Consider the following 125185-nt stretch of genomic DNA (forward strand, 5'->3'; position numbering starts at 1 on the left):
CGACCCATTGGCAAGCACCATTTATTTAAATATTAAAAGAAAAATCTAATTTGAATATGTTATTAGTAGAGTATTGAATTCAAACACACACACGAACAACTCTTTTCTATCAATCACAGGTTGAGTTTTTTTGGCATTCAATCGTTCTGATGGTAAGCCATTGCTGTGCAAGGAAAAATCAATAGTTAGTCTCTCTTGCCACCTGGTGGTTTAGAGGTGTAAGACCTCGCAACACAATTTTCCTATTTTTCCTGCTTATTTTAAATGGTTTTGCTACATTATTGGCCCCACGGGGCCCCGTAGTTGTTGAGAAAGTTGTACAACTTTCACGCCCACTTTCAAGATGGCTGCCGGTATAGTTTGCTCCTAGTCTTGCCTGCAATTTTAGAGTGATTTTAGTGTTTTTTTGAGAGCTTTCTGGCCATTTGTCGAATGCAAGTGTACCAACATTGTACAGGTTAGTTAGAAAACCAATCTTGTTTTTTCTGTGGACTATTTTTATGTTTTTTTGGAGCATATGCTCTGGTATGCTAGCAGGCCTGCTAGCACTAGCCAGCTTTGATAGCCTTGCTATCTGTTAGCTGTGCTAGCCACCGTCAACCTACACAGCAACCCAACTGCCACCAGACTGCTGCAGCCTGCCACCTGGCTTCAGCAGCCTACAGCAGTTATCATCAGACTAAAGGGGCCCAGCTACTATTAGGCTACTGCAGCCAATAGCTACCACCAGGCTACTGAAGCCTGCAGTAGCTACCACCAGACTACAGACTGCAGAGGCCCAGCTACCATCAGTGTGTGCATGCTAACACTAGCATGTCTGTTAGGACATCACCCGCGGACCACCTCACGCTGGCCGAGCTGTCCCATGGATTCCTCAACCTACAGAAGCAAGTTTCCCTCCTGACCTCCACCCTCCTCCAAGATCCAACCCAAGCTGACACCCTGCTCCTGGTGCGACAAGCCTGCAATGCTGCTGCAGTGGAGGAGCCACCGCAGAGCCCTTGCTCCACAGCCCGTTGCCACTCAGAGCTCTGGATAGAACTGCACATCAACCGCAAGAGGGGGGGATGGGACTCACGCATCAGCACCCCACCCTCAGATGACATCCTCACACACCCAAACCGTTTCAGGCTCCTGGCTGAGAAAGATGCTTGTCTCCACTCACCCAGGGCCAAGAAGCCAAGAAGCTCCTTCTCCTCCACCCTCAAACCACCAATAGCCTTTCACTACACCCCCAACCCTAAGTGGTCCTCTCCCCCCACAAACTGGGAGAAGTTATTGGAACAGACTGGTCGCTGTGGGCTGTTTCAGGCACCTTCTTCCCCTTGCCATCCGCCTCAACCATCATACACATCGGGACCAATGACATCAAACTCCAGCGCTCAGAGACTCTCACACAACATTTTCGCACACTCATCTCCACTGTTTCTGCAACTGGTAAGGCCTTCATTATCTCCGGCCCCTTTCCATCTCCACGACTCACCGACACTCAGTTCAGTCGGATCCGGGATCTACTCATCTGGCTCCAGGCCCATTGCACCGCCAACAAGATCCCCTATACAAATAATTTCACAACCTTCTGGAAACAGCACAATCTTTTTGCAAGAGACGGTTTACACCTCAACCAGGCGGGGCACGGCTGCTCTCCCTCTCCATGGAGCTCACTCTGGAAACCCTGGACTGGCTCCATGAGTCGTGACGCGAGGATAGTCCGATCCATTTTCTCCCTCACAACAACAGTTCACCTCCCCTCAGACCTCGGACTAATCAAGATCCCCCGCTCCCCCACACGCCAGTCCTCACACCTGGTCCCTTTACTCCACCCCCCCCCCACCTTCACCAAAGGAAAAAAGCACACTACTGTCACACACTACTTTCCCACTGCAAAAAATTCATGTCCACACCTCTTTTAGAGTATCCACCACCGGTTATCGATCTCAGGCACAATTACCGTAATTGCCGGACTATAAACCGCACCGGATTATAAGCCGCACCAGCTAAAATTCAGGGATATTTCAGTTTTTTTCTTACATAAGCCGCACCGGACTATAAGCCGCACGTGCACATGAGTTTTTTACAAAGAAAGACAGTACATAGAAAGCCTTTTTAACGTTTTAATAACATACTTGAACATGTCTTTCTAAACATTGCCTGTGACGCAGCAGTAGTACCGCAGCAACGCGGAAGTGTGCACGCGAGTTATTAGCAAAGAAAGACTGGACACAGAAAGTTTTTTTAAAGCTTTAATAACATACCTTAACATTTCTTTCCAAACACTGCCTGTGACGCGGCAGTAATACCGCAGCAACATGGAAGTAACACAGCAAAGTCACTGAGACGCGGCGGTAACACAGCAGCAAAACAGCAGCAACACGGTAGCACAGCACTGACAGGGCTGGTTAAAAAAAACATACCAGTAAAAGTAAAAAAAGAGCCGTCTTCATCTTCCTCCTGTGCACTGAAACCATCAAAGTCTTCCTCCTTAGTGTCCGATTGGAATAGCGTTAGATATCCTTCGCCTCACACTTTCTCAGTCTCTCTTTCGTCGTTGCTTTTATGCATTTCTTCGAGTGTGAAGAGGGTCTGTTCATGCTAATCTTATTCATGCACGAAGCGCTAAATTACATTAAACTAGCGAGCGACAGGTATAGCATAAAAGCGGCATCATATGTATTTCTTTTGTCCCCCATACTGACGGTTTGTGTATAAAAGCTTCCTGTCTTTGTGTGAGTGCGGGTGTGTGCGTGATGCGCGAGACGATCAAAACATAAACTAGCACGTCTTCTTCGGCGCATTATCTCTTCTTCGTCTGTCTCACTCTTGCTTCCTGCTAGAGCGCCCTCTGGAGACCGGAGGCCGTAAAAATCCATAAGTACGGTCCAGAGTAGACACAAGATAATGTCATCAACATCGACTGCCTTTGGCTTAAAAGCGGCATCATACGCATTTCTTTTGTCCCGCATGATGACGGTTTGTGTATAAAGGCTTTCTTTCAGTAATGTCCATCTTGATCGCGTTCTGCGTGATGCGCGAAATGTAAACACAAACTAGCACGTCTTCTTCGGTGCATTATCTTTTCTTCGCCTGTCTCGCTCTTGCTTCCTACTAGAGCGCCCCCTGGAGGCCGGAGGCCGTAAAAATCCATAAGTACGCCGCACCGCCGTTTAAGGTTCAAAGTAACCTTCTGAATAAAATGCATTAAAAGTTCACATTCATTACAACTTGTTTTTGGTGAGCAAAATGAATTGAAGAATTGACTTTAAATGCTGATTGATTGGGTTTTAATACAATGCAGATGGTCCAAACAGCGCCACTGCTTTGTGTAATCTCTGAGTGACATGGCAGAGTAAGAGAAAGGGTTTAGAGCACAGGTGTCGAACTCAAGGCCCGGGGGCCAGATACGGCCCGCCACATCATTCTATGTGGCCCGCGAAGACAAATTGTGCATCGAATTCGTGTGTCATTACTAGAATTGCAAATTGTCTTCACTTTTAATAATATCTTATTTTTTTAATATTTGACCAGTTTTTACTCGTCTGATTTGAAAATGAGTTATTTGTCAGTTTGTTTTGTAGCTTTTACTGTATATAATAGTGTTAAGAGTAAAAGTGATCAAGTCATCAAAAAAATCACGAAAAAAATCTTATATAAGCCGCACCTGACTATAAGCCGCAGGGTCCAAAATTTTGGAAGAAAGTCGCGGCTTATAGTCCGGAAATTACGGTAACCAATCATAATAACCTCATAAATATTCCACTAAACCCTAGTCCAAAACTACATGCCTCTGGAGCTCGCTCCCAGCCCATCACGCAATCCTATTCCAATCAAACAGATACCGGCACCCAATCTAGCACCCATAATAACGTACAAATGACAAAACGAAAAAATAAGAATCACATAAAACAAATTCAAACCATATCCCAATTAAGCAATATTAAAGGTTTTAAAATATGCCACCTTAATCCAAGAAGCATCACATCAAAGCTTGATGAAATAAAAATACCGTATTTGCCGGTGTACAGGTCGACTCGGTGTATAAGTCGACCCCCTAAAATTCGACGGAAATTTACGATTTTATGATATATCCTTTGTATAAGTCGAGCTCAATTGTTGCATTATATTAAACTTCAAAATTCAATATGCGAAATTTATTGACGAAATGTGTTCAAATTCCGCGCATGCGGCTGTTTATAAGCACCGCGGAGGAGATCGCGGCCGGCGAGCTCGCGCACGCCGCCCGGCACCAACGGGAGGCCGGAAATAGCTCCAAGCCGAGCGGATCGGCACTTTATAAGCACCGCGGAGGAGATCGCGGCCGGCGAGCTCGCGCACGCCGCCCGGCACCAACGGGAGGTCGGAAATAGCTCCAAGCCGAGCGGATCGGCACTTTATAAGCACCGCGCAGGAGATCGCGGCCGGCGAGCTCGCGCACGCCGCCCGGCACCAACGGGAGGTCGGAAATAGCTCCAAGCCGAGCGGATCGGCACTTTATAAGCACCGCGCAGGAGATCGCGGCCGGCGAGCTCGCGCACGCCGCCCGGCACCAACGGGAGGTCGGAAATAGCTCCAAGCCGAGCGGATCGGCACTTTATAAGCACCGCGCAGGAGATCGCGGCCGGCGAGCTCGCGCACGCCGCCCGGCACCAACGGGAGGTCGGAAATAGCTCCAAGCCGAGCGGATCGGCACTTTATAAGCACCGCGCAGGAGATCGCGGCAGGCGAGCTCACGCACGCCGCCCGGCACCAACGGGAGGTCGGAAATAGCTCCAAGCCGAGCGGATCGGCACTTTATAAGCACCGCGCAGGAGATCGCGGCGCCTCATTGGACTTCCAGCGGGCCGCGCACTCGCGCACGCCGCCCGGTTCAAATTTTCTAAGTGCAACGCACAATGAGATGCATGAGAAACGGCCTTGGTTACCATCACATTTGAAGCGATGAATACGAAGTTAAATTTTATGACTCGGTGTATAAGTCGAGGTCGATTTTTTTCGGTCGATTTTGGATCGAAAAAGGTCGACCAATACACCGGCAAATACGGTACTCACTGAACAAGGCAAACCACATCTTCTCATCATTACAGAATCGTGGCTTTCTCCTATCACACCAGACTCGTTTATCTCCATAGACAATTATCAACTACACAGAAGAGACCGGCCAAATAAACCTGGCGGTGGTATTCTATTACTAGTAAATAAATCATATGCACACACAGTAACCCCAATCACAACAGAAACTGAAACAATGCAATATCTTGGAGTGCACTTAGACTCCCACCTCACCTACAAAAAACATGTTAACACTCTCACTAATAAACTCAAAGAGAAAATGTATGTCTATAACAAGATCAGGCCATATCTCACCCATAATGTCTCAAATACATATCTACATTCTATCATACTGTCCAGCATATCATACTGTCTTCCCATTTGGTCTCTCACCATAAAAGAAACTCTGGATCCAATAGCCAGACTATACAATAGAGCATACAAAATACATGGCAGACTATCACTCTGGACCCATCATTGCACGTCACTTGCACGCTCCAATGCACTAACCTTCCAGAATTACACAATTCTCATGGCAATAAAACTTTTCTATCAACTACACACAAATTCTCTCCCACCTATAGTTGATTCACTCATCCCAGGCCGTAATGAAAGACAGGCCCGCATCACCCGTTCAGTTACACAGGACCTCATCCGAACCCCAGCATACCAAAACAATTTTGGTCTGAACTCATTTATCCGCACATCTATTTTGATCTGGAATAAGATACCCCTTCTACGGAAGAGGATTAGGGCCAGTGAAGGAAAAAAAAAACGAGGGGTGACTGGATTCTGACTTTTTTTCTCAGAATTCTGACTTTATTCTCAGAATTCTGACTTTAAAGTAAAGGGAAATGTGCTTTTGGGAGTTTGCAAACATATTTTTTAAGGTTGTGTTAAACTTATAATCATATTAATATCTAGTATTAGAGTGCACGTGTGGATTGGTGGGGGGCGAGGAATGTGCAGACAAACTGCATGAACTTGTTTTCTTCGAAGTGTTGTGGAATAGGCCCGGATAGGGAGTACCGGAGGAGACCATCTCAAGGTCGGTTAGGAACAAGAACAACAGCACGTCTATGAGACCGGCCTTCGAGGGAAAAACCCAACCGTCTGACCTCAGCGACACCTGGACCGGGGAGGAGATGGCCATCGACCAATCATCTCACAATATTTTGCATGCTTTAATATTCATATTGTGTTTCTTTAAAACTGGGCAACCCGGAAGAATGTGTCGTCTTTTGGTGGTCACAAAAACGCACGAGTTTTAGTGTGAGGGACCCGGGACCCAGGCCTGTATTAGTGCGCTTTGTCAGGAATAAATAATTGGTAAATTTGGTCTGATTGATCTACTGGTCTTCTCTTTGACAGAACGAACGAATAGCAATTTATGTGTTAAGTGTTGATCGCAATTTGGAGTCAGATCAATAACTAGAATCCGTAACCTAACAATTTCTTGGTGACCCCGACGTGATGTCAAGAGAAGGGTAATTGACAACTCGTGGTCTTTAGCCAAGACACCGGACAGTGTCAGGGACACTGTCTCCCGGTCGGCGAACCGTTTGGAATAAGCGCACAACGTTGAGCTGGTACGACGTCTCCTAAACCCTGAGCTCATCACCGATAAGGTAAGCAGAATACCTGTTACTATAAGTCGAAATGCTGCAAATTGAAAGAGGAAATTTAAGAGGAGACTGTCGTTCAGATCAAATAAGGTGTGCATGAAGTTAAGATACATACGGTGAATAAGTTTGGAACTTACGTGTGTAACGTGTACGGTAAAGTCAGGGACTTACGCGTACTAAGGATAGGTCAGGGACCTAGTGCTTCGTCGTGGCGGACAAGGGTGCGGTGACGATCGTATTCAAATAGCTGGGGTTAATAAAGAGATCCCCGAGGGGAAGTGAGGCCTCCTCAAAAAATATCCGGTGGTAACAGTTCCTCCTGTGAGAGATCAGACCGCTAAAACATCCAAAATTAACCAAATTGGGGGGAGAGAGTGTGTGTGCGCGCAGAGGATCCTCATGAGTGGGTGTGTATATGAGTGTGTGTGAGTGATGTGTGTTCTATGGAAGAATGGTGTGTTTAAGTTAAGTTGGTTAGAGAAACTAAAATGAGCAAGGTGTGGCAGTAGAGAAAATAAGGTGTGTGACAGAAAGTTACTAGAACGGTGGCTTGATAGGATGAGAATAAGAGACAACAAATGTTGTGTAGAAGACATTGAAAGATGTCGAATGTGAACATGATGAAGGGCGCAACAGCAAAGTTGGCCTGCCCTTTGAGAGGTTGCGACTGATGAGCGTGCCTGCACTCGCGCGTAGTCGCGGGTCTGGGCTGTGCGCGTGGGCCTGTGCTATGCTCGTGCGGGCGGTGGGCCGGCATCATGATTGTTGCAGGAAATGGCCAGCCTGTAACCGGTCAACATTGACGCCGCGACCCCCTCGCACGGGGGGTGCTATAGCCCGGGCGGGGCAGGGACAGTGTGAGTTTCTCAGTGAATGTTTGAAGCAGTGAGATTTAGCGGTTGTGTGCGCGCTCGGTGTGCGCGTTTATGTGCACACCCTGTGTGGGTGCAGGCGTGTGAGGAGGAAGACGGCATGGATCAGAGAATGTTCAAGAAAGGGGGGCTAACTCGTAAATAATGAGGAGCTATTGGGAGTAATCTGTTTGTCCTTTCTTTAAGGTTAGGTTAGGTTAGCAACACGAGCGATTTAGAGGTTCAAAAGAAAGACAGTTAAAAGAAAAAAACATTTTTGATTTGGACAATGGCAGGCTAACAAGAGCATGAGAAAGAAGGGTAGAGAAAGCGGTGAAAATAGACAAGGAAAGAAATGAATACAAGGGCATTTATCCATCTTTGCATGATGTGACACACCCGAGTGCCCCGAAACTCGGAGTGAGCTATGTTGGACCGCCGCCGTACGGCGACCCCGGAGTAATGGCTCCGGTGGTGACGTTGGGTGGTAGGATGGTAGTGGATGTCGAGGGCGAAGGCGAAAGGGCGGATCAGAGTATTGTACAGTTGATTGAACAAGCAGTAAATAAAGAGAGGCGACGGGCCCGGGAGGGGGACACATCCCGCGTGGACACATCCCGCGTGGACACCTCCACCCCCGGTCCGAGCCCTCAACCGTCCAATGTGACAAAAGGAGAAAGCTGGCATAGACTTACTGCCGAGAATGAGGAGCTAAAAAAGAAAATTGATCAAGCCGATGAGCAGCGTAGACAGGAAGCGCAGATGTTAAAATGGGCAACAGAGAGAGAGAGAGAGAGAGAGACACGGAGAAAATATAATTTGCGGAGTGGTCAGGGACAGATGACACAGGCCGAGGTGCAGAAAAATGAATTGATGTGTCCGCTGGTGACCACATCGGGCGGTCAGCACTACGAGCCCATGGTGCTCCGTGATGTGACCGCGATAATGGAAAATATGCCCCCACTTCACAGAGAAGGCAAGGTGTGGCTAAACAAATTTTTGGCTCTGATGAGTGGGCAGAGCTGTACACTCGGTGACATGCGCCAGATGTTGGCAGGAGCATGCTCCCTGGTGCAACTGCAGGCAATTGAGGAAGCAGTAGGCACAGCGAGACTGGGGAGGGAGGTGCCCTTGCCACAAGTAGCAGCGCCCCTGTTTGAAAACATTAAATTGACTTTCCCACAACCCACCGATCTGGCCCCCACTATGTTTTCTTATGATGGGAAAATGTCACCTGCACAGCATTATGTAACATGTGTGGAGAGTTGGATTGAAACCACAGGTCGCCATCCGGCTCTCACGCACGAGGCAGAGGTGCTCTTCCGAACGGCGCTGCTGGATGGACTTCCGCCAGATGTGAAGAAGCAGCTAATGTCAGATCCTGACATTCTTGTTTGTGCCGAAGAACGATTTAAACGTCATCTTTTGCATCACTGCAGAATGTTCACTGAGTCACAAGCTAAAGTTGAAAACGAGACAGACGCATTATCTAAACAGTTGTTGAAATTACAGTTTGCAAAAATGCATGGTGAAGCTAAACAGTCTAAATCACAGAAAAAGGAAATGCAAATGTCACAGGCTCTTCAGGTGGTGGGGCGCGGAAGGGGCCACTTCCGGGGCGGATACAGAGGACGGGGAGGGAGTGCACCTGCTTACCCGGGGAGGGCAGCATACAAACCCCATTCGCCCAACGCATGTTTCATCTGCGGCAAAACCGACCACTGGGCAAAAGAATGCCCACAGTATCGACCGCGCGGAGCCACCCGCCCACAAACGCACGGAGGTCAGTACTACCAACATGATGATCTCTGCTGTGGACAATTTGAATAGGGCTGCCCGGGGAGCCAGGAAAGCAGTAGCCCGGCGGAGCCAATGCTTCATGTGACAGTGAAAAGAAAAACCTGTGAAGATGCTGGTGGACACAGGAGCAACTTATTCATCAATAAACACTGCCCTTCCTGTATCCTCACTGTCAAAGAAAACAACAACTTTAGTCGGCTTCTCGGGACAACCACGTACTCTGCCTTTTACCAAACCACTTGAAACTGTGATCACCCGGACAGGGTGTAGACTGTGGTACAAATACATCCATTCCACAGACACTCCGATCAATTTGATGGGAAGGGACTTGCTGTCAGCCGTTCAAGCCAGAATTCTGTGTGGGCCAGAGGGAGTGATTATTCAATTTCCAGATGACATCAGCATCCAGTGCTCACAGCAGCTACAACAACATGGTCAGTGGCTGATGGCGCCCCTACCGGCAGAAGCAGAAACTGCAACCATCTACTGGGCCAGGCTGGAGCCAGAGACCCCTGCTGGTGGCGGTGTGTTCTCGACCTACCTACTGTGGAAGCCTGGATCTGCTCACTGGCGCCATACCACCCACCTGTTGATCCTTTGCATTGCACTCTATTTTATGACCGAAAAAGTGATGATGTATATCGGGATTTGTTTGAAGAAATTGAAGGGCACATGTGGGATTTAACTTCATCGTGCATTTTGATTGGTAAAGAGGGAGTCGCAGCGGCAACTGAATTGACATATGAACAAATGCAGTGGTTCAAAATGACAGAGAAAGGGGTGCCACACATTTCGCTGGCTCTTGCCCCAGGACACGAGGCCAGACAATTGGGCTCAATGGTCAAGCAGTTGTTGCAACAGACTGATTGGCGGAAAACTCACATTCCTAATTTGTACTGGTCTGAGTCTCAGAATGCATACCAAATTAAACAACCCATGGCAGACACAGGATTGCTGGAGGAGATGATGGTGTCCCGCACACACGGTAGGGAGTTAACTGATCATGAGGACGCTGAAGTAATGCTGGCGGCCTTGCCCGACACACTGTGGTCCCAGGGTCCATTTGATGTCGGGTTTTGTCATTCGGTGGCCCCTATTGATCTCCAAATGGATGAGACGCAGCCTATCAAACGGCCTCAATATCGTTGGCCGAAAGAGGCGGACCAAGGCATGGAAGACACTCTGTGTGGCCTCTGGGACGCAGGGGTGTTGGAACTGTCCGACGGCCAAATCGCACTCCTTGCTGTGGCGTTACCAAACTGGGTGGAGCTCGGGTCAAGGTGGACAGGAGCTTCATTGTGCACTGAGTTTGACAGAACTGAGGAGATTTGATAAAAATTGAATAATGCGTAGAGCTACAGAGAAAAGCATCATAGTCAGAGATTGAACAGATTTGGATAAAACAAATAGGCTAAAACGGTAAGAAACAAGAGCGAGATCTGATATTTTGGCTCGTCAGGCTTAAGAAGTAGAAGTCGAGTTAGATACATTTTAGAATAGGACATTTGGACTAAAGTGGATTCGGTCAAGAGGAACAGGGGCATTTTGGCATTTTAACAGGGATTGACAGCAAGGGAGATTGAGGATAGAAAATCTGGACAGCAATGACGTAAATTACATTAAAAACTGCCCATTCTAGGGAGAGGTGCTGGATGGTGTGACAGGCAGGATTTTTAGGAAGAGAAAAAGGGGCGAGTTAGACTCGCCAAGAGGGGCAATAAAGAGAAGCAGACTGAGAAACATATTTGAGCTAGACAACAGGAAAAAGGGGGAGAGCCAAATGATGATGTAAAAATCCAGAGGGAATAGTCGGACCCATCTTTATTGAATTTAATTAGGATAATTAATAGAGATGGAGTTTGTAGGAGCAATCTGAGGTTATGGAGGCTCCCCTGACACGCGGGTCCCACAGTCGTCTCCCCCCAGATAGACATATATGACAATTTGCGATGAATCTGATGGGCGAGTTTATGGAAAATTGAATTGGAGATTTTACAATAGGTCATGTTGACAAGTATGTCCAAATGTGAAGAGTTACTATTAGGAGTCAATGTTTGCCTGCACACTAACATACTAACTTTGCTTAGTGTGGGAGGAGAGCTGAGTGATAGAGACGGATGTGTGTGTCTGCGAGTGTGTGGATGGGTGCGTGCGCATGTGATCATCTATGACTGTGTGTGCGCAGTATGATTGGCCAGAGAGGTCTGAAGTTGGGGTGATGTGTTTGCAATTGAGGATAAAATTCCTCTCACCTGAAGGGGGGTACAGACTGGAGGGCCTGGAACTGGTAAGTGATGAGTTCTGACCGGAATGATCAAATCAGGGGCACCATCGACAACAAAACGGTGTGATGGAGAAGGCCCATTTCAGTTATATGGTCAGACAAGACAGAACTAGTATCGAACAGCAAGACTTTGGGCGATTTGACGTGTGACGACTTTGAGCTCACCCGACGGGGTGACGGACTAGGTGGTCAGTGACCAATTGTTTGACGCTTGAACGTGTTTGCGACAATAGCACGCTCTGCTTTGTTTTTCTGTGTGACTTGATTTTTTTTTTGCAGCATCAGCCACCAGCCAAGGAGCGGATTGCGCGTTGCTTGCGTAACTTGTTTTCATTCTTGCAGGTTGTCGATTGCATTCGTGGAAAGTTTGTGTTGGATTTACAAGAATATGTTAACCCTTGCCCTTTTGGTTTTTATGATGAACTTGTTGATGACGCGGTTTTCAGGACATGATCCGCGGGCGCCAGGATTCTTTTTATGACTGTTTTAATTTTGATACTTGATGTCTGTTTTTGTGTGTACAAATGTCCGCTGTCAGCCGGGCTATAAGCTCACTGACAGGAGTGCGATGATTTTTGTTTGTGTTGCCGAGTGTGTGTGGTGGACAGTCAAGTTTCAAGGACTTGGGGTGATGGTCCCGGGGCCCAGATGGTAACTAGAGGTTCCGCGGGCCTGGCTACAATGAGTGTGGTGATGAGAGGGGACGCTTTGCAGGTTCCTTTTGATACGTAATGACACATTGGGTGAATGTGTCAAAAGGGGGGAGTGGTAAAATAGAAATGGGTGAGTAGGTTTCTATTTGTAATTGTGATATACAAAGTTTTTTTTCCAAATTCACTTGCTTTCAAGCTTTAACAGGACATGCCAGAATTCACCCAGCAATGATGGAAGGAGCAGAGGAAGACCAGTGACATCTGGTTGTGGTGTGGAGATGACAAATTATAGGATCGCTTGCCGAAGAATGCATCAGGTATCTGTGTCCTCGTGTCGTTGATAATGCCTGTGGTGGTTGTCCCCATTGAAATACAGAATCTCAATTGAAACCTGGAGTCCCCACTGGCGGGGCTCCTGAAGCGAGCCAAAAGAGACATTTTGCCCCCGTGGTTGAGCGACGACGATCCAACATATATTGACACTATAGGAGTGCCCCGGGGTGTGCCAGATAAGTATAAACTCGTTAATCAAGTGTCCTCGGGATTTGAAAGTATCTTCCTATGGATCACCCCCAATAAAAATGTAGACCGTATTAATTACGTTCATTACAATGTCCAACGACTGGGAAATTACACAGCTGAATCATTCGCCGCAGTTCATGAACAATTGGCTGCAACGTCGTTAATGGCGTTCCAAAATGGAATTGCGTTGGACATGCTATTGGCTAAGGAACATGGTGTATGTGGAATGTTTGGTGATGCATGTTGTACTTTTATCCCAAACAACACGGCACCAGGAGGCCGACTGACCAGGGCGTTGGAAGGACTAAGGACACTGAACAAAAAGATGAAAGATCATTCAGGCGTACACACCGATATTTGGTCTGATTGGATGAAAACGTTTGGAAGCTGGAAAGGCCTCATCATGTCTGTGCTTGTTGCTGTAGCTATTTTTATTACAATTATGATTTTATACGATTGTTGTTGTATTCCATGTATTAGGTCACTCACTGTCTGGTTGATCGAGAAAACCGTTGGCCCGTTGCCACCGATGGGCCAATATGCCCTGGTGACTCAACATGAGCAGCGGGGGGAAGGAAGGATCGACAGCGCGCTGGTAGCTGTTTGCTAGGGTAACGGGTGATGACCTCATAAATGAGGTCATGAGAGGGAATAAAGGGAAATGTGCTTTTGGGAGTTTGCAAACATATTTTTTAAGGTTGTGTTAAACTTATAATCATATTAATATCTAGTATTAGAGTGCACGTGTGGATTGGTGGGGGGCGAGGAATGTGCAGACAAACTGCATGAACTTGTTTTCTTCGAAGTGTTGTGGAATAGGCCCGGATAGGGAGTACCGGAGGAGACCATCTCAAGGTCGGTTAGGAACAAGAACAACAGCACGTCTATGAGACCGGCCTTCGAGGGAAAAACCCAACCGTCTGACCTCAGCGACACCTGGACCGGGGAGGAGATGGCCATCGACCAATCATCTCACAATATTTTGCATGCTTTAATATTCATATTGTGTTTCTTTAAAACTGGGCAACCCGGAAGAATGTGTCGTCTTTTGGTGGTCACAAAAACGCACGAGTTTTAGTGTGAGGGACCCGGGACCCAGGCCTGTATTAGTGCGCTTTGTCAGGAATAAATAATTGGTAAATTTGGTCTGATTGATCTACTGGTCTTCTCTTTGACAGAACGAACTCGCAAAATTGTTAGGTGCGCCAGTGTGTGGATTAGGACATAGCAATTTATGTGTTAAGTGTTGATCGCAATTTGGAGTCAGATCAATAACTAGAATCCGTAACCTAACAAAAGTCAGAATTCCGACTTCAAAGTCAGAATTCCGACTTTAAAGTTCCCAATTTCTTACTTTAAAGTCAGAATTCTGACTTTATTCTCAGAATTCTGACTTTAAAGTCGGAATTCTGACTTTATTCTCAGAATTCTGACATTATTCTCAGAATTCTGACTTTAAAGTCAGAATTCCGACTTTAAAGTCAGAATTCTGAGAATAAAGTCAGAATTCTGACTTTAAAGTCAGAATTCCCTATTTCTGACTTTAAAGTCGGAATTCTGACTTTATTCTCAGAATTCTGACTTTAAAGTCGGAATTCTGATTTTATTCTCAGAATTCCGACTTTAAAGTCAGAATTCCGACTTTAAAGTCAGAATTCTGAGAATAAAGTCAGAATTCTGACTTTATGGCGTGGGGTGGCGGAGGGAAAGTCAGCGTGGTGTGGTTTTGACCAGCGAGGACATTTTCTGCTTCTTTGTCTCTTGTGGTTGTGTCTTTGAGGTGGTGTCCTCTTTGTCACTATCTTTCCTGAGTTTCATTTTTTCACGTAGTTTTTCTAAAAGTCCGTTTTTTCTTTTGGATGTAGGCTGTTTCGTCTCGCAAAAATTAAAGAGTGCAATGCGGTCTCCATAGCGAGGGATGTAATTGGCAAGAGTGGCATCGTCCATCAGTGTGATGACATCACTGTCAATCTGCACGATGATAGAAAAAAAAATCCGTCACACAGAATCAATTTGAAAGAATGAAGCACAAATACTTATGGTAAATCAAATCCACACTCGACAAACATGTTGCAACTGTTTAATCTTTAAGAATTTATTAAACCACATTTATACCTGAAGTCTATGTGTTTTTTATTTCATTTTATGCACTATTTCATTTTATGCACTATTTCAATCATCAGTTGACTTAATGTGAGTGTGTACATACTTAAAATGAGCTAGCCACGGATTATGGTATGGAGTCAGCAAGGCATATAAGTGGTTTGATGACGCGAGTCGCGATGTTTTATCGACGCTTTGTGACGTTGCCGTGACGTGTATGTATATATATATATATATATATATATTTATAATCGTACATTACGTCATCGGTTTAATAAAACTGACTACTGAATGTACAAAAATACGCATAATGCTTCTTTACGTGTAATTGAGGCGCATCTCGTTAAGAGCTATCAATTAGCAACGGAGCTACATGCTACACGGAGCCAGTTATATACGCAACAGTCACCAAAATGAACTCAATGCTTTATTTACTCACCCCCTGCTCCTCCAAGAGTGAAATGACGTCCTCCGGCAATCCTCTGGCACGCAAAAAGTCACTCGTTGACGACATAATGTCCTCGCTGGTCAAAACCACACCACGCTGACTTTCCCTCCGCCACCCCACGCCATAAAGTCAGAATTCTGACTTTATTCTCAGAATTCTGACTTTAAAGTCGGAATTCTGACTTTAAAGTCAGAATTCTGAGAAAAAAAGTCAGAATCCAGTCACCCCTCGTTTTTTTTTTCTTCACTGGCCCTAATCCTCTTCCGTACCCTTCAAATCAGATCAGCCACCTCTATTATGCAATTTAAACGGTTCTTGAACTGTGTTGTGCCCTCAGAATTGTTTTCATGATGTAAGAGGTGTTTTCTATGTAAGGGAGCATACACAATGGTTATTTGTTGTTCGGAAGCAAAACGGAAATGTATTTTGAAGTGCACAGAAGCTGCGCATGTTTTTGTTGAAGCGACTTGACAACTGATGAGTTGAGAGACGGCGTTACTCGCGTCATCTAAGCGAAAACGGCTGTAAGTTATCATTGTTTTATTGGATAACTTTATTATTGTCTATAAGATAAGAAGAAAACTTATAGAAGAAACTAAGTGTGTTTGTTGTTTCACTTGCAGTTTCACTCGTTGTGTTTAACACTGAATAGAAATAAAGGGAGCAAGACGCTCTGAATCCTGGCTCAAGTGTTCTATACATGAGTTTGGCTGGCTGATGAACTGTGACAACGTACATGAAGCACATAACGTACATGAAGTACATAACGCACAGGGAGATCAGTACAAACTGAGTCAGGCCAGTCCATGAAACTTTGATGATACATGTCGACCTTTCCTCTAAATAAACTGAAACTGTATTGCATGAATGTGTTCAATGTGCAGCATGAAGAGATGATACGGGGAATATAATGATTGGATGTATTACTTTACAACAGTAAATAGTAGCAAATGATCATTCTCACTTAGGTTTATTGGATACCTAGAAAAACAAAATCAGGTCAAAATTCGATGGGTGTAATGGTGGCGCGTTACGTATACCCTGCAGTTCAAAGTCAGGGCGAAATATTTTATTTGAGACGTGATTGGCGCGTGACAATGTGACGTATTTTGCTTTCTCATTCTAACCAGGACATGAGAATGAACCTGGAAAACAGCAGCGGGCGACTGGAGTTCTGACGCCGTGAGGGTCACGACATTCCACTCCCAAGATGCCTCACCCCGATTGAAACCAGTGTGATTAAATCAAATCACCTCCGGGCCCCCCTTCCCCCCCCCACCCCCCCACGCCCCCTGCCTGCGCCGAGTGGTCGTCGGTGTGTTGTTTTGGCATCCATTGTTTGAAACTAGCGCAATGTTAGCCACCAGAACGGCCGAGGATGAGTCCCTGGAGGTGGAGGAGATGGACACCCTGGAGCCAAACTGGTGCTGGTTCTACCTGGCCGAGTGTGGGGTGTGGCACATGTTTGAGGTACTGTACTGGATGACACACGTGAGATTTATTTATTTATTTATTTTTTTCCCAGCACTATGATTATACACGGACATACGGGTACTGTGTGACGTAGGCTCCATATGAGAAAACATTGCTGATAACAAATCACGAAACACAACCGAACAAGTGTCGATGCTCCCCCCCCCCCCCCCCGATATTGATTGAGCGAAATTGACTTGACACTTTAGTTTTCTGCAAATCTTTGACAGTATTTTGTTAAACACCGGTTCAGGGAGATTTTTTTTTAAATGCATTTTAAATTCTATTTCGTATTTTTAAGAATTTTTTTCATTAAATTAGTCAAATAACAAAAATAATTTTGCATATTTGAAGAAATAATATATATAAATATATATAAATATATAAGAAATAATAATATATATATAATATATATAATATATATAATATATTATATATATATAATAATAATAATAATATCTTAGTTATTGTTGTAGTTTCTGAAGCTTCCGGTGATATTTTTGTCCATTTAATTTCACTGTACTGCACCTCTTTCACTGTATCGATGTTGGGAAAAGTGCAGCTGTTTATGCCACAGAAACCTATTTTGTTTTTTTCACAAATAGCCCCCATCCTGGGTCATGGGATCATCAAAAATGGAAAGTAAGACTAATGTGACACATCTCACGGCAGATCGACCCGAGCGCTGCTTGCTCCGTGACCAGCGCCCAGATTGAGCAGTGCTACAACCGGAACCAGCGCGGCGTCATGGAGTTTTACACGGCCAAGTACACATACCGACTGGACTTCTCAGGTATGAAATTGACAAGAAGTTTGCGTGGCTGTCGCTCATGTTTGTTTGATTGTTATAATTACCAGTCATGCGGCAGGTCAACTTGACGACTGGGAAGCAGCGGCCAATCAAGCGCTCCCTCCATTCCGCAACCGGCTTCAGGTGGGCATCATGCACTGACGTCATCTAGTCTTGTCTGACCTTGACTTCACCTTCAGGTTTATTTGCGACAACCTGGCCTTGCCCGTGCCATGTCACTGGGAGAGGATCAACACGGACGAGCCCTATCAGGTACACTAAAGTGGTAATATAACATTAACAACACCAAAACGATAAGTTACAATATGATAACAATATCAAAATAATCTTGGAATACATATTCATATCTAGCTATACCTCAAACAGAATATAATAAAAATAACAAAATAGTTCCTTTACTCAGTTCACTAAAAACAATACACCGAAACCCCTAAATCCCATAATTAGCAATATTAAAGCCTTCCCTGTTTTTTTTATTTCCCTTTTTCTATGATAGCTAGTCCAGTTGGGCCGAGACACCTACGAGTTTAAAGAAGTTGCCCGGCTGTACGAAAGGACCATGGATCGACCCATTAAATCCATCCAGAGGATTCAGAATTTGGATTTGTGGGAATTCTTTTGCAGGTTGGTGGACTCTCAGGGGGGATTCTGCCTCAAAAGCGGTGTCAAAACACATGAATCATAACACTTTATGATCTTGGGTAACAGTGACGTGCGGTGAGGTTTGGGGTTGGTGAGGCACTGACTCAGAGTTAGATTTACAAATGTACTGTATGACGCTAAGCCACTGACTCACAAGTCAGATTTACAAGCATACATGGTTGTTATCCCATTCTTGATTAAATTTAATAACATTCTAAACACACCACTGTACATTTAAACACACCACTGCAGTATTCTTACCTTTACTTGTAAATGAAGTCTTTTTTAGAGTACCAATCTTTTTGAAACGAACGTGTTGTAGTCCGTCCCGGGAGGCCCGTAGTTTGAATTAATCCTCGCAAATCTGGCGTTGGCGTTACTTATGATTTCTTGCTTTGACTGAAAGTCAAGTTTTGAAAATTTCTTATCTTCGAGATTATATCCTCCATTTTCAGGGAAAATAAAGCCAAATAGCAACGCGTTAGCACCGAATGTTGTTGGTTGTTTTTCTTTTCTTTTTTTTTTTTCTTCTTAATTTACTCTCGCATTTACTTGTGTCGTGAACTATTAGCTGCAGGCTCACTATCGCCCCATCTTTGAGGCAAAAGTACTGGCTGCCTCAAGGCCCGTATTTTCTCGCTGACTGCAAGCACGCGCCATTTGTACGCGCTCAGTACAGTACAGCATGAGTGGTGCACACACTCACACGCACGCCCTGAGAGGCACTACCTGTCACTGCCTCAGCCTCCATGATTCTCGTCTCCCGTTGTTATTTGAACAAGAGATACAGCTATTTTGACTATGAAAATGATCCAAATGTATAGGAAACACACCAAAATTGCATTAAAAGCATAGACCACAGGACAGATATTATATTATGTTTTATTATATTGTTCATTTTTTAACAACTTATGGTGACAGCTGAGGAAACCATGTTGAGCCCTTTACCGCCCCTGGTGGCAAGGTGAGGCACTGCCTCACCTGCCTCCTATGAGTGCACGTGCCTGATGGGTACCCCTACGTTAACATATGTGACTATACTGCGAAGCTGTTACAGGTTTCATATTTTAGCGTAAAGCAGAAATAACAAAAAGTACATTGGATCTATAGTTGCGTGTAACTATGCAAATTTGGATAGGTCTCATGTCAAGATTTGGCATCTTCTGCTGTCTAAATTTGGAATTACAACGAGGCAAATTTGATCACACCCTAGTGGCGAAATTTGGGATTACAATAATGCCAATTTACCTGGCCCATACATATACACGTTATATGATATTTATTATTTATATTTATACAATCAAATTTGTATGTGTTTGTTGTCCCCTTTCCAAAGGAAGAAAATGCAGCTGAGAAAAGTGAAGCGCACTTTTGATATTGAGGAACGAAGGCTTTTCCACGGCACGGGATGCAACAACATCCAGGCCATATGCATGTTTAATTTTGATTGGCGGCTCACAGGAAGCAACGGCGACGTATATGGCAAAGGTGCAAAAGCGTCCATGCGTGGCTTTATGATTTCCGACTAAAGTGCCTTTTCCTCCTTTTCAGGTAGCTACTTCGCCCGGGACGCCAAGTACTCCAGTAAGTTCTGCTACAACACCACCAAGCACAACAGCAACCTGCACCGGCACGGGCTGTCGCCACCCATCTTCGCTGGTGAGCCGTCGTACAAGAGCATGTTCCTGGCGCGAGTGCTGGTGGGCGAGTACACGCTGGGCAAACCGCTCTACTGCCGCCCGCCCTCCAAGGACACCAGCCTCACCAATTTCTTCGACAGTTGCGTGGACGACATGGTCAACCCGAAAATCCACGTCATCTTCGACAGCAATCAGATCTACCCGGAATACCTGATCGAGTTCTATTGAGATTGTCCCCTCTCCCAATCCGAGACGAGCGCTTCAAGAGATGTCAAGGCGATCCTGTGCCTAAGAGCATGAATTTTAAAGTGCCTTCGATGAGGACGATGACAACTCTGCAAGGATGTTTTTTCCACTGCACGTCCAAATGGGATATTGAGCAAATGAGCTGGAAATGCTAACAGCAATAAAACTTGACTCATAAGTCTTACTGGCTCTATTGGGCAGATGTATCTGCACAGAGCATCCTGCTCATGGTCTCCATTTTGAAATAATGTCATGAGTAATTACAACACGGAATGTCGCTTTGATATGTGGGCATCTCAAATCATCTTGTTAAGATGTCACATTTCTTTGTGCGTGTGTACAGTATAGTGTAGTGTCTCGTGAGTCGAACAAATGACGGATTTCACCACAAGGTGGTGCAACAGTGTAAGTATGGTTTCAGAGAAACAGTCAATTTGTGTTAAGAAGTCTAATTTGTACATAGTGTGACTAATAAATGTGGGCTTTTTGCATACAACCCGTCAGTGAAGTTGATTAAATTGAATTTAACTTATTTTATCAGATAATGATACATTCAAATATAAAATAAACTCATGGGAAGCGAGCAACGCTCACAAACATCCGGGATTTATTCTTTTAGTAGATTTTGTTGACGTCTTTGCGCTCACTGACGTTCTCCGTACAGGACAAAGTTGATGAGTAAAATTCCCGGATGACAAAATTAAAACTAAAATACTTCGTTGGAAACGCTAGCTGGCTTCTAATCTTAAAATAAATGAATGACTTCGATGCTATTCCACCCTCAATTATTGCCCCTTTGACTTTGAAACTGATAAATATCGTCCTTACTTCGTTCACGCGCCAGCCCCCTTTAATTTTGATTATGAGCAACGACAAAAGGGTCACCTCATAAAAAAACAAGCCTTTATTTGTTCACGGTGGGTCGGCCATTTTACCCCCCTGATATTATTTATGATGACACATTAACCTTCTGCCCTTCCTTCTCTGTGACACACTGACAGGTGAGACTTTTTAATATTTATTTTTTTTACCCGTGACTCGTTCTATCAACTGTTTTACGTTTGTCCAACAGAGATCGCTGTTGCTTCAGAAACAACTGAACAGAAAGCCAATCAATTATTGTCGATTTTGTTGTACTATAAATAATCACACACAGGCAAACTGTTAATCATTTCTTGTTCATCCTAATGCCTGAGATTCTCATCAAAGATTCAATTAATATGACGTGATGTGTCACCTCCTGCACGGCAAGCATAAAAACTCATTTGCGGCATCCACGTTGTCGCTCCACAGCCACAAATAAAGATTTATCAGCCTTAAAAGTGCTTTACGAAAAGATCAATGGCCCTGACCATATGTTCTTTTGCTAGTCCACAGAGTGATGGAGAGGAGCAGGGAGGAAATCTTTCATCTGCCTGGCTTCCTTCCTTGTTGTGTGTTTCGCGTGGGACAATAAAACAGGCAGGTGCTGCCGGTGCTGCTGCTTGGAATGCAAGCCACATGTGAGTAGAACCTTGAAGTTCTTATTTGTGGGTTTTGCTGACAGCTGGTTGAAGCTACTTAAATCCGCTTAAAGTACAACAACAATCACAACACGATTCACAGCAATTAATTGGCAAACATTTTTATTCTGGACAAAAAGTTCAGTTTTTCTTACAAAACACAAACGACGTTCTCTAATTGAAAGTACACGACCATGAAACACATCTAATGTAATGTTTGGTTGGTGATATTTTTTTTTGTATTGCGGGATTTTCTAATGGCTGTTACCCTGCTGGATGATAATGTTGGCAGCTGTGAATTCTGCATTTAAAAAAAGAAAGGTAGTGGATGAGGCCATTTCAATATTTAAAAAGTACTAAATGTATATTTAAAAAGAAAATTAGGGCCACACCGAATAGAAAAAAACAGCGAGAATAAAAGTAATTATTTTTAGATAATTTAAAAAAAAACAGCAAGAATAAATGATTTCAAGTTAGAAGTTATATTAACTAACATACTTTTTCAGATTTTTTTTTTGAAGTGAGAAAGAAGTTGTATTAGTGACATTATAGTTCATATGACAATAACGTCATGTTTATTTTGAGGGAAAAAGTAGTATGATGTGAATAAAGCCTTATTTTTTTTGGATAAAAAGTGTTTTTCTGATGAAAAGGGATGCAATATTATGAAATTAATGTATATATTTTTTAAATGTATTTTTTTTAGGAAAGTCTGAATATTAGGATGAAAAAAAGGTGTTTTAATTACTAGAAAATACATATATATTTTGTAAATCTGACTATTTTTGCAAGATTATGATTTATTTTTGTCCCAAATAAAAGTAACTTTATTCTCATAACATCTCTAGTTAATTTTTCTTTTTCACTGTGGCCCTAATAGTTCTTAGTAAATTCACTTTCGTCCAGCTCTTATGGGGGGCGGGGTCGTTCTTGCAACATCATAGCAGTGCGAGACAATGTAAGCAACCAATGATTTCATTGGCTTTCACCACAAAACAATATTAATAAATTAACAAATGACCACACAAGAAACGTGAAAAGGGTTTTTTGGCCGGCGTATTTGCCAGCCACAAAAGGCGTACAAGCTTTGGCACCACATGTTGGAGTTTTTTTTTTTTTTTTTTACACAAATCTTCAGAGATGACGGCCTCCGTATCTTTCAGTTCAGTTGAAGAATTGTGTTTTTTCCAAATGAATAAGAAAAGTCGCCTCAAAGTTCATTTCAGCACCTCGTAAATCTGCCTTGGCCTGCTTATTTAAGTTCAAAGTTGCTCCGTCCTAGTGGCAAGCCCCTGACGCTCCATGATGTTCCAAAGCTTGCGCAGGTTTGAGCGCGTAATGGCGTCGTCGGGCTTGAGGCGCAGCGCCCGCAGGTAGTTAGCCTCGGCCTCGGTCAGCTTTCCGTTCAGGTGGAGGATGGCGCCCAGGTTCATGAGTGCCGCCGGGTACTGGAGAAAGCAGACAGTCATAGAGTGATTTAGCAGGACAGTAATTTGAGTCACAATCGGGTGGTGCTATGGCTCGCAGACCGCTTTTTGAAAACCACTCGTGTCGAGTTACACGTGCGACAGCACCAGTGGCGACCTTGACTGGATGTGTGAGAACGGTTTTATGTGTCCAGCATCAAAGCCGCAGAGGAAGACAGCTCCAGTCTTTTTACTTTTATGTATCAAGCTGTCACGGCGCCAACCTTGGGAATGCTGCTCTGCTTTTTGTTTCATGCCAGACTGTCTTCACCATGATGTCATATTTGATCCAGCCGCTATTTTGTGTTAACCTAAAAGAACTACTTTCACGTTTGACTCTGCGGTAGCATTGACGTTTTAGGCAATTATGCCATTAGGCTAACAATATGCAGTATCATACAACTGGAGGATTCCCAGTGGGAGGTAATTCATGTCTAAAAAAAAAAAAAAAAATTACCTCTACTAGACAAAACTATGGATTTATTTTTCTTTTGAAGTGATTGATTCATGCTGCACCGCCACATTTTCTGGTGTTGTAAACTGAGTACTTACGTCTGGTCGGAGACCGGCTGCACGTTGGTACTGCTTCTCTGCCGCCTCATTTAGACCGGCCTGCCTGAAAAGATGGCAAAGCGTCAACCCGTCATTAAGAACAGCTTCAGCTGGATTGTTTTTCCAAAGCTAACCTGAGCATGTGAGCCGCACTGAAAACCACGTCGAACTCGGTGCCTTCCAACTCAGCTGCCCTTTCCGCCATCTTAGCTGCCTCGACGAGTCGCGACTGCTCCAGCAGGAACTGACCTACGCAGAGATTGAGAAGATTCAATAATTGCAAACACGACAACAATGGAAGATGAATGAAGCTGGTGAAAAAGACGAGCGTCACAGGAAACGAACAGGAAGACGGCAGAGATATTTTGTGATTTTTCATGACCGGCCACCTGGCCTAGCAGTCACAACTTCCTGTCCCAGAGTCTCTAGATGATGAAATGTTATGGGTTCGATGCTCCTTCAGGCACGTTCCGTCTGTTCTGCAAACAATGGCAGGAAGCACTTGCTTGTCCAGAGCATCTTCCTATTAAAATGGCCGACAGATATCAGGCGCACGTTCAGAGCTCACCCCATGAACCCCGGACACACTCAAGGAGCCAGATGTGAGATAAGGCGCCAAATAAATATCACGTATTACAAGAGTCTGCAAGATAACGCAAAGGGGAAGCAGCGCCGTCCAAAGACAGCAGTACTCCACCTTACCAGGTGCCAAAGCAAGCCAAGGGAGAGGAAAGAAGAACGATACGGTGGGACACAATGGCCACTCTACTTCCTGGAAACAGCGGGACCGGCTTCGAATTACACGGAATAAGTCCCCACTAAGTTCGAGTTTGTCAATGTAACGAACACCAAACCCCAAGTCCACAAGCAAACCAATCCTCCGCCCCGCAAGTATCCAGAACTATGGATCACTTCATACCCCAACCCCCGAGAAACAATTTCCCCGAGTCCCCGCAATTACAAGTGTTATCAGGTTACACAAGCCGCGACATGAAGTCCACCCTGGTTTAGAACTTCAGCTGGTTGCGGTCTGGATACAAAGTTGACGCCGCAACGCTTAAATGGCAGATGAAAGCCTCCAAAGATCCCCGTGTAATCGACCAAAAACTCAAAGCCATGAATGCAAAACCCGGACTAGAACAATGCAAGCAGCACTTTGAAGTTCTCTAGGAGTTTTGGACTCTTACCATAGTGCATGTAGCAGTTTCCTTTCATGGGGTCCAGCTCAATGGCTCTAAGGTAGTACTTTTCTGCTTCTGTATTTCGTCCCTTTAAGAAAATAGAGGAAAACGTGAGTTGATGAGCAAGACTTCATTTTGACCTGTAACTGACTCCTTTAAGACAATAACAACAAAACGGTATCTGATGGGGTGATGTAAAAAGGAAGCCTAGTAATTGTGTCAAAAGTCTGGTCCATTGTCCAGGGTCCAGGCAGATCTCGGTTCCAGGGCCCAAAGGAGGCCGATCCACCAACACTGCAGCTCTAATATTTTAGCTGTGCGTCTGTGCTGAGAAAGTCTGCTAATTTCTTGGCCCTATGTCTTCACTCAAGGAAGGAAAGAGGTCAAATATCCCTCAAGGGTTTATAGAGGGCAACTCCCACAAGTCAAACTGGACTCAGCTGTGAACACATCTGTTGTCACATCAGTGTCAGAGTTTTTTTTTTTTGCCTTCGGGTGGAAGGACAGATTTTTTTTTTTTTTTTTTCTGCAGCTGCTACATCGCAAGGAAAAAGGTGGGTATTGGTGTTATGGGGTGCAAGTGACCCAGTTATTAATATGTTTACATGCACAGAAAAGTGTTCTGCCAGTTTCATTTAAAACAAAAAACTGTGTGTGTACATACTATGATGGACAGCAGTTTTCCGTAAGTAAGATGAGCCGGTATATGGTCCGGCTTGACCCTGAGGGACTCCTTGTACCAATGACCTGCCTCCTCCAGTTTATTCAGCCTCATGTAGGCCTCTCCTGGTAACAGGAAACAAAGGTCAGGGTTTAATTGAAAAAAGTTCCGGGTGTTGCCTGTGGAAAAAATAACTAACAAGTTAGTCAAGGACAGATTATGTACAGTGTGTTTGAATGCTGGGAAAGAATCAGGAAGATGAATGCAGTTGGCTTTTCCAGTGACATGACATCAACGTGACATCAGCACACGCCTCCCCCCACCTGACTAAACGAGAGCTCAAGCGGACCATCTAAACTCTAAGCTTCCATTAATGTCATTAGTGTTACAATAACAAGGCGTTGGATGTGATTTATTCCCTGGATTATCTTCAATCCTCTTCAGTAGAAATGCACATTGAGAAGCTACAGCGCTCCGCTGTTTGCTTTGGCAACGCTTCAACATTTGTTGAATTCACTTTAAAGCCTCTTCTCATGTGGATCATCTTAACAAGAAGTTTCAACAACACATCTCCGGCCAAAGTCAGCACTGCTTGATGTTGTTTGAATGCCATCATGGGGCCATTTTATAAAGTAGGTGTCACCGGATTTATGATCCCTTAGTTTGTCAGTGTGACGCAAAATAAAAATTGGCATACCCATCATGTTAAAAAGGCTGTGCGGTGCAAAGTGTCTGGGCATCCTCTGCACTGCCTGCTTGTAAATGGAAAGGGCCTCCTGTAGAATGCAGAAAAAAAAATCAACATAAAATCCACCTTGGAAATGGAACAGATGAAGCATTTTACAACCGCTGTACCTCCTGTTGGCCCTGCTCGTGCAGAAGTTTTCCCAGGTTATACAGGCAACTGGTGACTGAGCTCTTGTGGGTGTGGGGATCCTTCAGATTCTCGTCTGGAATGTTGGCGCATGTCACAAAAGTCCGTTTGGCCTCGTCCAGGCTGCCCTGGTTCATCAGGATGATTCCTGTGTTTAGGTAGGCGGCTGCAGCATAGAAATGACAAAGGCCGAGCCTGTTATAAGTTTTCATTCAACGTCTGATTCATCCTTTTTAATTAGCTCTTTACGGATTTTGGGATTAAGCTGAAATGGCCTGATTTCCGAAATGTGGCACGCCTCTGAAATGAAGTGTGACCTTTTGGGTCTGGGTCTAATTACTCATAAGACTGCAGAATGTCAAAATGAACGAACAATCACTGTCGTTATTTTCTATCGACACAAGGTTTTCCTTACATGCTAGCGTTGGCCGACTCCCAATTGCCAGTTTGTAGTAATGAAGCGCCTCTGTAAATCTCTCGTTTTCCTGCAGCAGCAAACCCCTGGACGACATCAAGAAGGGAAAATGCATGCGACTTTGAGACACAGAATGGTTTAGAGCTGTCAGAATGAATCAAGTAATCGATTATTAAGTTCATCAAAAATTACTTTAATAATTGAGTTTCGACTTTGAGACACAGAATGGTTCAGAATTGTCAAAATGAATCGAGTAATCGATTATTAAATTATTCGACAGCTACTTTAATATTCGAGTAATTGTTTAAAGCCATTTTTTACCTTAGAATCGTCAAAAGCCTCAATAGTTAGCCTCTCAACAGTAATTATTCATACAATTTTTGGCATCATTCATGGAAACAAACAGGTTATATTTTGTGTTTAATCAAAACAAGATATTTGCAAACGTTGGCTTTTACTTCGGACAACAATAACATTAGTTCAACATTAATTCCCGTTGTATGATATTCTTTGTTTTTTTTAGTTATTTTTATCAATAAACAACACATAATAATCAAAGGGGAAAATGTTTTTCTGATCCATTTTGATGCAAAATATGTTTTTACGATTATTCAATTAATTGATGGATTAATCAATAGAATTATTTATTCTAAAAATATTTACTACTTTTTAATCTGGGATTTTGGAAGTAATATGGCAACTTTGCTTTCGCTGGTGTGGGAGTTACTTTGTCTGATTTTGCTTCCCGTCTGTCACTCCTTTGCGTTCACCTCGCTTTCTGCCTCCCCCGATATGTGACAGATCGGATTAGCGCAACTCCCATCAAGGGTGTCAGGAGTGGGAGATTGGTCGATGTCTTAAACACTCACAGGTTATACAGCATGTCAGCCATGTTCCCCCTGTTGTGCAGAGCATTTCTGTATGCTTTCTCCGCCTGCGCCATCTTGCCCTGGCTCTTCAGAACATTTCCTAAATTGCCCCAGGCTGCAGGAGACATTGACACAGTGTCAGGCTGGATAAAGTATTAAAAGAACGAATGGAGGCTAATAAGAATCACCCATCTTACCTTTTGCAGGGTTCACACTAATTCCTGACTTGTACAGATTCTCCTCGTTGCTCCAGTCTCTATTCCTTTGAATTGTTCTAAGTCCGTTTAGCAGCACCAGCACCAAACACAGACTCAACAGCAAGGCCCTGTAGCTTCTTCTTCTTAGTCTGACGTACAAGCTTCTTGCGCCAGTGGCTACTAGTAAGCAGAAGCCTATGCTGGGAATATAGAGTACCCTCTCGGCAATGACAAAACCGACATAAAAGAAGAGATTGGACGCAGGGATGAAAGGTAGTGCGAGTAAGGCCAATGAGAGTATCGCAAGGTTTTCTGTGGGGGGCAGGGACATCCAAGGAGGGTCGTCGTGGAGTCCGGCTGAACCGTTCACGGTGATCGTTGGTGGCCCCGAGTCTGTGTTGTGGTTCGTGTCAGGTGCATGGTAACCATTCCCATTGGTGACCGATTTTCCATTTGTTATTTTGCTCTCTGCATCTTTTCCTTTTGAGGTGGGGCCGTGAAACCCAAACCAAGTCAGGAGAATGACTCCTCCATAAAAGGCAAGCGTATGAAGATTCCGCCAGTCAGCTAAGGACTTCACTAAGGGGACCGCGTCCATGGACCAGTCGAAACTCAGCTTGTCGGGGCAAAGTAGCAACCAAGCATTGGCGGCGGGCAGGTGGAGGAAGGTCAGCATCCGGGTGAGGAGATGCGGTGAGTCGGCCGCCGGGTTGTCCGAGTTTGAAAAGTTGGGAGGCTTGTTACCCATCCAGTAGATGCGGCCTGACAGCAGAATCATGCCCCAGGTAGCCAGAACAGCGAGACTCAGCAAAAGTTTCAGGTTCTTTTTCTGAAACGAAACACAATAACTCTTAAGTAGAGCTGTCAAAATCAATTAATTTTAACATCAGTAAATGGGGGAAATTGTTTAGTAATACGCTTCCATGCAAAATACAGTTTTATCCGATTAATCGGTGGAATAATCGGTTCTAAAAATATTCGAGTCTTGGAGTTCAACTAAAAAGTTTCAACCCCCCCAAAACATATCCCAGATCTTCTCTTTGTCATGATAATAGTAGTTATCCCCTCCAAATTAATTTTGACATGTTCATACTAAATCATCAATGTCGATTATTGCTTCAGATATGTTAGTAGTCTTGATTTAAGCGGGCTTTCCCGGTTGGCTGTCAGGGTTGCCTTGAGTGTGACTGCTAATCAGCTTAAATCTCATTGTGTTGGTATGCAGATACTGTTTACATCTCATAAGAGCCTTAATTCTGCAGCCATGAGGTCGACTGTCACGCAACACTTTTAAACCTTGATCTTTTGATTGCTCTCTATGCTCATGTTGGATGTTTTAGAGGTGAAGGTCAAGCAGAGTTCCCCCTCATGGACTTAACGCGACGTAACGTGAGCGATGATCACCGAAACGCCGTTCACTGCCTCTTTTGTGAGCCCATTTGTTATCTCCCAGTTTGTCTTTGGCATGAACTACATTTGAACCCGTCTCAAGAGCGTACGAGTTCACGCAAACGTACCGTAAAGCATTCTAATGTGCGGGGCAGAACATTCACAGCGGTGGTCTGTGTCTCATCAACAATTTCCATGATGAAAACGGGAACGCCCTCAACGATGTCATGAATGGTCTAAACATCTCCTTGTGTGTTCTTTTGAAAGGCGACCATGATAGAAAACTTCTTGTCCATAACAAAACCGTACATTAGGATTATCGTAAGAGGTTTAGCACGGATCTGCAGGCTCCAGCTCGGCTGTTCGTTTCACCAGATGAGAAGTGGAAAAAACATGAGAGGGTCAACAGGGGCAGGCAACCCCCCACAGCTCCCTCGGGACACTCGCTCTTAAAAGAGCCCGTCGATGGAGGTTTTCGAGTACTTTGACAGGTGCTACATGAACGGGGGACATGAAAGTCCTTCCAGCATTGGCGGCATGGAAGCAAATGAGCTTTATTTTCGCCTTAACTGCATTGTGAGTCCCCCCAAATTGGTCCTTAATTGCCGCCTCAATGCATGACCCGCTTTCAAGCGTGACCGTGAATCTTCACGCTAATCAGTTTTTTAAGTGCTTTCAGTGAATCAAACGAGCAGCCCGCAGGTGCAAGATTTTTATTCAAGCAATGTGTGCTGTACGCGCACTTGCTCCTTTTTTTTTCTGCTATTCAGCACGCTTTTGTTATACTTGTTACTTGTTTGTCTGTTGTGAGCCATGTCTTGTCACCGTGGGATAGGGGGGAACGAAATTTCGGTTTCTTTGTGTGTCTTTGGCATGTGGAGAAATTGACAATAAAGCTGACTTTGACTTTGACTTTGTTTCTCTCCCAGATTGCAAAATACTGATGAGTTATTAATTTCCTTCCAAAATATTCTTTGGTTTTGGTAATTTCTTCTAATGAATGGCTTTTGGGATTCTTGGTGGTTTAGAATAGCAAATCTGAGCATAATAATAAGAATCCATAAAACATACCCAGGCCTGAAAAAAAACACCTGTGTCAGGTGTTTTTCCAAAATATTAGGTACACTATGCTCGGGGTGTCACCATTGAATGTGTTTAGAATCGATTATTCCATCGACTAATCAATTTAATCAAATAAAAAAGATGTGCATTAAACTGTATCAATAATAACATTTTTTCCCGATTACGGTTCATTTATTTTTATTTATTTGGTTTTATTTAGTCTATCCATCCATTTTCGATTAAAAAAAAAAAAAACATCTAAACAGAGAATGTCATTGTTTACAAAGTAAAAGCATTTTTGTTTTTGTTTTATTTGGAGCAAACAAAAGATAAAGCAGTTTATTTTAATGCAAGACAAGAAAAATCTGAATTATAACTTTGGAAAGCCTAAAATCAGAAGAGTTTGACAATCCTTAGTTAAAAATATCCCTAACCAATTACTTGATCATTAAAATAATGAGGTGATTAATTTTATCATCAATTTGTTGTCGATTAATCGATTAATTTTGACTACTCTGCGCTATTATTACAAAACAAAAATGCCCTCGATCCACCTGAAATGTGGATTACAAGGCTCAGTTTAATCTCCTTGAGGGTGCTGTATATTTTTAGAAGGTTTCTTCACATTTCATTTCAAAACCACACTGACAATTAATTAGGGGCATCAATGACGCCATAGTGCCACGAAACGCCGCTGCCGTTAAAATCGACTGCTACTAAAATAAACCCACAATTTGGCTGCGAGTGGTCCCCGGAGGTGGTTAACCACAATAAATGATGCAGATAATGATCATCCTTTACGTCAGACAAGGAAACAAGTGTTTGGAATTATCTTGATTCACTTCGGGTTTTATTTGGAACACTTTAAGAGCCGAGAGCTGTTTCTTATATCCCATGTTGGCCTCAAAGATGTCATGTTATCAATGGAGTTCATTGTCGTCAAAACTCAAACACGTCTATTTTTTTACTCTTTCGTTAACCCTTCTCTAATTGTCCCCCATTGCCTTTTTCGTCCTATGAATCCATGTGTCAATGCAGCCGTGTGCTGAGAGTATCAAACGCGACCAGATTGGCAGCAGGGGAATGTGGCTGACTTCGTGCTGAGAGCAAAAAAAGTCCGGCAGACTTTTTTGATTAAAGTCGCGTCCAATTTAAAAAGTGCTGGTGACTCCTTCCAACTGACTGAGCGATCATGTGTGGCATTGGAACCACGAGCCATAAAAATCAAGAATATTTGTTGCGCCAAAATATCGACGAAGTAATCCAAATGATGAAGTCTCAAGCGAGCGTCGACAAGGACAGCTGATCAGTGGCGCTAGTTGAGGATTTCAAGAGTATTGGCCCTTGATGCTGTACATCTGATTGAATTCACATGGATTGTTTTTCTGAGCCAGTTCAAGGATATATATTTTTTGAAGATTAATATAGGAACTAAAGTTAAGAAGAACAAGGTTTGAAGTTAGGAATGTCACTATTTTTAGAATTGTTTATTCTATCGATTATTCCACTGATTAATCATATAATCGGATCAAATTTTATTTTGCATGAAAATGCATTACAAAACCATTTTACCCATTTACTGTTTATTTGGTATTCTTTATTTAAAAAAAAAACTAATGAATAACAATTAACTATTCCACAAGAGGGATAAACGTACTCACTATACTTTCTGAAACCGATTCCGGGACTGTTACGATTATTGCTTTCATTAAACACAAAGAACCATCTTTGTCTTTATTGTTTCCGATTACAAAAATTAATGAATAATTGCCATTGACATTAGACAATTCGGGCCAGTCTAAGGAAGAAAAATGTCTGTAAACGATTACCAATTGATTACTTGGCGATTTATTGATTATTTTTGAAAGCTCTAATTTAAAGTATAAACGTCTTAATTTCTTTGATTGACGAACAACATACTTTTGTCCTTTAGAGATATGTAGCAAAATATTACACAGGAATCAAATTCAGATTTTTCATTTTTTTTTCTTCCTTCTCTATAGACTGCGGTGCTAACACCACACCCTCCTTTGTCTCCCTCTCCCACTCTCTGCCAATTCTACCGTTCCCCATTTGAAATCTCATCTCAGTCTGATTAGGGAGTAAATGGAATGAGGGATGGAACGCCGGCCAGAGCACATCTGTCGACGGATTTGCATTTCCATGTCTCTGCAGTAAAGCAGCCGTCTGAGATCTTTACAATCGATGTTACGAAAAAGACACCACTACTGTTTTAGCCTTAAAGCTAAAGACTCTCCTTCAAGTAAAACAAAAGTGGTCCATTCCCAAGACCAGGAACAGATAAAGCGAGGGAAATGAGAGCATAGTTTCCCTCTCCTACATCCTTCATCTCTTTGTGTTCCCAAGCGTCTCTTTTTGAGACGTCTGGCTCATTATCGAAGAAACAATTGCCCCCATGGCCGAGCCCGTCGAGTCACAAGCTTCCCTGCCAAGATAACCGCGACTGGGCCCGTACTGGAGGGTACCAGCGGAGTGATAAATGAGCCAGATGTGGTGGCAGGAGGGGCAGCAGTTGGCACCAGGAACACACACACGCGCGCACACACACACACACACGCACACACACACATACACACACACACGCCCTCCTGCCTGCCAGTCGATGACGTGCCCGCACTGAATGATTTGTGACGACAGCCTCTAACAATCACTGAGAGTGATGAAATCTTCCAGAGCGCCCTGGAAGCAAGCGATCGGAACAATGGAGGAAAAAGTGGAAGGCTTCCAGGTTTTATTTGCCAAAGTTATTCCACTGTTTTCCTCGTTGGTGCAATGCAACAATTCCACCCTGCTGTGGCTTAGCTTCTCGTGAGCTTTCACCTCAATTTTTAATCCGTTTTAGAAAATAAATGCTATTAATTTGTTCCCACCTTGCAAGATATCGAATAAAAGGTGAAGGTTATTAATCAGAACAGATTTTACGTGAATGTCTGGTTGTTGCTGAAGCTCTCAAAATTCCTTGATTAATCGATAAGTAATCAAATTACAAATAATCGACAACTATTTTAATAATCGAGTAATCGTTTGGAGCCATATTTTAACTTAGAATTGTTCGAATCGTCTAACATCAGCTTCTCAACAGTAATTATTCATTATTTTTTGTAATCATTCATGAATACAGACAAATTATCTTTTGTGTTTAATCCAAACAAGACATTTGCAAATATCTGCTTAATAAAATAAGATTTATATAACCGCACTAGTAACTCAACAACATTACAACATTAATCCCTCTTGTGTGTTATTTTCTAATGGTTATTTTGTATTTTTATCACTAAACTACCAAATAAACAACAGTAAATGGGGGAAATTGTTTTTGTAATACGCTTTTATGCAAAATGAACTTTTATTTGATTAATCGATGGAATAATAGAATAATCGATTCTATAAAAAATAATTTATAGCAGCAGCCCTAGTAAATGGAGGGACAGTAATTTCCGGATGCTTCCACCAAAGCACTCAGAAAGCTTGTTTGTCCTTGCCCCACCAAGCCAAGGAGAATTTTCTTTACATCTGTTTAGCACTACAAGTGTCGTCATGCTGGCAAGAGAGCACTTTCTCCAATCAAACACCAGTAATCATAGTATCAAGGTTATTCCGAAGAAAAAAGCCGCAGTATTTAGTCTGCACATCTGATGCTTGCATAAAACTGTGTTTCCCGGAAATGCACTCATGCATTTAAGATGTTAATCTTAATCACGCTTACATTTGGGCCTCTGAGCTTCGATTGGAAGCCGGCTGCCATGTTTTGCATGGAAGTGGAAAATGACTGTTTTGCATGATGAATGAGCAAAGCATCGTTTCCATGTGTCACTTGAGTGAGGCTCGCACGGACAGACGTTTTTTCTAATAGCGCTAGCTAAAGAAATGCAAATGGCGCATGACACAAGGTAATTTTAAGAACCATTAACTGGCAAAGGGGCAGAACGCAGGATGCCCCGCTTTTACCTTTCCAAGCGGGAGCAGGAGCGCCTGGCGGAATGTGAGTCGATTGAAGACGAAGAGGTCGTAGACGGCCGACACCGCCAGCACCGTCACCCCCTGCTCCTTCCAAAGCATGCTCGCCGCTGCGCACCACAAGCTGCCCACCATCCATATCCAGCAGCGCGCCACCGAGCCGCCTGCGCCGCAGTATCGCGCCGCCCGCAGCCCACAGTGTCTCGCATAGCAGAGAAGAGACAGCAGGAAAAACAAAGCCGCGCCGACGTCCGCCCTCCCGACCACGCCGGCGACTGCCTCCGTGTGCACCGGGTGAGAGGCGAAGAGCAAGCCGGCTAGCAGACTCCAAAGTCCTCCGCCCAACAACGAGCGACTGAAGGCGGTGAAGGCGGCCGTTACAAGCCCGTGAAGTGCTACGTTGACCAGGTGGTAGCCAAAAGGCCGCAGGCCGTGCAGGGCATAGTTGAGGCGGAAGGTGAGGGTGCAAAGTGGACGGTAGGACTTGTGGCTGCCGCTGTGGGTGAGCAGGGTACCCCAGAAGTCGTCATACAGGATGTTGGTCCATGGGGTCACTGGGAGAAGATCTTGATTGGTCTTGATGGCTCGGCTGGAAAAGGAGATGCAAATATTACTTCCAAGTTTCGCCTGTGCCTGGTCAAGTGTTCGTTCGCACACAACCGTTGCACCACCACGTACTTAGAAATCCCACATTAGAATTTTTTTTTTTTTTTTTAAATTACGAGCTAATCCGCAGGTTTGCGAATACAATAGTTTTAATTCGTAATATCACTAATCGCTACTAGATGGCAGACACCTTAATTGCATTCACACCAGGTCTTATATTGCCCTATACTACAACATAAATAGGCCTTTTTTAAATTTATTTATTTATTTTTATGGATTTGGTATAATATGCATAGTACCTCAATAATATAAAAGTTTGTTTTACCATTTATCATTTTACAGCTTCAAATAAATTAGACTAAGAATAATTCATGGCTGATTGATGAAGTATTATAATATATTTGCATTCTACGTTTAAATATTCTAGTCAAACACTGACTTTGATGTATTCTGACATTTCTACAGGTGCTTGTACAGCCCCCCCAAGCCCCACCGTTGATTCCCCTCATTAGCAGGAACACAGGCAGCGAGGTAGAGAATAAGCATCAGCAAAAAAAATATGTTGTTCAGTTAGATGGAGCTCATAATAATAACAATTGAAAAAGGATGTAGCTGAGCGGACGTTATTCCTGAGAAAGTAGCGCATGCATACAAAGAGGAAATAGGAGGCGGTGAAACGAGGAAAAAAGAGGAAGAATGCTTTGAAAGTCCCTTCAATAGAGATTTGTGAATGATAAGAAAGCTGTTCAGGCTTTCTGAATATTACATTATTCATACAACGGAAGGTCGGTGGACAAAATGAATCTGTTCATTTCGAAATGATGGAAGCATATTGCATTCACTTGGAGAAAAAAAAAATATTTTTGGAGCAAATTTTGGGGGGATTTTTTCCTCCCTGTTTTTGGAATATACCGTATTTGCCGGTGTACAGGTCGACTCGGTGTATAAGTCGACCCCCTAAAATTCGACGGAAATTTACGATTTTATGATATATGCTTTGTATAAGTCGAGCTCAATTGTTGCATTATATTAAACTTCAAAATTCAATATGTGAAATTTATTGACGAAATGTGTTCAAATTCCGGGAGGCCGTGCGCATGCGGCTGTTTATAAGCACCGCGGAGGAGATCGCGGCCGGCGAACCCTGCGCACGCCGCGCGGCACCAACGGGAGGCCGGAAATAGCTCCAAGCCGAGCGGATCGGCACTTTATAAGCACCGCGGAGGAGATCGCGGCCGGCGAGCTCGCGCACGCCGCCCGGCACCAACGGGAGGCCGGAAATAGCTCCAAGCCGAGCGGATCGGCACTTTATAAGCACCGCGGAGGAGATCGCGGCCGGCGAGCTCGCGCACGCCGCCCGGCACCAACGGGAGGCCGGAAATAGCTCCAAGCCGAGCGGATCGGCACTTTATAAGCACCGCGGAGGAGATCGCGGCCGGCGAGCTCGCGCACGCCGCCTGGCACCAACGGGAGGCCGGAAATAGCTCCAAGCCGAGGGGATCGGCACTTTATAAGCACCGCGGAGGAGATCGCGGCGCCTCATTGGACTTCCAGCGGCCGGCGAGCTCACGCACCCGCCCGGCACATCCGGGAGGCCGTGCGCACGCGCCAACTGGCCGAAAATAGCCCCCGCCGAGCGGATCGGCTGTTTATAAGCACCGCGGAGGAGATCGCGGCGCCTCATTGGACTTCCAGCGGCCGGCGAGCTCGCGCACCCGCCCGGCACATCCGGGAGGCTGTGCGCACGCGCCGAGTGGCCGAAAATAGCCCCCGCCGAGCGGATCGGCTGTTTATAAGCACCGCGGAGGAGATCGCGGCGCCTCATTGGACTTCCAGCGGGCCGCGCACTCGCGCACGCCGCCCGGTTCAAATTTTCTAAGTGCAACGCACAATGAGATGCATGAGAAACGGCCTTGGTTACCATTACATTTGAAGCGATGAATACGAAGTTAAATTTTATGACTCGGTGTATAAGTCGAGGTCGATTTTTTTCGGTCGATTTTGGATCGAAAAAGGTCGACCAATACACCGGCAAATACGGTATATACATTTGAGTTTTTATGTTGACTGCAATATGCTTCATTACTAATGCTCTGCTCTTAACAATTATTTTTGATTTTTTTTAAAAAAAATCTGTTTTATATTTGTTTTAATATTGTTTATTTTTTGAATATATTTTACCTTTTTTTCTAAAAATATAACAATATTATTAAAGAAAAAAATCTGAACAGAAAAAAAATTCCATAAAACAGAACATAAATCAATTATTAAAAAATACCCCTTCTCAAATTACTATTTTTTTCCCAAGTGAATGCAATAACAGGAGTGTTACATTTTATTTTAACTACGCTCAAGTGCCACTCGAGAGAGACCAGACCTCCACCAGGGCCTACTTCACAGAACCTAACCTCCTCCTTGAAACTATCAATTCACATTACTATATAAAATATATATTTGTAAAACCAAAAATTACTTTTTATATAATAAAAACAAAATTAAGAAAGCATTTCAAGTAGACTACTCTTAGAATACAAATTTTCAATGAAAGAGAGCTTCCATGGCGCCCGCCCTGTTCTTCCTCATGGGGCATGTTGACGATGATTAGCACACTTTCTGTCTTTGTGCAAGCATGCCGCACAGCATAGAAAGGCTGGGGGGCGGTGGGGGTTCAGCCAAAGACTTCCTTTGTCTGGAGATTGTACCTTTTTAGCGCTTGGAGCCTAAAAAATAGAGCGGAAGAGCTGCCAGGAGAGTTAAAGACTATTTTAAATGTCGACCCAATTTAATTGTTTCCCTGACGAGCCTGTAAAGATGTCCTCGCGTGAGCTACAGTCGAGCAAATTTCCACCATTTCCCAACATTGTTTTCTGACAAAGAAAGCATGTTTATTTTGGAGGTCTGTTGTTGGGGAGTTCACGCTTAGCGGCCATGACATCATTTTTTAAATTTTTTTTTTACAGTTCCTCATTTGAAAGAGCAGGGTTCCCCTGTTTTCCAGTTGTGGTAGTAAATCATTTAAATATTCAAATCAGTGCCAGCCAGTCATCAGTGGCCATTTGAATGTGTGGATGAAAAAAACGACGTTTCAAGAAAGCCACAATAATCAACCAGGTGTCTGTTTTTGTGTTTGTGAGCGTGACGACTTCATTGAGTACATGGAGTGGTCTCCCGTAGTGACAGAAGAAGGCGGGGAGACTAAGGGGGGGGCTCCTTTGTATTCCGCCACCGTATTTGGGCCACGCAGAGCAGGCAGGCTATTCACAATCCTGAAAGTACAGGCTATTCACAATCCTGTACAGGACAGCTTTTCAAGATTTTTTTTTTTTTCTGGGTGTGTGGCTAGTTTTTGTTACTGACTTCTTTGACTATTTTCCCTTCCTCAATTTTTCATAATGTAGAACTCGAGAATAATTAAAACACAGAAACGCTTATTTAAATAGCTGGTCCGTTTGCAGCTTGAGCGCCCGCCGACCTCTAATAACCGGCAGCAGCATAAACAGCCAGCGTGTAAAGTTACAATTACACTTTTGTTGTGTATGCTGCATCATTTGGACTCCCCGGTGGAAGATAAATTCGCTTGTGCTTGCCACAAATATTCTTTCCTTTTCTATTTCGGGAGGCTTTTGGGGTTTAGGATTCTCCTGACGGCTATTTCTATTCCTTTTAATTTCCTTCAATGAATTTTCTTCCCGTCACCATCATCCATCATCCTCCCTCCCCCTGTCTCTTATCTTATCTTCAGAATCCCGTCCGTGACGGTAGGCGAGGTACTAGACACTCCCTCATTTGGCTTAAGGTTCCTCCTTAATTTTAGTGTGAGAGCGCGAGATAGCAGCAGAGCTCGAGGTATGTCAAAGTTCAGTCGCTGTAATGAATTGTGATAATTCCAAATTAATGACCTGAATTTCAAGAGTTTCAATCGCTGATTGTTTTCTGGTCTTTGAGTCTTCCCATTTTGTGACGAAAGGTAATGCCCAAGCGGGTGATCGTCTGTGTTACTTATTGGCTAAAAAAATAAAAGTAAACATTGAGGTTTTTTTAGAAACTAGTCCAAATTAATCGATTAATCGATTAATTATCAAATTAATTGACAGCTATTTTAATATTTGGTCATTTCGAGATATTTTTTACCATAAAATTGTCTATTCATGAAAACAAACCGTTTTTTAATTAAATCAAAACAAGACCTTGGAAAATAATAATCACACCAGTAACTGAATCGGTTTCAAAAAGTCTGGTAACATTATTCCCTGCTTTATAATATTGTTTAACTGTTTGCTTTTTAAAATTACTTTTAAATTTACTAAATTACATTAAATAGTACTAAATAAACAACAGTAAATGTGGAAAATGGTTTTACAATACACTTCTATGCATAGTAAAATTTTAGCCGATTATTCAATTAATCAATGGAATAATCAAAAGAATAATCGTTTCTAAAAATATTCAATGTTGACAGCATGGACTGGGGTCTAATCTGATTAAAGGTAGGGTGTGAATTGTGTTCCTCACTCATCCTGATCATTAGCGATTCATAAGCATAGTGACTAATGTTGCCCGGTAGAAAAATAGCAAAATACAAATAGACTATTTCCTCCTCTGCATTTTGAGGAAGTGAGCGCCACGAGTGTGTTCAAACATCAGACATAAGTGGCACCACTGGCAGAACAATGCCAGCGACAGAAATGGCACCACATTTCTTTTCCCACACATCGGAATATGGAAAGACGGACGTGGGCAAAAAACGCCCAGCTAGCATTTTTGCTAGTGGCGATGGGCCACCTTCCTGATTAGATTAGACCATTGTTGAGCGTGCGCTTAGATCTATTATGAACCCAATTATCCTGAGGTCCATTCCCTCATTTATCTTTCAGTGGATTGATTCAAGTCTCATTGCATTCTCGCTAGTAATCGATCGTCCGTGCTAAACGGTCGCTGAAGCCAAAAAAGCCACCGCTGCCGCGTCAGCAAAAAATCAAAGCTAAAGAAGTGGAAGGTCCCGCCACAACTTTTCCTGAGCGATGATGTCAATAAAAGTCAGTGATGAATGTTTAGACTCAAGCGGGGAAGGTCTACGGGAAATCAATGGCGAATAAAACCGACGCTTGGCTCACCCTCAGGGGCAAGCAGGTGCAGGTACTGACTTGGGATTTAATACTTGCAACATGCCCCAAAAGTCTTTGAATCCCGATTGTTCTTGAGGAACTAGTTAAACAGTTGATTCATTCCATCAGGAACTTTCCCATTGAAGAAAATCTCACCCAATCAATCTGCTATAAATGCTTAAATGGGATTTTATGGGATTATTAAAGCACCTACGCAGACCAACTTCTGGTCTTTCAATTCCAGCAGTAGAACGACGGCAGAAAAAACCCTCCAGCGTGTTTTTAGGAAAAAACAAATGATCAGCCAATCAGTCCGTTCAGAGTCTGCACGGTTAATTACAGCGTCTGACTTTGCACGACTAATTAAGGTGGTCGGTCTCTCTCTCACGCACTCGGCTGCTTCCACAGTGATAAATGTGCTGCTTGATTAAAATTTGGACCGAGCGTTGCTCTGCAACATGGCCAAACAACACACAAACCGCAGCTGTGCACATTCTGGGGATATGAATTATGACTTCCAGGTACAGCAGTTTTTTTCTCCTCGCAGTCATTTAATTAGTCGTACCGTGGAGATTGAATACAGAGCAACACTCCCGCGTTAAAGTCGTTAGCTCCGCCGAAGCTAAATGTAGTGCCGAACATGTATTAGAAATCCGCTGAATTAAACATGAAGGAATTAAATACCAAGGATAACGTACGTGTCTGGAATCGATTTTCTTCTCCGGATTAATCTAAATGATCCATCTCATTCCAAACAGTAATTAGGGCCAAGGTATGAGGTGCCAATTTAATTTACCAACATGAAATTTGGCAGACACGACGTTCACACAGGAAGTCTCCCATTTTATGGTCATTTTTTTCAGGTCCAGGGATTCCCAAAAAATTTGTCCGATCTGATGCTAAATTTGAAAAACAAGATATTAGAGAATCTGGAGGTTCTTCTGTCGAGAGTGGGTATACCAAAAAATTCTGTCTGTTGGGTTCTGGATCTTCTTTTGGTGCTTTTTCCGAGCCAAACTAACAAGCCGTGCAGGACTGTATCCAATCCACTATAGGTCCTTCTTTCTTTCACCGTGACCATTTGTCACATTCCAGCATTAGCAAGCGGGAAACGGGAGCTAAAGAAGGGGTACCGCAAGGGTTAGGGTTCGTGTTAATTATCTAAGATCTTTTCAAACTGGGAACTGTGATCAACATGGTGGGTACAAGGAAGCCATTTGCCTGACCGTTGCTTCCTCCTAAAAGTGTGAATCCCACCTATTTGACCTTTAACCAAAGCACAACAAATCCTAGCTACCTATTTCCAAGCTAACATATCGACAGAGTCCCCGGTACGCTCCGAACCTCATTACCAAAGAACATATGGTGTCATAAAAGTACATCATATTCCTCCGCCACCTTCTGTCGCTGCCGTGTGGTCACCGCAAATCTCACGGGAGATATATAAGCTTTTCGCCCTCCGCCAAAAAGAATCTCCTGAGAAGGACACGCAGACATGATGTCATGGACAAAATGGGACAAAAAACAAAATAGCAAGCGAGCACCACGTCTTTGCACTTTTTGAAATTCAGTTACTGAAGCGGTTATTGTTTTCCGTAGTAACAGCAAACGTTTGCAAATATCTTGTCTTGAGTAAAAACAAAAGATAATCTGTTTTCATGAATAAATACAAATATAATGAATAATTGCTGGATTTGAACCATTCTAAGAAAAAATGTCTCTAACCGGTTAATCGTTAAGTAAAATAGTTGTCGATAAATTTGATAGTCGATTACTTGGCGATTAATCAATTCATTTTGACGGCTCTAGATAACACCCCAAAGCGGAAAGTTGAATGCCTCATTGCGTTCTATAACTCACATTGTGGCTGCTGAAATATTGACAAAGGCACCTATCTCAAAACCAAATTTTTTTTTCCCCTCAACATACATAATTCAGTGACCTTCAGGAGAGTGCGATGGATTCAAAGTAATATACGAAAGGCTAAAGATAAAAATGGGGTGTGGATGTGGCAAAAATCCATTAAAAACAAATTACTTTTTTGTCACAGTCCATCATGGAAGCACGAATAAACCTTGCCTACCGCCTCGCCTATCATCTCCATCCGAGATATATTTTTTTTAGACTGGCTGCCTTCATCCAATGTAGATTTGTCTCATTTATCACGGTTGCCTTCTCAATTGGGCCACCACCACTGCAATGTTTACCTAATAAGCGGCGCACCTGATATCCAGAGCCGCATCCCATTGCGAGACCATCCATGCAGAAATTCACCCACTTCACATTCCTCGGCCGAAACCGTGGCCCGTAATCCTCCGCGGGTAATAACACAACATTTTATGATAGCACGCTACAGTGATGCCGGAGGCGGTGCTGTCACCTGATCTCCCTTCGACCCGCAGTCACTCACGTCGTCTCTCGGTCCATCTCTCTGTGGTTTTTATGAGGTGTGAAGCACCAAATCATTTCCACACAAGCGCAGACGGCCGAGTCGACCCGCCCCAGCTTCGCAAAGCTGCGGATGCATTTTATAAGTTAGTTGGAGTAACCGTGCATGAAGCAGAGTCAGCAGCCAAGAGTCTCCATGTTTATGAGGCATGCCTGCACCTTCACCGTAGTGCTGTCGGGGAGTTGAAGGGAATGTGTGGCTTATGGTTGGGAAAGGCTGTTCTTAATTGGAAAAATCTATGAGTAATACGTAAAACAGATCTCGGCTAGATTTTTTGGGGTCTTGTGGTGCCAAGCATGGGATGCAATTTTTTTTAGATATTTAAAAAAAAAACGTTTTATCTAGTCTTCTACCGATTAATCGATTAAATTGCATAAACATTCATTTTGCATTATTAAGCATAATAATGAGGTTTGAGGTGAAGTTTTTATTTTTACCGATCTAGGTTCACCATCCTGAAATTCTGAAATTTGTGATTTCGAGTGTATAAGGCTTGGTGAGTAACGTGGGTGTCAGTAGAATAAAAGTGTAGAGTTGGCACTCATTTTGTTTTGTTTCAGATTGTAGGTCAAGGTCCTAAAGGCTTGGCTAAAGAAATTTGGGTTCTATGATTTAAAATATTAAAAAAAAAAAAAAACTGACCTTGTTTTGATTCAGTCACACTCAGGTTTGGTTGTAAAAAAACAATACTAACTCAGGACGACAAATTTGAAAATCGCTGAAAGGTGATAGCGGAGCCCTATCAGTTACAAAAAGATGGAGAGTCCTAGCTAAATGCGAGTGTCGCACATGCACACTCAAACCGATTGTGTCGGGGTTTTAGATTACGCCCGGTTGGTCATTTTTAGAAGCGCGCTTTGACAAAATGGAAATCTAATGCCACAAACAGGAACTCAGTTTACAAGATTGTTGTTTTTTGACGAATCCACCCCTGAATCCAAACGGGCAAGCTGCTGAAATAAGACATCAATAGCATTGTGGATGAATAAAAACACATGTTCAAGCTTCCCTGGCGATACGGCATCACAGTGACACATCGCCAATAGCGAGGGAGGCTTTTCATTTCATTCATTTTGCCTGTTTCTGCTTAAAATGTAATCATTTGGTGACTTTTCATAGACACATTTTAAAAGCTGCATGTCTTGAGACAATGTTATTCATTTCCAAGGAACATTTTTCCTGGCAGGCCAACACGTTGTCACCCCCCTCAAGCTGCATAATATTGCACGCACACACCCGAACATTTGCTCACATGTCTCTTTGGCCTACATCTTGCACCAATATTTATAGACTCCGAGCACATAGTGTAACTTAAACAGCCGCAATGCAATTTGGCTTGGTTTTTTTTTTTTTTTCTTCAGCAGATTGCGGCAATTACATCGCGTGCTAGTGGCGCCATTGGGCAAATCATGTCGTTATTACTGTTTGTGTGTCGTTAAGCAGCGTGAGTGTTTATGACATAATAGCCCGCTACCATTTTCAAATTGGGATGTTGAATCTGGACTGATTAGTGGATTTGGGATTTTTGCTTTACTCTTCATGCCAGAAAGAAAGAGGAAGCATGTTTTTCATATAACAATGTCATTTACGTGTGGTCGTTTAACGTTCTCCTCATAAATATTTTCCTCATTTCAAGGCGTTTCCTCGGGTGACTCATGTGTGGCGTAACGTCGAGGCAATTCATTAGCGTTTCAACTCAAAGCGGTTTGGTTTTGAACCGAGATCAAGGACATTTTTGAGGGACATTATCATACTGATGCACTTATTGATGAAGATTAAAAACAGGGTCGGGGTCACAAGGAAAAACATTCGCTATGCTAAATGCCACTAAGGATGCTCCGCCATGCCGTCGCCTTCATCTTAATTTGAATCATGCGCAAATAATTCTATACTTGAGTCCCTCAATCACGATGCATCGTTTAACTAGATAAAAATCTTGAGAAGTATTTGGTCCTGAACATTGGCTTCATCATATTCCACAATAAAAATGAAAGGCTTCCTCACGAATAAATGCTTCCCTCATTTCCATGTATTCCAGTAAAGCTGGAATAAAAAAATAAATGCCACCCTCAAATAGCTGACTGTCTTTTTTTCAATGAGTAATAGTCGTAGTAATGTTTTGTCCGTCTGTTTGCGTTCCAGGGTGCTCTGCAATTTATTTGGTCTTTTAACTTAGTTTCATAAAATAATTACCTCCCCTCCAATAAATGCCTTCCACTAAACTCCTTCAGCAGCTGTTTGCGTTTTTTTTTTTTTTTAATGGCCTTTCTCTCTACAGAAATTAAATAATATCCGCCACAAGCAATCAATTGTAAGCTTGGTAATAAAACTAAATGTCAAAGAATAGTTCATCCATCCATCCATTTTCTGAACCGCTTAGTCCCCACGGGGGTCGCGGGCGTGCTGGAGCCTATCCCAGCTGTCATCGGGCAGTAGGCGGGGGACACCCTGAACCGGTTGCCAGCCAATTGCAGGGCACACAGAGACAAACAACCATTCGCACTCGCACTCACACCTAGGGACAATTTGGAGTGATCAATCAGCCTACCAAGCATGTTTTTGGAATGTGGGAGGAAACCGGAGTGCCCGGAGAAAACCCACGCGGGCTCGGGGAGAACATGCAAACTCCGCACAGGGAGGGCCGGAGGTGGAATCGAACCCGCACCCTCCTAACTGTGAGGCGGACGTGCTACCCAGTGCGCCACCGAGCCGCCCTCAAAGAATAGTTATCCACTTTAAAAAAAATAAAAGCCTTCCTCAAATAATTTCCCCCATCAAAAAAAAAATCCCTTAGTCACGAGTCTTCCCAAAAATGTGAATCACTTAACATTTATATTAAACTTAAAGAACAGTCGCTATGATTTTCCCAAGTCTGGCTTAACTTGTCTCCCATCTCCCGTAATGGTTTGACAAGCAACGTTTTTTTTTTTCATTGGTATTAGCATTAGTTGTGCCCAGGAAAAACACTTGACCTGATTGCAAAAGCAGAAAGCCACCAGAACATCCCTGCGAGTTGGATTTGCCATCTCCGAACGCCATGAAGTAGCCAGGATTTGATTAGAGAGGGGTGAAAGGTCAGATAAGCTTTAGGAAGATCACAACGAGGCTTGTTGTGAAAGACAAACGAGGATGAAAAGGGAAATTCGTCGAGGAGTCTCCTCAGGCAAGCGGCGCAGAGTGATTAGTGGTTCTCCGCTCTTGTTGGTAACCGCTCGTAACTCTTCCGACCTCCCCGGGGGGAGGGGGGGGGGGCTTCCCAAGCACGCGACTCTTGACCCTGAGCGAGGACGCCGTTTGATGAAGAGCCAGGGTGGGTCACGCTTCTCATTGCTATTCATCCACCTTCATCTCGCAGCCGTGAAGCAAAAGCCCCCCTTTTGCTTGTCCCCCCCGTGTAAATTACAACCGAGACTTTGATTGATGTGCGGCGTAGGTGGATGCTGAACTTTGACGGCGAGGATGGAGTGTGGGCCCGAATGCGCCGGTCGCCACTTGGGGTAATCCGTCACCCAAAGGCTCCTTGACAAGAGCCCGCCGTGTTACGGTCACATGTACGCACAAGCTTGACGGATGGCCGACCGCTGGGCAGCATCACCGTAAAAGTCTGATACGGCGGATAACTGCTCTGGGACACGACTGGAATAGAAAATGGAGGACATTCTGAGATGGATTTTAGTCGCCAGTCAATCACACTGTGAACCACTATTCTCCACTGGATGTCAAAACATCAATACTCTCATTACATTCAGGGTCAGAAACGAGCTATAGAGTCCATCCTGGTTGAAGTACTTCAAAACCTGGACTTGGAATTCTGACCTTTAAAAAGTGCCTGCAGATTATTGCCAGACAGAAAGAAAGCACCTGTTCACTGATTGCTCTCACATAAATAATCTAACACATTGCTTACATGTCATCACTTGATGATTTATTGCAAATGTGAGTGTAGCCACAACATCAGGACTCGAGCAGTAGCAGGTATTGTGTTTCTAAAAAAAACAACTGAGTTATGATAGCGGACAATAAGACTCTATTTTCTTTATGGCTTATCCTTGAGTTGAAGACCTGCCAAGGTGACTTTGGATGAGTGTGACACTTGTACAATCTCCACTAAATCTAACATGGATTTTCTTGGAATGTGGGAGGAAGCTGCAAGCCGGTGATTTGAACCTCAGAAATGCGAGACAAACGAGCTCACCACTGCCCAGACTCAAGTAACTATTTTGACAACAAAAACCTGACTTAAGTATCAATGCAGATCCAAAGTCCAATTGAAGCCAGCACTGATTGACAAGAGCACATGCAAAACAAGCGCCGTAGCCATGGTAACCTAACTAGGGTAGCCAGGGTGATGGGGAGGAGTGCGACCCACTTACCTGTCATCATAGCAGAAGTCCGCGTCCAGCGTGTTCACGTACACCCCCACGGCCACGGCGGTGCATAACAGCTCCGTGATCATCTCTCCAAGCCGAAGCGGAGCTTGCAGGCGGCCCGGGGAGAGGATCGCTTCCAAAAGGAGAACGAGAAGTGGATGACGGGTGGATAAGTCTGTTGTTGTTCAGCCGCTCGGCAGCGCGGCTCCCCACGCCGCGCAGGGCTTCTCCCGGCGCACCGAAAGTGTGTCGCGGCGGGCCATGATGCTCACAAGCGGCTCGCGAGCGTTGTCAGGAGGCGATGAAGAGCGACAGCATCCGCGTGTGTGGCCGTGATGCGCATCTCTGGTCACAATGTGCGTGTGTGCACCCGAGAGCAGCAAGGGAGAGAGAGCCAGGCGCATGTGGTTTTGAAGGCTGCGCATGCGCAATGGCTGCTGCACCGAATACAATCATTCGCACACAAAGAGGGCTTTTATCATTGTTTTCTGCCGGATTTGAAAGAAATAGTTATACTACTAACTGTTATTAATGCATACAATGTCAGAATCGTCTTTATTATAAAAACACAGAGCATTTTATTTAACGCATTAATTACTAATGAAAGAACTCATACTACAATTGTGTACGATTTATTTTAAGATTTAGTGAATTGATCACGAACACTAGCATAGGCTACACAGTTAAAAATGACAAGCTATGTTAGTCTTTTAAGAAAAAGTGAAAAAAAAATAGTCAGAAAAAGCCTACTAGAACATCTGAAAGTTATTTTGGGGTAAAATGGAGGAACTTTGGCACGTGTGTGCTGATTCCCAAATTTCCACCAATGCATTTTGTCCCTTACAGGGCGAGATTGCGTATGGACGCACTGGCTTGACCACCAGATGGACCAAAGCCTGTCACACTGTCGGGGGTCTTGGAAGAGGAACCCAGTAGTAAAAGCAAAGCAGATGGAGTGGAGGCAAAACATCCTAGGCGGAGGTTGGTGACACATTTGTAACCCTGGCGTTCAGAACAACTCATTAAGCCGAGTGTTTTGTTCACTGATGCTTTGGGATTCCAAGATTCCAAGTGTACCCTCATTCGAACCAGCCGGAACGGGGTAAAGTACGGACTACTGTTTTCCAGCCAGCAAAAGTGATTATGGATTAGAAAGAGTAAGGAACAACATTGCCACAGTTGCATATAAACAAGCTCAACATATTACGAGAAGTTTATTTACTCGCCTTGCCTGAAGGGAAATATTCTCATTAAATACAAGCAAACGTGTTTGTTTCACTTAGTCAAAATTCTCTCCGTCTAATTTAAGAGCTACGTGGGAAAAAGTGATCAAACCATTTGCCACGGGGAGCATTTCCGTAGATACTTGCGTAGATACGCCGGCGCGCTGTAGGCCAAACATAGCGAGTAATTTCCCCTCTCATGCTATTTACTCCGGAACCACTGCTTCTTCACCCCTGCAGATAAACATCACGGAGGAAACGGATAATCACAGCTGCAGGGCGGAGTCTCGTTCTCCACTGATGGTATTAATGTCAAGCACCCTGATGTGCACGACAGGAAGCCATTTTGTTTTGAAAGACTTCAATCATATTTATTGGATGTCATTTCCAACTCTTTTTTACAAAATTCAACAGTGTGAAAATAGTGCAAAAGCGGCAAGACGTTTGCGCTCACCCCGAACGCTGCAGCTCCACACGGCGTCTGATTGCGTTCATAATTCATGCGTCTGCACCCCAACAATATTCCTTTCCAAGCATATAAGATTTATTAAGGGAGCGAACAAAACAGCTGTACAGATTAAAGAGGTCAAGGCCTCTTCCTACGACACCAGGGAGTCTGACGATGGTCTTTCCAGACCTGCGTGGCCATCCAGGTCTCGGCCTAAAACACCCCCAATAGGCCTAGCGACTGCCACGCTCCAGCATCAAGATGAAGAAAAAAAAAATGACACAGCTCAATCAAATGGGACTTCATGGCGCTTTTTCCAGCTGTTTTCCAGCACGTGTTGCATGACTTGTGGAGCGAGGCTAATAGTCCAATCGATGACTGATGTATAAAAATAGAGCATCAGTCTTTCAGCGCCACGATGGCGTAACATCTTGGCGACAGAAGCGGGTCGAACAGTTGCACCAACGCAGAGAAAGATCCCTGGTTCTGCAAAAAAAAAAAATAATAATAATAACAAATGGAAAATTTGGGAATTAGGTGGTTTAGCCCAACCCTTCATCTATTAACTTGTGAAAAAGTCTGTCTGTCTGTCTGTCTGTCTGTCTGTCTGTCTGTCTGTCTGTCTGTCTGTCTGTGTCTGACTGTCTGTCTGTCTGTCTCTTTGTCCGTCTCTGTCTCTCTGTCTAGCTACCTAGCTAGCTAGCTAGCACTTATCGATCTTGATTGGATATGTACCAAATGCATTTTAAATGTAAACATCGTCAACGATCAGGTTAATTTAAAAATTTAAATTACGATAAAAATTCTCTCACTCTCTCTCACTCTCTCTCTTTCTCTCTCTCTCTCTCTCTCTCTCTCTCTCTCTCGCTCTCTGTCTGTCTGTCTGTCTCTCTGTCTGTCTGTCTGGTTAGCTAGCACTTATTGATCTTGATTGAATATGCACCAAATGCATTTTAAACAAATTCGATTGAGCATCCCAATGGAAAGCCTTTTTCCCAGCAGGAAGTCTTAGTTGTTCGATGCTTTATTAAGGCCCAAGGAGTATATCAGAATACCCGTTTATGTTCCCCTTCTCTGTAAACCCCTCAGTAGTTGAAAGAGAACAAATTACTATGGGAGTCTAATTACCTGTTCTTTCAGGTAGCAGAGGCGGTCCAGGAGAATGAGACCTTCAATGCAAGGAGCCAGGGTCACCTTCAACTACACACGCACAAGAACCAGAATCAGGTTTTTTACAGCTCACCATTTACACATCAAAACCAGCTGCCACTAGCTCCCCGAAAGTCATTTCGCAGTTCAGCGTAGCATCATCGCTACCCTCATGCCCCATCCGACCGGCCGTCATGAGCTCATTTAACGGCAGGCAATTTATTGGGTTTTACGAGAAGGCATGAAAAGGTTTTTTACCCGAAGTGGACACGGGTGGCTGTGCAAATAGCTCACCAGATTAAAAGCGCGGATCTCAGGCCAGCGCTGCACGTGCGCGTCGTGGTACTGCTGAATGTCTTCGTCGGAAAGCTGGAAGGGAAACTGTATCATCAAGGGCTGTGTCACCATTTGGCTTGTGGTTACCGTGGCAACCACAAGACAAATGAAGCCGAAATAGCCTTGCAGTATCCTTTTACAGTGGTGGTGGCATTTTACATGATATCAAAAATTGAATATAAATGAGAAATATTGCGATTTTGACCTTTGAATCATCCAGGTCCAGCTTGCGAAGAGCCCGTCGAACATAATCCACAAAGGATTTTGCCTTGGCGTAGACGTTTCCCACTCGCTTTTCACTAAGGAGAAAAAGCTGTAATAATAGTCGCTTTTTGCAGATGATAAAGAATATACACACCTGCGAGTCGTGTTAAATTGTCTACATGCTACATTTGTTCATATGTCCTTTCTAAATAAGGAAATTAATTAGAGAATATACAAATTATTCTCAAATAATTCTAGAAAAAAAAAATAATAATATTGTGTTTTTTGAGAACTAATAAAAAAATCATTACTGAACATTAGGAGTGCATAAAAATTTTTCCACAAGCACAAATCTTCACACTTCAACTCGGTGGTGCCGTAAATAACTCTACTTCCTGTTCCTGTTACCTTTTATAAGCGCCGTAGTGATCCCGAAGAATAACATGCAGGACCGCCCGGTAGAAAAGCGAATCCATCTGAATCTTGTGTGTAAGAACAACAAAAGCCAGCAGATGAGCCATGTGGGTTTCAATCAAGTCTGTTTTTGCATTCAGCTCCCCCCCTCCCCCATGGAGTCATTGCATTAATATTTATAAACATTCCATATTAATGGCAGCTGGCGTCAAGTACCGACTTTGGCCTGGAGCCGCCAGCGCCGCATCCCCCCAAACAAACGCTCTCGAAACAATGAAGTCGGTGACGAACAATGACTTGATGGATTTTTGTTTGACTTATTGACAGTCACACAAACAAACACTGGGTTACTTACCCCATGGCCCACTGCAACTCTTTCCAGTGCCTGTTGTTGCCAGCGAGGAAGGAAACGCAGCGTGAGAGACTCGTCACACTCTTACGTACATGACTCGCGCGACTCACCAAGCATGCTGACATCCTGGCGTTTCTGCCGCAGAACCACGAGAGGCGGCGGAGGTGCTGACTCAGAGGGAACCCGAACGCTCCATTTGAACGCTCTGTGGAGGGCCACAGAAGTTTTTTGATGAGGTGATCGTAAAGCGCAATTATTCATTCTTGACTTATTCACTGCCAGGCCAGTTAAAACGACGTCTATTGCCGTCAATGGGATTGAATGGGTTAATTTCGAATGCTAACTGATTAACAATATTAAAAGTCAAGAACTGAGAGTTATTCCCCGGCTAATTAGTAGAAATGGAAAACTCAAGGAAAACATGTGCATGTGTGTGGTTTCGGTGGAGATTTAGCTAATTAATTACGTCTGCAGATGATGCAACTGGTTCCGACCCAACTCGTTGCTCGGAAAACATAGTCATGCACTCAAATGATAGGTTAGGGTTAGCAAAGTTAGCTTATTCCACACCCCCTTAAAAATTTACAACTAGATTGCATATTGACTCATTCACTGCCCACCCAATTAAAATGGATGTTTTGAAGTCTATAGCCGTCAATGGCAGTGAATGAATTAACTTGGACTCAAGTACCAGTTTGGCTCGGAACCTCAGCTCCTGCAGCAGTAAAAACACACCGTTGAGTATTTTCTGCCAATAATATTCCTTCCCACCCTGTGTGTCTGCCTCGAACTCCTCCGAGAGCTTGTTGTAGCAACATCCCACGCTGCAGACCGCGAGCAGCTCGGCTTTAGCCACAAACATTCGGAGCATGCTGGGCGCCAGGTCACCGCACGTGTGCAGGCCCACCAGGACTGCATCCTGGCGTCGGGAGGAGAGATTTTAAACAAAAATATAGCAGATGGAAAGTCCATATGTGGGACGAGCTCACCTCAAGCTCGCTGATGAGCTCCCTCAGCTCCGTTTCGGCGGTAACGTAGGAGGTGAGCGGCGAAAAGACGGCACCGGTCGCGCCGGTTCGACTCTGGGCTTTCTTTTCAAGGTTCTCCCTCTTCCTCCTCTGCCTCTCCTCATCAGTCAGTGAGCTGGGGGAAGTTCTGCCGGTCTGTAACACCTCCAATGTCATGGCGCTTAAGAACAGCTCCTCTGTGGGGTTCGGGTCTGACAACTGCATCTTATCCTCCTGCGACTCTTCTCTATCTTCTGCAGCTTTGATTTCTGTGACCAACTGGTGATCTGCTTCTCCTTTCGCAGCCTTCCTGTGTTTCTGGTACACCTTGGAGAACTTTTTCAATTTGCGGTTCCTCTCCTGGGCCCCGTGGGTGTTTGTGCTAGATGAGTCAATGCCGAAGACGCGAAGGCCGTGCTGCAGGGAAAGGAAGGAGCTCAGGTAGCCCTTCCCCGAGCCCACATCTATCACCTGCGCGATGCACACGATGCTTATCAGATGTAATACACACCAACGGAGAGTTAAAAAATGATACTTTCCTGTTTGACTCCACAGCACTTGGCCAAACAGTCCACTACCTCCGCCATGGACTGCACCTCGTGTGACTTTTTTGTGTTCATGAACTCATCCGGCTCCAATTCAACACCTAAAAAAGAAAAAAAATTACGAGCTTTCAAACCGTTACATCCAAATGAACATCACCGTCATACCCGTCTCAGCGCCTAACTCCATTGGCTTTTGTCTGAGGGCCTCCAAAAGCTCATCTCGGCTCATGCAGACCCCTAGGCCAGGTAGTGTGTGGGCCTTGGCTGAACGCAACATGTTATGTGCGTCAACTAGCCTGTTGGTATCTTGGCAAAACCCAAATGAAGTCTTCAATTGCTCTGTTTTGGGGGGAAAACGTTTTAATTTCATATTATGGACATATGCATAAGCACAAAATATTGTAGCTCAATTTATTTAGTGTAAATATTATTATAGTAATATTAAATCATAAAATGTCAACATAAATGTGTTCAGAAGCAATACAGTATCAACTCAATACCGTTGTATCCAATTTGTTTTTGGATCTCTGGCTCCCCCTTTTGGCCATTTGTGCCAAGTGCATTCAGCACTTCCTCAGGCGACACGGCCACGAAACGACTCCACACATCGTGCGTGTAAAACTCCACCGTGTGCGCGTTTGCGATGCTCAGAGTGACCTCGAGAAAACGCACGACTTCATCGATGCGTTGCCGCAACTCTGCAAGGCTGATGGAGGAGGGAATCATAGTGAAAAACGAGAAAAATTAGGCGAATAGGAGCAATTCATGTCAGTCATCTACTTCCGATATAATCCAGGCATAAGTAGTTGATAAAAAAATCATCGATGTCCCACTCGTGTACAAACATGATGTTTTGAGTGTTTATATTTTAGATATTAATACTTGATAATATCATTTCATATTATCAGTGTAATTATAATTGTTTTGTGCTAATGTTTATTTCGAATTCTGGAGTCGATAATCCCTGAAGATCTGAGTTTATTTAGTCATGTCTCCGGTTTTACGTCACAATCCCGCGACTGAAGCTAAAACGCACTCTTAGCACTCGTGTCACATGTAAACATTTCACATTTCTCGGGTCCAAATGGCACCGACCAATGCGAAAATGAAGACGGGTTACGTTCCACGGAAAGACGGAAACTGGAGGAAGCCACAAAATGCCGGCGTCAGAAAGAAGAAATGGATTCCGGAAGACAAAGTTTTTCAAGGAAGCATTCAAGAAGGTGAGCTTTGGCTTCAAGTTTTGCTCGTAAAATGTTGTTTAAATTTTGTGTTGCTTTGTCTTGATGTTGACTCTTTGATACATTCCAAATCCTATGCATGATCATTTCTTCCATAATTTTATTAAATATCATACCCCTCTTAACAAATTGCGTGCAAAAGAAAGAAATCTAATAAATTACAGACGAATGCTCACAAAAATATCTACAATTTTAATAACCGCAACCACTATCTGACATGATTTTATCTCCATATCCCAGGTCAAGGTTTTGCTTTTGATCGGAAAGAGAAAGTTAAGCATAACTACAACAAGATTTTGCGAAAGGAGAGAAACAAACCAAACACGCAGACATCCTCGTCAGCAATGTACTACGATCAGTACCCGGAGCACCTCAAGCATTTGTACATGGCCGAAGCGGAAAAGCTGAAAAACGAGATGAGGACGAACAGAATGAACCGGGTCAAAATGAGAAATGCAAAGAGCCAGGAGAAACCAAACGAGGAAAGTATGGAGGAGAAGGCTGGTTCTGACCCAGAAGGTACAGATGCACCCAAGGCCGAAAGTACAGAAAAGTCAGCATCGGTAGCAGAAAGTACGGACAAGTCAACATCGGTAGCAGAAAATATGGAGAAGTCAGCATCGGTAGCAGAAAGTACGGAAAAGTTGGCATCGGTAGCAGAAAGTACGGAGAAGTCGGCATCCGTAGCAGAAAGCACGGAGAAGTCAACATCGGTAGCAGGAAGTACGGAGAAGTCAGCATTGGTAGCAGAAAGGTAAAAGTTGAATTGTTCACATAATTCATTTTTTCACCTGCCTATGTAACCGGATTTCAATTTTCTCTTCAAGGCTGCCACTAAGCAACCGTATGAAGAAAAAGCTGGAGAAGAAGACTTCCTATCAAAGATCTCTGGAGGTGTGCCAGAGCATCAGAGATGAGCAGAGGAAAAAGAAAGAGGTCATCATCTTAGTCAGCACTGTTTGACTTTCTATTTTTATGCTTCAATTTTGAAGAATCCGTCTTTCTGCTTTGCAGGATTTCCTGAAGCGCAAGCAGCAGCGCGAGGAGGCCATTCAAAAGTACAAAGAAAAAAAGATGGAGACCTATCAGATGCTTTGCAAAAAGACCAAGAAGGGTCAGCCCAACCTCAATCTTCAAATGGACTACTTGCTTCAGAAGATCCAGAAAATCGCAGAAACGACTCCCAAAACATGAAAGTTTTGCTCCAGAAAGTGATTGTTGTGGTACATTGTTACCACTAGGTGGCAGTGTGAGATAAAGTGGCAACGTTCATGTATTATTTTATGCCATCTGTAATAAATGTGAAAATACTCCCTTTATAGCCCTTGAATGAAAATCAGTTCGATTTGAGGTTGTCGTCATGGCAACAAGAGATTACGCACCCTCAGGGCTGCTCCCTCATGACATCACATGGTCGCGGAATGACTGAGTAACTTTCAGCGGCAAGACTTCTTACTGCGTTTTTGTTGCTGCCGTTCTGCTGCCTTATTCATGGTAAGAAAATTATTTATATGGTTCATCCGGATTTGGGAGCGATAGTTTTATCTTCTGTCATGACAAAGGAGGTTGGTGAGTAAGATTTAAATGTGTGCTGCAAAAGCAGATGATTAAAAGTTTTTCCGGCATTATGGGTCTTAAGATAAGCCTCTACACTGCGTGTGGTAACACCACTCTGGGTTTATTAAAAAAAAAAAAAGAGGTTTTTGATAGCCTATACTCAAAACTTAGTTTTGAAAAGTGTTGTTTTGACCTTTAAAATCTACAGCATGGGCTAAAGCATTGGGACAGAGCTGGGACAGTACACATGCGAAGTAAACTTTTTCTTCGTCGTCAAGACAACCTAAAGGGCCCAGCGAACTTAACGCCACCCCCGGTGTCTTGATCCCACCGTGACCTACATGCCCGCTCCAAGCTTTTTGGTGCTGAAGAGTGAAGATGGAGCACAACGAGGAGAGCAGGAGACCTGGCGCTCGCAAATCAGGCTGGGGTCGCATTGCCATGCTGGATAAGACCAAGGAGTTCTTCCAGACATGCGACGTGGAGGGCCGGGGCTTCATCACACGCACCGACATGAGGGTGAGAGTCGGCCTGGTGGGTAGGGGGGGAGTCGGATGTGTTCGAAAGCGTCTGAGCTTGTGTGATGTCGTGATGTCAGAGGCTCCACAGGGAGCTGCCGCTGTCGGCCGAGGAGTTGGAGGATGTCTTTGACTCTCTGGATACGGAGCACACTGGTTATCTCACGCTTGAGGCCTTTTCTTCGGGATTCAGTACGTTCTGCTATGTTCGTTCAACAAATTAATTTATTTTTATTGTTTTAAATCTGTTTTTATTATTTCTTTTAAGATGGTCAATGTATTTCATTGTAATATAATTTATATATTTTTTGTGGATGAAAATGTAAAATCTTTTATATGTCCTCAAACTAAAGCAAACTATAATATTTGAACTCCATTTAGCTCCAAAAACTGTACGTAAAAAGGCCACGTATTCTAATTTCAAACATAAAAATAATAAGAAACACTCATTTAAATCCTGCTGTGATGCAGATTCAACAGAAACTCTAAACATTCCATTTAACAAGTTCAGACACTTTCCAGTTTAGATGACATAATTTGTGCTAATCTGTTTTTTCTTTTTACATTTTAAACTTCTGCTTTCTTAGTATTTCTCAAATTGCGATAACGGGCTTTCTCTAGCGGTTTGCAGAAGAATCCTTGCCTAAATAACATTTGGATTTGTTTAACGTTTTTGGTGTAGTACAGTTGCATTGAGTTGATAAAAACAGTTTAAAATTAGGTCTATCGGTGGGTTTAACATTTATGTGCAATCCTTTTTTTTCGTAATATTTAGTATGGAGTTGTTTGTTTTCTCCAGTTGAACAGTTGCGAAACACTTTCTCTTGCTATTGGAGCGTTTCCCAACTTTTGACTGGTACACACCACCATCTTTATCTTATTTTCATTTGGAATAAACTCCCACTGGGTTTACTACAGGTCAGTTCCTCCACGGTCGGAGAATCTCGGTGACCGACGAGCCGACCCAGACTCAGGTTCCGGGCTCCCGAGCCAAAGAGGCCTTCTTCCAGAGCCAATGGGAAGCGAAGCTGTCCGGAGGCGAGGACGAGGAAGAGGGTCACTTCTGTATGTTGCTGGACAGCCTTGGAGCCAGTAATGTTTTTGAGGAGTGCGTGGAAACACCGATGAGCTTATTCTCCGACCAAAAATATCTCGACTCACTTTTTATTCCCCTCCAGCCCGGACGAGGTGCGCAGCTTGTGGGCGCAGCTCAGGCGGGACGAACCTCACCTCCTGTCCAACTTTGAGGAGTTTCTGGCAAGGGTCACCCATCAAATCAAAGAGGCCCACCAGGACAAGAAGGACATGGAGAGCGCCCTCCAGAGGTAAAAAAAACATGTATATAATAAGGAAGAATGTTGTTATCATACAAACTGTACTTGGAACAATCTCTTAATCAGACTTTATCCGTGTCAAATGACCACTAATCTCGGCTTTTTAACCCGCGAGAAAACACACCGCACCTCGAGAGACGATTTAGTCCATGTTGTATGAAACACAAACGTATGCTTGTCGTGGACCAACATAATTAGGCTCACGCTCTCGTGGCGCCTCATGGTACGGCTAATTAGCTTTTAGCTTGTAATTGCCGGAGGGGCGCTTGAAGCTGTTCTGGAATGTTCAGGAGGGTGGCGACGCACGACAACGAGATCCGCCACCTGTACGAGGAGATGGAAGCCCAGATCAAGACGGAGAAGGACAGGCTGCTGCTGAAGGTACATTCGGGTTTATAAATAAACACCACATCCCGCTCAACTTTGACCCCCGCAGGACTCGGAGCGCCTCCAGTCGAGAAGCCAGGACCTGGAAGATCAGCTGTCCTACAAGGAGAGGGAGCTGGAACTCCTTTTCCAAAAGCAGAAGAGAGTAATGAGCTCAATATCTTTCACGTGCTTTTTTATTTATTTATTTACCTATTTATTTTTGTGAAATGTTCTTATCCTTTAGTTGGAGCTGGAGTGCCGTGAGCTGAGCAGCGAGAAGCAGGAGAGCCACGTGGAGAACGTCAAGCTGAAGATGACCAATGATGAGCTGGCGCGGGCGCTGGAGAGCACCAGCCAGGAGCTGCTGGTGGCCCAAGACCAGCTGGCCATGCTGCAGGAGCAGGCCGCACACCTGCACCAGGAGAAGGAGATGTGGGTCCTCACACTGCACGTGCCATTTTCCACACAAAAAAATCTAAATAAAAAAAATAAAAAATAAAAATATATTTTTATTTTTAAATATAATTGGTTATTATAATGGCAATCTGGATAAAATAAAAAATATATATTTTTATTTTTAAATATAATTGGTTATTATAATGGAAATCTGGATTTTTGTTTTGTGGATCAGCATAAATTAAGAGGCTTGTGAATTACCAAAATAAATTCTTTGACTTGTGTACTTTATGCGTACTTTTATTCTAACTCATAACACCATTTTAATTCGAAATATTTGTCTTCCCCTCCAGGGAAATGTACAGAGTGACGGAAGGACTGCAAAGAGAGAAGCAAAGCCTCATGAAGCAGCTCGACCTCCTCAGGTCCACCAAAACAACACTTGGAATCATTTTTATCAGAATAATTTTTTACCTTAATCTCTCAGAATTCTTTTTTTCCTTAATCCCTTTTTTTTTTGCTTCTTCCCAGGGAGATGAACAAACATCTCAAGGACGAGCGGGACATCTGCTCTGGTGTGGTGTGTATTTAATTATTATGATCATTATTATAATCAAAGGAATAAAAATGTTTTGAACTCTAGGTTTTCTTTCAAACAGCCAAGAACATCTCTGAGGAAAAAGCAGAAGCAGCGAGCCGGCCTGGCCAACATGTTTGACAACAGCAGCCAGCCTGCCAAAAGGTGACCCGTCCATCTTTACAGTGTCATAAAAGGAAAAACAGAGGATATCTACCTTATTTTTATTTTTGGAGCATAATTAACATTTGAGGACATCCTCTGTTTCTCCTGTTTCCAAAGATCTCCTCTGGTGCCGGATGGCTCCTACCAGTCTCTGGAGGCCTTGCCTATAGAGCACCTTCAAATCGTGTTTGTCGCTTCCTCCTCCTGCAGTGAGGACGACGCCGCCGTCGTGAAGAAGAGCGCCGGATTGGCTAACGGCTACGGCGGCCCCGCCCCTCCCAAATCTCACAACGTGAGAGCCAAGGGCAAGAAGGCCATCGCCAGGTCCTCGAGTTTTAGGAGGACCTCCAGAGAGAGGAGCAAGAGGCCGGAAGCCAAAGCCGATGATGAGGTGCTGGACTCCCCCCCGGGCGGATGGCCCCTCCGCCGGGTCATCTCTATCGAGGAGGACCACCTGCCTCACCTCCTCCAGGGGGGTCCGCAGCTCCTACTGCACCAGCTCAGCGAGGAGGAAGACGGCGAGGAGGCGCGCAGCGATTTGGAATGCAGCTTGGTCAAAGCGGGACGGTTTTTGCAGGCCAAGAAGAAGACCCCCATGTCGCCACGGGGGCAGCCGGTCGGGAAGGAGACCCAGCACGTAGGTGACATCACAACATTTTAACCCACCCGCCACATTTCTACATAGATTTCTTTTCTTTCTTTCATTGGAGGTGGCGGAAGTGCCCGTGTTAGGCCCCAGTCGACTTTTCAAGGTGGTCCTGGTGGGTAACTCCAGCGTAGGCAAGACGTCGCTTCTTCGCTCCTTCTGTGAGGGACATTTCCATCCATCCACAACGGCGACTGTGGGTCAGTGCCTTTTTTTTTTTTTTAAGATGCTAATGCAATTTGCAAGTCACATGAAATAGTAACTTGTGGATTATGTCAGGCAGGATTAGTTTTTCACTTTCATCTGTCCCACTCCTTTTTTTTTCTTCACAAAACCGTGGTGTGTGCGCACCACTTGGCGTTTAAATAAAAAAGTGAAATAGGAGAAAGTTCTCTTTTTAACTTGAAAGTGTAAAATTAGAATGGAATAAAAATTTACATTGTCTCTCAATGAATAATAAAAAAAAAAAAGAAAAAAAAAATATTTTTGCCCTCATTTTCTCAATAATTATTAAAGAAAATAAGAATATTAATGTTATTTCATTTTCTTATTGACTAATGCATCACTCTTGACTTGTCATTAGGGATTGACTTCAGCGTGAAGACGCTCACCTTGAACAATATGCAGATAGCGATGCAGCTTTGGGACACGGCAGGTCAAGAGAGGTGAGCGGCCATAATTCATTTCCCGCCGCATCCTCTTTGAATCTGCCAGCTCAGCGCAAACCGCGGATAAATCAGCTGCGATGGGCTTTAGAAATTGACGGCACTCTTGGCAGCGGTCCCGCGTCCTATTAGCGGAGGGTTACGGAGGTTGACGGCGTTGTTGGCGCAGGTACCGCAGCATCACCAAGCAGTTCTTTCGCAAGGCCGACGGCGTGGTGGTGATGTACGACGTCACGCTGGAGGAGAGCTTCAAGGCCGTGCGACCCTGGCTCACCAACGTCAAGGTCTGGCATCGGGAACTCCCCTCCCCTTTCCTTCACTTTTAATTTTACGCCATGTCAGCACTTTATTTTTTTCAGGATGCTGCAGGAGAAGGCGTTCAAATCCTTGTTCTGGGCAACAAAATGGACATGGACAGAGACAGAGAGGTGTCGTTTAAGGAAGCAGAACATCTGGCCCAGGTATGAAGACCCCGACCTGATTGTAAAATAGCGTCAAACAAACTCAGTGACTACAATGAATCGGAAAAACAAAACATTCATGGCTTGTGGTTTCCGAGCAGGAAAGCAAGGTGATGTTCTACGAGGTCAGCGCCTACACGGGCAAGAACGTGACTGAATCTTTAACCCACCTGGCCAGGTATGGTCACATCACAAATGTTAGCGTAGCATGTAGCATAGCCCTCAATACAGTTGATTCTACATGCTGTCTTCAAATGCTGGGTATTTAAAAAAAAACGTGTTCCATTCTTAATGATACCCATTATCGGTACAACTCCATATCTATTCAAGAGGAGGAGTAAGAATAAACATGCTGAAATGAATTCTCTTAGAATTGGTGTTACTGTGTTCCAATTGAAACAAGTGCCTTTGATTAACGCCAAATATATTCCATTGTCCCACTTAACATGAGTGAATGTAATTGGTTAATTCTAAACGCAGCTGAATCCTAGTTATAGAAGGGTATGCACACATATCTAACTGCATTACTTCAGGTGTGGATTTTTATTGTTTCCCCTTCTTTTCCATCGAGGTCTTATTAATTATGTGAATTGATTCATCTTGGTCCCACAACAGAACCTGGCATTTGAATAGTAGACCTTTTATATTCACAGTTTCTTGTTTGAATATGCCCTCAGGGTGTTGATGGAGCAGGAGGACCGGGTGAGAGACACCACTGTCATCCTCAGCGCTCATCCTTTGAAGAAGAAGGCCTGCTGCAAATGAACATGCCTTGGTGGAGGCCTTCTTTTATATTTAACATTCGGCAAGGGTGCTCACAATATGATCTGTATTGTCACTGTTACTCAATATTACTATAAATTAGTTTAGGGAAATCATGCTTGTAGCATCAGCTTTAGATGCACCATTGGTAATGTGATTACATTTCAGAATAAATAAAATATTTACAATTACGTTTAAAATGACATTTGGAAAATTTGACTTCCTCTCAGCTTTTAATTCATAAGCTTTCTTCTACATTACATTATCAGCGGTGCATTTCAGGGCGTTCTCAACTAAGCAAAAGCCTTCTCATGCTAAACAATACAGTTAAAACGGGTCAATTTGACCCGTAACGTATCAGGCGGTCCATTGAGGTCGTTCCATTTTTCAGTGTGTCTGTCATTTTTGGTGTTATTGCTGTTACAGATGACATCACTGAGGTCGGCCAGGATGGCGTCCTGTGAGGTGCGCTCGCTCGTACGGACGAGGGAGGGTGCTCAGGGCAGGGATGGTTGTTTTTGAGCGCTTAACGCATCTTGTAGTCATGGGAGATGGCAGCATCACACAGCTGGCCTTTAAAGTCCAGCTCCAGGGTGAACTCTAGGTCCCGCTGCAGTCAAAGAACAGGGAAGCAATCAGGAGATGGTTTTTTCCACCCCAAAACCTTCTTGTTGCAGTTGTGTCTTAAAAAATTATCATTTTGAGCCCTTGTGTCACTTTGGGGGGGTCAAAATGACCCATTTTTAAGTTTTAACAAAATGTAGAGTGACTTAAGTGTAATCAACTATACATGTACTGTTTTGGTTAAAATTGTAGTTTTTGATCCTGCCACTTTTAGTTTACCGGTCAAATTGACCCAGGGACGTAATACATGTGCCTGAGAAATTAATATGTTACCATACCATGGAAATTTAAATATATATAAATGTAATAAAAAGGAAGAACACAACTGTTTTTTTTCCTGGAGCTTTCAATGAGTCAGTCTGACCCAGTGTGTGATTAGTCACCTTTGCTGCCTGTTTCAGCTGCCCCCTGTCTCACTTCTGCATCAACATATTTGATACTGTTACGGGTCGAATTGACCCATTCAACATTTTTTCTAATTAAGATTAAATTTAAAAATAAGTAGTATTAATATGGAAATAAAAAAAATTGACAAAAGAACGTTAAGTATGGTTTGAACAGGAGGCTTGTAGGATTTGTCTTCCTTACCACGTTCTTCTCGTTGGGTCTGACGGCGATGCTGCCAAATATCTCCTCGCCTTTCTTTACCGTCAGGTAGTCTTCCAAGTAGAAGACGGTCTGCTTCCAGTGCGTGCTCGCCGCGTCCGGCGCTGCAGAAGAGAGAAACGAGAAATTGACAGAGGTGAAAGGAATAACTCCCGACAGGCAGTCAAGATGGCACCGCTCCAGATGCCGTGATAATTCTCAGCCTTGGGACCCACCGGCGGCACAAACTAAACATAGAACCTCTTCTCCTCGGCATTATGCAAGCAAACATTACATAACGTGAGCTTCCCGCACGCAATGTTGCCCAAAAAAAGCCGATGTGGCGAGTCCACAATATTAACTATGTAAATATATACAGAATGGAACATTAGGTACCCCCTGCTAATGAGATGGGCTGGTTTGTGGTGAAACATTTTGCCAAGCTGGTGTTATCTTAGATTTTTTTTTCTGCTGCACTAGCCGGAATATGTTTATTAATTACAATTATAAGCACAGAGCATGTCATGTTTGGAAAAAAGACATTCCACAAACAAGACTGATCATGTTATGCTAAAACAATAGATATGTAATTGAATAAATAGACATCGATGTAGATATATAGATTAAGGCTGCGATTAACGATTATTTTAATCGATTAGTCTGTCAATAATTTTTAATTCGGATTCCATCCCTTGAGCCAAAATTCGGACATAATTCCAAATTGACAAATGCGCAAACAAACTTCTCCCAGTTCCTCGTTTACACTGTAACATGTCTAAAAATAAGTTAAAATGTACGTACATCTGACCATTAATTTATCTTCCAGCATTTTGTCATGACTGGATGGTGCAGGTGTACCTAATTAAGTGTCCGGCGGGCCTCACCGGTGGAGAATCCAGTCTTCTTGTGACACTTGCTAAACTCAATGCTGAAGTAGGTGACCAGCGCGTGCACGTAGTCATTCCGCTGCACCTGGAGGCAGAACGCCGACGTGAAGGTCAGGTCATCCGGCTTCACCGTGTAGAGGTCCACTTCCTGTAAGCGTGTGTGTCATTGTATGTGTGTGTAGGTGGCGCAAAAAAAGAGCAACAAAAATAAGCTTTTCTCTCATTTCTTTGCAGCATGTGAAGTTCACACTCCCACATACACACTCTCTCTCACACACGTATATGTTTATCTTACATGATTATTATTCACTGTGTGTCTGTGTGTGTGTGTGAGCCAACAGGTTGAATCACCGCTAACGAGCGACCGCTCACACCACACATGCTGTGTGTGTAGGCGTGTTGCCATGCGGTAGCTAACGCTGATGTGCTGCGCGAATCACGTCATGCGGAGACTACTTTGCCCATCCTTACAAATATGTCCTCTCGCGGGGCATTTTATTAGTTACACTTACACGCAACTCTCGCTGTTTGTTGCCGTGGACTAGGCTAATTGTCTAGCTGACCTTTAGTAGACAGGGGCTGGTGACCACCTGCTTGGGGTCCACCACATCCATCAGAGGCTCCTTGATGGCCACGTTGCGAATGCAGCTCATGTCGAAGCCATATACGTTTTCCCACCCTACACACATACATAATAGTAAGTTACTATTGTGTGTTAAAAAGTGATGCAAAAGGACTCACAATGGATCTTGAAGTCCTTGTACTGCCTGTCTTCGATGGCCACCACGTAGAGAGATGCCCGGTCCGGGAACATTAGGCCTCCTGGTTTCTACGAGCAGGAAAAGGCTTCAGCGCACTCCAAAGTTCAGAGGTCACCGCCAAGCCCTCAGCGTACCGTACCAGCCACTTGTCCCTGGCGAAGATGACGGTATTGAGCATGGACTCGTAGAAGAGGCAGTAGCCCATCCACTCGGAGATGATGATGTCCACTTTGTCCACTGGAAGCTCCACCTCCTCCACCTTGCCCTGGAGGATGGTGATGACTGCAAGCGGAAACACACTCGTGACAAAACAAATTGATGAATAACTAGTTTTGAAAGTAGAGGCTGGTAAAAACTTTAAATAGTTTAAAAAGATGAATAGTAAAAAAAAAATGACGAGCATTGTTTTAAAGTAAAGACAATTTGAAATTTTAGTATTGTAAAGACATGAAGTTGATAAAAAAAATTGCTTTCACAGGCCACAAAAAATATGTGGCGGGCCGTAACTAGCCCCCGGGCCTCGAGTTTAACAAATGTGTACTAGAGCAATTAAAAAAAAAAAAAATCTAATTTCAAGTGTTAATTTATTTATTATATTTATTTGCATTTTAAATTATTTTTAATTAAAAATTTCAACTTTATTTTTATTACATTTATTTATTACATTTAAATGTATTTAATTTGTACGTTGCTTATTTCCTTCTATTAAAGTAACTTAATTTTATATAATTGAATCCAATTTCTTTTTTTAAGAACGGAAATTGGTCAGGCGTGTTCTTGTGTTTAAATTTAATTTATGCAATCTATTTTTTTAAGGTTAACTTATTTTTGTCATCTTAGTGTGAATTCATCCCTTTAGATGTGAACGGACATTGTAACTGCTAATTTCACTGCTTACCATTGTGCAGGTGATTGGACTTGATGATCTTCTCCGAATATTCCGATATCCCGGAACATTCGATCTGCCGGTGACAAAAATACAATTCTTACATGGTGCCAAGTAAGTGTGCTTCACCCAACAGCTTACTCGTTGCCACCTCACCCCATAGACGTGTTTGGCGCCGGCATTGGCGGCAAACATAGACAGGATTCCTGTGCCGCTCCCGACGTCCAGCACCACCTTGTCCTTGAACACGTGCTTGTTGTGATACATGGCGTTGCGGTAGGTGAGCGTGCGCACTTCGTCCTTCAGCATCTCCTGACAGGAAGCGAAAACGTCTTAAGGAACACGAGCGGGGCCAAAAGTCTCAGTGACGGCGTCTCAAAATAGTATCACCCCACGGGAGCCACTTGATATCTGACTTCCCATTTTCTCCTGCTCTCTTTTGTATGAGAGCAAAGGCCCACTTATCTACTAAATTTGGAATCTCCCGTGTGTAAGGTGTCCTCGAATCTCTCGACTCTCGACATGCAAAGTCATCCCTTGAATAGCTTCTTTAGAGGTTGAAAAGAGCTTCTTGCTGATGGAAACGATGCCTCTTTTGCCAAAATTATTTTAGCATCTTCATTGACAGAGAGCCTTGGCTGGTATATCACCAAGAGTTATTTTTAACTGCTCCTAACCGTCTCTTTAATCGCAATACCATTTCTTTACCTCATGGATGCCAAAGTGGGCGTAGGAGTCAAAGTAGTAATCTCGTGACGTCATCTCCTCGGGGCTGATGAATTTGGTCCCCCTGCCTCGAGTGGGACAGCCGGCCTGTTGGGAGGCCACGCGAGGCACATGTTGGTGCTGATGATGGGCGGCAGGCACTGGTTTGGCTGTGCAGGGCGGCTGGGCCGACTGGGAGAAGTGGGAGGTGACGGCCTGGTGCCGCTGGAGATAGATTATGAAATTATTGAATGCAAATATGTCTACATATTTAGAAAATAATTTAAAAAATAATATAACAATACAGAAATAAAAAAATACTGTGCATATCAATAATATAAATATAATAAAGTTTGTAGGCACTTTTGCTTGGAGGTGTTCCTAATATCTTGTCTACTCCCATTCAAATACATAGGAGGAGCAAAATATTAGGAACCCCTCTTCTCTCGTACTGACTTGCCCAATATCCCCAATAGTAAGTGAGTAGAGAGACTTTAAATGTTCCAATCACCATCGCATTAATTTGTTGCCTATAAAAACAAACGGTGTGTTTTCAGCACCAAGGACAGCGAAGTCGCGGCTTTCTCCCACGAGGACGCGACGTTTTCAAGTCTTTTATTAACATTGAAAGCGTTGCAGTGAGTCTCATTTACACAAGCATTATGGTATCGTGGTCGCGCGTGGATCTCGTGCAGGACCCCCCAACCCCCACTTCAACCATCCGCTTACCTCGCAGCCGTCCGCCTCCGCCATCTTCCGCCGTAACAGCAAACAACGCGACGAGTGACCGAGTCCCATGAGAGCCGGCGAGACTTGCGCACGAGATTTGATTATTCCGAGCGGTCACTCGGTTGGGTTGGCGTGCAAATGTCACGCACTTCCCAATAATAAGACTCTACAAAATAAAAAATAAAATAAACAAAAGTTGCTCGAAAGGTGCATTTTAATCCATGCTGTCACTCAGTGCGCGTGCACGCCTGCAGGACGTGGCGGGGTTGAGCTCTTTTGCACGCGTGCATTTTTAAGTACACGCGTGCAATCGCGTGCGTGACGGTGGAGTGGAGGCTCCCACGAAGTTTGCAGATGCATCAACTCACTTTCTCACTCCCTGGCGTTGACTCTCTGCCGCTCGCTCTGTAGCTGAGGGGCGTTCAAATTTGCGGGAAAAATGCAATCTCAACAGCCATCTTTAGGTACACCTGCAACACAAACTTAGATAAATTAAATGTTTTAAAATGTCAAATAAAATAATAAAATCGCACTGAAAGCTATTACTTCTTCTTTTTTTCTATTTAAATGCAAATTACATAACAAATTAATATGATTATTTAAATATTTAAATTACAAGTCAGTGTATTTAAATAAAATGATTTTCAAATGTATTTAATTAAATTAAAATATCCTAAATCCTAGTAAATGTCCTAATTTTCTTTTAATAGTTTGTCTTTTTTCAAGAAATACAATTTACATTTAGACTGAAATAAATAAATAAATACCTAAATAAATAAAAATTACTTAATACGATGCATAAAAATAAAGTAATAATTAATTACATTAGTAGCTAATAACTAATTAAGTGATTACAATGCAACAAAACAAAATATAACCTGATACAATAAATTGCGGTGCAGTCAGAGATCTTAGATGGTAAGAAGTACATTTAATCCATATTAATATGTATACTACTTAATATGTGTACTACATTTGAATGCACATTATGATTAAACACACATATCACTGCTTACATAATAGTATCTGCATGACTATTAATGTTTACATCTGTCATAATAACTGAAATGAGGCAGGTGGTCCTCACGTCTCAAAAAGGGAACTGACAACTTTCAAAATTAATCTGCCCGAGCAATTTTTCATATTTTTCTTCTACTTTGCTAATCATTTATTACTTTCATTCATCCCCATTTTCGCCCACCCAGATGTCTCACAGGCTGTCGTCCAAACAAGCAGACGTCAAAACTTGGCTGCCGTATTGTGAATGTTAATGAGATTTCCTCTGTACTTCTAATTTTTCATACCAGTAGGCCTGAAGGCATGACAGCAGAATGAGCAAACAAATGCGCTGGCATCTCTTTCCCCCTTACTAAGTATGCAAATATGAGCAGATAGCAGTGTGGAAAACCACTGCTTTGCAGTGCTCAAACTTGAAGCCCTTTCTTCTCTTTTATCTGTCTTGCATTGCCGCATTCTTGCTGGTGAAATGCTAAAGGCTGTTACTGTGGTTTCCTTGTAACCGAGGCTGTGATGTTGAGAGGAATTCAGTCTGTCAAGCAGCTTTGTTTCTTTCTCTCACCCCATGTTGACCCTTCCCACAAGTTCATAATATGAGGCTTTCAATCGCTGTCGGATATTGGAACGACTCCCAATGAAGATGAGTATTTTTAACATATAACGTCGTATGTATTAAAAATAGTACTTTATTCAAATAATGAAACCGTATTTTACATACTTTGTGATCTAATGTAGCTGAGATGGGATGGAAAACATGGTAATGGCGTTGAATCGGGATAAAAAACGAGGTGCTTCAAAGGCAACGCAAGCTTCTGTCGGACAGCCTGAGAGCAGACTCTACTTGATTACTGCGGTAGTTCCATCTGTTCACATTTGATTTTAAAATCGACCTAAAAGGGACATTTTCTCTTCTTTACATCTGTCCGGTGAGTATGTTGTCTTCTACGCCACAAAACATCGTTTTGTCGAGCGAGCGGGCAGGTTTTTTTCCGTTCAACTTTTTTATGCTGCGCATCAGTGACGCAAGTGATGTTCATGTTGTCGTTTGGGAGCAATGCTAACGCGAACTGCGGAGGTGGAGGGAAAAAAAAACATCTGTGCCAACAAATGGGGAATGTTTTTATTCATGTTTTTATTCGATACACATATATAGCGGCGTTTAAAATCCCAGACTTGTTGATATCATGGCCGGAAAACGGTGACCTACGCCTACGTATTTTACGTTAAGATACTAGTTGATGTCAAGCTATCCCACCTTACGCTAATTTTGTATCCTACGTCATTTACGCACACATTAGATAACATTTTACGTCAAAATTCTGTCAACTTTTTACTTTGTAATCAAAAGAATTGACAAAATACTACTTTACCTATTTTATTTTTTTGTAGTTTTCCTGGTTTTTAGTCAATTAAAATCAAAGTGTTGGTTTACATCAATATTAACGTTGACAAATCATTTGGTCGTTTTTTATAGCTTAAGTCACTGCACAAGTTTGGCAATATATTAATAATAACAAAATAGAAATATAATAACTAAATAGTGTTTAGAAAATGTATAACATACCTGGTTGTTTTTCATAGTGATGTTTGCATATATAAGCCAAATATCTTGCTCAGTCGTTATTTCGGTCTGGAAGACAATTTAAATGAATACGATGATGACATATATTTTCCGCATAAGACAGTTATACTATAGTTACGTTTTATATCTGCATGGAGGGACGTTGGGAGAAGCAATTAAAGTGCTTCCCACAAAATAAGACGGGCGTTTATTTCCAGAGTTGGAAGCTGTGCACCAGTTGGGGAGTCATTCAGAGTTTATGCCCTGCTCATTGCTCGGAATAATTCATTGAATGTGTGTGGTTTGAGGATAATATTGTGGAGGCTCCATGCCAAGCTTTGACTTATTCAGAAATGCAGAAAATAAAGTTCTGTTTATATTTCACAGATCGGCTTGTGTCATTTCAGCAGGACTAAACTCGAAAAAAGATGTCTGCTTACAAAGATGGCGAGGAAGACTGGCTGACTGTGTGTCTCAAATACCTGCTGTTTGTTTTCAACTCGCTTTTTTGGGTAAGCCTGAAGCGATACATTCGTCCACAAAAAAAATCCACCGCTAATGATAGGTCATATTTAAAAAGCTTTAGTGCTCCCATCAAAGTGCTGGGAGAGCCATTTAGGAGTTTATGGACTTGGCATGTAATGACTCATAAATTGCTTTAAGAGCTTCACAGGTTTTTGGCACTCTCGGGGTGACATTTTTCAAAAGTTTGATACACATAAAGCTTTTTCGCTCCAAAAACTTCAGGAAACTAGGAATTTCCTCAGGAGGAATTTGGAAACCTCCCTTTTATTGTTCAGCAGGAAGTGCACATTATGTGTGTGCCGTTTGTACTTTCAGGTGGGAGGTGCCGCCGTTCTGGGTGTGGGCGTGTGGACGCTGGTGGAGAAGAGCGAGTTTGTCAGCCTGCTGGCGTCCGGCACCTTTGCTGTCTCCGCCTACATTCTCATCCTGGCCGGCAGCCTGGTGGTGGTGACGGGCTTCCTGGGCTGCTGCGCTGTCATCCGTGAGCAGAGGAGCTGCCTCTCCACGGTCAGTATGGAAAGTTATTTAAAGCATTTTTCATAAGTGAAAGTAACATAAAGACGGGAATGGTAATTGTAGGGATATTCGATACTACTTTTTTCCAGACCGATACAAGTATGAGTATTCAGTTCCGGTACCGATACCAAGCACTACCACTTTTGATACATCAAAATTTCCCCCCAAAAAATTACAGACAATATCTTAAGCTACCAAGATAGCAATTGTGACATTAATTGTAATTTTGTATTCTAATTTCTAATTTTTAGTTCCTGATCGAAAAGCGGCTGATAATGGTATCGGCCAACGTCACGAGTACCGATACCGTAAAACAAGGCTCTAACTGGCACTGATACTGATACTTATATTGGTGCGCTCTCATCCGAGTAGTATATCAATTATTAATTTGCTGGGTAGTAAACTTTATTTTAATGCAATACCACTATGAGGCAGCCACAAGTTAATCACCCAAAAAGGAACTAGTTTGCCGCGGAATGATGGGTGTCGTAAATTGCAGGAAAGCAGATGTATTTTTATTTTCAGGAATGGAATATTCTTTGGTCAGCTTGCGTTTTTAAATGGCCGCAAGCGTTATACATATACACTATATTAAAGCCTTCTGTCACTAAGTTACTTTTATTTGGACAGATTAGATTTATGTAGGTTAAGAAATAGACTCATTAAAAAAGAAAGATGATAATAAATCACTGACTTTGCACTTTTTTACTACAGCTAATTAAGCGCCGATTCACAAACAGGTGACTCAGCAGCACAATTGTAACTTTCCTTAAAAGTGAAAGTCCGGGGCAAAGCGTGAATCTCCTGTTTATTAGGTGTCCACTGCAGTGCCTGAGCCACTCAAGTCATTCCGTGACATTAAATCCTGTTTTCTCGTCTCTCTCGGTGCGTTAAAAACCATCATATGAGCGACCGAGGCTGTCATGTCTGCGACGGGAGGCGCTTGCTCCTAACGAGGAAAAAAGTGACAAATGGCTGTGACAAGGCCGTTGCTGGCATCATTATTTTACACTGGCAGGCAGGAGGGGAACCTTGGGTACCGCTGGACTATTTATAGGCTTGTATTTATCTAGTGCAGATGCGATAAAGAATCGCTTGCATTAGTGTCTTTCGGGTTTTTACAGACTTGCGCTGCGTTCGATCACTATTTATTTTTACGTGTGCGGTATGTGCAGAAAAGATGGTGTCAAAGTGTGCACGTGTGGGCGGGAAGCACAAAAGGGGACGAGTGTGCGTTACCAGTAGATACACAGCAGGCAGACATTTTTCTTTCCATGAATCCAAACTTCCCCCGCAGTCATTTATTTGATTCCATATTTTAGCATGGTCGTATGATACGCGGGATGCCGCCCCCGCTCTTATTTGAACGAGTCTGAAAAGGAGTGGGCGGTTTGTTCACTTTGCAGCTTGCATAACGTCGCCCGGGATTTTCGAGTCTTTACTCAATGCAATTAGAGTCATTAGCGCTGAGCGACTCCCAGCTCGGATCATTAGTTTTGAAATCATGCTTTGTTTGCGCCGGGGTGATGATTTGTATTGTTCATGCTAATCACTACGCATAACGGGGATTCTCGGGAGGAAATCACATTCCGCCCCGCCTGTCAAAACGTCTTCCCTGATGTCTCGTACGGGCGCAGCGTCACGGCCGAGAGACAGATGCCACTCGTCTGACAACCGCTGCAAGTTTTTAATGGACGAACTTTTGTTGAGTGACTTCCCTTCCGGGAATTCAACATTTGTATTTGTCACTCTCTCACAGTATTTCTCCTGTCTGCTGTTGATCTTCCTCATTGAACTGGTGGCTGGAGTTCTGGCTTACGTTTATTACCAGAGGGTAACTTGCCAGTCATAAAAAAAAAAAAAAAAAAAAAGCTTGGCTTGGTAAAGGACAAATTTGAGACATTCTGTTGTTTGTTTCCAGTTGAGTGAGGAGCTGAAGCAGCATCTCAAGCAGACCATGACGGACAACTACGCTCAACCGGGGAAGGAGGCCATTACATTAGCGGTGGACAAACTACAACAGGAAGTAGGTTTTGTTCCAAACGGGGACATCCAAACTTACCACATGCAGGAAAAAAAGGAAGATTGCGAGGGCCACATTGACGTTCTTTATTTTTAATTCAATGACACTAACATGCTAATACAATAATCAATAGTGAGGGGAAAATGAAGCTTCAAATTTGCTTCATGAACCACTTACTCCTCTAGATGGCACTGTTGGATTAAAGGAAGGGGTTTAAGAAATGGCAATGTTGGGGCAGTGGCATCTCGAGCTCAATGAACACAACGGGTTCATGAAGCATCGAGAAGCTTCATTTTCTCATCGTTATATATTACAGACAATATTATAATACTCACAGGCATATATTTTTTCTTCTTTACTGCGGCATTGAAGATGCCACTAAAAACACATTATAAACTTGTTTTTTTTGGAGGGCGGGATTAATGGCATTTTCATTTATTTCAATAGGAAAATATGAGCAATGACTCCATTATTTTGTCCCCTCAGTTCAAGTGCTGTGGCAGCGACAGCTACCAAGACTGGACTGACAGCGTGTACATCTTATCCGCGAGCGCCAACCACCGATTGGTGCCCGACAGCTGCTGCAAGTCGCTCACCCCGGCATGCGGCATCCGTGACCACCCATCCAACATCTACAAGGTGGAGGTGAGCAAGACCCCCCCCCAAAATCCTCTCTTGACATCATCGGAGAGGTTCACTCTTAATGGTTGGCCGGCGTCCGCAGGGAGGATGCATCACCATGCTGGAGCAGTTCCTGGCCGACCACCTGCTGGTCATTGGGGCTGTGGGCATTGGTGTGGCCTGTCTTCAGGTATGTGAGGGGGGAAAATATTTGAGATAGTTAGTCTCCCTTTTTCACTGTGATTTTTATTAGAATGCTAAGTTTAGCAATGAATTTGCTAGCCCAATCAGCTAAGCTCAAACAATGAAGTGAGTCTATCGCATCTTATTCCTGAGAAAATGATGTCATGCTGAATGTATTTCTTCAATAATCTGCCCACATCTGTCCTAATATTGATTCCCATGCTTACATTTAACATATAAATCCAGGTTTCAACCCCCTGGTTGTAGTTTTTCTAATACTTAGTTTTGTGTGAGGCACTAACCAGTCCGTGTGTATGTGTTTGTGTGTAGCTGGCCGGGGCAATCTTGACCGCCTGCTTTATCTATCTTCTCTATAAAGAAGAGGAGGAGGATTTGGCTACGTTGTGATTGTCGTTAGCGCCGCGCTTTTAGCTCCCGTGTTCTTTTGCAGGTGTGAGCACAGTGTGGAAAAATTTGCATGCATGCATGCGTGCGTGTGTGGGTGTGTGTGCGTCATGCGCTACATTTGTTTTTGCACAGTGGCTGTCCATCACAACCGAGAAAAGTAGTACTTGTAGTAATAGTAGTAGGACTACTAGTTGTAGTACTCGTAGTATTAATAGTCATAGTACTTGGATTAGTAGTACTTGTCATAGTACTTAGTCTTGGTACTACTTGAAGTAGTAGTCGGCAGAGTAGAAGTAGTAGTACTTGTAGTAGGATTACTACTTGAAGTAGTAGTCGTAGTAGTAGTACTTGTAGGAGTGGTACTAGTATTACTAAAATTAGGACTAATACTTGTCCTAGTAATAGTAGTACTCGATGTAATTACTTGTAGGAGCCGTTTTTGTTGTTGTAGTACTTGTAGTATTTATACTAGTAATAGTAGTAGTAGTACTTGTAGTACCTTGGACTTTACTGTAGTAGTAGTAGTAGTAGTAGGAGTAGTACTTGTAAGAATAATACTTGTATTAGCTATTTGCAGTACTTGTAGTAGTTGTAGTACTTGTAGTAGTAGCACTTGTCGTCGTAGTAGTATTACTTGTAATAGTAGTAGTACGTGTAGTGGTAGTAGTACTTGTAGTAGTAATCTTTGGACTTGCGGTAGAAGTATTTGTAGTAGTCATAGTACTACTTGCCCGTTTGAAGTGTGCTGCTAAGTAAAACAGCAGCACCGTCTCCATATTCAGATGAAGGACTATGCTCTCCATGCGTAGACGTCGTCGCTATCTTCCGTGCTTTGCCACGTGCTTTGGAGACTTTTCCAGTCTGTTTGTCAAGCATGCCATTCGCTTCAGTGGACAACACTTCCTGCTCTGCTTCTTCTGTGCTTTTGTACAAATAATTCTTTGATGGATTTGCTCATCTCGCTTCAAACCCATCCGCATCCCCTGTCGCTTCAGCGGCCGCTCGAGCGCCAACATTGATGCGGTATAACCAGCTCCACGCGTTCCTGTTTTCAGATCTGTGGGATGGTGCTCACCTGCTGCTTGTACAGGAGGATCAAGATGGAGCCTTACTGACATGCTCCGTGTCCTCTTTGTGCCACATTCTGGCTCCTCGTCTTTTTGTTTTGTTTTCTTGTCCTCTCCTCTTTGCCCTTTTCCGTGTGCTGAACAACGGCGGCCTCGTGGAGCATGTCTTGCCTTTAAGCTTTATTATGAGAGCACTTATATTGACGCAATGTTGTCTGCCAGCGTTTGTGCTCGTGAATTATGAATGTGTCTGAAACCCCAAAAATGGAACAGACACTGTGTATGTTGTTTAATGTTGTGCCTGATAACATAACCAAAGGGTTTGCTTTGAGTGTTATCGATGCAGAGTATACAGAAAGAAACCAGAGCAGCCTTAATAATACCTTGAAATATTTTATCTTCACCTGCCACAATGTTAGGTACACTTTTGTATTAAAAACTTTTTTTATTTTATTTTAAGAGCAACTACTTCAAATATTTTTAATGAACCATAACTGGTGCTCCAAATATTCCCTGTTCCATCCCACAAATATTAAAAACAATGACACAATTTCAGTTTTCAGTTATTTGAGCCACAAGGGGGAGACAAAGCTCACATTTAGAAAACCACTACTGCTCTTCTCCGCCTGCCCTTTAACTTTGTGTCGCCTATTGCATTGTCAACATTGTCAAGTCTGAGCATTCCCTCGGTTTTATTGTCATGTAATTATATTCCCAGTTAAAGGCTCCTCTATAATTTCTCCAAACTTTGCCACGGTGCCTCGTTCAAACCACATTTAGTTCCCCCAAAAAGCACTGATGTGGTTCTTGGGGTCGTGGCTAAATGAAATGCTGTACTTTATGTATTACCTCTCAGCCTATTGTTAGTGTGTCATTGTTACCATGTGTCTCGTCTGTTATTCTTTCGATCCCTTGTAGCGCCGGAGTTTCTACGTCGCAGCCTTGTGTCCAATAACCCGGCGACTTAAGCGGTAGACGCGTGTGGGAAACACTTTTGGGACGTGCACATCTGCATGTGGGGGTGGGGGGGTGGGGTGGGTCCAAGGTTTGTTTGGCCATAGTTGATTAGCCGTGCATGAAGCCGCACAACGTGATGTAAACACTTCACGGGGATTTTGAAGTGAGTAAGCCGTTAGACTGTCTGTTATTTGTCATGTGTCAGCAAGACAGAAAGAAACAAAGTTAATGTTCTAAAGGCCCCCCCCTTTACCCGTGGTTTGTCCACAGACACCTGAAATTCATATCATTTTATCGTCCATACTACAGGAAACTGACCTCAACCATCAAGTGTGAAACTAGATAATCAATTCAAATTTTCAAAAATATTCCAAGGAATCCGATCTAAATTATAATGAAAAGTGTCACTGATTTAAATATCTTTTTGCAAAAGTTATACATAGATTTACCCTAAATTAATTAAGCATTTGTAAATGATTTCAAGCCTACTTTAAAGGTAAATAAAGCTAAACTGTACTTAACAGTTGTGTGGTACTGGATTAAAATAAAATAAAATTGAAAAAAAAGTTCGGACTTTTAATACGGTAATTCTTTCACATACCACCAGAGAGACCCTTCATAACACTAGCCATGCTTTGATTATCACTACGCTACATTGATTGGCAATTTGACGGCTTCGTGAAAAAAAAAAAAAAAAAAGAATGCTTCTACTTTTTACGATGTCTAAGAAGTGATATTTGATAGTCGTAATATAATTCTTAATTTTTGCCGGGTTTTAATGAAATCATGCCCCAGTCATTAAAACAACCTGAGAACTGGTTAAATTGTGAATAAAATTGCATAACTGACACATTTCGGCCTCTGATTGAAATTCTACCTGCATATGCCACCACGGTATCCTAAGAAGCCTCTCCTTCCAAAAGTGCTCATTACGGGCAGAAAAAGTCAGAATTCCTTTAGTGTCGTAACGAAAGAGCGCCTCATTAGTGGAGCAGTGGAGTGAGGGTCGCCTGAGAGCCACTCCACAGAGTCGCAATATGACGTTCATCTCTGCTTCTCATCGAGTCCACTTTCATGAGACCAGATTTTGTCCGATGGTATTTCCACATAAGTAATGGATGTTGCGTTGGCCTTTCATGTGGGGGCCGAGACGCGGAATGTCACGGCAAGACCGCCGAGCTTTGAGCGTCGCTACTTGTGTAATTTACGCGGATATGGCAGGGATAACCCCCCCACGCCTGTTTTGTGTTTGGAAGACTGACAATTTTTACATACTGGATTCATTTGTTAAAACGGCTAAAAAAATACTCTGTGTCACGAAGTGGAATCAGTAGAAAAGCAGGGACAGCTTGGCATGAAGAGAAGTAGTTACGCTCCTAAAGCTGTCAAAATGAATAAATTAATCGAAAAGTGATAGATTATCAAATTAATCTACAACTCGTTCAATAATCGAATAATCGTTTAGATTTTTTACCTAATTATTGGTCTCTCAAGAGTAATTATTATTTGGTGAGCACAAAATCCCTCTCATATTATATTCTTGAAAGGCTATTTTGTTATGATGCAAAATAAATTATTTATTCGATTAATTGATTGTAACATAAAAAGTTCTAAATTTCAATACTAACTACAACCCTTATCTGCTCCCCACCTGAGATTGATAGCAACGGAAAATGATCTTGACAGGAAGGGTTTGGTCAAAAAAGGCAAGTAAACACTTGACTTTGAGTGTTTTTGCCTGGAGGCTAAGAAATAGCAAGCTGGATGGAACACACCAAAAAGACCCTGGGCATTTTCTGTAGGTTGTGTTACATTTGGGTTAATTATTTTGACCTGGCAGATTGGGATCAAGATTGGATTTTAGTGGGCTGAAGCTGGTTGTGAATTTGGACGTAGTTGTATCCTGAAGTTGAAACAGAAATAAATTTCAAAGGTGGCTGGATAGACCCAGCACCGTGTTTGAAGCCGTAAAGCGAGCGGATTTCCAAGTGACCTTATTTACAAAATACTGATTGACATTAGATTTTTTTTTTTCTTCCTGAAACATGACTTTCTTCAGTGTCAACATCTGTCCTTGTTCAAGATTCCAACATTCCTTCCCTCAAGTGAAAGCTTTGGAACGTCCCGATGGCGGTCGTCCTCATGTGGCGGCTTTCACATATAGAAAGGAAATCTTTTGAATTGACACTTTTACAGCATCGTCAGGGTGTTATCAAAGCATATCTGAGAATTTATGAAGCTTTAATGGAGCTTTGTTTTAAATATAAACATAGTATTATGTATCGCGGGGGTTGTGTGTGCATGCACGCAGCGGACCGTTCGGCGCGGATGCGTGGCAGGCCGTAAGGTGCGCAGCTGTGGGGACTTTTTCACGCTCCTTACATCTGGAGCCTCTTTTCCACACTGGCGATCACTCAAAGTGTGTACGGACAATTCGAGATTCATCCAGTAAACATGAGTTTGAATGTCTCAGTTGACTGCTGCGCGCCATATGCGCCTTGTCGTCGACCGGGTCAGATTCCGGGCGATGAAAAGTGCGGATTGTAAAACCCTTTTAGAGTTGCGTTTAAATGTTGTGAAATGTACTCTCATGTGAACCGAAAAGGAAATAACAGGACACTCGCTATATGACTGGAAAGGATCTGGGCCTGTCACTCGATCGTGGAGAATGTCCCCTCGCGTGCTTGGCGTTACTTGTGGCGTCGTATTCGGATGTTTGTAAACGTCAGTGCTTGTTGACGTCTCTTTTATGGCTTGTCACTGAGCACCGTAAGAAAAAAAAAAGTATATTATTATATTATAATTATTTTTAGGAAAGTGCAGGAGTAAATTATGGAATAAAATATTAATGTTGTTTTTGGGGACTTTGGGCCCTTTGTTGTTTAACGTATTTGACAATATATATACAATATACAAAATGTTTTCTCCCATCAGTGCGGACCATTCTGTGGCAGTTGCTTTGACCAATGTGTGAAGAGTTGAGGCAGGACAACTTGCGCCAGTTTGCTATTTCTTGAGCATCTTCCTGGCCCAGAACGTCGGCCATGTTGGCGATAGCTCACTCTAAAATTAAGTGAGTCAAAAAAAAAAAAATCGCGTCAAAAGAGACAGAGCTGCTACGCAGGTCAATTTGTGGCAACTTTCTCAGAATTTTCTCCAAAACAACACAGTCCCAACTGTTTTTAACAAGTAAAAAAAGAGTTTGGTCAAAATTAACCTACTTAAAATTCCCCCTCCAAAAGAAGACAAACTTGTTTTTGTTTTTTTCATACAAAAATGTGGGTCTGTTATGTGTGTGTACAAAACTACCCAATTTTTGTTTGTGGGTTATTCGTTTTTGTGTTTCATAATTTATCCAAAAAGCTGTGCTGGTCCCAACTTTCGGGGTTATTTGTTTAATCCCAAACATTTGGTTAAATCAATAACACATTTGGGGTTGTTTGTGCAAAACCACCCATTTCTTTTTATTTTGTAGGTTATACATTTGGGGGTTAAATGAATGACCCAAAAACTTGTCGCTCCTTTTTTGACCCAATTTAGGTTATTCTTAACCCAAATATTATTAGAGGGCTCCCTCCTCCTCTGAATTGGCTGTGATTTTTTTTTTCCCCTCGCTCCTTCATTTCTACGCTCAAGGTACTTAAAAATGTACCGGAAATGACTGCAATCGGACTCCACCAAAAAGCTCTCGAGCTCCAATTCTGGGTCACTCTGAGTTTGTCTCCGGTGTTCAAATGCCAGCATATTGGTCATATTTGTATCCCCAATTCTGCGGAATTATCCTTTCAAAAATGAATGCCAGACGCGTAATTCTCTACAAGCCACTAGATGGTGTCGATTGTCCAAATGTTTGATGTCTCTTCTCAGTTGGCCTGTAATTGTGTGCGGCGCTCGTCACCATTTTCAAGCAGCTTCCCGCAAATAACGCACGTTTGTTTTAACTGCGCAAAGGTGCTTCCTCGTATTGTGACGCTATTTGGCTCTCCATTGTTGCTTAGCCGATGATGATTGTCGTCTCGTGACTCAACGCCGAAACAGATGCGAGGGGGGGCAAGTTCATTCGATGAAGCACTAAAACAATCACCATGGAGACCGTGGAGGATTCCAGCGTGTGTGTGTGTGTGTCTCGCTCATCCACGCCTCCATTTGGCGAGCGAGATGGTCCACGTTCCGTCTTTGGCCAACTGCTGTTGTGCGATGACAGAGGGAGAAACAGGCGGCGGTGTGAGGCGTAGACGTGCAATTGGATGATTGATGGCGGCCTCGCATCAGAATGAACATTTGTGTGATTCACAAACCGCCGCGCAAATTTTATCAGTCTCACTATGCAAACCCTTATACTAATTCCTCCGGTGCAAAACCTTTTAATTCAAAGCACATGGCCCGTCTGCGTCACCACTAATTGTGCCTCCCTCGATAGTCCAGAGCTATTTTTTTCCCCTGCTGGTTACCTGCTGCCAGGAAGCAGAGAGAGAAGAAAGACCAGGGAGATAAGAATGAGAACATATGTGAGATTTTACAAGCAACCAGAGGAAGAGAAGGAGGAAATGAGGCACGAATGGCTTTTAGATGAGGAGACCACTTGCGTTATTCCCCCTCCAAGAAGTTGAGAGCATCCCAGGTGAGCAGCTCCCCCTTTCAAAAAATACAGTAATTTGAACCTCTCATAATTCCCTGGCTCACATTATTATATTTCAAACAAATATGAGCCGCTTAGCTAGATGCTAACACCATGCGAAACACCATAGACAGGCTAGCAAATAGCATTGATTGTCGCGGTGTTATAACGCTTCAAGCAAAGGATACAATACTCATAAGGATACATATATTCTTTATCCTCTGCAAAAAAAAATAATGCAGGGTAACAGTAGTGCAACTCTTCTTCATTTGTGGCTTCATGAAAATAAATAGAACAAAAATACATGGTTTAAAAAAGTGTTTTCTTTCAAAATTAATTACATGTAATTTCCAGGACAATGATCTGACTCCCAACTTGTCACTCATCCGTCTTGTGGAAACTTGCGCCACCTTCCCCCCCTTTTGTCATCTGTCAATCATCCCCTGCGAACGGTCGCCGCCCCGCTGGGTGTCCCGCCAGGCACCGTCAAATGCCCGCCCGCAGCTGTTCACGGCCGTTTTAGACGGAAGGACTGAGTCATAGCGGGAGTTCAGGGTCGGGGTCATGAAATTGATCGGCTTCTCAAAAGTCCCACTGAACTTTGTCACACTGTCACAATAACCTCAAACTCCATTGTGGCCTTAGCGGAACCCGAGCCTGCGTTTTCATCTAATTTACCTCCTATTGTGTGTTTCCTCCCATTGTTCTTCGCAAAGTCATTCATCGATTTATCTCGGGGCACATTTTCTGCTTTCTTGCGTATTCTTTGTCTTCCTCCTCTCTCGCTTCTTACTATTTGCTCTATCAGCATCGCGTTAATTAATTTCTGCACTGTCACCTACTCATAGTTAGACACCAACACAATGTTGGAAAAAAAGGAGGTGGAAACTTTTCAAGCACACATGTCGATGGAGACTCCAAAAAGAAAACAAAGCCGATCGATAAACTTGATCCCAAGACGTGGTTGCTTATTCAAACGAAGCCATTGAGACCTCACAAAAAGTCAGCACGTTCCAACTAAAGCGGTGACGTGTCTGTATGTGTGTGTGTATGTTCACATAAAAATCGCCGCAGAGGACTATAAATCCAAGAAAAATATTTCAATGCGTCGCTCGGGTCTTTTCTCTCTCTCGCTGTCCGTTTTGTCGTTATTCTGGCTTTTTCCTTTTTGTTCGCGCTGACAGGGCTCTTCCTCTCGTTAATAGCGATGGCAGGCTGAGCCACACTCCATAATGCCGCTGATATTTTTCCCACTGGAGACCCCCGTCGTCATTGACCCTTTCCTCACAAAAAGAAATGTACAGCCATCCCTCCCCACTTTTTTTTTTCCCCTTTCTGGCCATCCGTACTTGTGTTTCCTCTGCCAAGCTTCTCCTCGTTCTCTCCCCGGGAGCGCTTCGACAAGACGCGTTTGTTTTGGAGAGCCGAAGCTTTACGGATTCATGCCCAGACGCTCCGGGGTGACTTTTATGAGGCGCAGACTGAAGTAAAACGTTTTCGCATTTGTGGTTTTTCGACAAGAGTTTGCCAATTATATGAAGGCTACCTCAGAATCATTTTTTTTTTTCATCGATGAGGAGTCAGCCGCCTGTTAAACCAACGTCATTAGCTTGAGTGTTAATGAATGCACATATCGACGCCGCTTTCGAACACAACCGCTCAGTAACTAGCGCTCGAAATGCTGGATATCAATAACGGAGCCAAATGAGAATGGATCTTACGGGACCGCCATTCTCCTTTGCGGCCAGCCTGCCGATCAATTGCGGCAGAGGCGGCACGGCCAAGCCGCTGTACGGTTTCGTTAGCTAATAACCTCAACCTCCACCGCCGCTTTAGCCGAAAAGACCGAAACAGATGAATGAAGTCGTTATACAAAAGAGTTGACGCAGAATTTCTTCAGCAAGCCTCCGCCATATATTTTTCCAGCGACCTTTATTTGACCTGCGTGAGCACTTTTGTGGCAACTGCTAATGCTAATCCAACTGCTTGAGGAAAAGATAACATTGATAGTGCCAATAAAACCTATTTTATTTACTATTTAAGCGAGTTTGAACTGTGAGTTTGGAACCCTTTGGGAGTGGCTACGTAATTAATGTCAATTATTTCTCAACAAACAGATTAGAATGTCATATTTGAAGCTGATTGTTTCTGAGGAGAGACACGCTACTAGCCTAAAAAGCATGTTGCAGGGCGTCAGAAATCTGGTGTCAGTGCGGTTTTGCTGGAGATGTCCGGTATTTATGCTATACTAGTATGGCCTGAGGAGCACAACTTATGCGGTGATCTTATTTGTATTGCGTCTGCAAATCAAGCCCATATCACGTTACTCACCCGAGAGGGAGAGGAGAGCAATAAAATCTTGCCTCAGGTCCATTCTAGCGAAATAATCCTTGCCCAACATTCTGCGTATGATATCATGCTGTGGCAGCATGGAAATATTTGCAAGCCATCCAGCTCTGTTGCTACGCTATTAACCCAACAATAAGAATGAAAGGTGAGATTGATTTTGAGACTTCAAAGTTTCTCCCAGAGTCTGTTTATTCACTTCCGACGGCGAGGCGATCCTCCATCACAGCCGACAGGTGCGACTGTATCGCGGCGGTGCACAGCAGCTAATGTGACCGCCGGGACGCCGGGCCGTGCGCGGTATCAATCAGCCGCGCTCGACACCCATGCTCAAATGGCTTTTCTCACTCACTCAACACAAAGCAGATGTCACGCTCTGATCCGGCAGTGTGCGTGTTTAAATAATGACAAGCGCATGCTAATGATGTTGTTCTGACAGTCGGGGAGCACAAATCTCCCATCATGGCTGCAAATGGCTGCAAGAAACTTTCAGGTTCTCTTCGACCCAAATGAAACTCCTGAGGCTTTAAACTAGCTGCGTCACCACTCAAGTACTTTTGTTGGCTATTATTTGTTTGGATGGACTCTCAGCTACTCCCAAAAAAATGGACTGCTTTGATTTCTTAAGCATTCTTTTCGAATGTGACTTCATTCTTCTTTGCTGAATCGACATGGAACATCGATCCATGCGTGTCCCTCCGGGTCTCGGAGAACAAGAAGCGAGCGCTATGCTTCTGGCAGCGTCATCCATCTTGTTCCCAAAGATGCTGAGACAGAGAGGATACGCACTGACCTGTGTCCGATAGATCCCGTAACAATGATGGCAATAGTCGATAATAGTTTCGGCCAAGATTGTGGCATCTTGATCTTTCTATTCCAGGCTTACAGTTCTTCCTTATCTTTCTAAGCTACCATCTTTCTCTTTCCTCATGTGGGCTGTAATCACCTCGAGAATGGGGTAATTAGTACCACTGTTGACTAATTACCCAGAGCTTGAGTTGTTTAATTATGGCCTTTTTTCATGAGCTGTCTGATGCCAGCGACCGTGGTGTGCCTGCCGCTTGTTAACGGCAAGCCATTTTAATCTCTTGACTCCAGTGGCCACGGGGGCTTTGAATAAATCTGAATGAAAATAGACATCGAGGTTACAAAGTCTGAGATAACGTATGGAGGGTTGTTCAACATGTGGGGTGGTAGTCGAGAACCAGCACAACAGGTTCTTGTTTAAAGAATGACACGGGCCTCCTTTCAGTAGACCGTGACGGCCCATCGGTCCGTGCGCAACCATCATGGACCGCTACAGTAAATGACCTGTAGACGCGAGTATTTGTGGGCTTAAGGGTAATGGGGGTCAACCCCCAAATGAGGTGAAAGGCTGCCTGAAATCCCCACAACTGGAAAGATGACTCTTTCTTCACAGCAGTCTCAGACAAGACCCAAAATAGTTCCGCACCATCCATTGTACATTTCCAACCCTGAATATAAACCATTTTTTGTCCTTTCAACCTGTTGAAAGGCTCATTTTGATTTCAGCATCTTTAGGATTCCAGCGAGATGTTTGCGAGCCTTGTTTGGGCTTCCCATGTAAAGGAAGACACTCGTATGAAGATGTCAAATATTTCTCAACAGACAGTGGGCTTTTTGAATCCATTGAAGTGTGATCCCGCTCAACCATATCTGCAAAATGACATTTTATGACACACTTTTTTGTGGAGGTTCATTGACAGAATATTTTCACCGGCTTCACGGAGCGTAGACGTTCATGTGTGTATCTTGAACCAGATGTGTGTGGTGCCCACATGATCCAGGCTCTCCATCTATCATTGTTTAAGATGTTTGGCACGCTAGACAGATGTTAGAGCAATACGGTGGAAGTCCGTCTGAAGGGTACCGCTGATAGATGGAGCAGCTGCTTGACAAAGTGCAACAATGGAACCAACTACCTCTCGGCTGTGGCATTTAATGGTTCACCCCGATGATAGCTCACTGTGCTTTTATGTGAGGAAAACAAACATCAACACTGTTGTGACCGTCACTCACTCCATCATGGTTTATAAAGTGAGAAAGAGTTGCCAGGAAGATCTATTTTCAGACCACCTCCCAGGAAGTTGCTGTGCGGGATCAGTATCAGACCAATTAAATCACTGTAATGCTAGTTTTGTTCTATTTATTAGTTTTAGAAATTAATCGATTAATTGACAACTAATCGATTATCTAATCGATAAGATCCATTGTTTCGCTTAAAATTGTCAAATTTTTCTAATCAGTTAATCTCTTATTTATGCAGTCCTCAGATTATTCGATTAATCGATGTAATAATCGATAGGATAATCGTTTTTAAAAATATTCACTAGTGACAGTTTTACATCTAAAGAATATACAGCATCTTTGATCAATAGAACAGTTGGCAAGGTTTTCCAAAAATATTGATATAATTCGCAGCGCTGTCGTGAGTGACTAAAGGTTCGTTGCATAACATTTAATTAGCAAACAGTATAAATACAGTCCTCCAGAAATAACCAATGTATTTATAACACATTTTGTTGCCAGCATGTTTTGTCACTTGCATCTGGTCACCTGGCAGATTATCTCAGTTCAAAAAACACACGGCTGTGTCCAGGGAAAAGAAAAACAACAAACACGACGCACTTCAAGCTTCTTTCAAATCATTTCAAAGAATAGAATGAGGAAGTTCACATCAGTGTTCATCTGAGTCTCCAATTAGAGAGTGAAAAACAACCAGTTCAAGCATCGATGGAAAAGCAGCCCTATTTTTGATCCCGGCAGGCAACAGCGTGAAGAAACCTTCACCGTCCTCACAATTGAGCGCGGCCTCGCCTCCTCCACCTGGCTGACCTTGTCATTAGACTCTCCCGTCTTATCACAAGAGCCAGCGATCTCAGCTCTCCCCCCCCCCCCCCCCCCCCCTCCCCTCTCCTCTCGGCACAACAAAACCGCACTCTCCTGGAGCTGAGAAATAATTAAAACGGAGGCTCTGTGATTTAGCAGGGGACCACGAATCGATAAGGCTAGGTTTCTGCAGAAAGAAAAAAAAACAACAACAACCTTTTTATGGATCTGATGCGAGGCTAAGCATCGTAGTTGGCTGCCAAAGTTTTGGTTTTAATTGGCTCCCCTGTGTTGATCATTGGACTTGTTCTCCCGCGGACTGAAGGGGCAGCGGCAACGCTTGCGCCTCGCTGCCTATTAAAGCTGACAGTTAAGCATCCGTCACTTAGCGTCCAATTTTTCATCCTCCCGTCTTGGCGAAAACTCAGAGGAGTCCGCTTTATTCCCTCCTTGTTATTTCTGTTTTGTTGTCATTTTCTTTCGGCTCTGTGGAGGTAAGCGGAATAGCATTAACCTCGTCCTCTCGCACCTGTCAATCAACACAGCGCCTGTCCTTTGTGCGTGGCTTGCTTTTCGCCAGGCGCCTTCGACAGAGATGAAAAAGCCACCTGACCTCTAAGCTCTGTGATCGCTCTACCATTTGCGCCCTTCCCCATGGTCTAGGGTTTGCCCCCACATTTCATGGCTTCACACACTCTCACCGAGATCAAAACCCTGAGAGTCCCGATCCCCTGCTGAGACTCGCTCTGAAAGTGCTAATGACCCTGTTGGTGGAGGAGAAAACAGCTCATCATTTGAATCTGATTGCTTTGCCACCTGTGCGCTTCTCCTACGACCTCCAGGGCCTTGAGGGGTTGCGAAGGCCTGAACTTTTACTGTAGGTCACTGTCCTTGGTGGGGGGTCAAAAGTGCTGGTCTGTTTTTGGGACTAGCAGACGAAGCAAACACCTGCTGACCTGTTCTGTATCAGAAATTAGTAAGCCTACAACATTAGTTTCAATACAATTTACAAGTTTGGGGTCACTTAAAACTGTCCTTATTTTTAAAATAAATCGCTTTTTTTTCTCCAATGAGTATAACGTTAAACTAATCAGGAATACACTGTACATTGTTAACATTGTAAATGACACATTTTTAAAGGCCCATTTCCAGCAAGCATCCCTTCAGTGTTCCAATGGTCCATTTTGTTTGCTAATTATGTTTAGAAGGCTAATGGATGATTAGAAAACCCTTGGAAACTCTTGTGCAATTATGTTAGATTTCATGGAAAATACTGTGACCCCAAACGTTTGAACGGTTGTGTACATCATTTGGAAGATTTGGTTGGTCTGATAAAATGGCTCCAGTAAAATTGATGGAATGGAAATCATACCCCCATGCTAAGACTGAAGCATTAAAATGTTACCAATGGAACACGAGAAAATAATATTATTATCCAGAGAAGCAGGTGGTGTTGCATTCATGGGCTATGTTGGTCCAAAGTGAACCTTTCTCGTCTAATCACGCTGGATATATGAGAACTTGTAATGAAACATACCCGGAATTCTTAGGGCCGTATTTAGTCCCGGGATTAATTATTTTTATGTTTTTGTTTTGGTTCCAAAAGAATCAAGCGAAGAATTTATGGTTATAATGTTTGATTGACTTGCGAAGACAAAACAGTTGTTGGCATCCGGCTTCTTTGTTGACATCTGGCAACGCTTCAAAAACACAAAGCATTCATACGGAATCTGAAAGCAGAGCCATGGCGGCGTATCTGGTGTTTCGCAGCATCGGCGTCTTTCCTTGATGTCAGCAGTTTGGATCGCGACGAGATCATGTGCATAACGATGACGCCTTTCTTGGGTCCGGACCAACTCGGCAGTATAACTGGACTCCTCCATTTTGGGTTCTTGTATTACCAGAAGGCCGCAAAGCAATTTGTAGACAGATAATTTCAATGACCTCCGGCGGTAACTACACGTTAGCTCTGGGTTTGGCGCTAGGACACTAAGAGATTTGTAAGCTCTTCGAATCTTGCACGACTTCATGTGTAAGGCCAATTAGTGGTTAAGGCTGATTAGTTAGTGGACTTACTTCCTTATCTTCTTGACAATAATTACTTTTGCAAAAACAGTCTTAGGCACATGCCGAGCTGCCGTTGACTTTCACTCTGCTATATGTTGTCGTTATGAGCTTCACTTGCACGATTACATACTTCGTTTTTTTTTTTTGTGTGAGATCATAGGTGGTCTTAAAAAGTCCGGCCTTTCTTGTTTTACGGCTCTCATCATAGTGAAAACATTTACAAGCTGCTTGGGATGAACTCTCACTGAGCGTGAAGGTTTCATTTCCACCGCAGATTGCAACGGGAAACATGTCAAGCGCAGCGACCGGAATACTTTCTGGCAGATATCCTGATACCACTCCGAGTCCACAGACCTCTTTGGAGAGGGTTCCTTTCTGCTCTACTACCTGTGTGAAAACCGCATGCTGTATTCCAGAGTCTCCAGTCTGATTAGTTAAGGGTTAGGGCTAAGCCTTCCAGATCCGTGTGGCTTTCAATTTAAAAGCCCCTGACATGCATCCAGATACTCTTGTCGGTGCCGAAATCTGCAATGAAGACGCCGGGGGGGGGATGTGCAGTTGTTGATTTCTCAGCCCTGATGTGTTTAACCACTCACAGTCAGGGATGAGCCACGGGGAATGTAAACACTCTTTTGAATCGCAGTGAAGCGCAAACAGTTTATATTGCTCCCCATGTGTCAAGTTCATGATTCCCAAGTGAATCTTTCCTACACCCTCGGTTACTTATCTTTTATATTTAATAACCAGTGTGCATGCGTGACCTAATATTGTGACGTCCTTATTTGGCTGTTCAATGTCAACACCGTACCTCATCTGTTTTGTTTTACACTTGACGGAACAAAAGGACGTCACCACTCGTACGTTCAAGTCTGCAGTGTGTTTTCACGATGCGGTCGGTCGACTTGAGCGGAACGAACAAGGTTAGCCGCAAGAAGCCATTACAGAGGAGGTCGGTTCCAGACGTGGCTTATAGTTCTTGAATGCGACCCAAAGGAAGTACCCTCCAGTTGGTCGACATCGATGGTCGAGATCCAATGGGCTCGCAGCGACAGCGGCTGAGTGAAGGCTGACTAGTCTGGGTCACCGCCGGGTCAAGTTTATTCAGCGTGACGAGGCGTGTGCCGAGAACCACGTGGTGCCTCCCCGGACTCCAGCCCCAACACTGAGTGACCCTAAGATGGGCTCAGGCCACATCTGGATGCCATTTCACTTAAAATTCTGATAAAGGTTCAGGGAATCTGGGACCAAAAATAGAGGAAGGATTACATTGTATAATAGGATGACTAAATTTTCATCTGGAATGCACTGTGGCATCTGCCCGCCTTATGCTACTGGTTGCACTGTGGCCTGTCAAATCTGTTGAAAAATGTGACATGTTTATATGACTATTTGTAGCCTGGTGGGATTAGGCGAACGAAGCACAATTTTGCTTTGAAGTCTTTCAAATAAGGCGTCACATTTAATTATATCCAAGTATGGCTTTGCACTATCTGCCAGTACTTTCTGCCAGTTTGGGAAGACATCTAGAAAGGGCACCAAATTTCGTAACCCACAAGTCAAAGGACTCGATGGCGTCCCGTCTTGGCTACAATGAAAGCAGTGTGTTTTTGACAGCAATGGCCCGGGGCAACTACCGCTATTAGCGTCACATTCTCTGAATTCAACATGATGTACTGCATGCAGTGCCTCATTATGTTTTGTAGCAGTTGCTCAAATAATAGTATTCAATTTAGTTTATGGAGGGAAATGATCATATTCCCTGGCGAATGGACAGTTTGGTTAAAGTGACTCATATGCTGTGTTGTGTAGGAAAGTTTACTAATCCTATTCTGATGGTTTTTGTCCGGTCACATTCCGACCACTTGATACAATGGCTTAGGGAGTTTGTTCTCACACATTCGGATTTATTTGGCGTTATCCCTTTAACTTTGTGTTCCCATTTGTAACTTCGATGCCAGAATACTCACAGAAACCCCCGTTCTTCAATTGGGGTCCGCCCGCCTAGTTGTTTGAACATAATTGATAGTGAAAGTTGTTCATTTGCATTGATGGTCTGTCTAATCGTAAAGTTGAAGAACTTTAAGGTTAATTTAAGGTGACGGGCTAGGTGAAATAGTCATGAATCTCTTTTGACGCCTTCTGGCAGGACTTTAGTCACACAGTGTTTGATTCAAGACCTGGAGTGGTGTAAACCCACCGGGATTCTCAAGGTATCGCGTTTGCTTTCCTGGACACTCGCGTGACCGGCATAGACAGCGGAAAAATGAAAAGCAGCTGGGCGGTGTCGCGAAGTGTTTACTGATATTTATCTGCGTGTCATGCTGATTGCATGAGTACTGTCGAGATGTGGTGAGCCGATGATGGATCATGCGTCACTGAACATCTGACAGTAAACATTGATGAAACAAACGTTGGAGAGAAGCTGAAGAAGATCGGCCATCACAAGCTTTCTGAAACATGAGCACGACGGAATTGCAAATGAGCAAGAGATGGAATTTTGTTTGTGATACTCAAAGGATTTAGTTCATCCAGCAAAAACCACTCTGTGGTCTACAAAGTCTCCACTCCTTTATTTCTTGTGGGTGCTATTAAATTCAAATGAAGTTTTAAACGCTACAAGCTTCACCAACATGTTTGTAATGTGCTCGTATCACTCTCACAAGCTTGTACCCATCCCTTTCATGGTTCTTCCCAAACCTCACCACAGTAACCGCAAAGATCAACAGGCCTCCTCGGTCTCACCTCATCGGATCATGGGCCGCGAGGTCAGGGCCTCGGGATTAGCACCCCCCCTTTTTGTGTTGTTTCCCCATCTGAGTATTATGGGCCCTGTCAGATGTACAGACGTCAGAAGTCTGGGACCCTCTTCCTGACCTGTCCGTCAGTTCCCGCAGGAATTCCACTAATGAGGCACTATAGGGAACAGATGCAGAAAGGGCAGCCTGCCACACTCACTTAAAGATCACACACAATTATGTCACCTCAACTCTGGTTGGCTGGCTCATGTGTCTTTATGCCACATATACAACACACAATAACAATGCTTTTTAAAAAACAAACAAAAAAAAAAAAATCTAGTGTGCCACTAACCCTCGTCATTAAATCCGCTCTCCCTCAACCACAAGGCGTTGCCCTAATAATTTCCATAACCAAACACATACCCCAACCACCTGATATTAAATTTCAGGAAGGGCGGCACCCTCCAGAACACTCTATCATTCCTTTTTTTTTTTTCCGAGATACAAGCCGGTTTATTATTACAATATGAAAGTAATATCCGATGCGGTGTGTCAGCTTCCAAATGTATTGCCCAGAAAGACGTCTGGAGTCACAGATGGTTGGTGCTTATCCACCCTCACACGTGTCATCTGCACGCCCTTAGGGAAATGGACTCAGTCTGATCCTGCCAGGTTCAAGACCTTTACCTAGATCCCGGCTGTGTTCGTGCTGCGCCTTGAACCTGCTGGTGTGTACCCGCTTGATTAGAACAGGATTAAAGGGTCAGTTCATAAAAACAAAGCAAAGGAGAAGACAAGGGGTCGGAATAAGGGCCAAGAACTCGCTGGCTATTAAGAGTCTTTGGAGATGTAAAATGCAGTTAACTCCATGGAGCCGCATTTCATCTTCTCAGTCGGTCGTATTATTGATACGTATTTATTTTGATGAAGTATGACTGCAGTGATATCAAATTTGCTTTCCCAGTTCGTTGTGGGAGAGCGAGACAGCTAGTTTCAGGCACATCTGCTCCAGATGTGTGTTGTCAGCTTGTTTGATCAGGTAACCACATGCCTTGTCTGTCCGTCTTTCAGTTGGTCTGTTTGTTTCGCCGCTCATAAAAATGCACCCTCCCTTGGTTCGCCATTTGCCTCAACATCACCCCCCAGCGCGGAAATCCACATGAACCACTGCTTGTCTGTTTGTTCAAGAGAGAACGATGATCCGGAAAATGGAAATGAGTACATACCAGCTGTTAGTGGCTATCAGCTCGCGCTTACCTCTGTCTTGTATCGGAGCACAGATCAAATGCGAAACAGAGAGTCAGCAAAAGCTTCATCTGGACGCTGTCTTATGTCCATGCAATCCTGAATGACTTTTTGGCTCAATGTCAGCAGAGGCCCCCCTTTCATGTACTTATTGAGATTCATGACATTCTAGCACATGATAAAAGTGGATTTATGGACTCTGGCAGGTACCTGTAGTAAGAACAGACAGGGGTTGATTTTGGGTTCAAATTGTTTGAGGTATTTCCTTCTTTGGGCACGTAGTATGTCGACACGCATCAATATTGCCTGGACTGGATCATCTGGAATATAAAATCCAAAGTACTTGTTTAGTACTGTCAAATATTTCTAGAATTGAATATTCTATGGATGATTCCATTATTCGATTAATCGAATAATCTGATAAAATTTCATTTTGCACAAGTGTATTAAAGATATTATTAAAGATATTTTCCCCATTTATTGTTGTTTATATGGAATTGTTTATTGATTAAATTAAATTTGGATCATTCTATAATAAAAACATGTCTGAAGGATTACTCAATTCTCGAAATAATTGTCGATTAATCTGATAATCAAATACTTGACAGTTAATCGATTAATTTTGACAGCTCTAGTACTGATATAGTAACAACAGTAACCAGGGGATATTGACTATATCCTAAGCAAATATACAGTAAATCTCGAATAAATTGCCTATCGTTAATAGTTTACATCTAAAATTTCTTCAACCTTGAAAGCAATTGTCACCTTCTCATGCATGTCCGGTCAGCACAATTCGTCTTGGCAAGTCTTAACATTTTTTTTTCAAAAGCCCCTGTAATCATATTGATTTGACCCGCACGTCTCAAGGGTCTGCATCGATCAAGTCATAACACAGAAGACGGGATTATCCAACAAAACGGCCTTAGACTTTAAGGCTTGGAAGTGTGAAGGTTAAATAGCCGTAAATATTACGGAAGGTTGACCTCATTGGCTTGACTCTTAAAATTATAATCTTCATACAGAGCCGTTGTCGGGGTGATCTTCTTGATTGAATTATCGGAGATGCGCCTCAAGGAAATTAGGGGATCAACATGGAGGACTTGGGGTATAGAAGCGAATTGGACTATTGATTTTCATTAATGTGGCTTGCCACTTGTACAAATGAATTCATTATAGTATATTGCTTGGAGCCATTTGTGCTTTCTTCTTCCTCATCAAATCCACATTCCTACCCAATTTTGCGTCTGCCGGATTTGGCAAACTCTGCATCAGGTTGCATGTTTTTCTCCAATGTGAAACCTTGTAATATGAACATGAATGACAGAGAGATGAGTCAAAAAAACTACATCAGACTCCAAACCAGATGATCCACGATGTTGTCGACGATATATATTACCACCTTGACGTGTCTTCATTGTAGTGTTGGATGGATCGTTATCAAAGACGTACTTGTAAAGCAAAGACGTGTCATCTGTACTTTTGTCTGGATTTTCAAGCGCTATCAATTTCAGAGTGGGATCACGGCATGTTCGGCGCTCGGAGGGGCAATGGTCGGTCATTCAGTAGTAAAATATGTATTTTACGATCTAAAGTTTCACCTGGGATTAGATGATCGGAGCATTCATGCACTTTACCTCTAACCCCGCTAACCTTTTCAAAGTGTTCCCTCAGTGGATTCAAAGAAGCATTAATTGGACTCAAGAATGATTAAACACCTCTTCCTGACCTTCGGGCAGCTCTGTTTTACTCTCGCAGCAGAACGTATAAGCCATAATGTCAACCACGGCCCCCCTCCATGCATCTTGTGGTAAAGATAAACTGTCTGCTCACAAACCCGCTGACCTCGCTGCAAATTCAGGTGCCAGTATTGAGGAAGCCTCGGCGGCTGGTATTGAGAGAGAAGTGAGGCAAACGGAAAAACGCTCGGGCTCGGGAATCGATCGTAGGGGCGAGACAGAAGGCCGATGCAATCAAGGCAGCCAAATGAAGCAAACTAAAAAAAGCTGCTGAGCCAGCAGAACGAGTGTCAATTGGAACCCAACGCGTTCCACCAAACACCCGCCCTGCAAAAGCAACAAAGAGTCACGCATCACAGGATTCCTCCCAAAGTTTATCTCTGGCAAGCATATGCGCTTTCCTCTTGGATTCTCTCGGCTTGTGCCCAGCCTGTATTTATTAATAAGAGCCCCTGAGACAGAGATGGATGAGGTCCATTTTGATTTCAATGCCATTTTGTTTGCAGGGCTAAAGGGCTTCAGTAGGTATGGAAGTAATGTCTTCATTAAAGAATAACCCTGAGGTTGAACGCCATTTTGTTTTTGTGAGCACTGGTTTGTTTACATGTTTGACGGACTTCCAAGTGTGCCTTAAACATCTCTACAAGCATTTGTGGGTTCATGTGTATTCAGACTTTTTTTTTTTCCGCATAGCTTTCTCTTTAGGGTGGTCCTCTAAAATAGGGTGAGGTCACTACTTTAATTCACGTCCAATGAAAGCATCTGCGGCGTGGTTATTGTGGACAGTAGTCGCCGCTCTAAAATGAAAGCCGAAACAGGCTTACCAAACTGTACAGGGCAAAAAAAAAAAATGGCTCTCCTGGTTTAAATAATACCGCTCTTGTTTTCTTTGTAAAATCTCTGCTGGCTACCCAAAGCGCTGCCATGCTGTTTTCCTGTCAAATATTCTGTCGGCCAGCTCCATTGTGTACACAACCTCATCTGGGAGCACAGTAGGGAGTTTTTGTGAGCTATGCAGAGATTCCGTGTGACCTTCGCAATTTGCCCGAGTTGCTGTAGGAGCCTTCGTAGGAAGACCCATTGTTGCTTTGACATTTTCTACGGAAAATCTTTCAAGCATGAGCAATGGTGATACCCAGAAACTGTCTCTAATTTTAACTTCGTGCCTCACACTTGGAAAACGTTTCTGCCACTTTGTCCTATGACAACTGGTCTCAGGTCATTAGAACTTTTTAGTAGCGTCATATAAGAACAGAGTTGGATTTAAGTTTGGGGAAAATTTGACATCTCGTCTCAGAGCTGTAGAAATATGCAGTTCGCATGCATCGAAGAAGGGCAAGCTTCATGTGGTGCCAGCTTAAACAAATCCTAACTGCGTGTTTCATTTCCCTTCACGGAGGTTTTTTTTTTTTGATGGGATGCCACTTTGCTACAAGAAGGAAATTAAAGCAACGAGGTAGGATCTGAAGGTTTATCCGATTTCAACTTTGGAATGGTCACTTACAGGCTCAATCAGAAAACACAAAGGCGGATTGTATTATTTAAGATTTGGTTGGTTGCCCCAACCTTTATTCCATCACCAAGGTATTTTTCTGCCCATTCTGAGCCCGATGGCCGTTTGATCAGCACTCTTGATTTGCAGCGCCTCATTCCCAATCATTGATTCTGGCTTTGATTCGTCTGCCTGATGTTGCCCCTCAGATGTTTCTCATCAGGAGTTTACCGCTCACCCAAACCTTTCCATACATGAAGGTGCCCCCCTCCCCCCCCCCTCCCCCGGTTCAGGTTTCAGCCTATTGGCGCTGATGAACCTCGGACAGAAAGTTCCTCTCTCTCTGACCTGGAAAAAAATATTAGCATAAAAAGAAGAGACAACATTATTCAGCTGGCTCAGGACAATTGCTAATGGTCCGCACATTACAATCTCAAGTGTTATTATGCTAAGCAGACTCGTACCGATTTGGTTATTGTGCAAATGGCCGCTCGACAATCAGAGTAGTGCTACACGTGCCAGGATTACAAAGCCTGGCTGGACTCTCTGTTTTAAGAGCTCTTGGCCCCCAGGGTTAGCAAAAGCGTCCTATCCTTTTCATCGGTGCACCTGGAACGATTTTATTTGGCGGTGCTGGAAATGTTCGTGCCGCAAAGTGAAGGGGACATTTCTGGAACGCCGGCGAAATGAGTCTCCTGGCTAAACGTTGTTCTGAGGAAAGCCAGAGCACTTCTATTACGACCCTCAACAGAGACTTTCATATGGTTACATTACATTGTCAGGCCGAGCACGACGAACAATGTAAAGCTGCAGGCCATCCTTGAGATTTGAGCCGCGTCTTTTGTGACGCCGTCGTGTATTCAGGATGTCACGTCTTGACACAGTCACCTTTTCAAGTGTGGTCTGTTTTTTTGAGTCCTAACAGTATTTTTTCGGAGTGGGTTATTATTTTTTTAAAACTGCCCGTTTCCTGTGCAGCGTTATTCGATTAACTGTACAAAAATATATCTTGGAAGCGTTTGCGTGCACACGTTGGGCACTCACAACGTGAAGACATCTGGTTTCAGTTTCAAATGGCTCTCCTTATATGTTCACCCACACACATGTACAATAGTCTTTTTATTCCGTCCAAAATCTGCTCCCTCGACCACTAGCGCTAATTATCCCGATAAATGGCAACATGTCATTAGCATAAATAAGCGTATTAAGTGATTTTCGAGCTGAATAGATTATGCATTCAGCATAACCTGGCCCGCCCCACTCTAAGTATTTTTGTTGCCTTGACAGGAAGTAACAAAAAAAAAATCTGAGCTGACATTTCACCAAAGGCAATTATCATCAATCATACAGGATTCTTTGTCACAGTGGCCTGGAATTGATTCCTGTACTTGAGAGTGCTTTGACAGAGACATAGAACCCTCCCCTGATCCGCAAGCTGGAACTTCGAAGATGAAAGATCCCATTGGACCTAATGGGGGAGGGCATGTGTAATGCATGGTCATTGTCTGTCATTATGCCCTTGAAGCACCGATGAACCGCTGCTTCGACACGGACCATTTCGTGGCATTCGAGTTTCGCTCATAGCTTCCATCTGGAGATGTCGTGAACTAGCCTGCTGAGGATGAACTTTTGATATTAATGGAAGGACTGTATGAGCACACGTCATAATCACCTGTGAGTGTTTATAATTCCAGTTCAGGGTATTGTCAGATCTTTGCCCCTCCCCCTTGCTTCTTCGTTACGTAGCATTCCATGCTGGCTAATTAGCTACCTGACCTTTGGGGCCACGGGTCACTGGTTCACCCACCCTCAGGGGAGCCTGGTGATATTTTAAGGAGTTTTTATTTTGGATACTTAAAGCAGAGAAATACCCCCAAGGCCCCAGCAGTCCTTCATAAAAGCACCTCCTGGGTCATCTAATGACAGGTGATTAATATCAAGATGGATTTTGTCAAGGTTTTTTCTAATGCTCTCCTCACCCCTAAAAAAATGCTCCAAGGAAATTATAGTTGATTATCCAACGTCCTTCAAAAAACATTCTGAGCTTTGAATTTGACCACTTTGGCAAATTGGCAGGTTGCTGCTCTTGGATTGTGGTTGCCCAGGAGAGCAACGAGATAATAGCTTACCACAGCTTTATCGTCTTCCAGTAACTTTTTTTCCGCGAAGCCCCAACAGCAGTGCATCCCTTGATACACATAAGGATAATTGAATTTTACCGAACCATCTCTGTGAGCTTCAATTGGCCTCAAAGGTGGCCCTGCAATGGCCTTGGTTTGTTAAGTCATTCACTGCCATTGACACATATAGACGTCAAAGATCTATTTAAACTGGGCTGGCAGTGAATGAGTTAAGTAATTATAAGTAGAAACAATTAAAATGTTATTCTGATGAGTAATGGAAGCTTTCAAAGGAAACAATTGCTACCGATACCAGAAATGCATAAATTCCACCAAGTTTCCAACCAGGTGGGACACAAGTCCCGAAACAAATGCACTCTTTGCCCCCGCGTTGTTCAAACATGCAGGCGACCCGACGCGTCGTTAAACCCGAACTCAGGTGCAGGACGTATCCTATGATTTACTCTTTACCTCCGGCTTGCAGCCAAGGCGGCCGTGACTTGTACGGCCAAGGTAATGCAGACATTTGTCAACACTTGAATGGTGTGGGAAATGCACTCTCAGGTCGAAGGAGGCGAGATACTCTAATTTATGGCATCCTTTTGATGGCACCCTTGGATACATCTTAATGTAATGACAATGCTATGTATGTATGAACTGGAATTGAAAACAGGTTTCCATATTTAATTTAATTGGTTGTTAAATTTTGATACTTTTTTGGCAGAACTGTAGTTCTATTTTTTGTTGTTTGTCGAAGTTGTTACTTAGAAATAAAATGTCACTTTTTTGGCAGAACTGTAGTTCTATTTTGCAGCGGAATTATCAAAGGTGTTACTTATACATAAAATGAGGAGTCCAAAATTTCTCAATTTCACTTTTTGTATCCAACAACAAATAAGAGCTTTTCACTTTTCCCACCCACTACCAGGAATGAACCAATGACCCGACCCCCCCTCCCCAGCCACATGCTTGTCTTTAACCTTTCGGGGAGCAGTTCAATGCGCATCACCCCCAGATGTTATTTATGACCATGCTACGCCCAATACGAATGGCAATCTTCTTGAAAATTATCGTCGTCTGCAATGTTTCGGCCCAGGCCATTTGTCAGGCGCAAGCGCTTCACCTCTGTTGTGTTCCGCCAAGCTGAGGATTCGCCTCCCGCTGTCTCTAAATCCATGTGTTAAGCATTGGTGCTTTGCACAGTGAGCAGGGCCAGCGGGAAGTTTACAGAGTGCACAAAGCTTCAGTAAGGCCACACAGACAGTGATTTGACTGATAGGTCCACTTTATTGCCACGGCCACTGAGTGCTCAAGTCCCCTTGAGGGACACATACCTACCTGTATGATGGATGGAGACTTGAGTCACAACGGCACCACTATTCACATCTGGGGGCCAACCAAAAAAATTTAACAGCGCTATTAAGCTAAAATGTGTAAATTTTACTGTGAGGAGTCGAAACTGACGGTGAATCGAAGGGCGTAGCGTGATTAGTTTCCCTTCCGTCTATTCTTCGCTGTACTCGGAGGCCGGCCACTTAAGAAGTTTGGAAAGTGTGAAAGTAAGTGGAAGGTGCTAAGTTGTCAAGCGGCCATCAGGCAGCAGGGTGGATGTAATGAGCTCGGTGTGTGTGTGTGTGTGTGTATGTGTGTAAGCCCCTTTTTTTAATGTGTTTGGGAAGTTCGACAGCGGGGAGAATGTCTCTGCAAAACGCTGGAAGGGTTTTTCAGGGCTGTACTGCTCGGGTTAGAGTTAGGTTTGCCAATCGGTTATGGTGTTCTTTTTCCCAAGGTCCTTGAACGGAGGTCGCCGTCCGTGTTTGAAAACGTATCGATTCATACGAGGTGGTCGGGTTTATAGCGGTCAACCCCTGATGGATTGTTCTGTTTGGCTACAAAACATGTCAGCCGCCCTGATGGATGCTCAGCTTCGGTAGCATGTCAGTATTGACGGGCAGTGCTCCGTGCTCCAACATGCCCACGTATTGATTAGTGGATGCATATGAAGTGTGAGGGTCAGACCGGGCCCTCGGGGGCAGGCTGCGGATGTTTCGGAATGAATGTCAACCAAGGTTGCATGGAGTCATGCCTTTGCTCCATCGAATCGTTCGTGTTCAAAACCTTTAAAGTCATCGTCTCTGGCTTGTGCTCAATGACGAATGACAAGCAGGACCTGAGTGGAATTTTCCATTAAATATTGCTCAGAGTGAAAGTTTTGCGGAGACCTGCTCGACGTGTTAACATGAACACGACTCTCCACCTTCTACTGGTCGACACTTTATTTTTTTTACCGTCATGCAAAAACACACCTAAAACAACAACTTTCTACAACCCTTGGCTAACGTTTTCAGTCTCTCGCTATCAAGTCCTCCAAGTCTTCACAGTGTCGATTTCCCCCTTGATATTTCTTATGTAATTACTAATATCCTCAATGCTAATATCTTTTTTTTTTTCGGTGAGTTTTGTCACCGTGCTGCAATTAATCTTATCTCGGCAATCCTCCAGGCCGCATTGCCCTGCGGGCGCTCGTCATTTGATCCCGGTGAGCTCACAGTCTGGCCTGTCGTCAGAGAGGAAAGCTTAATAGACTTTCCAGTGAATACAATTCCTCTTTGGCGCAAACACCAAACTGCAACCGTTTGGACAATATTATGACAGCCGCTGTTTGTTAAAGTAGCTCCTCTGGTCAACATTGGGGAAACTTGAGTCTCAGCTTTCATTAATCAGTATGAAAGAATTTTTTGATGAAAAGGACGATAAACCTGCATGTTCAGATTTCCCAAACGAATACCGTGCACCTATACCTAATCCTTACGTCTCTGTGAGGAAAAAGAGAAACCCTAGGAGTTGCCTACCCATGCCCGAGATTAGAGGTCCCCAACCACTGGGCCGTGGACCGGTACCGGTCTGTGGGTCATTTGGTACCGGGCCGCACATCAAAATAAAATACAAAATTTTTATCGACGATCAATTAATTTAGGCTAAGACGCTCGTCCCAGTCACGTAACATGTTTCCCCAGTCGAGTCCGCAAAGCTACGGAGCATATACTTAATGGTGAGTTTTATTTTTATGCGTTTTTTATTATAAAATGTATTATTTATTTATATATTTATATAAAGGCCAGTCCGTGAAAATATTGTCTGACATGTAACCGTGGTGCAAAAAAGGTTGGGAACTGCTGCCCTAGATCACATTTTCATGGCTGTCCAAGAGTAAATTAAAACAAGGAGCAATTTCCTGAGGTCCAATTAGCAGAAAATTGGTGCTGTCTGTTGGAGTGCTTCTTTTGAGTGGGTGGAAAGGAGACTTGGAGGGGGAAAGCTTGGCCTGGGATAATGTAAGTGGATTGTCTCAGGAAAAAGATTTTGATAACCAAACCTGACGTGAACATAAGGCAACCATTTTAAAAGATATTTGTTTCTATTTGTCAAGAAAATGGCCATCTCTTCTATCAGCGTTATCGGGCCCTTGTCAGTTGTCAGCACCATCCCGACACACACTTCACACTGCACTTAACGCTAGACCAGAAGGCGCATATCTCCCAGTATTATCATAAACCCAGAGATTGTCTCCTAAAAGTGTTTATTCTGTACTCCTCAGCCGACTTACTCTTGAGTGTCATTTCCACTCTTCCAGAACGTAGGTGTGACGAACGGCGTAGCAGAATAGTAGATAAAGATTCTGCCTTAGACGTAACAGTTTTATTTTGACAGACCTGCCTGCGTAATTCTCCTTTGACAAGAAATTAATTGCTTGGTTAAAGGGGTTTAATGAAATAATAACTATATAGTTTTCTTTAGACGACTACACGCTATTTATCTTCATATTAATAGAGCTGTCTATATTGTGGGACCATAATTTTTTCCTACAGACGTAACCTAGCACCGACGGCTTTGAATAGCATCATAAAAAAACTTATTCATGGTGTAGTTGACATATTAAAAAGTTTTACAGTTACAGTAAAAACATTTTTAACTCAATCCGGGTACTATTCTGCCAAAAATTATTTTCTCAAAATCCATAATGACTTTGTGACCATGTAAATTGAATAAATGATAGGCTGTCATTTTAATAATTTTCTGCGAATTAAATAATCATCAAGGCATTTCCCTTAACATCTTATTTTATTCTACTCGGCATCAAAGGCCCAACAGAAACTAGAATATTCACTCTTTTACTCAAAAACGTTCCCTTTGTGTCTCGGGTTGTTGTTCCTCACTGATAAGATTCAATTCTCTATCAAGCCCATCCATCTAATTGTCTGTCTACCTGCCCGCCTCCGTCCGTCACCACTCCGATCCATCGTTATTCATTCCAGGCAGGACAAACATGACACGATGACCTCCAGCCCTTACAAACCTTTCAACCTAAGAAAACGTACGGGAAATAGATGGTGACCCTTTTTAGCTGCAGCGCCGAGGGTCACCGGACGCCACCGTTTCAATGCCATCATCAATAGCCTCAACTTCCGCAAGCCAGGACAATGAGTCCCCCAAGTGAAAGCATTGGATTTTTTTTTTTTTTCAAACATTACTGAGTACGAAGGCCCATCTTATCCTCCACTTGGAGGTTAATGTATAATCACACCAGTTTTCTTCCTAGATCTCAAAGGAGGAGCTTGACCTGGATTTTTGTTAAGCTCCAGCTCTGTGTGACTCTTCAAGGCTATTGAGTCTTATCATACTTTATTTTATTTTTTTTAAGTAGCAAGTTCCTTAAAAAGCTCTTTACAAAAGGTGTCTTGACTTCTAGGAAGGTAATTTCATGGCTGCTTTCCTGCAGACAGGTATCAGACACAGTGCGCCATTATCAAGGCCAGGGGGTGAGGGGTATCAAACCTACAAATGTGTAGACAGGTCGAAAGCTCCTGAGTATTTGCGGGCGGGTCTGGAGCTCGCTGTGCACTGTGTATCAAGTTGCGCTATGACCGCTGTCACCATATCAAAGAACAAAGGCGTGTTCATGTGTGACTGATTCGTTTTTTTATTCGCGTCACGCCTCACTTCACGGCTCCTTCACCTTCCGAGACCTCCTTTGTAGTGAGGGGAAAATGAAGCTTCAAATTTGCATCATGAATCAGTCGTTAGATTTTTGAGTCCTCTAGTTGGCACTGGTCGTTATTAATTTAAGGGTTTAAGTCAGTGTACTTTGAGCCCAACAGTGTGCCATCGATTCATGAAGCAAATTTGAAGCTTCATTTTCCCATCACTTCCCCTTTGGATTACTTTTGTCTTCCACCTTACTATACGAACCTCTCGCAAGCCTGGGGCCTGCCTCGTATCCTCACAAATAAGTTCCTCTTTCTCCCCGAGAGCCATTCAAACAGTGGGAAAGGTTAATTGCTTGAAAGACCTGCCGTGTTATTTCAGCTGATTCCAGGAGGGCTCACATTTGTTACCGAACTTCGCTGAAATAAACGGCATGTCCTTGATATGTTTTTTGTACACAGAGGCAAAATGGGCGCACTGTATTCGTGAGTTAGAAGCGCTTTTCCCTCCGCATGAGTGACAGGAGCATGTGCAGAAACCTGCACTAATCCCAAATGACCAAAGCGGCCCATGGTATTGTCACCCTATGAAGGCTATTAGCACCGTAGCTGCAGCTTAGATCCGGGTCGATTGTGGCTTTAGGAACAGGAGGAGATTTGTGGGTGCCACACTCCAAATCATTTAATGTCACTTAATTAGGAACATAAAAATTAAAAACTTGTGATGTGACTGTCAAACTATCAATCAAATCAAATGTGAAGTAAGCTGGCGTCAATGAATAGCAGCTGCACAATATTCCGCCTGCTGGAGTCTTATCAGATGGACGCCGACTTGCCTCCGATGTCAAATTCAATCATTAAAATGACCTTCAAAGTCTTTACTTGGCCTTGTTCCGCCCCCCCTTCCCCATCTGTCTTTAGAATGGCTAGCACACATGTTAGCGCTTTTCAATCCATTGTGTTTTTCTGGCTGTTTAGAGCAGCTCAGTGACGAAAAACGGCTTTTATGAACGTTTAGTGTTTTTTTTTGTCAGCGAGGCTTTGCTTTAGTTTATTTTTATTTCTGCATCCAGTTCCATGGGGGATCCATTTGTCTATAGCGAAACACATTAAGCATGAGAGGCGAGCGCGGTCAAACAAATGACCCGACGAGAGCCCCATCGCCTGCGCTCTCATTGATTGAGCATGAGAGGCGGTGTGTGGCATTCTTTGTAGCGGCCATGTTTAGGCGGAGATGGCGTATTTAAACACATTATGAATAAGAGGAATGGGGGGGAGGTGGCGTCACTAAATGCATTAAAGACTCAACGAGGACGCAGGAGTGCTATGTTTCTAAATGCATTACGGCCGAGTGCTTAAATGGTGTTGATGGGGGGTTGGAGAGAGTCGGCGGTGGGGTCAAGAAAGTTTCTGTTTAATTTCAGTGAGGTGTGCTTTGTCTGCCGTCTGAGTGCCGACGGAGTTTTGACATGCATACACAAGCTTTCCACGGGGTTTGCGTCTCAATGGCGCGCATACTGTACATGTACATAGGCGAGAACTTGTATTTTCTTCTCGAGGTCTCCAATAAAAGCCGCTCATTGGTGGACTGTGACCCTGCCAATAAAGCCCGCCGTGAAAGATTAAGCTCAAACCCAGCAAAACACTTCAACACTTGTTCCCTGCTACTTCACCCTGGCACTGAGTCCAGCCCAATTAACCTTACAAGCAGAGACTTTTTCAAGCTCCAAGGGAGAGAGAGTACTACCTCTTCCCCGCTGAATTCCTCTTTGCTTGACAACAGAACACCTTGAAGGAAAACATTCCGAGAGGGGAGGGCTCCTTGTACTCCTGTGGCGATACTCCGGTTGAACCTTTTTCAATTAAACAGGTTGACTTTGTATGGTTAATTAAGTCCTCATCCTTGACAAGCTGTCTGACTTCTCCAGCAAGCGCCTTACCCGGTCCGGGGTTTACATCCCCACGGGGACCACTGGCCAGACGGATTGTTGTCCAGCTTGGAATAGGATTAGCAGCGCGCCAGGGGCCCAGGGCCCTCAGCCCCTGATCCTTTGTTTGAGTCTGAAGTGTTGAGTTGGATGGGGCCAAGCGCAGAGGATTGAGGTAATCTCCCCCCATCTCTTCGTAAAGACGGAACCCGCCAGCCCCGCTGCAACCAACATAATGCTGGAGGCCACCAACCACCGTCAATGATTACTCATCACACCCCAGCAGGTAGAGCGCTAAATACGGGGAACTCCCCAACCCCCATGTTTGTCCTGATGGGTAATTTCCACAACCTAATCAAAACATGCTGTTCCTGCCCAAGCTTAAATGACAGGAGGGTTTAACTGCAGCTTGTAACAACCAACCACTGGCTTCTAGTTTTTTTCCCACTTAGCACTGTTAATTCATGTAAACAATCAATTTGTAGACAAGATGAGCCCTTGACTTGGCACGGTATAAAAAAACAAAAACATGAAGACCTTGTTGTATGTCTCCAGTAGACGGCAGATGAATCAAAGCAAAGACATTCCATCAAAGGACACGTCGTGTTTTGTCACGTCGTCAATTTTCCCTTGACAAATTGTTGTTTCAGGTAATCCTTGGTACAGAAAAGGAAAGATCTGTTGATCACAAATAGCTGAGTCGCCGAGGTAAAACTTGTCAAGTGCGCAGTGTTCCACCACAAAAGAATGCACTTTGTTGTTTGTTTTAAAAGGTTCCGCCCTTTTTAAAGGATTAGGGCGCAAAACCAGCACAATTCTTCCGACTCCTAAAGTAGTCCCTTCATGAGGTGTCTCTTATTTATTGGAGAGGCAGTTCTCCAACTATTATTCAGGCTTAAAAACCGCATTGTAAGGCTTTTACATCGCAACCTGACCTCTCCCATGGTGCACCTGTGTATCCGCCCTGGAGCCAATAGCAACGGCCCTGCTTTTCTTTCATCACCATGTGACTGAAGCACACCAGATTAGAGCAGAATCCCGCCAAAAACAACTCGGCTGAGCCCAGGGTTAATCCAGAGCCCTAACATCAGAGGATAGCCCTACTTCATCTACAGATGCGTCACTATTGTCCCACCTCAGTGACACGGGAAAAACAGGATGTGATGCCTGAGGTGACGGGGGAACAACGGCGTTATTATCTCGGAAAAAAACTGTGTTGGTATCACAGCCAACAAGAAGTCACTTCATTATGTTCCACTTATTTCGCATCCAGATTCAGTGGCGAACCTGTCCCGTACTTAATATATTTAATAATATTTTATACCAAGGGTGTCAAACTCATTTTTGTCGCGGGCTGCATCGTTGTCATAGTTTTCTTTATTATGACTGTCAACCCAAATAAATGTATGAATGTCTTATATTATGTAGAGTATAAGCTACACAACAAACTGATAACTAGTTTTGAAATCAGAGACTAATAAAAACTGTTCAAAAATTTTAAAAGATGAATGGTAATAAAAATTGCTAGCAACATCTCTATTTATTAAAAGTGAAGACAATTTGCAATTTTTCTATTGACACATAGTTGATGCACAATTTGTTTTCACTGGCCAACAAAATTACACAGCGGGCCAAATTTGGCCCCCAGCCACAGTTTGACACGCAGTTCTACTCTTTCCAACAAGTCGTCTACACCGGATCATGTGATTGAGTACGTGTGCATCAGGTTTTGCCCGGTTTCTCACCAGCAGGACTTGAAGCTTTTCATTTATCCTTCAAGCTACTCGACTTGCATCAACTCCCTCAGATTCCGACATTGACCGGCTGAAGAAAAGGAGCCTCCGACCGGTTAGGAATGAGACTGATCCTTTGCCAAGCCATCCCAGCGAGGGGGAACATTGTTGTTTCTGAGAATATTCCCCTATTGTATCGCCTGCTTTGTCATTGTGCTAGAAATGACGATAAAACCACCTGTGGAAAATTTACAATACTTTGATCTACTTTGCGGGACTGTAAAAGCGCACTAGTGTTTCATATGCCGTTGTGAGATCAAGGTGCCAAATGTTTTCAAAGTTGAGTGTAAATGGAGTAGCCGTGAGAACAATGGCGTCTGCGTTTTTGGATTTGGCTTTAACAGCAATTTTAAAGTCTGCCAGCGAGCTCGGCGGCAAGGAGGTGCCATTTACGATGTTTTAACCGAGGGCTACCTTGAGGTAAAGGAGGGCATAAAAGCAAGCACGCTAGTTTCCACACGCAATTGACTTTTTAATTGCTACTGTTGATTGTTCTACAAAAGATTCGTTTCAGCTATTGTGATGGAAAAAAAATCCTGTACGTCAACCTGGATTTTAAATAAGTCGCTATGATTCCCATTCCATCATATGACATGCCAAGTTAAAAACATTGTTTGGTTAGTTGAATATCTCAACTTCGCATGTATGCAGGCTCAATATCTTCTATAAACTATTCAGAAGGAAAGTAAATGCATTCCTTTTGTATCCAAGAGAACAAACTGTCAAAATTTCCCTATTTAGTTTGGCCTGTGAAGAATATAAAAAGCCCTGGCAAAGGTCTGCTCTCTGTTGAAAGATTGCGCAACCCAGCTTGTTGCTTGATTTCCAAAACTCCCCCCACAGTCCTGAACTCTCCCCCCCTTGCCTCCCTCCTCGCATGAAGAAGACTTTTTAGTATCTGGCTGACGATGTTCCTCGCCAGCCAACTGTGAAAGATAATTGGCCACCTCGGAGGTTTTAATGGAGCCTCTCTGATGGAGTCATTTGCCCGCAACCACTTTGCATTTCATCACTCCCCCGTCTGTCAATTATACTTGATTTACAAGGCGTCCGAGGGACAGCCGATGTGAAGCATCAATTTGTGCCGCGGCTGATTGCGCCAGAGTGAGGCGAGATGACGGGGATATATGATTCATTAATACGGCAGAATGTCCTTCAATTATCCCGCATCGAGTTGGAGAGGGAGTCATCCGGTTCATTAGTCCTATCAGAAGTTACCTCTCTCAGGTGTGGAGTTGGAACGTTTTTCCGACTATTTTTCTGCTTCATTCATCGCTCGTGAAGTTTGTGTTGACACAGATGGTTTGCGTCCACCTTTGGGCCCCGCATGAAGACTGGAAAGGCGAGCATGTGACTGTTCTTTCAATCACATGACATGGAGGTCTTAAAAAGTGACAGACAAAAACCAGGCAAAGGTGATAACGTGTTAATGAGCACCCCAAGGATAATAACTATGAGGTAATTACACTTTTAAAAAATGAGTGTGAGGACGACTGTTGATGAGTGACAAACGTGCCGATTGCAACTGTTTTTTTTCTTGGAAGTGTCCGCAGCTGCAAATCACGGCATGAACGAGGCCAAAACGCTTCTATTATTTTAAAAAGTTAATATGGAATATATCATCTAATCTTTCCAAGGCTTACTTCTACATGGCAGGGATGGATGTAGATGTCTTCAAGTTCCCTTCAGCTTTTATTATTTGCAGGTGACGGGTGTTGCTTGTAATTTTTTGTATTGCAACGCGATCCCGCCGCACGCGGCGCTCACTTCCTCAGCGGGAGCAATTCAATCCAACGCACCGGCCCGCGCACTTGGCCGTGATGATCCGATTTCCATACGTTATCGCGTTTCAAAGCCAACGGACCTCGTACAGGCTTTAGCCGCCGACCTCAACGGGAGGCAACCGTCAAACAAAAACCGATGTGCGTGGTGTCATTCAGACGCAGCAGGTGGAATGCTCTATGCCGATAGAAAATAACTTTCCAGGATTGGAAAATGGAAGAAAAGATTTATGTGGCAAGAACATCAACAGCATTAGTTCCATCGCTTCTCCACCATCCAGTCCAATGTTAAATACTTTGATTTTTTAAAGCTCTTTGGAGACCTCTCAGAGGTCCTTTTCACTCTTAACGGTGGGTGGGTGGAGATGGGTGAGGCCTTACCGATTCCTCTGAGGCCCCCGTAAGCTCTTAAATTTGACTCTGAAGAGGGAATAATGAGCTTCTCTGCTGTTGTCTCTGCCTCTCTAAACCTCCATTCACAGCCACTATGTTCTGCATTGACACATACGTTTTAAAGGACTCTCGGATTAGTCCGCACCCCCTTATAGGTTCCAATTGGTCCTTTCCGCATCAGTGGTTGAGCCTCCTTTCGACTCCCACGTCTCGGGAGTCTTTTATCTGATAGTTTGAAGTTGCTCAGTCATTCAGTGTATTGTGTTTGCTTGTTAGGTGCTCGCCTAAGATTTTCCTCGTGAAAAAATTGTGGGTTACCAACCAGTTAGAAAAGTCGGCTTTTTATTTAAAAAGTGAAACCTACCTCTCGACTGACCTAGGTCAAAACAATTACTTGGATTTTTCTTCCTGGTCACTGGTTGCTAGGCAGAGTTCAAATTGCACATCGGTCCTATAGACCAATGACAAAATGGTCTAAATGAAATAAATGTAATGCAAAGTCACCAGTTTTGTTTATGTCACCTACTGTGATATAATCGGGACCTTCACCTCTACAAACGTCAGCAACAAGTCTCAGCTGGAAGTCAGTCATCCAGCATCATGAATCAGTGTGTGTGTGTTACCATCATAGTTCCCCCACATCCTGTAAACGCTTCCCGATTACCAGCGTCATCTCGGACACGTGCTTATGAGCCAGAGATCCCCACGGGGAGGGTGGGGAGGACGTCCAGCCGGGCCCAGAAGACGGATGAAAATTCAGTGAATAAATTCACCACAACAACTTCCTCAATTTTTTTAGTGGCTGCTCCAGATGGTTCAGTGCACTAGTGACGTGCTTCCGCTTTGATTTAGCATTGTGGTCCTGGGTGAGCCAAATGCAGTGCTAAAGGAGATTAGCGTGTGCATGACGGGGTTATGTGACCCCATTGTAAACCCGGAGGCTGACCTTTGAACTCTCGGGAAAGCGATGAAATCGGCCATTTCCCTCCGTTAGTTCTCGCGGTGTACAGAAGAAGTGTCAGTGGATTCTGAGGCAAAGTTATGAGCAACTAATAAGTAACAAAAAGTTAAACTCAAATTGTGTCAGGAAGTGGGATTCTAGTCTGGAATAAAATGGGGAATAAATTAGCAACCCAAAGTGAATGTGTGTGGGTGTAACTGGTTGAGACATTTACTTTTTCAGTTATCACCATAATTGCTCAGCCAGATGTTCCTTACCCTTGTCTACAAGTTCAGGTAAATGTTTAATGCCGGCGGGTCAGTCGCTGATGTATTAGGTGGTACGCCTACCCCATGCGATGTGCGATGAAAAAAAAAATCCAGACTTGCACAATTATCTCCCGAACCCTCCCGTCCTCCCTTGTCAGTTTTTGTTATCCCATTCCGCCCCCTCCCTTGTTGCCGATGGCGTAATCGGAGCTGGATACTTCCTGGTGCGCATACCGGTGTCCGAGCCAATCACTCACGTCTTTTCCGCACCTCCTGACAGAGAAAGCTGCTTCAAGGTCTGAGTTGATCATAACTTCCACTGTATGCTTTGCTACCGCTCTTCCTCTGGTCATTTGCACATCTTTCCTGGTGTCAGTCCACCTTTTTCCTGGATGTGTCATTTGCTGATTGAGAGGCTGCTAGGTGACCTGTTGTAACCCAAATTTAGAGGTTTGGTGAGGGCGAGTAAGCAGGATGTGGCGTAAAAGGAAGTGGAGGGCGGGTTGTACCTTGAACTTGATGAGGTGTTACCTCAGCCGCAGAGGTGATAGGTGGAAGGACAGTCCGGGCGGGACTTTTCCGGTTCTTCATCATGTAGTGTCTTGTTACCATAATAATTTTTTCTAAAGTGCCACCAAATGAAGATGTATTGAGCACATACAGATTTTGACACGCCTAATCCCACCCTGTCCGCCACATCCTAATAAACAGGGTGTCTGGTGTCCTCTCCTATTTTTACCAGTGGGCGCTTAGAGCCTCTGGAAGCCCCTCGTCAATGCCCACCTCATTCCCCACCCGCCAGCGTTGTGTCACCATTTATTAAGTCATCATTACTCAGGTCCGCCTCGGCCCGCCGGAGGGTATCTCAAATAGGTTGACCCTGTTGCCACGCTCCCTAAAGGGCAAGCCCGCTTGAGATGTGTTGCAGCAGATCGATGCAGGTAGCTGGGCAGCCATTAGCCGGGCTAATGCAGACAGATCGGAGGGAAGCAGAGGTCGATGGATAGCAAAGACACTTTCATATATCTGTCTGCACATTGCCTTGTTTTGGGTAAACATCCAAAAAGGCTCTTTGGGCTAAAAGGCTGATGAGATATGTGGGGTGATGGACACCATGATGGTGTAAACCAACTTCACAAAGGAAAATGCTGAAAGACTTTGACAGCCTTCAGAGAAGATCACATGGTGTCTTGGTAAAGAGTTACTTGATTCATCCCACAGGGAATTCTAGTCGGATACTTTCTTGTCGTGGGGTTGCCGAAACATGATGGTGCCCTGATCAGGGGGCTCGGTCTTCTTGCTTTGTTTTCTTTAGACTGCCTTGAGGTGTGCCAGTTGACACATCAGCACCCGTGTTTATCAAAGCTTTTATCACCTCAACACTGCAACCCAACCATCCACCCCCCAACGAACGGAAAGGAAGCAGGAGGTTCCCCCCCCCCCCCCCCCCTCCTCCCTCCACCCACACGGATATACACAAGCAAACCAAACCACCTGCAGGGACGTTGGTGGGTGTTGGTTTCGCTGACCCTCCTCCATTTATGCGAACGACTTTTCCAGAGACCGGATTAGTACCAGACTACCAGCATGTGTTGTGGAAAATATTATAATCAAAACTGGTGGAATGTCTAATGCTGAGCCATTAAATTCAAAAACAACTTTGCCGGCTCGCCTCCCCCGTCTTTGCAGAGGTCCATGTGTATCTCTAAAAATAAAATCCATTTAAAAGAAAGCAGAAATGCTAAGCATGTAATAACTGACAAAAAAAAACAAGGAACTGTGGGCAGATGAGACAACACGATTCATGTTAGCTGTCAAGATATCCCGCCCCCGTCGCTCTCTCTCCCATCTCTCGCTCACCTCCCCTCCCCTTGCTCTCTCTCGTCCTCTCTCTCTCTCCTCGGCAGTCTGCTGGAGCTCCACGCCAGGATTAGAGGGTTGCCGCCACTGTCTGCTCATAAAGAAAGAAAAAAAAATATCCGGAATATAAAACGCCTTTACTTGAGACATTTTGACAGTTCAACTCGCTCTCAAGTGTCTGGCATCTTATAGCTAAGACCTCACCTGGGGTAGTAGACTGACAGGGACTACCTTCTGGACCTCCATACGGAGAGCCATGTGAGCTGCACCCCACCTCACACTGCCCATCACTCCTAAACTAAACGGGGCACACCTTTTGGATTCTTCCCCTTCCCCTGGACCGGGTCACTTTCCATACTCACCAAGAGGGATTCTCCAGGCTTGTCGCTCTGACCCCCTGGAGCCACTCGTCTTGGGGCGCTGGTAGGGCTGTGAGTGCCCCCCTGGTCAGGAGGCCAGCCGGCAGCACTCCAGCACCATGGATTACCTGTTTGGCTTTGTGGTGCTGCTATGCGGGGCGGTGCAGCCGGGAAGTGGACTAGAGCCCAAGCACAATGTACCCAGGCTAAAGCTGTCCTACAAGGGTAAGCCCATTCTCGTTTCAGTCTCCTGGGTAATGTGGGACTTTCGCAACATAAGGCTCGTCTAGTCTTTTTCTTGCCCACGGGCACTCTTTCATTCTTTTCTTTTCATCTATTTTTTGCTCACAAGGATTTTTTTTTTTACTCCTCTAATTTTGCGCGGCTATTTAAGTCGCCGGTTGCCTGCAAAAGCATCTCCCATTAACTTCTCTGTTACTTAGCCTCTCTCTTGCTTCGAATTTGCTATTCACGTTACAAATGTCCAGATTGGTTCCATATGCTGAGGTAGAGCTCTTGCCTGAAGTTAAATGTATATATTGGCCCTTGTTCCCCCTATGCAGCCCTGTTAAGTGCCCTGGACAGAGCCTCCGTTTTAATGGATTCTGTCCCAAAATCTAACGTCAAATAAGGTAGAAGATGGTAGGGGGGGGGGTCATTTTAGACACTGATCCTTTCTTTACGCTTTCGCTATGTCCCAAATAGAAGTTTTGAATAAATATGTCTGCAGAAGTTTTTTTTTTTAAATGTTGACTAGTGCATTTTGTGGACATACACGGCAAATGTGTCATTGCCTCCTGTTGTTTCTTCTAATTTTCATTCTTCCACACCTCCCGCTAAATCCGACTCTTTCTAATAGTAAACTTTTCCTCTTCACTCGGAAAAATGACATTTTCAGCATACTTTTGGGAGGTTCGGAGAAAGGCTCTTGTGGTTCTCGCCTGAAAACATGATCCAAAGTGGCCAACAGAGAGTGTGGTCTCTTTATTTTAGTCTCTCTCGTAAAACCTTCCCTCTTAAAATTTATGATCAATCGCTGTCAATTTGCAAGTGACAACAGGACTTTGTGGTGGAAGCTTTCCCTTGTGTGCTCGACTCGCTTTGGTCTCTGGCATAATTTTGCTCTCGTTGAGAAATATATTTAGAAATCTCGTGAAAGAGGTGAATGTAATGTTTGCCACTCTAATTGATGTTCTATCTTTAACCGTCTTGTTTGCTGTAACTTATGTTTAGCGGCCTGCTATATGACATGTTTCATCCTTCCGACGAAGCCCAGGTTGTAATTTTAGTGTGATATATTTCCCATTATCACAGTTTGTGTCCACTCTGACCCTGCTTTTGGGCACAGATTCTCAGCCTTTTGGCGTAGGCAAGAGACGAGACGGCGACTTTCATTGAGTCGAAATAATCGCCGGTGGTGCAAAGTGGGCGGTCGCCCAAGTTGAAATCTGTGCGCCTTGATCAGAAGAGAAGGCTGCTGACAGTAGTGGTGATCAGTTGCGGACAGTCGAGATGTACATGAAGCGTTACCTGGGCAACCGAAGCCTGGAAAGCTGAAGAATGAAAGGTTTCATGCATGCTCCTCGGAGGACGCGAATAAATCTGCCAGGACTCACCTGATCCGAGTCATACCTCCCGTGGGTGCCATAGTGGAGGCCCAGCCTGCAGGCGTGATGGGGAAAATGTCATCCCTCCCTTGGCCATCTGTGTGAAGAATGCGAGAATGGTTCCCTGACAGCTACTCAAGAGAAATAGTCTGTCATCCAGTATCTGGTATTAAGTGCATGAGTGATAAATTAAAAAGCACAACCTCTTTGTTTTTACATGCAGAGGGACTCGATGACTTGCCTATTTTTTTCAGTCTTATAATTTGACACCTGGTTGTGCGCGTATGGATCTGGAAACAAATATGTCATTGATTGTATGCCTCGTCGCTCGCGTTGTGTCTGGAGCCCCACAGGTGTCTCAAGGCGATGTTGATGCCTGTCACAGGACTTGAAGGAGGGACGTGGCCAGGATTTGGCAGCAAGACGGTCACAGACGGAAGGGAGGCTGGCCGTGGAGTGAGGTGTCACTCATCTCCTCTCCCAGCATAGTAATTAAGTCAAATAAACGACAAGACGGAATCCTCTCGAGCGGAACGACCACACGGGTGCTGAGTGACGCCCCGGCGCGGTGGACGGAACAAGCGGGGCCTGTGATTTTGGGACTGTCAAATAAACAAGCCGGCACACGAAGAAGCCTCCTCAAACGGAAGAGCCGACCGAGAACACCCTTTCAAGGAGTCGGACTACGTCTCTGATTTAGATCAAGTGGAAAAGGACGCAGTGACGAGCGGCCAGTTGGCCGCGCAAAGTGGCCAACAGATAAAATGAGCCCTCACGGGACAGCTGGCGCGGCAAGTGCAGAGTGAATGATTTCCCAGAGGGGGCCAGTTGGGACATTGGGGAAAAAAAAAAAAAATGTCCTGGCTTCTCCAAGTGGAAGATCGCAGGAGTTAATGATTTTTCCCTCCTCGTGGGACAAATACTTTTACTTCTAGTCCACAAGGGAGGTGAAAGGAGAACTCTAAGTAGAGATGGACTTAGGGATAGTAAACATAATCACGGGCTTCCTGCTGTAATTAGTGATGGCTAGGTGAGGATGGAGGGTGGAATGGAAAAGCGGCGGAAAAGATTAACTCCTTCACGTTCAATACACAAGTCACGACATATGGGAATCTCAATTTGGAAAAATGTGCAGCATGCCAAAGGAGTCTAGTGACAACAAAAGGCGCTGACTTTTCCAACTGGGGGAACCTCACTCCACCCACCTTGTTATAGATACGATTGCTCGATTTACAACCTGTTAGGAAAAGTGGATCATTACTTTGTTGGTGACTTCTCTTTGCGCACGAATGCTTCTACGAACACAATGCTTTACTCCCACGGTTCAATGCACTTATGCATTCCTCAACACAATGCCTGCACAAGCCTTTTAAACTGCAGTCAGCAGGAGGAACACTGCCTCCTATAGGTCAAGTCGTGTAAATATGCGTGATAGAAAAGCAAACAGTGAACCCCGAGTGATCCCTAAGCCTAAAACGCTTTGGGAACCTGATAATTTCTGTCAGCTCGGGGTAATTATGGAGTCCAACCGTGAAGTGAAGAAGGCTGGGAATCTGGATCGGACTTCCAGCGCTTCAAATAGACTTTCGATGTGGAACCGCATTTATTGCAGTCTGGACTCCATAATAAGCCAGTCTCTATGATTGTGTCCTCGTCGGATCCAAAAGAGTCTAGTGTACGTTTTGGGATGTCGGCTAATCAGCGAGCATCTTCTGTCTGTCTCGTCTGTCCACCCTGTCGTGCCGGATGTGTATAATTACAAGGTGTTCGCCAACTTTAGAGAAGCTGGCCTCTCTGCGGAGCTCCTCCTACGCACAAACCACAATGCCGCCGACTTAAAGTACAAATCTTTAAGAATGTTTTGCATTCTATCTGCTTGATATGCTTAACTCTCATCAAGGGTGCCCCAAATTTACACATTCCTACGAAAGCAAACCCATGTTTTGCCGTGGCTTTGTTGTAAAAAAAAAAATCCAAATATGCTCGTGTGTTAAACCCAAATATATCACAGTCCCACTCTGATTCACTAGTGTGCAGACGCCCTACGTGCCGCACATTCTGCAAGAATCTACTCGCTATGACTAAGAGAAGCAATGTAGAACCCGGTGGGAAGCGCATTATGTGGAATGTGTTTTATTTTCGTCCACAGGGAATGATGACTTGCATTCATTCACTCGTGGTACCAAAGTTTTTTGGGGAGGATGAACGTGGATGCTTCCATGACAATATCAGGTTTCTGATCATCAAAAAATAGTGTCAGTTAATATTCACAGTTTTTATGTAGTGTGTTTACTAACAATGATTTTATTCATTTAGTCTGAAAATAAACATTTTATGGCCGTAAAACCAAATTTTATTGCAGGGTAACTGCAACAAAAAAGTATATACAATAATAAAATAAAATAAAAACATGTTGATTGTTTTTGGTGCTATTTTTTTTATTTAATTTTTTATTACGTGACTCTGAACATAGCATTTTCTAATAATTACAAATGCCCCATTTGTCCATACGCAGGAAGTCGCATTGTGTGGTGTTGCATATAATCCGGTTGTACTATTGTTGAGTTCCGTCACAAACAATCCTGTTTGTCTAGACTGTTTCAATGCGGATTTACGTCAACAATCAAGATTTTTGTTGGCCGCCGCAATATCCCGCAGAATGAATGTCGGGGAAACGGTCCACCTCGCCGCTGTCTTTGCATCTGCCGTGAGGGTCTCGAGTTACAGCTGAGGTGCAGATTTGCTGAAACGCGGGTATGAATGGGTGCTCCCACCTGCTAATGCTCGTCAGTCACAGAGGAGAGGAGGGCGCACCGCTCGATCCTTGTAGAATCAAGTTACAAATTAGTGGAGTGACGGACTGATGGACAACACGTGGACATGTTTGATGGGACGAAGGAGTCGGGCTGCTTTTTTTGTTTGATTCCATGTTTGACAACATTAGATGGCACAGGCGAAATTTGCCAAACTTACTTATGATTGGAGCTCAGTTGGACAAACTCCCTCGTAGAATTAAATGTGCCTCCAACTGCTTCAAACTTAAATGGCTGACTTCCTGTTGAATGTCAAGCATGGGTCCTTGAGACTTTTTGGTGCGTCCTATCTTGAGAGATGGGTCCACCAAATTTTGTGTCACTGGGTCAAACGTGTCAGGGTGTTTCCACAACTTTTTAAACAAAGCACAAGTTCTGCTTTAAATCAAAATGGCCGACTTCCTGTTGAATTCGAGGCATGGGTCCTTCAGACTTTTTTGTGCGTCTTGTTATGAAAGATGGGTCGACCAAATTATGCATTGCTCTGTGAAACTGGTATCAGACTTTTTTAGCAAAGTATGAGCATTGCAGTTTGATCAGAAAGGCCACTTCAAACCAAAACCGCTGACTTCCTGGACTATTTTGGGCATGGGTCCTTGAGACATTTTTATGCGTCGTGTCATGATTGATGGCTCCTCCAAATGCCGTGTTGTTTTTGTAAATGGTGTTTTTGACAAAACTGGTGTCGACAGCTGATTTATTAATTTCGAGATTTCCTTGGGTTCCCATTCTGAATTAATTAGCGCGTATTGCTGTTTTCTTTCAAGGGGCGCCGACCGCCATTGTGCTCGCCGTCCATACTTTGCCCTCTCGCTTTCTGCAACCTCGCCTCATTAGTCTGGAATAAAATGTCAGCGGCAACACGAAGCAGACACACGTGACCGTAGCGTCGGCGTTTGATTCATCTGCAGAGCCGGCCCGCATTTGCATACAAACCCCATCTGTGTGTGTTTGTGTGTTAAATGAGAAGCAGAGAGCGTGGATGTCGCACGAACATTCAGCGGCGTGCACGTGTGGGCTCGCTGCGGTGGGCGCCACCGGGCCTCCAGCCTGCCTGTGGTCGGCGCGCTCGCTGTGGTCCCGCCGCGCAGTGACAGGAGGAGACGCACTAATCAAATGCTTCCATATTCAACCACTATTTAGAACGTGTGTGTGCTTCCGTACGCGCCTGCATTTTTCAGACGCTCTAGTGTTGAGTCATCTTGAGTTTAATATTTGGCACAATGCTTGCTGGCTGTGTCCCTTATATTTTGGCCTTTCCATTGATGATTAGGAACCCCTCTTAACTTCTGAAAGAAAAATCAAGCAAACCTCCCTCCACAATAATCTTATAATTGCGACCGTCACGTGACCAAACTCAGAAAACTGGTGATTTGTCTTTAGGCACCTGTGATGTCATTTTCAGTCGACAGCAAGTAGCAAAATGTCAGAGGATTTTCCAGCTTAATTCATATGCCAAAAATGCAATATTAACCAGAGTAACATTTTTAGGCTCGTGGGGCAGCATAAAACATACTATTGGGAAGATTTTCTTTTTACTTGACTTCCCCTTTAAATAATAAGGCAATGGGGGCAAAAATTAATAATACAAATATTACAGTGAAGATGTAAAATTTTAGGAAAAAAATAAATAAAATAATTATACAAAAAATATTGAAGATTGAAAACAAACAAAAAAGTCTAATAAAATTAAAAGTAATCTGTAATTAATTTGTCCAAAAATGTTCTCTTGTGCCAGTAAGTTTAGTAAACTATTATTTCTCTACTTAGCTTTTAAATGTCTTCAGTTTTTCTATTTTTTAAAGTGTTCTAAATTAGTCTTTTTTTTAATACATTTTACTATTAAATGTTTTGTAACTGCTTAAGACATATTGAGTTAAGTTTTGCACTATATCAATAAACTTGCCTTGCCTATTGATGCATTTTAAAAAACTAAATACTGTGGAAAAAACAAAACTGCTTTCAAGGAGGATATATGTTAAGTATTAAAATATAAAAAAATACAAATATTTATAGAATAAAAAGAAGCTTTAGAATTTGTATACAAAAAATAATACCGTGGGAAAAGATGAATATATATTTACCATGCCTGGACATTGATTTTGTATTTATTAAAATGATCATAAACAAAAGATAAACAATTTCTTTGGAGGGTACGTGAAAAAAAATTACCCACTAAGTGTAATTGTTTTTAATCATGCGTGTGCAACTCTGGTCCGAATGTGACTCATAGGGCCGAATGTTTCATTTTATGCTTCTTTTGTTCCCCTGTTCACTCATCCAGCCCCTTGAGCGCCGATGAGAGAGTTCGGACATTTGACACACACTTGAGCCAATGCTTTCGGAAAGTCTAACTCTCCCAAAATATGAGAACCATTTAAAACGTGGCAGCAGAAACGAGAGTAGTGTGCAAACTGTCATCTTTGTACCTGGCACCTGGTTGTGTTGTTTCCTGCGTCGCCACGGCAACAGGCCCACACCTGCTACTGTGCTCTCGCCTGGAAGGCGCGAAGAAGAAAAGCCAGAGAGGGAGGAGAACTTTGTGTGGATATCCTTGAGCTTAGGATAATATTTGAACACATTGTGGAGCGCCGCACACATTTTCCATGCCTCTTTTTTTCTTGCCATTTTTCCCGCACCTGTGTTTTGAGGCCGAAACCTCGTCGAACACACACTGAGAAGAAAAGGAAAGGGCGGAGTTCTGAATTGGAGGTTGGAAAACGCCAAACAAAACGTGCAAGAACGACACATCTTTGCTTTTACAAAGATCAAATCACGCTTGAAGGTCGCCAACTCCCTTTTTTTCCATCTTCATCAACACACTCCCTTTAAATGATTTATTCGTACAGCTCAAAATGTGACGACTATCCCGCATGAGGCTCTTTAAGGGATCTAAAGCAGTTTTGTTAATCAAACAATATAACTTCCCAAGACTTTTTCTTTAATTAAAACACCAAGAGGGTTCCAGTAGCTTCTAAAACCTGGTAAATCCATATTTGCATTTTATAATAAAAATGTGACAGTAACTTAAAAATGACTTGAGATTTAAAAGATTAATTTCAGCATTCCAAAAATTCATGCATTGATGTAATTTCATTAGTGCAAAATATTAAAAACTATATGTGAAAAGTCAGATGAAAAATCTTAATTTACACACGATAAAATTGAGAAAAGCACAAAAATTATTACAATAAAGCCCCTTATTTCAATTAAAAATTACAACAAAAATACACCAATAATGCTGTTATGGTAACAGTTGAGTGTAAAGGGTTAATATTACAAAAGTTGCAATTTCAAGTCTAAAAAAAGGTTAGAACGCACATAACGCTGTAATAGTAGCCAAAAACATAATAAATATCAAATAACGCGTTGTGTGCAATATGAACTAATTGTTACTAATCGTCTGTTCGTCACACACGCTCACACAGCTGAGTTCTTCCAATATTTCCAAAGGGAAAAAAAATGAAATCCTGCCCATGGCTTGTCTTTCATTACTGCGCGGCGTGTGGGCGTCGACGCCTGTTTGCCAAATGGTCACTTCTCTACACACAATGTCAATTCATTGTTTCCTCTTCAGTCAAGTGTGTGTTTTGAGAATACAACAATAAAACAACAACATTGTGGTTCACGCTCAATGTCAACCGCGTGTGTTTTGCTCCCGCTGGTTTTTCTTTTTGTTTTTTCTTTTTTTTCCACTACGTACGTCAGATGGCAAAATATGTGACACATGTGAGTGTGTTACTGTTACAATCTGCCCACTATGCACTCGCCGCTCCCAAAATTTGTGCCGAGTAAGCAGGAAACGTCAAGTAGATTAGACTGTGACCAAGTGTGTGTGTCAATAGTTTTGTAAACTTGCACAAGGGCATGAGTCTTATGTTGCCAAATTTTAGTGGCGCGTGTGGCGTCCAAGCGAGCGTGTCCGTGTTTAGGTTATAGGTCGCCGTATTTCCTCCGCTAGCTTACACACACAAACATGCATGAGATCCCAGCCATGATAAAGATGCTGTTAGTGTTTGTGTGTTGTCATTCGCAGTGCCTTCAACTGTTTTGACTCTGCAGGCACAATGGAAACACAATCACAATTGGTAGAGAGATTGTCTCACAATGACATCAGCGATAGCATCGGTAGCTAACGGGCTTGAAGGGAAGCTTTTCTGATACAAAATCAATACGGTGATGTAAATTCATCTTAACAGATTGTCTTGCTTTAGAATAAAGCATTGTTATAATAAGTAAATTGAATGGTCATTGATTGGACTTTGTACTGCTCCTTCTGGTGTATACACTTTGGCCACCAGGGGGCAGTTTACTACAGAGATACGTACGGTCACAGCTTAGTAAGATGCTGTAATAATATGAGTAGTTTTTTGCAGAGGATAAATAATATATGCCTGTGAGTATTCTTTTATATGTCTACGAATGTTTGTGGCGTAACGAGATATCGATATGGCGACTATTTGGTCGCTTTGCATTGCGTGTTAGCATTAAGCTAGTGAACTTTCCGAAAATGCTGAATGTGTGTTTTGCTTTATTTCATCTTTAGTTTAATGGTAAGCTGAGCCCGAAGCCTCTTTGTTTTAAGAAGAATTGATCAATGTCTGGCAAATGATTTTTTCCTTTCAAGTCGTTTATTTTTTTTAAATCACAATATCTTTTTAATATGTGCCACTCCCACTTCCTGCCGCATCTTTCCCATCGTGAAATTTAAGACAACCTCCTCGGGTTCTGTTGACTGGAAATGGCATTTCCTTACACTTCCTCTCACCGACTCATTTCCTGTGTGTGCGCGTGTGTCTGTGTGTGTCTGTGTAAAATGTGTGTGTACATCAATGACCACAGCGTCCTTCAGCCGAGTGTCTGTGCGCATGGAATGTCCATTGTGGCAGAAAAAGCCACAAACACACACACAAGCCCACACATATACACTCAAGCCATCTGCGGTGGAGTACAAACCCTCACATAACACCCATTCGTGTGTACCCCCCCCCCCACGAGCACCTTTCCGGGGTTACACCTCCTCCATCGTCTTCCACGGTCCTCTTCGTGGACGCAGATGTCCGAGTAGGCGCAGATGGCTCCTATAGCGGCCCGTCAATCACGTGACCATTCGTTGGACAAAAATGTCTGTGGAAATACATGCGGCGTTCTTCCATACGTGACGCTGATGATGATGGATGATGTTAAGCCACAGAATTGAAAAAAAAAAAGCACACGCACGCTATTTGCTTTAGTTCACTGAGCTCAAGTTTTTAATTTTTATATCGCAGAGTGAAGCGATAAACCAGATTATGTTACCATTCAGGCAACATTCAAAAAGTAAAAGTAAAAATGTGTTATTTATTTATTTACGCTTGTATTTATTTGTTTATTTATTTACTCACTGACTTACTTTTTATGTAGGTTTTATTTAGTTATTTATTTGAGCTATTTGGTTATTTATTTTGTTTTCACTGTCCTGTGAAAAACACATCCCCCATTTTTTAAAAATGTTTTTTTAAATTAAAAAAAGTGTCTCATCTTTAACTTCGATATTTTATGATCTCAAAGCCAGGGTCCCGACCAATATGGATTTTTTTAAGTCAATGCCAATTCTGATATTTGGCAAGAGAAAAACACTGATTCCCAATAAATTGGCTCATTAATTTAAAAAACATTCTCTTATTTTCCTATTTGTTCATTAAATACATAATTTGTATACAGATTCATGAAGTTATACGCAAGTACGTTTGTGTTAGCAGTAGTCGGATGTGTGTCATATTTGATTAAATATATATATAATTAAAGTATTATCATCCCGTATGTCAGTATTGAAATAAGTGTAGTATATTTAGTGCTTATTGAAGGTGTTTGACTTTAATCTACACAAATTAGCTATTAAGAAGATTAATAAAAACTGATGCATTATTTCGTACTGCATTCATTTATTATGTCTGAAGGTTTCTTTTGTTCATCAAATCCTCTCCACGCTCGGCCAGCCTCGTCTTTTAAATGTTAATTGAATGCAATGTAATAATGTAGTGTCACACGGAGCATTCAGTCACGCTCTGATTTGTCTTCATTTACATAATACTGCGTTAAACACACACATCCACAGACAGAATGATTGCATATGAATTATTCAACCAATCACACAGATGAACACACTGGACCCTGATTGGGACGTGCTGGGATGTTCACGCCGGATGTTGCATGCCATACCTGTCTGTGCGCGTGTGTGTGTGTGTATGTGTGTGTTATGTGTGTGTGATAAAACATGTCACACAACAAGACCACCTCTGATTGAAGGCTAATTTTGAAAACATTAGCCATTAGCCACTTTTGGGCTACGAAGTGCATTTTTTGGGGGGGGTTATATTTGATGTGATTTTCTTAAATCTAAAATGTCTTCCTCATTCCTCCTTGTTTCCAGAGATGTTAGAGTCCAACAACCTGGTGAGCTTCGCGGGGCTGGCCAACAGCTCCGGCTACGACACCTTCCTGCTAGATGAAGAGCGAGGCAGGCTACTGGTCGGTGCCGAGGACCACATTTTCTCCTTTGACCTCGTCAACATCAACAGAGACTTCAAACAGGTAACAGACATGGCGAGGTGCCTCAACTGTGTATTTAAAATGACAAAAATTTGCCTTAAAGTCTGCTAGCTTAATGCTAACACATTATAAACTGCCATAGACATGCTAATGAATAGCTTCTAGAATATTGGGTGGCATTTATTGTAAAATACTTTAAACGTGATTTTGCGTGGCTGGAAAGGATTATAGCATTTCCATTCATTTTAGTGAGGAAAGTTGATTTGAACTTGAAAGTCTCTTAAGTCTTTAAGTTAGTCTTTTTATCTGATTTGAGCCACTTTTTTTCTGTTAGCCTGCAGGCTACACGCTGATCAACAGTAGAATGAAAAGATTGTACTCATCTGTGCGTCATTACAATTTAAAAGCTAGTCCAGAAATTAGCAATGCAGAATGTCTTCTCTGTGATATGTCTTCTCTGTGATATGTGAACTGATGGCCACGTAAGTTTAGCATCTAGTATAAATGAAAAATGACATTCATATTTGATATAGCATTATATGTCTTTCAGCATTCATCACATTAACGCACGTAGCTTTACTATGCTAATATGCTAAGCCATGTGCAAACAATTGTACGTTTCGCTAAGTTGATAAAGAGTCAGCTAACATCTCACTCACGGCCTGTTTATAATCTACGTGTTTATAATTCATGTGCACACATATGGATTTGCCAGGAGGACAATTTGAATGCATTATTCATACTTTTGTGTATTGTCTCTTCCAAGGAGCTCGCTCGCTCATCTGTTCTCACGTCAAAACGACAGTAAAGTGCGTCCATATGTTAGAGTTGGTTATAGAAACTTTAATAAGAACCACACACAGTGTAAAAGATATCCGAGGTCAGACAGAAAGAAACGAGCTTAGTTTGAACTCCCCCTCAAAAAATTCTTGAATTATACAAATGTGACTCACGGCGTTCCTGTTTCATGAAACATTCAAGCGTTCCCTTTCTCCCTCCTTCCGTCCCTTGTCTTTCTCCCATTTTTTCTCCCTCGTGATTTTGCGCATTTTGTCATTTGCTCAGATCGCGTGGCCCGCCACCCCCTCCAAACGGGACGAGTGCAAGTGGGCGGGGAAAGACCTCGGGGTAAGTCGTCTTATTGCATTGTTTGCCGACCGCAATGATACGGATGCTTTGTGTTTTGCCCTCTCATTCATGTGCCTAGATTTGGACTTTGAAGTTTACTCATGGGACACATTTTCACACATAACCAAATGACAAATCAAATGAGGCCTTTTCAAAAATGCTCACTCTGGATCATGGTGTTTCTCATTAGTCCCAAATAATCGCTACTTTCTAATTTCTACTTTCTCTACTAATGCAGTCATACATTTATTGTATTACTGACCGTCAGTAAAAATGGAACCCTATTCTTTTTAGAGGAGCATCTTTCTTACATTTAATCATGTTTGTGTACAGTGCCTAATGAAGTGTCCAGTGGAGCATATATTGTGGGAACATTTAAAAATATAATAATGATAAAAAGAAAAGCATTAAATAGTGCCCAGCCACTGTATGGTTTCGAAAAAGAAAATGTTTACAAAAATATATAGGTATATATGTATATATTTTTTTTAAATTAAAACAAATTATCACTGGGAAGGACCCAGTGAGTGTATTTATGTATTTCTCCAAAAATGTTGCAAATGATGAAATGGCCAGTCAGTGTTTTATTTTTGTGTGGAAAAAAAAACAAAATAAACATTCCAAACCATAATACAAACAATAAAGCCACCAATCAGTCTGTTTTCAGAAAAATATTTTTTGTTTTGTTTAATGAAATAATATAAAGTTATAAAAAGTTTGTATTTATTATATTTATCTTATTTCATTTAACAAGACAAGAAGCCATAATAATTCAGTGTCAAGTCAGTGTGTGAAATGGCAGAGACTTTTTTTATTTATTATGCCGTTAGCCAGTTAGCGTTATTGCCAAAGTCATATTTTTGGAAAATGTTAGGGGAAAAAAGGGGGTAAAACACTATAAACTCAACAAACTGATTTAACTTTGATGGATCACTGTGTCCAGCATGGCTGAAAATCATCCATTGTTTTTTAGCAAGCTCATTGCTATTTTTTTATTGCTATTATGACAGCAACGACTTAGATTACTGATGTATTTTCATTTTATGCGTATGCATTGTCAAACCCCTGTTTACATGTATGTCAAAGCATGTATAATACTTATGTCTTTTTTGCCCGCCTTTGATCTGAAAATAATAACGTCTCCTTTGTGTTTCGTGAACGCGCATATAATTTATACAAGTGTCACGAGTGATGTGGTATGGCTAAAGCTAGCACGCCCAAACAGATGTTGTTTGTCAGTATCGAAAAGACAAGAAGACATGGCACGCACACACTCCCACAGAGGTTATTTATTGCTTTTGTTTTTAGTCTTTTTTTTCAAGTGGGAGATGTGTTATTCCATTCGCAAGTTTAACCAACACATTTACCAGCGCTGGCTTTGTTTGTGTCGTGTGTTTGGATAGCTCGCGAGCTTAATTTCACGCCTGGATCACACGTCATCCGCCGTTACGTCGGGCTTCAAAGCTCACCTCAGCGGCCCCTGCGCCGTCGTCTGTTAGCAAAGCGATGAGGCGTTTGCGTGCCGCCGCTAAATGTTTACCCTTGAGAGTCGGCCAGCGGGAGCAGATGGAGCGGAACGCACCAGGCGTCCGTTGGGACAATACTCCCAATGTTCACACTTTTCCAAAAACAATCCTCCACCGGCGCAAATTTACAGCAGCCCACGGTTCGCACGGAACAGCTGGGGGAAAATCGAGTCGGCTCATCCCAATATACACAATGTGATTCCCTTTAATGGGACGTTTTTTATATACGGTAGGCTGGAGAGTCATTCCAGAAGGATTTGAAATTACCAATCAAAATAATGGAAACTTTCATCATTGCATGACTTTAAAATTGTGCTCAGATCACGTTTTAAGCAACGGTCTGGCCTAGTTGAGCGGAAAATAAGTTTTCCGCAAATTAAGGGTAACAAGTCCCGCCTCCTTAAAAAAAATCAAAAAATACGTGAGTCCACTGTACTTTTATTCATATATTTTAATTCACATTTTATCTAAATTTTACTCCAACAAACCGCCATTTGACCAATTTTTATCTGGCCCAGTATTCACGTTCCAGATCCGTTTCTACATCTGCCTCAAAGTCAAGTCAAGTCAAGTTTATTTGTATAGCCCTAAATCACAGACAGTCTCAAAGGGCTTCACATAGCCAAAATTGACAATTATTCTCAAAGCATCCCCTGATCATAAGCTCCCAAAAGGGCAAGGAAAAACTCCAAAAAAAAACCTGCCAGGGGAAAATGAGAAACCTTGAGAAGGGACCACAGATGGAAGGATCCCCCTTTCAGGATCACCAGGTTGTAATGGATGCAGAGAGTGCACAAGTAATACATAATATGA

General features: G+C 43.3%; 8 protein-coding genes and 2 long non-coding RNA genes across 18 annotated transcripts in view; 6 read left to right on the forward strand and 4 right to left on the reverse strand.

The window, feature by feature from the left end:
- Positions 1-15700: 15700 nt before the first annotated feature.
- On the forward strand, positions 15701-20640 carry LOC125992051 (protein mono-ADP-ribosyltransferase PARP11). 3 transcript variants are annotated; one of them, XM_049760625.2, is made up of 9 exons: positions 15701-15856; positions 16463-16802; positions 17478-17598; positions 17664-17733; positions 17790-17868; positions 18113-18240; positions 19595-19746; positions 19810-19958; positions 20039-20640. In XM_049760625.2, the coding sequence occupies exons 2-9, from the start codon at positions 16686-16688 to the stop codon at positions 20297-20299; spliced, it is 1077 nt and encodes a 358-aa protein (XP_049616582.1). In that variant the 5' UTR covers positions 15701-15856; positions 16463-16685; the 3' UTR covers positions 20300-20640. The 3 variants fall into 3 exon arrangements, with proteins under 3 accessions (XP_049616582.1, XP_049616584.1, XP_049616583.1); XM_049760627.2 differs by having other exon boundaries at positions 19810-19917; positions 20039-20325; XM_049760626.2 differs by having other exon boundaries at positions 19810-20325.
- A 1112-nt stretch (positions 20641-21752) lies between these two features.
- LOC125992030 (protein O-mannosyl-transferase TMTC2) lies at positions 21753-47223 on the reverse strand. Its single transcript, XM_049760580.2, has 12 exons — positions 46824-47223; positions 34282-34879; positions 27862-28690; positions 27665-27779; positions 26796-26881; positions 26362-26546; positions 26204-26282; positions 25510-25631; positions 24852-24933; positions 23799-23913; positions 23665-23728; positions 21753-23094 (listed from the first exon to the last, which is right to left on the reverse strand). The coding sequence occupies exons 1-12, from the start codon at positions 46904-46906 to the stop codon at positions 22909-22911; spliced, it is 2544 nt and encodes an 847-aa protein (XP_049616537.1). The 5' UTR covers positions 46907-47223; the 3' UTR covers positions 21753-22908.
- On the forward strand, positions 28448-35456 carry LOC137839840 (uncharacterized). The gene is made up of 2 exons (XR_011086180.1): positions 28448-28554; positions 35362-35456. It is a non-coding gene; the product is annotated as an uncharacterized lncRNA (long non-coding RNA).
- A 1164-nt stretch (positions 47224-48387) lies between the features above and the next one.
- Positions 48388-53374, reverse strand: mettl25 (methyltransferase like 25). The gene is made up of 12 exons (XM_049760613.2): positions 52999-53374; positions 52664-52837; positions 52492-52599; positions 51936-52423; positions 51718-51865; positions 51057-51151; positions 50950-50979; positions 50589-50662; positions 50182-50275; positions 49935-50009; positions 49620-49691; positions 48388-48977 (listed from the first exon to the last, which is right to left on the reverse strand). The coding sequence occupies exons 1-12, from the start codon at positions 53222-53224 to the stop codon at positions 48891-48893; spliced, it is 1671 nt and encodes a 556-aa protein (XP_049616570.1). The 5' UTR covers positions 53225-53374; the 3' UTR covers positions 48388-48890.
- A 64-nt stretch (positions 53375-53438) lies between these two features.
- On the forward strand, positions 53439-55058 carry ccdc59 (coiled-coil domain containing 59). The gene is made up of 4 exons (XM_049760639.1): positions 53439-53721; positions 53980-54493; positions 54567-54675; positions 54754-55058. The coding sequence occupies exons 1-4, from the start codon at positions 53583-53585 to the stop codon at positions 54931-54933; spliced, it is 942 nt and encodes a 313-aa protein (XP_049616596.1). The 5' UTR covers positions 53439-53582; the 3' UTR covers positions 54934-55058.
- Positions 55059-55085: 27 nt separating this feature from the next.
- cracr2ab (calcium release activated channel regulator 2Ab) lies at positions 55086-62138 on the forward strand. Of its 3 annotated transcripts, XM_049760589.1 has the most exons (18): positions 55086-55233; positions 55575-55815; positions 55895-56006; positions 56733-56922; positions 56993-57139; positions 57439-57529; positions 57585-57680; positions 57762-57949; positions 58267-58338; positions 58445-58493; positions 58573-58655; positions 58773-59292; positions 59366-59501; positions 59885-59966; positions 60136-60250; positions 60326-60427; positions 60529-60605; positions 61105-62138. In XM_049760589.1, the coding sequence occupies exons 2-18, from the start codon at positions 55675-55677 to the stop codon at positions 61190-61192; spliced, it is 2289 nt and encodes a 762-aa protein (XP_049616546.1). In that variant the 5' UTR covers positions 55086-55233; positions 55575-55674; the 3' UTR covers positions 61193-62138. The 3 variants fall into 3 exon arrangements, with proteins under 3 accessions (XP_049616546.1, XP_049616545.1, XP_049616547.1); XM_049760588.2 differs by having other exon boundaries at positions 55192-55815; XM_049760590.2 differs by having other exon boundaries at positions 55192-55815; positions 58866-59292.
- LOC125992071 (uncharacterized) lies at positions 56758-57866 on the reverse strand. Its single transcript, XR_007489518.1, has 3 exons — positions 57728-57866; positions 56976-57659; positions 56758-56896 (listed from the first exon to the last, which is right to left on the reverse strand). It is a non-coding gene; the product is annotated as an uncharacterized lncRNA (long non-coding RNA).
- prmt8b (protein arginine methyltransferase 8b) lies at positions 61404-66728 on the reverse strand. Its single transcript, XM_049760623.2, has 10 exons — positions 66367-66728; positions 65641-65862; positions 65089-65244; positions 64945-65008; positions 64186-64328; positions 64027-64114; positions 63849-63964; positions 63283-63433; positions 62402-62523; positions 61404-61799 (listed from the first exon to the last, which is right to left on the reverse strand). Exons 1-10 carry the CDS (start codon positions 66433-66435, stop codon positions 61716-61718), a joined length of 1215 nt encoding a protein of 404 aa, XP_049616580.1. The 5' UTR covers positions 66436-66728; the 3' UTR covers positions 61404-61715.
- A 1096-nt stretch (positions 66729-67824) lies between these two features.
- Positions 67825-74837, forward strand: tspan11 (tetraspanin 11). Of its 5 annotated transcripts, none has more exons than XM_049760644.2 (9): positions 67835-68309; positions 69352-69456; positions 69785-69976; positions 71745-71819; positions 71907-72011; positions 72495-72653; positions 72733-72819; positions 73143-73263; positions 74276-74837. In XM_049760644.2, the coding sequence occupies exons 2-8, from the start codon at positions 69373-69375 to the stop codon at positions 73218-73220; spliced, it is 780 nt and encodes a 259-aa protein (XP_049616601.1). In that variant the 5' UTR covers positions 67835-68309; positions 69352-69372; the 3' UTR covers positions 73221-73263; positions 74276-74837. The 5 variants fall into 5 exon arrangements, with proteins under 5 accessions (XP_049616605.1, XP_049616601.1, XP_049616602.1 ...); XM_049760645.2 differs by having other exon boundaries at positions 69355-69456; XM_049760643.2 differs by having other exon boundaries at positions 67837-68309; positions 69332-69456.
- A 35598-nt stretch (positions 74838-110435) lies between these two features.
- The window catches only part of sema3aa (sema domain, immunoglobulin domain (Ig), short basic domain, secreted, (semaphorin) 3Aa), a 24344-nt gene continuing 9594 nt past the window's right edge, over positions 110436-125185 (forward strand). Inside the window, exons 1-3 of the mRNA XM_049760581.2 lie at positions 110436-110992; positions 121600-121760; positions 122784-122846. Of these exons, the coding sequence (XP_049616538.1) occupies positions 110887-110992; positions 121600-121760; positions 122784-122846 (330 nt within the window). The 5' untranslated portion in view covers positions 110436-110886. The remainder of the gene's footprint in view (positions 110993-121599; positions 121761-122783; positions 122847-125185) is intronic.

This window comes from Syngnathus scovelli, chromosome 22 (genome assembly GCF_024217435.2).
Source record: "Syngnathus scovelli strain Florida chromosome 22, RoL_Ssco_1.2, whole genome shotgun sequence".
Classification (NCBI taxonomy): domain Eukaryota; kingdom Metazoa; phylum Chordata; class Actinopteri; order Syngnathiformes; family Syngnathidae; genus Syngnathus; species Syngnathus scovelli.

Bases quoted from the DNA above. Each gene is read 5' to 3' on its own strand.
- tspan11 (XM_049760644.2), top strand. From the start codon at position 69,373: ATGTCTGCTTACAAAGATGGCGAGGAAGACTGGCTGACTGTGTGTCTC. The intron at 69,977-71,744 runs GTCAGTATGGAA...ACTCTCTCACAG, and splicing joins AGAGGAGCTGCCTCTCCACG to TATTTCTCCTGTCTGCTGTT. The intron at 72,820-73,142 runs GTATGTGAGGGG...GTTTGTGTGTAG, and splicing joins TTGGTGTGGCCTGTCTTCAG to CTGGCCGGGGCAATCTTGAC.
- LOC125992051 (XM_049760625.2), top strand. From the start codon at position 16,686: ATGTTAGCCACCAGAACGGCCGAGGATGAGTCCCTGGAGGTGGAGGAG. The intron at 17,734-17,789 runs CTTCAGGTGGGC...CCTTGACTTCAC, and splicing joins TCCCTCCATTCCGCAACCGG to CTTCAGGTTTATTTGCGACA. The intron at 19,959-20,038 runs GTGGGCGAGTAC...TTTCTTCGACAG, and splicing joins TGTTCCTGGCGCGAGTGCTG to TTGCGTGGACGACATGGTCA.
- LOC125992030 (XM_049760580.2), bottom strand. From the start codon at position 46,906: ATGATCACGGAGCTGTTATGCACCGCCGTGGCCGTGGGGGTGTACGTG. The intron at 25,632-26,203 runs GTATGCCAATTT...TCCTGTTACCAG, and splicing joins CAGCCTTTTTAACATGATGG to GAGAGGCCTACATGAGGCTG. The intron at 23,729-23,798 runs GTTAGCTTTGGA...CCATCTTTTCAG, and splicing joins AGTGCGGCTCACATGCTCAG to GCAGGCCGGTCTAAATGAGG.
- cracr2ab (XM_049760589.1), top strand. From the start codon at position 55,675: ATGGAGCACAACGAGGAGAGCAGGAGACCTGGCGCTCGCAAATCAGGC. The intron at 57,140-57,438 runs GTAAAAAAAACA...TGGAATGTTCAG, and splicing joins ATGGAGAGCGCCCTCCAGAG to GAGGGTGGCGACGCACGACA. The intron at 57,530-57,584 runs GTACATTCGGGT...TGACCCCCGCAG, and splicing joins AGGACAGGCTGCTGCTGAAG to GACTCGGAGCGCCTCCAGTC.
- mettl25 (XM_049760613.2), bottom strand. From the start codon at position 53,224: ATGATTCCCTCCTCCATCAGCCTTGCAGAGTTGCGGCAACGCATCGAT. The intron at 50,980-51,056 runs GTGAGTCGCGCG...TGGCAACAACAG, and splicing joins CCAGGATGTCAGCATGCTTG to GCACTGGAAAGAGTTGCAGT. The intron at 50,276-50,588 runs GTAACAGGAACA...TTTTCTCCTTAG, and splicing joins CACTACGGCGCTTATAAAAG to TGAAAAGCGAGTGGGAAACG.
- prmt8b (XM_049760623.2), bottom strand. From the start codon at position 66,435: ATGGGACTCGGTCACTCGTCGCGTTGTTTGCTGTTACGGCGGAAGATG. The intron at 65,863-66,366 runs GTAAGCGGATGG...ATCTATCTCCAG, and splicing joins CGGAGGCGGACGGCTGCGAG to CGGCACCAGGCCGTCACCTC. The intron at 64,115-64,185 runs GTACGGTACGCT...TCCTGCTCGTAG, and splicing joins TCGCCAGGGACAAGTGGCTG to AAACCAGGAGGCCTAATGTT.
- ccdc59 (XM_049760639.1), top strand. From the start codon at position 53,583: ATGGCACCGACCAATGCGAAAATGAAGACGGGTTACGTTCCACGGAAA. The intron at 54,494-54,566 runs GTAAAAGTTGAA...TTTCTCTTCAAG, and splicing joins TCAGCATTGGTAGCAGAAAG to GCTGCCACTAAGCAACCGTA. The intron at 54,676-54,753 runs GTCATCATCTTA...TCTGCTTTGCAG, and splicing joins AGCAGAGGAAAAAGAAAGAG to GATTTCCTGAAGCGCAAGCA.